The 112668-nt window shown below is 42.7% G+C and overlaps 2 protein-coding genes across 4 annotated transcripts; both read left to right on the top strand.

Moving 5' to 3' along the window:
* The first annotated feature begins 2391 nt into the window (after positions 1-2391).
* On the top strand, positions 2392-65492 carry SHOC2 (SHOC2 leucine rich repeat scaffold protein). 3 transcript variants are annotated; one of them, XM_063163204.1, is made up of 9 exons: positions 2392-2480; positions 26705-27639; positions 40472-40609; positions 52619-52749; positions 55463-55651; positions 56947-57069; positions 59169-59306; positions 59793-59910; positions 61182-65492. In XM_063163204.1, the coding sequence occupies exons 2-9, from the start codon at positions 26937-26939 to the stop codon at positions 61388-61390; spliced, it is 1749 nt and encodes a 582-aa protein (XP_063019274.1). In that variant the 5' UTR covers positions 2392-2480; positions 26705-26936; the 3' UTR covers positions 61391-65492. The 3 variants fall into 3 exon arrangements, with proteins under 3 accessions (XP_063019274.1, XP_063019275.1, XP_063019276.1); XM_063163205.1 differs by lacking the exon at positions 2392-2480 and adding an exon at positions 2779-2906; XM_063163206.1 differs by lacking the exon at positions 2392-2480 and adding an exon at positions 3244-3361.
* Positions 65493-79694: 14202 nt separating this feature from the next.
* ADRA2A (adrenoceptor alpha 2A) lies at positions 79695-83050 on the top strand. The gene has a single exon (XM_063163203.1). It carries the CDS (start codon positions 79723-79725, stop codon positions 81055-81057), a length of 1335 nt encoding a protein of 444 aa, XP_063019273.1. The 5' UTR covers positions 79695-79722; the 3' UTR covers positions 81058-83050.
* The last annotated feature ends 29618 nt before the right edge of the window (positions 83051-112668 follow it).

Below are 112668 nucleotides of genomic sequence, written 5' to 3'. Positions count from 1 at the left end.
GGAACACTATGAATGTTGCAAAGCCAAGCCTTTAAAAGTTAGGCAATGTCCAAATGAAATTGCCAGTGAAACCTTTATTCAGAACCATGCAGATTACGAAATGCTCTTTAATTATATTTCTCCTCCTGCTCGTTTCAGTGTGGATGGCAATACAGTCCTGTGGGGTTTCTGGGACAACAGTCTCCTGATCCTGAGAGACCCTTCACTAATGCTTGTAAGGATTGTGAGCTCCTGTATTCACCCTCTGCTCTGGGACAGGTCTGTGCCCATGAGTACTGGGGACAAACATTGGTGATGGAGACTGGGAGTAGGTTGGAGCTTTCCAACTCTTTCCAAGCTGAGCTTTCCAGCATCCAGTAGGAGGGTATAAATTTACCTACTCCATTTGGGCAGATTAAAAACAAATCTTTCATGCATGAATTCTGCCTTTGCAAAAATGTCTGTTAGCTCTGATTGTTGGCACAAGTATTGCCATAGTATCAGTCTAATCTCATATGACACATTTAAGGATTTGCAGCAGAAGGGTGGAGTTAGCAGTGTAAATTTCTTGGCTGATTTATCTCTTGTGACAATTGTCCTGCTCTGCTTTATATCAGCTTTTCAGAACAAATCAGGGGTTTTGAGTATAAAGTAACATTTCTTTAGATTTCAAATAGTATTTTTTTAAAGCAAAGTGAGTGGAAGCAGAAGTAGACTCTCCAACAGAACCAGAGTACATGTAGCACATATCCTTGGTAAATATTTCAGTGCTAAGGCAACTGGGCAGTGACACTTTGTACACAAAGGGCCTGAGAAATGTAAAGGTACATGAAAAAACATTCAGATCCTCCCTATAACACTATGCAAATGCAAATGACTGTGTTCAATTAACTCACACATGAAACATTTTTTTCAGACTCCAAGCTCTCAAGGCAGTGTGTATTTCCATGTCTTGTAGAGGATCCTGCACAGTCCACAATGAAGTTTTACTGATTAATAACAGCAAATAAACATCCAGTCATTGTAAGAAATATTGCTACTAGGAAATTTCAACTGGTTTCTGTCTTGTGACCCAATATGCTAAAAATCCAATTCTGCTTTTAATGCTGTCCAGCATTTATTAGTAAAAGCCCACATAACCACATTGAACTGTCTGGTTTGCCAAAGACTCACACAAAGGCAATTGGCAGAATTTTGGTATTTGATAATTGAATGTGAATAGCCTTGTTTCGCTGAAACCAGCCAGATGATTGCCAAAAGTTGTAAAAAATCTGATGGAAATAGCAGATACTCAGATCTGACTATCTGATGTGGCTCCCACTCATGGTTTTGATTCTGCTGAAGTAGCTGCTGAACGTGAGCCTGTGGGCCCAGTCCAGACTAGCAAGTACTGAGATCAATTAGTAGACTCCTATTAATTTGAACGTATTTAGAAATTATAAATTTGAGATGCTACTGCTGTGCAGAATCCATCAAGGCTTGAAAGGGGAACTGATTGCAACCACCTGAGAACTTAGCATCAAAAAGCTAAACCTTTCTCAGCAAAATACTGAAAGATCTGTTATAACAAGTCGTCAAAGAACTTGCTTTTAAAGCCCATCCTGAAATGAAAGGGCGACTGATGGCAGGTGCTCTGTCACACTTGGGTATATTTGTCTACACAGAGGTGTGGTTGTCATCCGCTAGTATCCCTTGCAAATGCAGCTTGCTTGGGCTTAGCCTGAGCTGTCTGCTACAGGAAGAAGAGTCAGCACATTGGTCCGAGGTTACATTGGCTGCCAGCTGCGGATGGTCCCGATTTTGTGGCAAAAGGAGACACGGGGATGTCGCGGTGCCCGTGTCCATTTCTTTGGCGGAGTCTCAGCGGCTGAAGGCGCCTTGCAGCAGGAGCTGCGCCCTGAGCGTCCAGCACTGAGGAGAGCCGCTCCACAGCAGCCATCCCTCCAGAACTCCCGGTCCCGGCTGCGCTGGGGCCAGCTCGCCAGCAGCTGTTGGAACGGCAGGAAAACACCTCCTGTTTGCTGTAACCCTTCAATGAACGGCACTGGGTCACCGACCGAGTTACGGGCTGCCCTCCGCGCCGGGTACATCCCGGCAGCGCTGGCCCGACGGCAGCTTTCAGCGGGGTCTGCGGGGCCGGGCACCCACCCGGGGACCGCCATGGGACAGCGCAGGGGAGCCGTGCCGAGTCCCGCGGGGAGCCGGCCCGGGCTCCGGCCCTCACGGCCCCTCACGGCCCCTCACGGCCCCTCACGGCCCCTCACGGCCCCGCACGGCCCCGCACGGCCCCGCTCCCGCCGTCGCCACGGGCAACGCGGCGCTTCCGCCGTAACCTGGAAGCGCTCGGTGTCCGCGCTCGGCGGGCCCGCCCCGAGAGCCGCGGGAGGGCCGTGGGCGGGCGGTCCCGTGACGGCTCGGTGCGCACAGACGGTGGCCGGCAGGGCAGGGCCGGGCGCGGAGCGGGTGCCGAGCGCGCCGCGGGAGGATGGCGGAGCCGCACGGTACGGGGCGGGCGGGCCGGGGGGCTCGGCCGGGCGGCGGCTGACAGCGGGCGGCGGCCGGGGGCGGCGGGAGGCCGCGGGCACAAAGGCGGGGAGGGCCGGGGCGCAGGTGGGGGCGGCGGGGCGGCCGGCGGGGAGCCCGTGCCCGCCCCGGCGGGGCTGCCCCGCCCGGTCCGCGGGGCCCGGCGCAGGTGGGGTGGAACGGGCCGGGCCGGGGGCGGCCATCGCCCCCGCGGGGCTCGGCCGAGGGGCTGCCGGGCGATGGCAGCGACCGCCACAACAACAACAACAATAACAACAAAAAGAAAGGAGGAAGCTCCGTCTTACAGCCTCACCTCTTCTCCTCGCCGCCAGCTCTCGGTGCCGGGAGCTGGCACGGAGAAATTGAAGCGATCTGGCGTGTGTGTAGTGGCGGCGGCGCTCCGGGTAATGATTACCGGCGTGCGGGTAATGATTAGCGCTGCCTCTGCCCGTGTCAGTGCGTCCCCCACCCTCTCGCATAGGCGTGAGGCTCTTTTCCTGTTTCACCCCATGTATTTATTGTGGCAGTTCTGATGGAGCCACAGAGACAGAACCTCGTTTCAAAAGTCGTCGCCTTCCTGTCTAGCCAGGTGATTTTCCCGGTATTTAAAACAGAGAGGTGTGACAGAGAAAAGCGGTGTGACAGCTTCCCGCGTATATTTGTGGCTGTAGAAGGCGTCTTCACCGAGCTGTTCGTGTCTTTCCCTAGGAAATGCTCCAAAAGCTGTAGTAACCTTAGTAAGGTGAACGGCCGCCCTGACTAAAATTGCGACTGGGCGTGAGCTGCACAGCAATTCAGCAGAACTGAAGTTTGGTGAAACTGTGTTGCTGCTTCACTTGTCCATCCTATTTAGGAGCAGGTATGGACACGGAATAAAGCGTCACCATGTGTGAGAAAACAATTGTGAAGTGCTGAAATAGTACTGGTAATCTGTAAGTTGTGTTTTTGAGATGGGACTGTGGAAGCATTGAGTTTTGCACATGTGCAGACTTTTGAGGCAGAATATTAATGACCAAGGAGTTGTATTTGTGTGTATTGTCGTTGCTGCAGTATTTGGTGGAGATTTTTTTGTCTGTCAGAATAGAAGTTGAGATGGTTTTGGTAATCACTTTTGGGATCTTAATTTTCTACTGTTTCTTATTTGCATGTTTGACCTTATATATTGTTCTTTTTACCTCCTAAACTGTGTGTGTTGGTTTGTTGTTGTTTTTTTTTAATCACTAATCATTATGTTATACTTCTCTTTATAAAATCAAGGGCTTAAAGTAGGTGGTGGTCAAATTAAATCATGCTTATTTACAGCCATATTTCAGGCATATGTTGTATGGTGATCTTGATACAAACTTAATCTGGTTTTGGGAAAGATTTACAGTATCTTTTGAATTTGTTATTACACTACTGTGCATACATTTTAATTTTAGTAACACCCTTATCATCTTAATTCCCCTTGAATGTTTTGGATTTCACTATTTTGTTTTCTATGTAATTATTCCTTGCTCTGGATGAGTAAAATGGGAGATAATTTTCCTCATGTGAAGCCGTGTTCCTTTAATTTGAGGCTGTTTGTCGGCCATCAGCATTTCTGTACGTGTGGCAAGGCAAAGCATGTATATTAGGCAAAAACTAATTTTATATGTAACCTTGTAATGCACAAAGATGATTCCAGACAAAGCTCTCCTTGTGTCCACAGCCTTCCTTTGAGGAATACTGAGGGATCCTCAAAGAGGATGCTGTCTTCTTCCACATCCCTCTGTGTGCTCTTTCTAGAAAGAATCCTCAGCGTTTTTTGTTTGCGGTGATGGCAAGGGAGGGTCCGTGAGCAGTTCTGGTTGTGAGTAGCTGCAGTTCCCGGTGTAGTTTTTCCTGGTGTAGTTTTTCCTTTCCAGCGTGGCATATCTGTAAGGCAGGAGGTGCTGGGAGGGGCGTTCCTTTGTTATGTTGACACTTTAATCGCACTGACGGGTGTATTCTCCTCCAGGAATTGTGTGTGATTGAAGGGATTCCTTCAGACGAGGAACATTTTCTCCAGCTGTCTCCCCGCGCCGTTAGCCCGTGCACAGAGATTAATTGCTCGGAAGATCACTGCTGTGCGTGTGCCTTTTAGGAAGCCCTTGGATTGATTGTGACTTGGCTGTGGCTTTCTAGAAAAGCATGTTTCTGCTGGAGCAGCGTGTGTGTGGCAGTCCTGGCTTGTCACCCTGAGCCGGCAGCTGTGTCCAGCACCCGTGAAATAGGTGGATGTACATGCTCGTGTGTGGGCACGGTGCTCATGCATGGTAATTGAATTAGGGCTGCCAAAGCATCTTCTGCACGTTTGAAATAAGGATCACATTCTGTGATCCCTTCTTTACAGGGCTGAGGAAACGCAGTAAATAACAAAGCTCTGTTTTGGGAGGCTTTAGTATGGTAGCAAGGAAATAAAACTGCCTTAAGAGACCTCAGTGGTTCCAAAACACCGCTGTGGAGAATTTGGGTGGGTGCTACGAAGGAGCCATGTCTCTGTAGGAGCAGGTTCTCCTTCGTGTCTGAGGAAAGATGAAAACTTCTGTGCACAGGAGGGGAAGGCAGCGTTGTCCCTTCCCGTGTCCCACCAGAGCCCCTGGGAAGGCTGTCCCTGGTGCCCACCTTGCCCCTGCCCTCCCCAGCGCCTGGGTTTGGGGTATCTGTGCTGTTCCTGGGTGCAGGAAAAGCTGCTGCCATGTCCTCATGTCCAGCCCGCCATACCCTCCCGTTCAGCGCGGCCAGTGGCATCTCCCACCCAGAACACTTCGAGGCTCATTGCTTTGGATTTTATTTTTCAGTGGCTGCTCTTTTAATTGAAGTGAAGCTTGCTTCTCGCTCTGTTGTCGTAATACCTTGTATTTATTTTTACTGCTTGCAACTGCATCTCAGAGGAGAAATTTCTGCCTCTCGCTTTTTGGTGGGTTTGTGTGTGTGAGAGAGGGCTGGGGAGGATGCAGTAGAGAAGATTAAAAAGCCAGTTACAACTGATGGTACAGATAAAAAGAACTCTCGTTTTCTGGAAACTGTACTGGCCGACGTGGTCTAGTCTGTTTCATACAGTGGTCTGGTCTTGCTGTGTTACAAAATGGATAAAATGTAACAGGTTGATATAATAAGCAAGGTAATGTTTGCTGTATTAGCCATTGACCTTAATTCGCTTGTTTTTTGCTGCATTGCTTTGCCTTGACTCTGTTGCGAAATACTCATCACGTACTATTATAAATCTGGGAATTCTCCAACATCAAATTTGGTTCAATAAAGGCATTTTTAGGATATCCAGGTCTCTGGATGAAAAGGGAATTTTAATTACTAAGATTTTTTTCCCCATCGTTAAACTCCAGGTAATGTATCTTTTTTATAGAAATTATAGACAGTTTATAATTTCTTTTAAAAAAGTGAGTTTGTGCCGTGTGGTGATTTTAGGCTGTTTTAAGATTGTCACAGTTTAAGAGGTTCTTTATCTGTATTGCTCTACAAGAGAAATGAGAGAGCCCATCATATAATTGCAGACATGCTGACTGCTGTGAGGATATATTAAGAGGCTGTGAGTTGGTGTAGATAAATACTAGGATGCACGGTCAAAGAACTTTTTAAAACAATCTGGCTTGCCTATATACTTGGTTGTTTTAGTATTGTTTTACATTAAGGTGTACATGTTATAAAAAAAAAGGTGAATACTTAAATCTATTAGTTTGCTTTTTGCTTTCTCTACAAAAGCACAGTCTGTTCTCAGAGTGGATGTGCATTAGATCCTGGTTTGCACACCTGACTCAATCAGTGCTGGAGAGAGTTTTGTTTTTTTTTTTGGTTTTTTTTTTTTTTTTGCTACAGGAAAGTACGTCCCCGATTTTTATGTACTATTTTTGAGCCAAGTTGAAAGTTTGCTGCTGTGTGTCAGCGGTGGGGGGGTTTTGCCGGGAGGAGCAGCCCTTGGGACCGAGCTGTGCTCTCTAGTGAGACGTGAGGCTGGTGCCCGCATGGAGTTGGCTGTAGCTTGTTCTCACCTTTGCTGTGCTCATCATCTCCGTGCTTTTGTGCCCAGGGACGCTTCACATTCCGGGTGTGAGCCCGAGGCGCGCTGCGATCCAGCAGGCAGGATTTCCATGGAGCCCTGTGGATCCCGTAGATATTGTATCCGGTTCAGTGGACCTGCCCACCCTGTGGTCGGAGGCTTTTTGTTATGCATGCATCCTAATTGTTCTTTCTGTCGGCATTGTGCGCTGACTGAAGGGGCTGTGCACCAATGCAAATCGCCTTTCTAATACCTTCCGCATTTGCATTAGAATGGCTGCATAAATATTGCAGCACATCTCAATTCACTCACTGCTTTGACTGCTGGGCTTTAAAATAGGTTCTTTCTGTAGCACCACAGATCTTGTTCGTGGTTGATATTGCTTTGGAGAGGGGTTCTGAAGTGCATCCCTATTAAATAGTGAGGCTTGTTTGTGATGAGGTGCAATTTTAACTTAGCTATGTTCTAGTCTCCCACTCCTTTCAGCCCACAGGTTGATACATGCACTTGGAGGCAAAAAAATTTCAAGCTTTAGCAGTTTTTCACCAACTATTTCTAAACTCACTATATTTGGGGTTGCAAAACATGTTTGCTTGAGGTTTTGTTTTGCATTAATTCCAGAAATCCTATGGAGGTCTGTGAGAATATTTCCTACATAAGGAATGTGAAACGTTGTGCCACTGTTGTTTTGGTGCTGAAACATTTGTTGACTTACTGAAAGTGTCGATACAGGGATGTGACTGAAAGCAGACACTCTTTTTGGGAACCGGTGGCAGATTGCCATCACCTGTCTGTCAAAAGTTTGCTTTACAGAGTTGTTAAGCAGAACAGTGATTAGTATCATGTACTTGACTCTTAGTGATTAATAGATGCACAGAGACTTTTTAAAATCATCAGAGAGTGCAGCTTTTCTTGTGGCTATAGACATGTTATTGATGCAATGTGTCAGATTTTGGGAATGGTAGTACATGAAACTAGTATTTCTATTTTTTGGCTAATCTGTTTTAATCCTAGGGTTCACTCTGTTTTATGTGTTTTAGTGTGTGAAAACTGCAGCAAGAAAGGTATGTTTAAATCACATCTGATGTTAGTAGCTTGTCACTCTTCCACTTGTTTGCACACATATTAAAGCAGTATGAGTTATTCAGGTTAAGGATATGCAGAATGAGTTTGTTGTAAGAATTAAAATTACAGAAAGTGTTTTCTGAAACAGTAACTGATAGCATTTTAGGAATCCCGAATTTACTTAGGACTTCTATATGGTGATGGATGATTCACTTGCATATGAAGTATTCTGTGTAGTGCTGCAAACAGCATATGTATTATTATAATACAGTACTTTTAACACTTATCCTGTCAAAAAATTGTGTCTATTAGAAGTTTAGAATAACTATAGTAATGGGCATGAAAATGCAAGGTTAAATAATGTTATGTGAAAGCATAAAAGTAGTATTGAAACCCCAATACCTGTGGACACTAAGCTATAGTGCATCTATACTTAATGTACAGATATATATGGATTTTAATTATCTATTAGATATTACAGATAATGTTGGTTTAGTACATCAAGAAATATGGCAAAATCACCTCAGGATTTGCAGTTGTATTTAGATCTGTGTTTTCAATGTATCCATACTAATAGGAATTAGTAATAAATCAGAAGTTGAAGAGTTATTTCATGACAGCTTGAATGGTCAGAACAATCCATTGGTCTGGCATGTTGTCTTGACTGGGAAGAAAAGTAAGTATATTTATTACTTTTATGAAGAAATACCTGACTGGCAGCCAAAACAACCAGGGCCTGATATTTGTTTGTAGCTGAGGTGCAGCAATGATTGTGGGGAGTCAGATTTCTCCCTTTTCCTTTCTCTTGCCTGTGCCCCAGCCATTTAAATCTTGGCAAATAGGGGATTTTGCTTTCTCTTTGTTATGAGGCTTCTGTGCTGTGACTGCCAGTAATGGTGGTGTGTGTAGTTGTAGCATGTGAACTGTCCAGTCTCCTGTATAATAAGATCCCTGACTGTTGTAAGTTTTTTTTGATGCTGAAAATTATAATCTGTTTTGTAATGCACGGCATTAATCGTGGTTATTGAGAATTGTCCTGGGAGGAAATACTCATGTTGTGTCAGAAAAACACAACAGAGCAAAAAAACCCCAAAAGCTCAGAGCAAAAAAAACCCCAAAAGCTCTTTTTTACTATTTCTTAACTGTTGCATAGACTTTTCTTTTATAAACAAAAGAAACCTATTCAGTGTGTCACAACTTAAAGCTTATATTGCACAGTAGTGAAGGTTGTAGTAAATCTATAGACAATTAGCTAAAGCTCTGTGTTCAGTGCAACTGCAGGTGCTGAGTAAAGTGCATTGTGCTATGGAAAGGTTCAGACTCTTAGCTTCAGTCTTTCTTTTTTGTTTGTGTTAGACCTAATCTAGCATCATTGCATCCTCATTAAAAAAAGAACACCTTGTAATCTCTCTCAGTGCTTCTCTCCAACTCAACACCCCCCCAATCAACCTGCAGCTGACCAAGGCAAAGAAAAAATGGAGCAATCATTCTCTTCATTAGATGAGAAGTTGTGTTTCTGAAATTGTGGTGTTGGAGTTTTGTGTTTTGTTATATTCCCCTTCCCCCTCTGCTGCAGAAAAGCAGAACTGTGCATTTCTTTTAATTCCAAGGGATAACTCATGGCCAGGAGTCTTTTGCAGATTGCTGCAAATACCAACTCCTGTTTAGAAGCATGTAGTTACATGGAGTTACTGTGTGCAGCAGAGAGAAAATGACTTCACTAGCAAACTGTATGTCTCCTGGAGACATCAGGTGGCTTAATATGTAAACAAAAGTCCATTGCAGTCAAAAATAGATCTTTATAAAAAGTAATAGTGCAAAAAGTGGCCTCCTAAACAAGGAAGTGGAGGGCTAACAGAGAATTCATCTGTGTAGTCCTGCAAAATGCTGATTGTAGCAGAATATGAAGGATTTACCATGAAATCCCATTTTGCTGTTTCTTCTGATGTAGCACTTAGTGTACATGACTTTTAAAAATGGTACATGTAGAGAAAATGACTGTACAATCAAAGGGTCTAAAGCCAAAGATATATAATATGCATAATTTGGAGTGATTTGCACAAATTTCTTATTGAAGGCATGTATGGCTTAAATGAAACCTCAGCTCAAATGTTCTTGTTAATATGTTAAATTGTGACAATTACTTTTCTAATAGTTCTTCAGATCTGATGGCTATTGTTTCAGTACTTACAAAACCAAAAACATTACTTACTAAAGAGAACTTTATAATACTGGCAGTTGCATAGGCTGTATTAAATTTAAAATTGTCAATTTCATGAAAAGGGAAATTCATATTAGTAAATAGTACAAATGAAACTACCTGGGAGCTTGTGTTAGTGCAGCAGATTTTGTTTTGGTAAGTCTGTTCAGGTCTTTTGGACTCTCTGACAGTGTGCAGATATGATCACAGATTTCAGGTAATCATATTTGTTTTTCACAGTGGGCTATGTATTTGCTTTTTGGAATACTCAAAAAATTGTTTGGCAGCTGTCTTTATAGCATATTGTGTGTGACAGGCCTAGCTAGGAGGGAACAGAAGTTTAAATATTATACCTGTGAGTTGTAATTCAGAATTTAAATGCAAGATGGATTTTTTTTCCCTCCATGATGTCATTTCATCCATAAATTTATTTTCTGTGTTTTAGGTCATCATTAGGGACATTTTCACAGTAGTAATTTCTCTTTTCTCTTCCCCATAAGAAGTCTTCAGATAAGTCTTTGTGGTTATTTCTTGCATTTAGGCTGTATCTTGTCTTGTCTTTTAAAATTTATCTGTTTGCAGGGCGGCTCTTTGGAGAAGCCCTAAGTCATACCCAGCTATCGAGGTTTCAGTTACATGTTCTCACTGTAGTATCATGTTTTCTTCTTCTAAACTGAGATGCTGTTTATTGAACCAATTAGCTGCTGGGTGCAAGCCAGAACTTTCTCCTGAAATCAGAATTAATGAATAAACAAATTCCTCTGGAGGGATTCCTGTTCTCACCGGGCAGTGACAGTGAACGTGTGACAAGGGCGCTGTTCGTGTCCTGTACCTCAGTGCCCGTGTGTGTGTCTGGGTCTGTACTCGGCCCTGCCAAAATCCGTGGGGTAACTTCTGAGTATGGATCACAACGTTCACATCACATATTTGATGGTATGTCTGTGTTGGGCTGGTTTTGAAACCATTCCAGCTCTTGTGCAGTCAGCAGATGGGATGCATACGCCTTCATTAGCGAGCAGTTAACTCCGCTGCTGGGGCTGTTTCCATCACGCTCCGGGTCTCTGACTTGGCTCTTTCTGCATTCCAGCTCCCACTGTTTGTTCTGCTGTCTCCAAGAAGAAATCGACAGGAGTGTTACATGCTCCTGCCCTCCTGTGGTAATGAAAACCCAAATGTTTTCCCCAAAATCAGGTTGTATAAAAATAAAAGAGAGCGAGAGGAGAACAAGGAACTAGTTTGTCTCTTCTGGAGCAGCTGCTCACATCTCAAGATGTGCATTTGCCTTTGGTGAGATGTTCCGTTTCAGAAGCCCTGGAAAAATCATAGTTATTTCTGAATTTGCTGTTGCAGGATCAAAAAGACCTTGTAGCCTTTTATAGTCTTGAATAAGCTTACTTGCCTTTATGTGTGATGTGTACTATCCCTTTTGCATTAGAGAAACTAAGGCACAAATTAGAGGGGAGAATTTGGCCAGCAGCAATGGCAGTGGGATAGCTCTGTCTTCCCTCCTTTGAGCCAGTGGTAGCTGAACCTCAGTCCTAGGATGTGGCTTGGAGACACCAAGCTCACCATGGTTGAGGAACAGAGGTGGATCCCAGCCCCAAACTCCTCACTCCTCCCAGCCAAGTGGAAGGTGGAGAAAGGCAAATGGGCACAAACCCATGGCTGCAGTGAGATCTTTGTTTGGAGAGTAGCATGTGTCATCTTTGAATGTACAGTGTGGTAACAAGTAGTCATGGGGTCTGGAAGGATCCTGAAATGGTTGTAATCTGTATGTGACCTCTTATTTCTTAATGATCCTCTGTATTAAGAATACTAAAAGAAAGATGCTCTCAACTTCAAAGCTTGTGGTGTATATAAACGATGGGCTTACACCCTCAGTCTCTGTAGGCAAATCTTTGTGTTGTTCTCAACCTGTAAAGTCTTGGAATGAGAAATCTGTGTTTGTCACAGCTTTCAGTCCTGTGATTTTCAGTGTCTACTGAAACTGGTTTGTTTTGTTTTTTCCTTTTAAACCTGCTTTATGTTAGCAGGAAGACTTTCACAGTTTGCATGCTGTTGGTTCTTTGGGCCAGCTTGCTGTCTGTCTTTCAGAAGTATTTAATATAAGCTGATCAGTTGTATACCATGGTAATCTAAAAGTATCCTTGAGAGCTGCTTCTAGTGATTTTTGCATTGCTTTATACTTTTACAACATGATTTTAGCTCCCTCTTCATCTTTGAACTACATAATTAATAGTTGAAATACCTTCTGACAAAAAGAAATGGTCCAGAATATTTTTTTTAATCTTGGCTATAAATGTCTTATTTTGTGACACAGAAACAAGTTAATGCAAGGCTGAAGTGTATAGAGAGCATGAAAGGTACTCACTGGGGCTGCTTGTCTGTATTCCCTTATCCTGAGGTAACGTGAGGTATCCTGCCTCCATTCATCTTAATGCACACACTCAGGTATGTGTGCATGCCTGAACTTTTTCCAGGTCACTGCTATGCTTCCACCATTGAGTTACTCTGTTTGCAAGTCTAGAGGTATAAAGTTTTCTAATAAAAGTAGGGGGAGAGAGCATGGGAAGTTTGTGAGTGCCACTTTCAAATTACTTTTTCTAAATAGAAATTAATAATGGTTTGAACTTTCTCATGCACTTTTCCAGTGCTAGAGCAGTTATTTGTCATGTGAGCAAAAAGTTCTGCTTGTGTTGCATGTGGCTGTAAAAACTCATGGACTGAATTTCAAGGTTTCTAGGTGCAGAGTGTAAAATTACTGCTGAGACTCCTTAAATACCTTCCAAGGCTAAGTTTTCTTTCCTGTGTAAGCAACATTCTCAAGTAGTGGAGGGTGAGATCAGTAACAGCTCTGGATATATCTTAGTTATGATTTTGATGTAAATTCAGTGTTGTATAGCCTGGTTTATAACTAAATGAGGCTAGGAACTCAGGAACCAATTAACAAGTTTTCTTTTGTGGGGTTCTGCTTTGATGGATCTTCCAGAACTACTTCAGGTGTGTGTTTATATTCATGCACTACAAATGTGCTGCTCTTCAGTTACCAAAAGTAAATGGGCAGAACCTGATTAATAGAATATAATGAATTATGATGAAAATAATCTTTTCACCAGATTTTGACCGCTTTTCAGGTAGGTACTCCAAAATAAAGTTACTGATGCATTACAGAGATGATTAGTCCAGAATCACAGCATTTAGGATTCATTTGGATTCTCATTTTCCTTGCTGTCAAAACTCTTAATTACGAGCTAGTGAGCACTGTAAGTTCTCTTGTCAGTCAGATGTGGGAGGCTGGTTGTATGGCCCTTTTTCTCACCTCCTCTGGTCATGGGCACTTTTCATCCAAGGCTACTGCTTGGTTTTGATTATTATTATCATTATTAATGTGCAGCTTTTACCGCTGCCTAGTGCTTGCAGCCAAGTGTAAATAAAATATCCCAGCCTGAATAGCAGTGACAAATGAAAGCTTAAACAGGTGATCACAGAACAGAGAAATTAGCCAGTGCAAAGAAGTGATTCTTTTAGGTCAAGTTTTTTATTTAGATTTAAGGGTCACTTGCCTTAAGTGTCACGTTTTAGTATGAGGTGTTCTGATATGCTGATAATAGTTGTTATTATGCCATTATAATTATATATCCATCCATATATATGTATATGTATATATATGTATATGTATGTATATATATATATATATATACACCTATAAAGGGAGGGGGGAGAATTACTTTGCACTTTGTGAAGTTTACCAAAGTCACTTGTGGATCACTCCCAACTAATGGTACTTGAATTAAGTAATGTGACTTTTATGCAAACCTCCTAATATTTGAAACAGTATCTAGAAATAATAAATAACAAATGGAGAGCTCCTGGTGATAATACAGATGAGGAAGATATTTTAACTGGAACAGATGGTATTTTTTCAGCCTAATTTGGATTTGCTGTGTTGTCTCCCTTTTTATTTACCGGTCAGCCTTTTGTATCTCTATTAGCAACTTCATTTATTGTATATGGAGGCATGACTAATGTGTTGGAGCATGCAGGGCAGCATGGCTTGGAAGCAGTCCACAGGCCAGAACTGCCTTGCAGGGCAATGATTTGCTTCCTATTTCTAAAGGACAGGTGGAAGGGCTATTTGGGCAATAAATACTTTGACACTGTTTTTTTTCTTAGATAGCATTTTGTAGTCCTGTCTAGACACAATGGTAGTATGGCTAAAGGATGAAGGGCATAGACAATTTTCTAGCAGATTCTTGCCGTTATGGTGTGTTTATAAATATGAGAAGAAGTGGCCCCACAGAAACATCAATTGAAGAAACCACATTCTTCTGGAGAGAGATGAAGAGCTCCTGAATCAAAATAGTAATTTATTGATAAATGCTAGAAGTAGGAACAAGATGATGCTGTGTAAGATCATGCTGTAATGCAGCCCACAGTGATGAGTCTGAGTGTTGGCAGGGATCATCTGGTCTGGATTTAGTGGTAGTGTTATTTGCTCTGCAAAATAAGCTAAAAGTTGATTGTGAGAAAAATGAGCAGTGAAACAGTATCAGCTGCACAGATCTGACACGAGGACTTTAGGAGTTAGAGGACAGCACACAGTGTGTCAAAAACAGAGCCTGTGGTTAAACCTTTTTCTCTCAGTCATATTTCCAACTGCTGGTCCTCACAAGCATGGATCAAATTTAGCCTTAGAAAGCAAGAATCATTTAAAATGAAAATTTCCTTCTTTGCATCATGTCTGAATTTGATCCTCATATGCTGCTGATCTAATATAAAGTGATTTAATGTGTATATTGGTGTATATTAAAAAATTGTTAATTTATGTTTATAGCATTTAAGTGTGCTTCAATACTAAGTTAATACTGACAGTTGTCAGACTAGTTATGCTACTCTGTAGGAATTACAGAAGCTTTTGGTTTGGTAGGAATTCGTGCAGTACACACTGATATTCAGCTCTTCAGATTGCAGCTTCTCCACCTCCTGTTTGAGGAATTATTGTCAGAGAATGTAAGAAGGGGAGGAGGAAGGAGGAGTTGTGGGGGAGAGAAGCTGCCCCTGTTTGCACAACCCTGTGCCCAAGAATCACAGGAGCTGGGGGCTGGTGGGGAGGAGGTTTCCTCAGACATGTGCTGATCCTTTAGCCCCAGACAGGAATAAAATAGTGCATGTAACTGGATGTTTCTTGCCTTGCAGCAGAGGGAGGGATGGAGCAGGCTTGTGGTGGGATGGAGGAGCAGCTCTGGCTCGTTGTGCCTGGCTGGGAGGGTGGCACTGGCTGTGCCCTGTTGCAGGGCTTGCAGCAGTTCAGGTCCTGCTCCACACATCCTTCTTGGCAGTTCTGGTGTCCTGCCTGTCTGTCTGCTACTGCTCTTTGGTTATTCCTGTACATTGCCAGAGTTCCTTGCAGCCTGTACCCAGTGCTCCTGTCTCACTTCAGGTGCATGCTGGTGGTTTTCATCTCTCTTCTACCTGTACTGCTGTTTGCTCTCTTTTTCTCATCCTTCATGTTTTTATAGGAAGTGTCATTCCTGTGATTTTTCTTCCTTCTTCACTATTTTGAGAATGGTTGAGTGAGAAAGGAACAAGCAGGTAGCAAGTATTAGTTAAAATTAGTTAATCAACTTCTTTGTTAAACTGATTTTTATTTATTTGTTTTTAGAGTTCCAGGTACAGTGTTTCTACAGTGTTTCAGTTTCTTATTATTTCTGTTCAGGAGCTCTGTTCTCAAGTCCTCAGATATGTTCTTAGTATTCTCATACTGTTCATATATATATATGTATATATATAGTACCCTTATTTTGAACATATTGTTCTGGAGCATATTGTCATACTAAAATTTGTTCAGTCCTTCAAGTCAATTTGTGAGGCTGTTTTTTTTTTCTGAGTGCTTTGAGCATATGTCTAATACTTTTTGGATTATTCTTGGTTTGAAAAGGACTCACTGTCTTTTAATCTGAGTTGGTTCAACCCCTGCAACTCATGAATGTCACTTAAGTGGTTAAAATGCCCCTCTCCTGCCCTGTGCATTAGTACAAAAATGAGGGCTCCATCACTTTGTTGAGCTGTTAGCTGGGGCTTGGGTCAGGGTCACTCTGCAAGGAGCTGAGAGCATCCTCCCCTCTGTGCAGGTCAGAGAGGAGCAGCTGTGGGCAATCCCAGTGCAGGGAATCACCCGTTCTCAGCTGGTAAAGTTCAGTGCAATCCTCTGGTCCATCTGCTCAATGGGAACAGATTCTGCAGGGCACAAATATCTGCAGACCAGCAGGCCTGGTGAGACATTGTTGTACCTGAGCTGCTGTAAAGGTTGCATTTTAAATGCTCACAAACAGGCAATTCTTGCTGAATTATCTAGACATTTATGACATCTGTTTTCTGTCTTAAAGGCCAGTAAGGTGCAAAAGTGTCACTCAGTATAAATAGGTATATATAGTAAATTTTGATTTTCGTATTGTTAGGATAGTGATGTGAACTTTAGTGTAGCTCTAAGCTAGCCGGCTTATTTATCAGTTTTTTCAGATTTACATTATCTTTTTAATTTTTTGGAAAGTGGTGAGGTAAAAGGTATTGTTGCAATATTTATACAATGTTTTATTCAGATTGCATCTAAATATTTTTCCATGACATTTTTTCAGGTTAGCACTGCTGCTGCTTTCTACTTCTGCAATACACAACCCTTTCAAGTGTGCTAGGAGTCTATCACTGTGCTGATTTTTGACAAGCAGAAATCATGTTTTTCACTGCTTCTAGGAAAATTGTAATTGAAGACATTTTGGTGGTGGGGTTTGTTGTTTTTTTTTTTTTTTTTGAAGAAAAGAAAAGGATGCCTCATCTGAACAGATTTTGAAGAATCTGCTTGGAAGGGATCATAGATCTTTTTACTTTTTTTTTCTTTTGAAGGAAAACATCTTGTTCCTGTTGAAGGACCCAATTTATCATGTGTTTTCCAGAATTGTTAGTATATGTGAAATAATCTTTTAATTGGGCTCAAAGTTATGAGCAGAATAGTGTTCAGTGCTGGGGCTGAGGGGGTTTGTGCATCAGGCTCTGTGATAGTGGGGATGAGGAGAATTCATTGTAGGTCTGAACATTTCATGGTTTTTAACAGGAAGGTGAACAGAGCTTTCTTGTCCTTGTTTGTTTCACTTTCATCTGCTATCCTGGGAAAGAAATCTCTGGGATCATCTTGGGAGCCTGTAAGAATGTGGATGAACTTGCAATAAATTCAAATGCTGTCATTTTTGGATTTTTTGTAATGCTAATGCATTCAATGTTGAGTGGGGAAGAAAAGATGTAAAAAGCTAAATAAAAATACTCCTAAGAAGTTATGAAAATTAAATTTTCATTATAAAGCAATCAGAATTAAGTAGGTGTGAATGAGATGGCTTCCAGTGCTGTAGGTGACCATACTTGTCAGAATGTGATCAGTACCCCTCCAATCACTACAGAGTCTGCAAGACCCCTTCTCCAGGCAGTGTGTAGGAGCAGGAGTGGTGCCTGTTGACTGATTATTTTCTCAGGATTTCTGTCTGTGATATTCTCTTATGTAAAATTTCTTATCAGCTGCTTCTTGCCCATCACCTGTGCCATCACTGTCCCATCCTTGTTCTTCTCCAGCTCCTGCCTCTTTCTCAGCTTGCCTGTGCTCCTGGCAGGAGCTTTTCCTCTGTGGGGCTGCTGTGACCCAGAGGGAGGTGGGGAGGACAGTAGGAGGGTGTTTCAGCTGAGAGCAAAGGCCTGTTTGGCCCCTCTGGGTTTGACTTGCTCTGTGGGAATACCTTGTGTCAGAAGCTGTTGGTGTTGAGGAGGTGAAGCAGGCTCAGGAGTGAGTATGTGGTGAAATTCACTGTGGCACCAAGCATTGAAATAGATTTGAAGTCCCTAGTCTAAACTAAAACTGCCATAGTTATGAAACTGGTGTTAGGATTACCTTCAACTTGAATAAAGCCATGTGCTTTTACCAGCTGTTAGTCTTGCAAACAGCTGAACCAAGTAAATTATCTTACCTTTTCCCTCTATTCTTATGCTCCCTCAAGATCCCTCTCTCCAACCCCAAAACAATCCAAAAATTCCTGAGGGCTGGCAGGCAGATGCTGCCAAATGTCAGCTTGAAGGGGTGAAGTTTTGTACAGGTCAGTGTGTTTGAAGAAGCCTTTGCCACAGAGCCCTGGCTGTAGTGGCAAAGGTGCAGGGCCACCTGAACCACCTCTGGAATGCATCTGTTTGTTTCAGTCACTGCTTTCTGTCCTTGGGTTTAATTCTGTCATGCTCAATGGGGGAAAGCAGTTGAAAGCTTTGAAAGAGGCTTGGGAGTAATTTTGGTCTTCATCACCTCCTCAGGGTGTGTAATGAGCCTACATTTCCATGGTGCCATTAATTGGTGAAGTTCCCTGAGGTATTTCTGAGTTGCTTTGGCTTCTCCAGCTGTGGCTGAGCATCGTTTCAGGCAGTGGTGCAGGAACATGGGATCCAGTGGAATGTGGTGCCCATTGGAATGTGGTAATCTGCTTAACCATGTGCAATAATGCAGCATGAGAGGGTGAGGGCAGGGAGGGAATAATGCAAAAGCCAGTTGAAACTGAGTGGGCAGAATGCAATTAAGCTCAGAAATGTAGCAGTTAAAAATGAGACTCCAGCTGGAGTGGGCACACATAATACAGGGAAAATAGCATTTCTCTTTGACAGTTTCTGGTTCTTGCATCTGAGTATTTGGATGGCAGAAGTGGTTGGTCACATCATGTTTAGGCAAATGATTGCTGGAGAAAAGAGATGAGAATATTTTAGCTTATATCTAGTTAGCTGAAACACAGCAATTTCTTTGTCCTAATGTTATATATACATTATATATTTATATATTCACACACACACACAAATATATTAACCTGGCCTGAATCAGTTACTTTCACCAGGTAAGATGCATTTGTCTGAAAGAGTCAAATTACAAAACCAAACAAAAAAGCCTGACTAGAAAGAGCACTGCTTGAGCAGTAATGGGGGAAGATGTGTAGATTTTTTTGACTTTTCATTCAGTCTACATTTGTTTTGCTTTCCTGTAATATTTAAATATATAATGTAAAAATTTGGGAAAATATAATGTCATAAAGAAACAACACTAGCTGATCATTGTGCAGTTTTCAAAGAAATTTTATTTAATTTAGTTGTATTGAAGTAGAAAGTTACGCTTAGAGCAAATTTGATGCTGATTGTGGTTGTTATCTTTTCTTTGAAAAGAATGCTGATCTGTTCAAAGAGCTAGATGTTTTCTAAGAAATGATCAGATCCAAAATATGTTAATGATTTTAAGGGTGAGGAGATGTGTAATTGGCAACTTGTGGGTAAAGTATTTTTTTTGACTTTGACAGACACTTCTATGTCTTCCAGACTCACAATGCTAGTTGAAAAGTAAATGTTACTGCAGATTTCCTTTTCAATGCATTAGTTATATTTAAACTAGGTGTTCAAGAAAACAAATATGTCCAGGCTTTTGTCATCTTAACTGAAGATCAAGAACTGCAAATACTTTTAGCTAAAAACAATAAAAAAATTGAAGAGAGGCCAGATATTGTTCAGTGCTGAGCTGCAATAATGTAGTTTTTCTGGCTTTTTCTGTTAGAACATAGAAGGTAAAGAGTTGTTGCTCGTTTTCGTGTACAAAATTGTGTTAAAACCACATCTTAAGTTGTTTTTAGATAGTTTTTTGGTTTCTTTTTTTTTGGCATAGTGTTCCTCTGCAAAAGGATTCAGTGACATAAAAGTCACTAGTTATGGTCAGAAAATTTGAGGGACTGGTAATCATCATCCAGCACTGAACTTTGTGAAATTGTCATGATTATTACAGAAAAGCATGTTGAAGACGCTGAGCAAATGTACTGTGTCAAATTCAGAGATAAATAAACAGAGAACTGCCACAATAAACAAGATTTTTGGTAGATAATCCTGTGTTGCTCTTAGGGGCCAGGGTAGGATGCTACCCTAGAGTGTAATTGTTTTTGTTTAGCTGTGATGGGGTTTTGTGTGCGCTTTGTCCCAATCTCTGTAGGATCAACACAACTTAATTTGTTGGTAATGTAGATAATTAGTAGATAATATGTTACTCTGCTGTTGCTTTGTGTGTTTACTTTCTCTCTTGCTTGTAATTCATGTTTGAGTCTCCTTTTGAGTAGGTTTTGTTTTGATAAGTTGTTTTTATTGCTCAGAGGAAATGATGAATGAATGAAAAATATTTGATGCTGGTTTGTAGTTTGTATCATCACCTTTGGTGGGACCAGTGCCATTTTCTGTCAAATTGGTAACAAAACAGTGCATGGCAGGTTGTTTATAGGAGCTGTTGAGGGATCTGAATAGTTGTGTCTGGGTGCTGTGTAGTGGTAATAGTGAAAGGTTGTTTTATATTGGAAATTAAGTTTTTGCTGATCTTTATTCAGAGGAGGGTATTGGGTGGATTGGGAGTGCTTGCTCTTGCAGAAGGTTGTATGCCACTATAGATAGAGAAGTTGTAGGGTCACAAAAACAAGCTGGGTTTTCCTAGATTGGCAAATCCATTTAGAATGACCCCTTTAAGAGATATTAGAACCTGCACTAAATCCTGGAAATTTGTTTCATCTAGAAAGTTAGGATTTTCAAATTTCATATATTATGCAGGATTACACAGCCTGCTGATAAAGTGAGTTGCCGTGGAAATGGAGACATGCAGCTCAAAAGGTACATGCTGGGGGGCCACACATGTAGAAAGTACCTTTTTACATATTAAAATAAGCTGCTCCATGGAGTTAGCAGAATTCTTTGCTCTTGGAGTCTGTTTTGCAAAAATATGCAATGGTATTTTATAACTTGGCCAAAAAACTAGTAGGTTTTTGTTCCTGCAAAGGAGAAGAAGAGAGAGTGCTTCATAAAAATAATGTTGGAGCACACAGAATGAATCACAGTATGTATATTTTTGTGCTTGCTAGGTGAGTTCAAAGTCAGGGCACTAAAGATTATTTCTACCTCCTAGGAACTTAAGACGTAGGTGACTTTCTGTCTGCAAGTGTGGAGCCTTTTTATCCCGACTGCTCTGGACTTTGGTATGTGACCTGGCACTTAGTGCAGGGAAATGCTTCCAGAGAGCAGCAAAGCTGGTGACCAGTGAGTGAAAAGATGGATTCCAAAGCTTCAAACCCAGCAGTGTGTCCATGTGCCTGCCCATTTGCCCTGGAAGGGCATGGTTGTGTCAGAAGCTGGGATGGGGTGTTGTCGAGGCGGTTACGACAAAAGCAGAGACCACAAGCAGTCTCAGTTGGCAACACTTTATTAGTGAGCATGGCTGATCTTTTATACACTTTCCAATTGTTTACCCTTCTTCTACTTTAACTATTGGCCACAATAAGTCAATACCATGCTATTGGTGAAAAGTTATAGTGACTTCACCTAACTTTCTAAAAATGCTTCATCCAGCTGCAAAGTGCTCTTATCTTTCTTCTCTCGATCTCCTTGTTTACAGCCTTGGAGAAAGCTCCTTATCAGCTTCTTCTTACTTCTCAGCTTCTTCTCGCTCCTTTAGCTAACAGGCCCGCTGTTAGCCCCTTCTGCAGGGTGTCCTGGGAGATCTGCCTGGTTCTGCAAGCACACAATGATCAACCTTCAAAATCTTTACAAACTCACTTGCTTATTCATAGTTACTCCAGGTGTAACTGCACATAGGTTTATAATTAGGTGCCCATAGTTACAGACATGTTTGCAGGTTTAAGGCACCACAGTGAAGCATAAGGAAGCCCTTAGAGGTGGTCTAAAAGCAGTTGTTGCCCTCTTGGGCTGAGGTTTGCTCCATCATTCCCTCAGCCCCAGGTTTTGCTGGAACGCGAGGCTGGGTTCCGCTCGGCTGTTTGGCAGCCGTGGAGGCAGCAAACAGTCGGGATGCTCTTGGCTGCAGGCCTGTGGCAGATGAAGATGTTCTGAAGGGCTTGGAGGCTGTCAGGGCCCAGGCCTCCTCCTTGCCCAGCTCCACAGGCTCAGGCTGTGCCTGCAGTGAACAAGCCGCTCCCTCAGCGTGAGAGGGGATTAGGGTGAAAGCTGTGTCACATCCTGGGGTGTTGAGATCAGGCTGAATTGGTAGCCTGTGAACTACCATCTGCTGGCCATCCACTCAGAGAACTGAGATGAATTTAATGGTCAGCCTTTTCTATTGAACAAGCCAACCAGGGTAGCTGGCACCATGACAGTATTGCCCTGCTGCCATTGAGCACCCTGTACTCTGGAATAACAGGTTTCTTCCCAAAGAAGAGAAGCTGTCTAGCTGGCGTATTTCAGGAGCACTGCTTTTGTTGAGATAGATGCTGCTGGTTTTGATCTCTGGTGGAGTGACGGCTGGTTGTTCCCTTGCTGTCTCTACCTCTGTGAGGTTTTGTGTTTAGAGGAGCTGTGCAGCCGCTGGTGACTGATTCAGCAGTTTGCTCACAGCTGCTCTGTGGTGGCTGCAGTGGCAGAAGCTGAAATGCACTTACACAGATGAAAACTCTGTAGCTCATATGTTTGAAGCTAGCAAATTGTAGGAGAGAATGTGCTTTGTTTGCAAGTGACTCGTTGGCTTAAGCTGTTTGGGTTTCCAAATGAAAGTAGTGACTATGATGGTTGAGGTTTTTTTGGGTTGGCTTTTTTTTTTTGCATATGTGGTATGAAATGAAATGGAAATTCATTGTAGCCACTTGGGCTAAGCTTTCAATTTCATCCATTGCTTATTGATGTGGTGTGCTGGGATATGAAACGTTTTTGATGTATCCCATGCTGCTCTAATTAAAAGGTAAATAATTTTAACAAGGTAGATTTTTTTTTGGTGTGTGTTTGTTTATGAAGAGGTGTTGCTGCAATTACCAGATAGCATTTGAACTCTGCCTTGTTGTTAAGAATCACTTAGGGCTGACTAATCAGAAATACCTAGATCAGAATTGCAATCTCAGAACATTTTATTTATTATTATGTAGTAGAATAATTTTTTGCTTACTTCAGAGTGTCAAGTAGGAACTGATTCCTTATTAAAATTTTTTTGCATTCGGAATGATCCTCTGCTGCTTTTTATGTTGAAAAGCCCTAGCCATGGTGGGGGTTAGGTTTAGTACAAACACAGAATAAGGAGAAAAAAATCATTCCTACTGTGATAAAAAGTTGTATATGTAGTAAAAAAATTTCTTTTAAAATGCAGGCCTGTATGTCTCTTGCTACATTACAGAAGTAAAATTCTGTTACAGTTGAGTGTAATGTGTTACACTTCAGTGGAAATGATGCCTTAGATATCACATGCTTAGAATATCAGAAATGTTTATGATTTGAAGTGCCTGGTTTGGCTCCTGAAACACAGAAGGGGAACCAGTAAAGGTTTAGGTGGAGCTGTAAAGTGACCATTTTGTAAGATGACGTGCCACAATGATTTTCCTTTGGCAGAGAATCCTGCTGTTGGTTTGCCTCCTCACTTGAGAGGGAAATGTTTCAGCTGTGGGAGACTCTTTATTTCAGTTAACAATTTCTTCTTCAAGCCATCTCTGTGAACTCACAGGAAACTTTCACATAATTACAAGTCACAAGACACTTGAAGGCATCCTCTGGGAAGTGAGGGACTGCTGGCAGTGTTTCATGCAGGGAACAGCCTGTTCTGGGGGGTCCCACTGCTTTGCAGTAGTGGGTAGGAGACAGTTAAGGTTTTTACAGCCTTACTTGAATAGCAGTTGGCTGAAATCCTTTATCTCAAGCCTCATATTGTGTTAGATAGTGACCAGGAAGCATTGGTATTTATATTGCCAAATTGCACTGATTAGTGTAGTGTTATTCCTAGAACTGCAAAATGTTCCTACATTACCGCACTTTTAATAAAGCATGTATTGCATAAATGTTTTAGGTTGTATTGCTCAGAAAAGCTGAAATCTCTTTTCAATTACTTTTACATATTTTAAACAATTCATTAAAATTTGTGAGGTAAATGTGTTCCCTTTTTCCACACAGTAAGGAAGGTGATACAGTTTAGGCTTAAGTTGCTTCTGTTTCTGAAGTTTCATCAGTTACAGATGACAGAAAAAATGAAATGCATCTGGTTTATGTTTACCAGACATCAGGAGGAGTGGATCAAAACTCTGAAGTTGGTTATTTATAGCTATTTACAAATATTTTACTTTGAAAAAGTAATACTCGGAACAGGGAAGAGATTATTTTCCTTAACTTCTTTAAACGTTATTTTTCCCCTCACATACTGTGCCAAGCAAGAGTCTTATTAAATTTTCCAACTTCTCCACAACATAATAGTTAAATGTTTTTATGTCAATTAATATTGACAGGAAGTCAGTTTGAACAGCATTGGAAAATGGAAGTAGTTGGCAGAACTAGCTAATTTCACTTAATTTCCTTTTGCTAAAAATATCTCTGAAAGAAGCTCTCCTTTTGGGATACAATGAATGCTTGTTTGACTGTAGTTTAGAATTGATGGTGACTCTTGTCCTTTAACTGAAAGGGCTTGAAAAATATGCATAACCTTCTGAAACATATTTAACTTCCTCTGTAGTATGTTATTATACTAAGGCCCACCAAAAGTTTGCATACAGGTTTGACTTATGTATGTGAGTGACCCCATCAGCTTGAATGATCTGCAGTAGAGATCATGTAGAGCAATCCAGATGAACATTCAATTTCTTTTTGGCAATTAAAGTTATTGCTAACCAAGACAGTGAAATGCGTGCAGATTATTTGGAGCCCTTGCACTGCCGAGCTGCTTTCTGCAGCACTAATCTCCAGCAGTCTTTCCTTTCTGAGGCTCTTTCTAAACCTCCTCCAGCTGCTGTGCACATAAGAAATGAAACAAATCTCTTGGTGGGTCCTACATTTGATTAAATTGAAAGCTCAAGAGAGCAGCAGCCCTTTGAGTATTTCACACTTTGAGGACTGGATGAGGAGCAGTAGCTGTTCTGGCACTCAGGTCTCTTTCCTGTGTATTACTGGAATCCAGAAACTGTGTTAGTTCTTGATTCTTTGTGTTGCTGTTTCATAATGAAAACCTTGTCAAGCCTTTGGGGCTCCCACCCTTTACTCAGCTGTGTTTTTGCATTGGGAGTCATTGCATGATCTATTACTGGTGTTTTACAAGCTGTAGATTATACATTGCTCAGAAGCAGTTTTAAATATAATCTGGTGAGGTTAGCAATCTTGAGGAGAGGTTAAATTAATGGATGGTGTAAAAGCCATGTGGAAATCTTAAGGATAGAACCAGTAAAGAACTTCTAGCAAAGAACTGGCTTGTGCTACTTTGGAAAACTCAACAGTGCAGAAAATTTCCAAGTTAAAAACTGTTTTTGCTTGCTGCTGCTAGCGTTCAGCCATGGCCCTTTACAACAGAGTTGTCCAGAAGACAGGAACTGGAGGCAGTTTTGGGCTTCTTTTGAGGGTGAGGGGTTCTCTTTTTTTTATATTTCAGTGTTTGTAGCACAATTGGTGATGCTGCAGCCGTAATGAATCAGGGTGAACGACTGGAAGGCACCTCCTAGGGCAGGTTCTCTTTTGAGCATTGTTACTAAACAGCTGGATTTTCAGCTGGGGTAAAGTGCCTTGTCCTTCTGATCATCTTTAAATAGATTTTCCTTATCTTAAAAAAAAAAAAATGAATATATATATATACATATACAGCAAAGTGTGCAGCTTTGTGTTCTCCATGTACATTTTTGTATTTGAAGGTAATCATACATAGATTGACCACAGTTAAAAATGGTTACTTGAGCTTTGCTAAAAAATGTTTGTATTTATAGTACTTGTGATGGCTTAAGTATGCAAAATATTTTTTGATTACAAGCTTTATGAACTTGTGCAGAAGTTGGAATACCAGGACTGTGACACAGTTCCTGTGAGGGTTTTAAGAGTATTTAAACAAGGTGGCTGGGAAACAAGGGATCTTGCTTCAGCAGTGGATACTTCATATCAAAGCTAAAAGGTGGACTAATATGGAGACGTGAAATTATTGTTGCCATTGATTGCTTATTTTTCTTCCACAAAGATACATTCCAAAACCTTTCCACATTTCACAGAATCATTAAGTTCTTGGGCATGTCATGTGTTTTGAATTGAAACGTGAAGAAAAGCTACTCTCCATGGTGCATAATGATTTTGTAAAAATGTAAATTAATCTTTATACGTTTGAGACATCTGTTCACTTATTAGGCTGCATTGTATTCATTGAGGGGGTAAATTCAAGATGTGGTAAAGATATATTGTGTCCTACTCCCAAGAGAAATTCCTTCATAATTTTACTTATATTGAAGCATAATATATTGTTTCTTCTGGGCTTTGGGCTGACTTTCTGATAGGTGTATTTTAAAAATCCTTATGCTTGGTTCTTCAAAGCACATGAAGCTGGTGAGAATGTTCTGCTCCAAATGAAAACCAGAGACTTGCAGTTCAGAGGTGGTCAGAAGAGACACCTCAAGGCAAAGTGTTTGTGTTACTGAGCATATTAGATTTTACTGTAGATTGAACTGAGATTGTCTTGTGCTGGAAGAATAAGCCTATATGGGTTTCTTTGAAGAGGCAGGCACTTAAAATTATAGCAGATATTTATTAGCTGATTGGGCATTGAGGGAAGAGAGAATATTGATGTTGATGACCAGGGAGTTGTTGTAAGAACTAGGTAAGACATAGGATGGTGACTCAAATGTAGTACTGAAGGCAGTATTATGTTTAAGAATTGTGATTTTTCTTCCCTCATATATACTAATTAGTACAGTTCTTGTACCACAGTGGGTTTTGTGAGCAATATGTGTAGTATTTCTGATTTAGCCTTGGGTTTTTCATTGACATTTGAACAGAAGGACAAATCATTAACCTGACTTAGCGAGCACAGGCTCCATGTAGAAACACTCAGTATTTAACTGGAAGTTTTATATTTACACTAACTTTGGCTTCTCTTCTCTGTGTTCCAGAAATACTAATACGGAGCATTTGACCTGATCTCTACAGCTGGATCTCCTGATAGCAGGATTAGGAAAGAGTGCCTTCAGAACCAATATGTAGCAAATGGGTGTCACACCTCTGAAGCTCCCCCCTGGCTTCAACATTTGCGTGTTTTAAGGATCCTTGTTGCCTCAGCATTGAATTGTTCTTGTGGACTTCAGAAACAGATTTCATGTGGTGCTTGCTGAACGTTGAGTCACCATGAGTAGTAATCTAGGAAAAGAAAAGGACTGTAAAGAGAAGGATCCAAAAGTCCAATCATCAAAAGAAAGGGAGAAGGAGGCGAAGGCCTCTGGAGGATTTGGGAAAGAGAGCAAAGAAAAGGAGCCTAAGACCAAAGGGAAAGATGCCAAAGATGGAAAGAAGGACTCCAGTAGCACGCAGCCTGGGGTAGCTTTTTCAGTGGACAATACGATAAAAAGACCTAATCCTGCCACAGGTACTCGCAAAAAATCCAGCAATGCTGAAGTGATCAAAGAGCTCAATAAATGCCGGGAGGAGAATTCTATGCGCTTGGACTTGTCCAAGAGGTCTATACACTTGCTTCCATCAGCTGTCAAAGAGCTAACGCAGCTGACAGAACTTTATTTATACAGTAACAAACTGCAGTGCCTGCCAGCAGAGGTGGGCTGTCTGGTGAACCTGGTGACGCTGGCTCTGAGTGAAAACTCACTCACCAGTTTGCCTGACTCTCTGGATAACTTGAAGAAGCTGCGCATGCTTGACCTGCGGCACAACAAACTGCGAGAAATCCCCTCGGTGGTGTACAGGCTCAGCTCCCTGGCCACGCTGTACCTACGCTTTAATCGCATAACTACTGTGGAAAAGGATATCAAAAACTTGTCAAAACTCACCATGCTTAGCATACGAGAGAACAAAATCAAGCAGCTACCTGCTGAAATTGGTAAGTGATTGTACTGACTGAAAGCGTGATGCCGTTTTTACGTTCCCTGCAGTTCAGTTAATTATACATAAACTGTCACTTTATTTAAAACTACACAAAATTATGCTCTTGATCATGCTGTTCCACTGTTAGCTTGAGAATAGTCAATACCTTGTATATATATTTGTTTTTAAACAACAAAAACTCTTTTTCTTCATCTGTCATCTTAAAATCAGATATATACTGTTTTCATCTTTGCTTTGTACTTTCACATATTGTGTCTTGAGAGCCCAGATGGTTTTAAAAAAAGGAGATACAGGGGCATTTTTTATTTTAAGATTTTTTATAAATCATTTATGAACTGTTCCAAGTTATAAACACATTATGGGTATGTTACAGAGGGGTGTGACCACAGTAATACAAGGTAGAATAGGTAACTATTACCGTGAGCAAACTATTGGATGCTGTAACAGTTAATAATCTAGGTTAATGATTTGTGCAAGTGTCTGCCTTTTCTAAGTCATGAATATATTAATACATGGACTCTGAAGTGACCAAATGTTGTACACATGGCTGATGATTCTTATGACTTTGTATGACTAGTTTGTTTTTCCAGACATGGTTACAAGGGTTCAAAAGATGGTGAACTAGTGTGAAAGTATTTTATTACTTTAAATGGTTTATTACACAAAATGTGCTGGATTAGCTGTATATCAGAACTTCTGTGTTGTTCCTAATATATTCTGCTTCATGGAATATATGTCTTTATAACACTGTTTGAACAATGTGTGTGCCCTATAAAAGTGTGATTCTCTTAATCAGTAGTTTTTTTTTCTATATGTCACCAGTTTTAAAATGCAAGTATAGCTTAGCCCTTTTAGGGGGTGGGGGAATAGAAACTTCACACAATTCAGAAACTGCTTTGACTTTCTTCAAGTGTGAAAAAAAAAAACAAACAACCTTGTGAAAGCCCTTGTAACACTGTGAGTAATAACTCCCATGTCCTGTTTCCAAAAGCTGCTGGTACTTTCCTATTGTCCAAGCCAGTGTGTGAGTGTGTTGCTACTGAAGTGGCCCCTATGGTCACCAATTTTGCAAAGCTTGGGAAATGATCTTGTTTGTATACCTGATAGATCTTTCTCAAGCCAGCCGTGTTTGCTCTTTATCTTGCACATTGATATGAAAGATACATAAGATAACATGTTCTTGATGGTGGGAACTCCTGGGCATGCCCGAAACTGCTCATCCAGTTACCAGCAGTGCCCAGTACAGAGAGCTTTGTCAGTGGTAACAGGAGTGGAGAAATGCACTGGTGATGCCAGCCGCTGCTCTGAGCCTTTGGCTCCCTGTGGCAGCTCTGGGGATGCATTCTGCTGGAGCCACAGGAACACTTTTTGCTAGGCAGAAATGAAATGGATGATGTGGTATGTTTTCTGATCCATGTGATTTTTGAATTGTTGTGAGCATCTCAGCAATCCTTTGAATTTCCCCTGAGAGAATGAAGGAATTACAATTTTCAACTATTTTGACACTTCAGTTTAAGTTCAGCAGCCTTGTTGGATATTTTGCTGATCAACAAATGATGCTGGAAACCATGGGGCTGATGTTTACAGAAAACCCAGCATACTGCGTGTTTCTACATTCATTGAAGGAATTGTGGCCAATTTAGCTGGTTGAGCTGTTACACAATTGTCAGTATTTTACCTGGTTCTGTTTGTGGCTCACTTATTAGTTAATCTAGCATAGATCCCTCTTCTGAGGTTCAACTGGGGATAGTGCTGCATAAATTCAAAGTAATACTAGTAGTGTGTGAAGAAAAAAACTTCTGTGAGGTGTTGGATCCTAGTGTTTGATGTTATGCTTTAGAAACTTCTCTTGTGTGTTTGGTACTGCAGGCATTGCTGCTGCTGAAACCTCTTTATTTCTTTTGCTTATTGAATATGATTTACATGGAAGTATGTAATGTCCGTATGTGTTTGCTCACAGTTGTCTTGAAAGTGATCATGTGTAACTGCTTCATGGGAAAATTAGTAGGTACTTGTGTCATGAACATGTGACTTGTTTCTTTCTTTTGTATTTTTTATTGTCTTGATATGTGTACAGGCAGTGTTCTCAGTTCTGTATAAAACCCTAGCTTGAGAACATTAACTGCTTTGCTTCTGTCTTTGTATCCAGCAGTTAGTCCTGCCTTTATTTGAATTGTGATAATGCTCATGTGCCTTTTTACGGGTCAGCACCTCATTGTGGAAGGCCTTTTAGAAGCACAAATGAAAGACAACTGTCACCCTTATGAACAATTTAAAAGGAAAATCATCAAATTCAAGCATCCTTTTTTATTCAAAGTAAATTCCTCAGACTAGGTTGCCTGAAATTGAATCAGATGAAAAATAAAATTAATTGGTGTTTAAGTAACACAAATAATTTCAACTGCTCAGACACATAGTACAAGCATTTGAAAATCTTTTTCATCAGAGTAAACCCAGATAGTATATTTTAAATTCTGTAATTGATTTCTACTCACTTACTTTCGTGTTACTTTTTTTGATGAAATACTTCAGTTGAAAGCACAGCTGAAAAATGAAACTACTGAGAAGTGTATTTCTGACTTTCCAATGGAATTTGTTTCTTTGAACAGTTACTATTTCTCTACATTTCACATATGCACTTCAAAAAAACCCTTCCCTTTTAAGTCTCAATGCTTTTAATCCCTTGTATGTTTTCCAATACAGTATCTAAATACTATAAACTAGCAAGCACTCATATTATCAGCTTGTAAATAACAGAAGTTTTTCTTTCTGCAGAATGGAAAGTAAAATGAAGCCATTATCTTTTACAAAGCAATATCATGTGGAGCATTTCAAATTCTTTTTAAAAATGCCCCATTGTTCTAAGGCCTAAGGCTCACAATGGCATGCTAGTGTGCTTGTTCATATTTCTAAAAATTCAAAGCTTATGTAACCTGCTGACTTGTCCAGAGAGGAAGAGTCTTGCAGCAGTTAACTACAGTGTGCTCATGTTGTTGATCTGGTGCACACTGTACAAGGAATCCTGGGTTTTCTTTACTTTTTCTATTGGAAGTAGATGTGCTACAAAAAGGTTGGTCTAGGCAAAAAGAAAATTAAAGATCCAGACTTCAGTTTGAAAAATGTTGCTATTGTTCCCTCAAAGAGGGATTGCATTAAGGCTTACCCTGGTGCTACAGACTTGTGATGACTTTCACTGTTACACAAAACTGAAAATTTTTGTTTAGTGAGAATAAATGGCTTTCCAACTTTAGGACCTTGTTATAAGCAATCATCCCATTGCTTTTCTAGGCATCTTTATTCTCCAGCCTTATAAAAAAAAGTTTATTTTCCTTCTGGTCTTACTGAAATAAATCGAATGTTGGACTTTGAAGTGCTCTGATAATTGAGGCGTTTCTTCCAGCACCCAGCATATCTTTGAGTAGTTGATTTTTGTGCCAGTGATGTTCCATTGTTCTTAGATGCAGCACTTTCCCTCTGTTGCCTACATTTGTTCTCAGGTGGTCCTGGAAACTGCTTTACAACTGACCTGTTTAAGGTGTTTGTTGTTTTGGGGAAAACCTAGAAGAGGTGAACCTCCCACCTGAGCTGCTGGGAAATAAGCTAAAGTTTGGTTCTGTTTTGGACTTTAAACTGTCTTTAGTAGCTAAACAACACAAGCTTTAATCAGGGGACTACACCTGAGGAGAAGTTGCTTTGCATTTAAAACCATTGTTTTAGTGAGAAAGAGGAAATGTTATGATCTATAGTTACTGCACAGATGTGTGTGTTTCTGGTCTTTCCCCCTCCCCAGAATTAAGCACCTCTCATTCCATTGCATCCAGTTGCTTTATTATAGGTAGATACATACTAAATAATTTCTGCTTGTAATTATCAGACTTCTCTTAACGCTTTTCTAGCAACATCTATATTGCTTATACATTTTTTATGCAATTTGAAATTATTTCAGTCGACTGCATAGTAAGCTGAGGTCTTGGTGTGCATTGTTGTATTTTCAAATATAAACGTATTTTTTTGAATAAGATGTAAAAATACTCAAATAGTTTGTTTTGGTTTTTTTTTTCCCTGTTTAGCCAAGAGCTCTGCAGGTGAATCAATGGGAGTTTTCATGAAATAGATGTGCTGATGTGTAAAAGCTTCATGATACTGAAAGTGACAGGATCCACTCCCCTCCTGGCAGCTTCCCAGATGCTACATTTGTTGTCTGTTACTTTAGGTAGTTGAAGTCAGTGTAGTTTAGATCAGCCTGGAGCTGGTGTGGGAGGAGGAGTGGGAGAGCATGAACTGGAACAGGGAGGGCAGGACACCTGAGCTCTGGGATCACTGGGCTGGCTGCAGCTCGTGTGAGCATCCCCGGTAGGATTGCTCTTGTTGTGTATGAGTATGAGCATGACAAGAGCACTGCAGCTGCTCTGGGGAAGGGTGGATTGCTGAGAGCAGAGAGCTGTTGAAAATGCAGCAAGTTGTATTTTCAGAATCTTTTTCTCCTTTCCCACTGCTTTCCATGTCTTGTACCACAAGACCTGGAAATTACCTGGTGTAGTTCACTGGAATCCTGGTAGCCTGAGCTCAGCTGCACCTTAGTGAAACAGTGTTTTCATGTAGAGTGGTGAGAATCCATTGATGAGAGTTTCTTGATGGCAAAGCTACTCTGTTATTCTTTCTTACAAATTGCATCCTATCTAGCAGGGTGATAAATTGTTTCAGAGTGCATCTTGCTCTGTATCCTGGTTCTGACTCTAGCTTTAAGCAAGAATGTGCATAGAAACAGAGTAAGTTTATATATGAGGCTTAACCTGACTCCTTGCCCACATCCAACTGTTTTTGTATCAGGGATTTCATGAGTCTGATGCAGCTTGTTTTTTTAGTAATTCTCAGTACCCTCTTCTTCCAAAGGCTTGGCCATTTTTTTTCTTTAAACTTCTATAAATGCCTTTCTTCTTTAGTAAGGTCTGCAAGTTTGCTTTGAATGTTCCTGTCCATGAAGGTCACTGTTATGCAGATGTTTTATATATATATATAGAGAGAGAGAGACAGACACACGCACAAGCACATCAAGACAGAATTTACCTGTTCACCTGGCTGTTCAATCTCTAGTGGCATCCATGAAATAAAACCTTAACAGAAAGGTTTCCTTGTGAAAACTTTGCCAAAAGATGATCTGGAGGGATAATTGTGGGGATGAGTTCACAAGGTGGACACCAACTTCATCTCCTTATCTGGTAAGTTGTCCATTTGCACTGAGATCAAAAAGTGGAAGATTAGAATGGAAGAATGTGAATGCTTTGGTGAGTCAGGCAGTCAGCATGAGAAGGATGAAAACCAGAGGAATTGTCTTGGGATGAGGCCAAGCAAATGTTTCAGTTTGCAGGCTGTTACTTAAGCAAGCCTTTTGCATTTCTTATATTTGGAGTTTTATTGCATTCCTCCATGTTGTGTTGAAGGAATTGTTTTGCACAATCAAGTTGATAACGTTTTCTTTGCAAAGACAAGGTTGCATCTCATATCAGTTTTGAATATTTTTGTTGTGTTGGCACACAAAACTCAAATAGAAATTATATTGTCAACGTGGTTGAAATTACATGTACATAGTTTCTGCAAGTTTCTTGAGACTCCAAATATTGTGTTTTCTGTCTGAATGCAACTCCTTTTCTGGGGAGAATCTGGTCAGGGCTGTTCTGCAAGGGAAATATTTTTAGAATGTAATTCGGGGAATCTGCCTACACCAGGCTAGGAATGTCTTTGAGACTCTCTTCTTCTCTTCCCCCATCTACCCAATATTTAGATAGTTTGTGGTTTCTTCACTGCTTTGAAACTCTTTTTCATAACACTTGCACCTGTTTTGTTTTCAGTAGTGTAGACAGTGGACCAGATGTGTGCAGACACATTAGTTCAAGTCTACTCACTCCACGCTGAATGTGGTGCTTCCTTATTAAATGACTTGCTAGTTGCAAAGCTTTTCAGTGATGCTCTGAATTTCATTTCCTTTTTTTTTTTTTTTTTTTTAAGCAGAGCTGATAATATAGAGAAATATTTGTTTACATTATTTGTATCTAAGAACACCTTCCTGTGTTTCATCAATTTGAAGGAAAAACAAAATTGTGTTTCTGGGCTTAACTGGTGTGGTAATGTCTGCAAACAGTAGTTGAGAATGCTTTTATATGTTTTTATTTTAATGTGATAAAAGCATGAAGTTGTTAACAGGAGTGGAATAAATACAAGCATTAATGTATGTATGTTGGTCTCTAGGAGTCAGAGACAATGACTGCTTATGTGATCCAGTTCTGGTGGTTTTCTTGAGCTGCAGAAAAAGTGTAGAACTCTTTTGACCAGCTTCAGCTTTAGTAACTGAGTTCTGATTCTTGTGAGAGCTCTTGTGGGGATGCAGTTTTGTCTTGTCAGCTAGTCAAATTCCTCCTGATTACAGGTTCTTCAGGCTGGCTTTAGGATAATGATAAAGTAGTCCTGCCTTTTTGATCTGCTTGCAGAGCTTACTGGGATGATGCCCCAAGTGTAATTCCAGTAGATAACTGACAGCCTGTTAGAAGTCCAGAGTTGTTTTGGGATTTTTTTTTTAATTTTTTAATTTGATTTTTTATTTTTTCAAGTTTTATTTTTTTAAATCAATGCTGCAATTATTTTAACTGTTCGAATACTTCAGTAAGTACTGAACAGAGGAGAAAAAATCACCTTCCTCAGGCTGCCTTTTCTAATGTAGCCTGGAAGGTGGTTAGCCTTTATTTGAGAGCTTGCTCCACACTGAAAATGGACAGGATCCAGATGTTACCCCAGGCTCAGCACCACCAGGACCCCCTGGTCCTTCCCTGCAGAGCTGTTTCTCACCTCCTGGTGCAGGGTTGTACCTCTTTACAGGGTTATTCCCTGCTAGGTGCAACGCTTTGCCTTTGTCTTGGCACTCAAATGAGTTTCTGCTGTCCACCTCAAATCCTGCTTTGAGCCCTTGCTAAGACTTTTCTCTGCATTTTGCATGTTTGGGATTTTGTTTGAACACGTTTTTAATTTTATTTGTATTTTTTGCTTTCAGTTATAAGCAATAAGTGTTTGCTGTTGTGTCTTGTTGAAGCTTGTTTTAGAACAGATTTTGAGTCTTTTCAGCTGAGGTTCTGTGGTTTTGAGTGGTTCCCACAACTAGATCCTGGTGTGCATTTTGAGAATAATATTACTGTGCTTATTTCTTACTTACATGAGTATTTTAACTTTGTTAGTCAGTAAGTCACTTATGACCATATTAAAATTGCATTCCTTCTCCTTGGTAACTCTTCTGTGTAAGTTAGAGTTGTGCAGTAATAATTCAGAATGGCTCTGACTGCAGAACAAAGAGCTCAGGCTCTCTGTCACAGTGATGTACTCAGATCTCACAGAGAGTTAAAAGATTCCAAAATTCTAAAATTGTTTTTAAATTTTTTTTCTAACAGCAAGAAACCTGTCCCACAGACTTTGTGTAGACTGAAAATTCTTTCCTTTTATTTTCTCCTTTGCCAGCAGAGAACCAAGTGAAAGATGAGTAGCTATGAAAGTTATGGAACTGTTTGTAACTTGTTCCCAGCATTGCTGATTTGGGATAATTAATTCTTACATATTAGCTTATAACCAATGTTCTGACACATCAGCCTGAAGTCCCACTAATATTTGCATTCTCCTCTTCCTTCTACTTTCCATAAGAGTCTTGATCCTCTTGCTGTGTCATCTGGCCTGGGATTTATCATGTTGTGAAGGATTTCATAATATTCAATCTGCTTAAGCATGGGCAGGCATGTCATTAATCCAGTGGAAAAGAGGCTACATTACAAATTGTGTTTGCCATCCAAGAGTGGTGCCCACTGACTGAATTAGTGATTGGAAACACTGAAGCCTCTTTGCTATTGACCTATATACTCTCTCCAACTGTTAATTTGTGCGTACTTGAGTGTTTTTTGATGAAGCAGGATTTTTTGTTTCATATGGCCAAAAAGAACTTTCAGAGTTTTGTAAGTCGGGGCATGTAACCTGGCCCTCTTGTCATAACAGGCTTTCAAAGTTGGCCATGAAATGGGACTATAATTCTGCCTCATTATGTTGAAAATATTAGTCATTTCATTGTGCTGGGTTTTTAAAAGCAGGTATATGTATCATTGTCATACTACAACATTTATTCTTTGTGTATATGAGAACAACAGTGAGGTGATTGCTCACTCCACCTTTTTTAAGGATTGTTGAGGTGAATGCTTAGCTGTATTTCAACAAGTTTTTTTTTTAAATGGAAGGTGGTTGGAGTCTTCACAAACTGTCTTTGCTGAAAAATGCATTTGAATTGTGTGATTTTTTTTTAGGGCCTTTAAAATACAAATTTTTAAAAACTACATGCTATGCTGTAACTGACTATTTTTTGTGAAGGTTATTTATAGAGAAACTGTTTTATGTTTTTCAAATGAGCATTGCTCCTACTTTAAAATCTTTTATTGTCAAGCCAGCTAGTACGTGCAATTCCTGTCTGCTTTCTTGGCAGACTTGGAGCTTTAATTGCTTTTTTTCCCTTTGCAATCACAATGTAATATAGTAAAAAAAGGCAAAAAAATTCTCCTCCCCAAGAAAACTAACTCCAAACACTAGTACCCTCCTAGTTTATTTTTTAATTGTTGTGAGGGTGCTTACCCCTTCAGTGCAGCTGTAAGTAGTCTATAGAGAATCTTTTATTCACTACTTGTCTGTTTTGGACATTATTTGTGGCAAAAAGAGTTAATTTAACCTGTGGTTATTATTTCCCTGAAGCAGTGCTTGCCTTATTGTAGTGATTTGGGGTGTTTGAACAATATTTTAGTGAAGTGATGCAGAAGTTGTCCGTGTGATGAAAAGGAATGGGTTTTTCTTCAGGAAACTGCTTTCTGGTTAAGGCTGATTTTGATCTGCTGCGCATTTCTAGCTGACTTATTTCTGTTAAATCAAGATAAAAATGTGTTTCAGCAAATTTTAGGTAGTACACAAAAAATTGCAAATGTTGATTCTTTTACTATGAATAAGATCGTGAGCTCCTTACTCGTTAGACATTTTTTTTTGTACCTGATCAAATAATTGCTTTAGGAAAAAGATTTTTCCCTTTTTTTTTTTTTTAATTTTGACATATGGTTCTTATCTTGGCAAAAATGACAGATTTCAGTTGTATCTCGGTTAAACTTATTTTAACTTTTTTTTTTTTTTGAGATGCATTTCCTCAGTTCAACTGCCGCTGTTCAGACAATAAGAAGGACACTTTGACTCGCTGAAACATCAGCTCCTGGGAAGAGCACGATGCAGATGGCCTCCAGTTGGGGCTCTGTGCATTTGCAGATCATTGTGTGTGGTGTGGAGTGCTCCTGCCATGTGTTTGTGTGCTGTGGCTGCTGACAGAGCCGCTCTTGTGAGCGGTGCCTGCGCAGCCGCAGCCACAGCGTGGCCATTCACGGTGCGCTCACCCAGTGGGACCAGAGCTGTCCCCGGGCTCTGGCTGCTGCTCTGGTGGCCCCAAGCCCTCCTCATCCCACTGGGATGTGCTGGGATGTGTTCAGCAGTGCTGGGCACATGAGCTGTGCTTTTGCTGTGCTCAGAGCTCAGAACAGGGAGATCCTCACCCGGCAAAATAGAGCTTAAAGAGAGGACGGGGCAGGTGGTGCTGGTTGGCCACAGGACATGACTGGCATTGGTTTGTAAGGGACTGGACCCTTTTATTTCCTTATTCCTCTGTTTTCCTATACTTGCCCTTCTAAGCTACATTGATTCCTCCCTTTCCCATTCCGCAAAGACTCCCTAGCAACTCTTACCATCCCTGGTTGCTCTTCCTTTTACCTCACAGTAGCTCTTCAAGCCCCGCATGCAGCAACAGCCTCAGGCTGCGAGGTGCTCTGAAGAGCATTTCCATTTACACGCTGTCTCGGCTTTCACACATATGGCCACTCAGAATTTTAGTATTTTAGTTCTCAGACCACAGCTGAGAGAACTCTGTGTGCCTTTGCTTGTGAAGATGTAAAAAACCATTTAGCTCCGTTGGTTAGAGCATGGTGCTCATGACACCAAGGATGTGGGTTTGGTCTCCCTGTGGGCCACTCACTAAAGAGCTGGACTTGATCCTGAGTTTCTCAGTTAACCTCTTTGTGTGTGTACTGTTAGGCTTATGAAGTGATTCTGAGACTTCCTTTCCTTTTTATCTCAAATGGAGTGTTTAAGTTGATAGGCTAGCTTCATGCTCTTCACTTCTGTGATCTGAGTCTCTATCACATCACCCAGATGTTTTTTGCCTTTTTAAGCATGTTGGATGTAAGATTTTTTTGTCATATGTTGTGGAGAGCAACAGGAGAAATGTACCTCGAGTGATATTTGTTGACTTACATGCTCTCTGTTGTATCTCAGTAATTCAAGTTAAAGTTTGGAAAAAATTGTAGTGCCAACAGCATTTCATCTCCCCTCTCTTTCTATCCTTAGAGTGGGCAATAAACCCATTTTCATGAAATGCTGTTAAACTATAAGTACACAATAAATGTCCAAGAACAAGATTCCTTACTGAGCAATGGGAATTAAACCTGAATATTTCTATATTTCTTTAATTCCTTCCCTTAAGTCACTATGCTTCATGATAGGGCTCTAACTTCTGATTTCTGCTCTAAAGCTTAAAATTTGTTGAGCAGTCCTCAATCTTTTTTAACATTCAGTATTTTTATTAAATGCTACTACTGTTGCTTTTTAAAATAATGCCTGCATCTTTAATGCGACAATATTAAGTATGGATATTCAAATTAAACTAAAGTGTTTGGTTGCCCTTAATTTTCTACAGAGACATAGGCATTATGTCTCTTTTCATTATTTTTCCTCCTCAGGATTAGGTAGTAAGATGTTTGTTTCAAACATTTAGCTTGCTGTTGTCAAAGATATCAGCAGGTGCAAAAATGAAGTGCAGCACATGTTGCTGCAAAACCCCCAAGTATTTCTTCGACTTCAGCAGATGTAGAGTGGGAAGAGTCAAGTAAATGAGAACTCAGCACGATGAAATGGAATTTATGCCATATTTCAAATTTGACATCATTGGTTAAGGCCTGAAGTGAAAACAAATGAAAACAGCAATCATGAAGTCAAAGCTACTGCCCCGAAGTGTGTGAAGGTTCTTGAGTTACCTCAGTAAAGTTTTGCGAGGCTCTTTTTTTGTTTGTTTAAAGGGAGGGATGTTTTAAGTCTTCCTCAAGCTTTTCTTCCTCCTATTGCGTTCTACACTTTGCCCCCTTTTTTCCATGAATAATAAAGATACCATTGTCACAGACCATTAACTCTTGCTTAATTATTTGTTACATTTGCTTTCTTCTGCCTGGTAATGGCATTGACATGTGTGGGTTAGGCAGTGCTGGGTACAGCACATTTAGCTCTTGCCTCTGGTTGCCTGGACTGCACTTGATTGCTGATCTAAGAGAGGGGACACACAGTGCTGGAGTAGCTGCTTGAGCACCAGCTTTACATTTCCATCTTCTTAGCTTGCAGAAAAACATCCCGTTTTGGGTTAATTAATGCAGGAAATAAGATATGTTAACATATCAGCTATATGTTAACAATCTAAGAAAAACAGAATAATAAAGCTTTGAGGTTGACTTTTTTCCTGGCCTTTCACAATTGTTCTGTGATACATAGTGAGTATTGTGGCTACATGACGCCTGAACTCTGGACAGAGTCTGAATTCATATTATTTTATGATTTATTAAATCACCAGTTGTGATTATCTGCTGACCTAATGAGTAGACACTCTACACATCAGAACTTGCCCAGGATAATCCTCTAGGCCTGTGAGAAAATCCTTGTGTCAAAGATACAATGCTGAAGCTTAAAAATAGATATTTGCTCCTCAAAAGGAATTTGCTGCTCTTCCAAATTTGTTACTCACTGAGTCATGCTCTAATATACAAATGCAGTGACCTCATCTTCACTTGAGAGTAGAAGCTGCTCAAATAATATGCATTAATTTTACCTCCATCAGATGCAAAAACTGTGAATACGTACACATGTATTTATGCACACATTTGGTTTTTTCTTTTTTCAAACCCAACAATCTTTTGCTCAGAACACAGTGTGTTTGACATAAAAATAGGTGAAACTACTGTTCAGAGAGTTGTGCCTAGCTGTGCTTTTAAATTAACTTATAAATGTTAGAAATGAAGCAGTTCTGTGTGAAGTGGCTGTAAACTCCAAGCAAATCCAAACTTATTTAATGTTTAACAGATAATCCTTTTATTTCAAACTTTTATTTGCTGTAGGTCTGCTTGCATACACTTTACTTATTGTAAGTTGTCTTTTTTGGGATGACTGTCACCAATGTTTAAAATGTTTAAAAATAGTGTTCAGGACTTTAGATTGTCTAGGTTGTCAGCCAAATAATTTTTCTGTCTCTTAATTGTTGATTTTATGGCTGAAAGTAATTCATTATATAAAAAGTGACCTTAATTTCTCAAAATTTAGTACAATTCATTTACTTAGTAATGTTTTAAAATTCTGGTCAGCCTGAAACAAGTGTAAGATGCAAGTTTTGTGCTTGTATTCCACAGCTTGAGCTGTCAGAATAAAATCAACCAATAAATTACATTTCTTTGGAGAATCTATTAAAGCTTTATCTGAGCTTTTCAAAATTGTTGATCAGGTTTTAGATCTGACTGATGAAATGATGATCCTGTAATACCTTATTTTATATGTATAACTTTATGGTAGCAGTAGCTTTTTTTCAGCTTATCCCAAAATCCGTCTGATTCTATTAATCTGTGTGGAGGTCACTGTTGAGAGTTGTACATTAAAGTCCTTTATGTTTTGGTTTTCCTGTGTGCTTTTAGGTGAGTTGTGTAACCTCATAACGCTGGATGTAGCGCACAATCAGCTTGAACATCTTCCAGAAGAGATTGGAAGCTGCACGCAGATCACCAACCTTGACTTGCAGCACAATGAGCTCCTGGACCTGCCAGAAACCATAGGTAGGTGAAGAGGCTGGAGAGGAGAAAATAAATCACTGTTTCAAAATATTCATTAAGGGGAACAAATTCAAGAATGAGTATTTGTTGGTGGCTCTGGAATGACTGCTGTTCAGCTCAACACAGAGATTTACACTTCATACTTGAGATTTAAAGCAAGGTGTGCTTGTTACCTTAAATGTAACCTTAAGTAATTTAAGAATGAGAGTTGCAGTGAAAAAAAATCCAAATCCATTACTTCTAAATCTTAAGGTGTTCTGTGGTTATAAGCAAACATCTTCTACTTGTTTGTTCATTCTGTAATGAAACTGAGCACATAAAGAAATGAAAGGCTCACTTATAGTTGAAGTGCAGTACTTTGACAGATAATTTTAACTTACATCTTTGCCTAAAGCAATATAAAGCTAAAATCATAAATATTTTAAAATAATTATGTATGTATTATATTCTTTGGTGGAACATTTAAAAAAATCTCAAGTCCACAAGGTCATCATGTCCTTATGCAATAGAATACAGAGAGTTTGCAACTTACATTGGGAATAATAGACTAAGATAAACACAGTCCTGGATGGTTTCAGTATCTCATATGGGATAAAGCAACAAAATATGCCTTTTCCTATCTCATTAAATCAGTTTTAAACAGATGGCAGGAAAAGATGGCTGCTGTGATTTAAAAAGGCTAAAAACAAGGCCATGACGATTTTAAGTTCTGTCACCAGAACATACTCAGAAGAATGAGCATTATCAGTTTAATGGTATTCAGTGTTGAGTACTTATTAATGTACTCTAATGCATGGTAAAGTGAGGAACCATTTAATGACACTCCAGCTTTTCTTCTAGCGGTAAATTGTTGAGGATGAAGTTACTATGGCTTTTGGTTGAGAAAGTTTGATGTGAGCAGGGTTTACACTGATGATGTATCCACTGGAACTAAACTTCCTTCCTGGACTGATATTTTTAAACTCTGGAGATCCCATTCCATCTGGAGTTTGCATCTAACTTACACCATTCATAAGTACAGCCTTTATTTTTGTTGCTATTTTGTAAATCTTGCTGAATGTTGTTTTACATAACACTTATGTGTAGTGTATGTGTCACATTTAGGGAGTGAGTTCCCTGGATAAACTGTTAATTATGGGAAAAAATCTCCAAGCAAGTGTGAGAATTCCATATTCAAGGCTTATAGACTAAAGCTGTTAATTCCTGTGAAGAGTAGTAATATGGTTTACTAAGTTGTTTAGTGCCTGGTAATCACTGAACGTCTCAAAGGACCAGAAAAATCTCACTTGTTATATGCTGCAAGACTGTACTTACAGGGAAAGGTCTCTGGGTAGGAGAGGCACAAAGTTATTAGGCAGTTAAGTCACTTGTGATAGATAGGAAATTGCTCACTCTGCAGTCAAGATAGTTTGGACTCACCTATTTCTTCAGAAAGTTTCTGGAAGCTTAGGTGGTTTCTTTTGAGTCAGGTTCATACCTGGTTGGACTGGATTTCTGTTTTCTTTGTTTAGTTTTTCCCTTGCATTGTCTTTATAATGTATAGAAGTTGTTTTTAAATGTTGGTAGCTGTCTCTTTACATGCTTATCTGAGCTGAATATCAATGTTTTAGAGCTCAAGAAACCACCAAAGATAGCTGAATAATGGTAGGAGACAGGAGTGAGCCATGTTGTTGTTAACCTTACTCTAGTTCGGTTTTGCTCCACTGGAAAATCTCTCTTGTAAACAGTAAGTTAAAAAAAAAGTATTTAAATAAGACCTTGAAATCAGAAATCCATGTTTGTGCCTCATGTGGTTTGCAAACAGAATTTAATAGTGAAGGAAAAGCTTTAGGTTCCATCTTAAATGATAATGATCAGCCTACATTTATGCATGTTGCAGGAAAGGCAGCCGTAGCCAGTTCAGCAACATTGGCTTTATTTCTTAGTCATCGCAGTTTTGGTTCGACATACGAAAGCAAGCTGTGGCATGATTTTTAGATTACAGCTTGCTTTGTGGTTGGCATTGTTCAGGGAGAAGCTCTGAGTGCTGCGAGAAGCCCAGCGAGTCAATGGCGCGTGGCTGGGGCAGCCCTTGGGCCCCTCCAGCTCTCACTGCAGGTTCTGTCCCTGCCTGCTGCTTGCCACAACTGCCTTTTCTTGCAATGTTTCCATGCTTCCAGGTGTCAGGATGCTCGCTGTATGAGTGCTGTTAATGGTTCTCAGTTCAAACTCTGGGTTACACACCAGGGACAAAGCAGACCAAGCACATTTGCTCATTGTAAGTATTTGATGTTCTGTGAGCCCATGAGCCTCCTGGTATGGACCAGGCTTTCCATTGCTGCCAGGTCTGTGCCCGTCTCCCCCACTGACACCCTTTTGATTGAGGCCTCAGTTTTTCTTGAGAAGGATGTTTTTGTCATGCTGCTTTGAAAAACAAACAGCCCCCTTTGCTTTATATTTCTCCTTCCCCTCCATCAAAAAACCCTCTGAAAGTAGCTGCTGAACTATATAAACAAGCTTTGGTTTTACCACAGGAAGATTTCAGAATCTGCCAAACTTAAAAAAAAGCTTGTTTGGTAACTAACAGCATGTACTGAAATGTGCTGGAGCTGTGGGAAAGGGACGTGAGGGTGACATGCAGGGGAGTGGCAGGGAAGGGATTATGCATCAGCAGTGATTACAGAGGTTGCAGAGCCAATATACCCACTCTGTAAAAATACCAAGTTCTTCTCTCAACTAATGCTGTAGAAGCATGCTTTTGTGCAGTAACAAATGTCGATTTTAGATATTGGTTGTCAGGAAGTGACCTAATGCCTTGCTTTATAGATATTGGCTTAATACATTCATATCTGTATTTCTGTTGATTGAAAATTGTAAAGTACTTTTTATATTAGATCATTTCCTGTAAGAAAAATGAGCTTTGTGGAATGGCTTAGCACATTCCGAGAGTCTCAAGCCCAGAATCAAAATCATAGTGGGATCGTAGCTGTTTAGTGTTTTCATTGCAGATTGCACCCCCCCCCCCATAATGTGATTTTTCTTTTTCTTTTGGAGGGTGGTGGAATTGTTAGCTACTTTTATTTACACAGTGTCTTATCTCTGTATACTTAGCTGGCACACTAATATATCCAACACAGAAGAAAGTGAATAGCCTATCATTTATATTAAAATTATTAATTGAATTTTTGAGACTGGCAACAAATTTTGGGTGGAGTAAATTGTTTTTTAGGATTACAAGATAGCTTAGATAATTTTGTCCTGCAAATACCACATAGTGAGTGTTCCCTCTTTGAACTTCTAATTTTAGCATTCTGTTCAAATGAGTTCACAATTTCATATGTAAAAGCATAGAAAAACTGATTTGAGAAAGAAATATAACAGAAACAGAGTTGCAGCTTTTAGTAATACCAGATTCTTCATCTGCTTTGTAATTTTTTAGTTTTGTGTGCTTACGTGTGCAGTTTGATTATGGTCAAATGTGCCATATTCACAGGCATCTAAGGCAACAGAAATTTTAATAAGAAAAAGAATAGTCAGTTGTAAATGTTCCAAAATTATACTTGAAAAGCACAGAAAATTCTATCAATGGACACACTTTCCAGTGTCTGACGTAGCACTGTTCCTAAGAGATGGTTTGGGAAATAGGATTTACAGTTCTGCACTACTCTCCTGCCCTTCTCTGTGGCACTATAGCTCAGAGGCTGAAATCACAGTTTTCATGAAGTTAAATACTATTTATTGATTGGTTTTGCTGGTTGAAATTGTGCTCCAAACCACGCTTCTAACCTGCTTAACCCCAGTGTACCTCTGAGAGCACTGTTTTGTTCTTTAAACCTACAGCTGATAAAACATGAAGCGCTGACCAGAACCAGACACGTGAAATTGGTACAGATCAGGTTATGCAAAATTGTGGTTGAGAGCTTTAAGTCCCTAGAAGCAAAGATATTTCTGAAGAAATGTGAAACTACTTTAAAATGGTATTTTAAATTTGGCAGGTTTAGCAAAATCAGGAGTCTTGTTCTGAAATGTCTGAGCACCTGCAGCTCCCTCAGTGATCAGGGGCAATGTTCAGATGTGACTGATGAGTTTGATGTGGTTAATTACTCACTGTTGTGATGGAGCAAAGTGTAGAGGCTTCTGCTCCAGCTTTCACAGCAAGATTCATATTCTCAACATTTAAGCACGCCCTGGTGCTTTGGTCAGTGAGCATTCTGTTTAGTGGCATCAAGCCACTTTCCATAGGCTCACTTTGGGAGAGCTGATCAACATTCAGTGCTTTGTCAAGGTTTTGTTCTCGGACTATACTGTTAATAAAACTTATTTAATTGGATTCTGCTAGTATTGGGCAATTGCAGTAAGTGCAGCCTTTTCTTTACCTGATTGAAAGCAGTGGCTCCCACTCTAGTACTCTAATTTTTGTATTACTGTGAGCCCTGTCTAGTTCTCGTGCTGGTCTCATAAGGGAAAACTTCTGGTTCTTGTTGCCTTCAATTCTAGACTTAGTGAATGTAAAGTAGTGAAATTGACTGGAAAATGTCAGGTGGAGGGTAAATGGGAAGGGACTTGCTCATTTTGTACTCCAAGCTCAGAAGGGCAGGCGTGAGGCTGTGAGGTGTTGTGTCACACTAGTGAGGCTCAGACAGTACTGCATGAGATGGGCAGGGCACGTTTGGGTCTCAGTGTTTGCACAGGCTGATGCAAATGCTGAAAGCTCAGGGTGTGACATGGCAGTTATGCAGAAGAAAATCATAACAGTTGCTTCTACATTTGGGAAATCACTGTTGAATCTTCTCTTACTCTTCAGGAAGTTTCAGGGTGTTCTTTCTCCTTTATTTAGGTTCTTTTCCTGGTATCTGCTGTTGGACAGCATTCAACTGCAGGGAAGATACGAATGGAACCCTGGTCTCCATAAAATAATTCTCACATTACTTAATTGGCTAAAATTGTAAAGATATATTCATGTGTTGTACATTTCACGTTTTCTTTATATAGTAGGGCAGCATTAAAAAATTAAACACATCATTCACTTAGGAAAGGTTAATGTTTTTATCACATTGCCAGTTAGGCATAAACTGTTCATACAATATGATTTACATTTATATGTATCTTTACTTTTCCAGAAAGGCTTTAAGTAGTATATTTGAAAAGGGAAAAAAAAGGCTACCAATGAAAAATTAAATTGAATAAATTTCAGTTGCTTTGTCTTTACTGTATACAGTGTGAATTGAGTAAAATGAAATGCTTTCACTGATAGCCCAAAATAAGGTCCAGCTGTTGTTTTTGTCTCTATTGCAATGTGAAGTGTTTTGTATTTATGTTTTAATTAATGCATTTCCAATGCAAACCCAATATAGTTAAATACATATGTACTATTTCATTAAAGGTTAGATTGCTTCTAATGGCTAAGTAATTCTGAGTTTATTGATTCAATGTATTTATGAAAATATTTTTTATTTTGTGTTTTGGTTGGATATTCATCCTAAGACTAGAGTGGGGGCAGTTTATTTTAGTGAATGGATGTACCTTCACACAGAAATTAGATGCAGAGACCAGTGTGTACAGATGTATTATAACTGCAGCTCAGCATTTTCAGAATGATTAGTATACTGCAGAAAGAAAAAGCCTATAATATTATTTTATTTATGTGAGAAGCAGGCACAAGGGAAGAGTGATTCAAAGGAACACATCGGAATTGAGACAAGTGGGTCTGTGAGTTACTTGCATTTTGATGAACGCATATTAAATGAGTTTTAAGTTGAATTTTCATCTAGACAGTTTCAGAAGCATGTCACTAAGAGTTTGTGCTCTCTAGCCTTATGCAGGTGTTGTGTGTGTTGTGTATTGGGTACCTGAGCCTTTGTTGCTCAGGTTTTGCAAGTATCTTGTGTGCATCTTTTACACAGCCAGCAATGTTAGAGTCTGGAATCAGACTGAGAAGTAACTGACTGCCTGTGGTCACAATTTAGCGTTTTAATATTGACATGATGAGCAAAAACTTGTCTTTGGATGATATCAGACTGAAAGTAGAGAGAACTCTTTGCTCTCTTCAGATGGCATATAAACTTGTAGGGGTGGTAGAAACTAATTTAAAATTAATGTTAAATAGCTTTCTAATAGATAACATCTTCATCAGAACTCCTAGACTTTTTAGAAGGAGGATAGTGCACTTTGATTTGAGCAGGGCAAATAATGATGGACCCTGCTGACTTTGGTAATTTGTGAATTTGATTTTGCCTCCTACACTGGCCTGCCTGGTATATCAGGAGGTATTGGTGGGTGAAAAGAAAAATTAAAATACTCTAAAAGTCACTTTTCTGTTAAACCAGTGAAATTAAGTCAAACTTTGTATTGTGTTTAACTACACTTTTCTATTTGGAATGGAATAATTACATCTCATGCTTTGGTAGTTGGTAGCAATGATCAGGAGGGGTTCTGTTCTCTCCTGCAGTTCTGCTAAGAGTGGTTCCCTTCCACCCCCATCACCTTTCTGTTCCCATTCCCATTTTTCTAGGGCATCAGCCTTTAGCCAGAGCATATTAAACATCAGGGATGTAGGGATTGTAGAAGGGATTTGTTGTCTCTCAGATGATGGTCAGTGACACAAGTTTTAATTTGTACAAACCTACAAGCTTCGATTTAGGAAGAAGGTGCCCCCAGACCAGATGAACGATGGCTGTGGGATTTTGTTCTTGTTTCCTCTGCAGCAGGGATCATGAGATCTCTTTTGGGGTGCTTTGTTGGACCAGTCACTTTGTGCTGTTACTCTCTGCTTGTGGAGTGCAACTGAAGGTTAAACACTTTATCTGCAGCCTTTCGTTTTACTCTACAGCTATCAGGAGAACCGGTTTGCTTTCTGATAAGAGATTAGATTAAACACCAACAGCTCCTTTCACCTAAAAATGTGTTGTACAGTTAAAAAGTTGTCACAGAGGTTGGCTGACATCTGGAAAACTTGTATATAGTAAGTACAAAGTGTGGTACAGGCATCTTCTGACTCAGGGCTATTTCAGACCAGGAGCCACTGTTGAAATATCTGAACACAGTGTTTAATCTGTCTACAACTGCCCCTCTGCAGCATGTCTGCTATCTCCCATACAATTTGAAATTGATTTCATATTATCATCTTTGTTATTCTCACTGCAAGATTAATATCATGTGGTGTATTACATTTAATTAATGTATTTTTTTAAAGTGACATCAAGTTTAATTTTTTTAAAGTATTATTCATTTTAGCTGTACTTCTTGCTTTCAGTTAGTTAAAAATGACACCTGGTATCTTTGTATGCAAACGGGCAAATTTTTTTTGCTATAAGATCCCTCAGTGAATTAAGCACATGGCATTCTATGAGGTGACATGTGCCCATATCAAACATGTTCTTTAGTAGGTGACTGCTCATTGTGTGCCAAGTTGAGTCAAATCAAAATCTAAGAACATTTATACAAGTTAGACCATCTGAAATACTTACTAGTGCCATGTTGTTTGTAGCAGGTTCCTGCAATTTTCTGTTGTGTGTTGAAGCTCACATATATTGTTGATAACGATCTTATGGGATTTTGATGTGCACAGCTCTTCTAAGTCAAATTTATGTTTTTAACATTATCTGTAGAAGTTTTGTCTAGTGAACAGATTTTTAAATTGATCTGATGCTTTTGGTTTACTTAAAAGAAAGCAGCTGATCCTGATAGCAAATTAGCTTGGTGAGCTAAGTTTCACATTAATAATGACCTTTCATCTAAGGATAGAGAATTTGAAGGATTATTTTAACTAAGGGAGTGAAAGGAAGAGGTGTGGTAAATCTCAGAAGAAGAGAGCATTTATCACTCTGTTTAAAAAGCACTAGTAGGACTTTGAATTAGGAATTTGTATTTCTTGATATTATTCAGCTTACCAGTTCTTTTTTCTATTGAATTTGAAATACTTAAAAAAGAGATGTAGAGACCTCTTCATGTGGTCTTTCTAAAAAATATTGTTTCGTTGTTTCGTTAGCATAGCTTCCTGCTTTGTTGTCTGTCTTCTCTCTTTTTTTTTTTTTTTTTTTTTTTTTTTTTAGGGGGGCATTGGTAGACACCTGCTTTTCCTTTGATTAATATTTTTGAAGTACCCATAATAAAGAATTAATTTAAACCATCTATTTCGCATCACTTTTATTGTATCAGTTTAATCTAATATTTCTGGATTTGCATGCTGCCAAGGATTTTTAATTCACTTCTGTGTAAATGAAGCAGCTAATCCTGAGAGAGACATAGTCACTCCAGTGAAGGGATTATGAATTCTGTGCTTAGGTTGCTTCAACCCTGAGAGCTGGCATCTGCTCATGGGTGTTAATACTGTGCTGGTGAGAAAATGGTCCTGAGACAAGGCATCTCTGAATCCCAAGAGTAACTGTTTCTGACAGAAGTTGAACTAAAGCAAGTGACTTTTCAGTGACTTGCTTAGGCCTGGTGTGAGTTTAGGGCTCGGTCAGGCTTTGCAATCTTATTTTTAGAAGTACCACTGAATAAGGCAGTTGAGTTTACAAGGGTTTTCATAACAGGCTCTCTAAGAAAACAAGTTGAAAGGCGTTTTGCTTGTTGCCTTTCTTGCTGGTATCTGCTTTTCACTTGTGGTTATCAAACTGTCACGTACATGAACATCCAGTGCAGCGTTTTCTGAGTCATTACCTGCGAGGGGCTGGTTCAGAGCAGCTGCTGAGGTACAGCTTCAGTGCCAAAAGTACAACTGCAAATGGTCCTGGTGACAGTCTGAGCTGATCATGGTCAGTTGTTACCTTCCTTGCCTTATTCCCTAGACCTGGCCTGACAGCCCATCAGCAGATACCCAGTGCTGTTCCATCTCAGAAGGCAGTAGCTGAGCTGGAATGATGGAGATGAGTGCAAGCAACTCGAGATAGAGGTATCAGCTGGGTAACCCTGAGCTCAGGGAGCTGTAAGTGAGAGCATTTGGTGGTTCAGTGCACTAGGTGTGGTCTGGAGCAACTTGTGACTGTTCCTGTGGTAAAACAGTTTGTCACTTGGTTTTCATGTTAGCCCACTGGCCCCTGGAGGCAAATGTTAACATTGTACTGGTGCATTCCTGTCAAAAAGAAAAGTTAACTTGGACGCACTGGGCAGAGGGAAGAGCTGTATCCTGTTTTGTGAAGGTGGGTCTAGGATCTGGCTTGTCCAGCATGTGAAGATGAAAGCTGCTAAGGGTTTCACACTGTGATGCATTCACAATGAGGTGTGTGAATGGAGGAAAAGGTAGCTGAGCCTTGTTGACAGAAGACTGAGAGGCTGTAAATAAATTCTGATTTGAAATGAGAAGGTGGCTCATGTTGCCTGTATCAGTTGGGCTCAGGACAAGAGCAGTGAGAGAGGTGCTGCTGATGCAGCTGCAGCTGAAATCTTACTGGTTTGTCCTCAGGAATAATTGTATTTAGTGCTGTGATGTGTAAAACAATCATGAGGAATGTGGTACACACAGGATGTGTCTTCTGTTATGCCTTTGTGTGCCTTTCCTATGGAGAAGAAAGATAACTAGTAAAGAAACAGTGATAAAGTTCTATTAAGAAATGCTACTTATGACAAGGAGAAATTACTGGGAGCTGCTATTTATGCCTCCTTTCTCCTCATGATAATGTCATGAGGATCGCCAACGTGTGTCATTCTCTTCTTTATGGTACATTTTGACTCTCTCTAGTGGCTGCCTTGTTTCATTTTTCTGAAATGCCACATTGCTGGTAGGAAGAGAGCCATGTACATACAGCCTGTGCTCACAATCTGGAACTGGCACAGCAATGTTGTATTGCTAAGCAACAGTTGGCATCACGCTGTCTACTTCCCTGTTCTTCCTTTTCTCCTAAAAATCCAGATCAGCATCTAGCGCATGTTTTAGGTAGTGAAAAGAATAATAGGTTTATATCTTACTTTGTGTGAAGTTTGTTGTTCATTCTTTAATAAAATATTAAATAGCAATTCAGAGAAATACAGCCAGGGTGTGCTTTGTTCATCCCTAGGATGGCAAATCCTAGTGATCTTGGAGCCTTGCAATAGAATGTTTTTTGTGTGAAGTGAGGCCAGTTTTTTATTCAACCAGCAATGCCTGATCTCACAAATACAGCATGAAATAGCTAAATTATGTACAAATCTGTGTCTTTTTACTAGTGGACTGTAGGATCAGAATAGGTCTTTCTTCTCTTTAGTGTGTATATGCATTGCAGGATTTAACAGGAAAAGATGAAGGTTTGTGCACTGCAGTGCAGTATTGATAGCCTTGGATTTTAAATGCCTTCTTCTGATTAAATGAAGACTTTCTTTGCTGCTTCTATAAAACTTAATTTTATACTTTTTTAGAATCCAGCACTTCAAAAAATAGAACTCAACACCCAATTGAAAATACTATTAGTTAAGCAATGGTGTGTAGCTACCTGTTGTGACTTCTGTTTAGTTGTTGATGGTACTAAGAAAAAATTGTTGCCAAGCTTGTCAGATAATTATCAGATATGCACTGAAAACTCATCCTGTTTTTTTCGTGATTTGGAAGATGTAGATGATTTTTGTTCTATATTAAGGGGTTTGTGGGTTTTGGATTTTTTTCAGTTCCAGTTTTATGGGGGAGCTAACATTTTTTGGTTTTTTGTTTTACTTTCACTGCTCTTGTGACTTCTCTGTTTTAGAACTACAGTGAAATCATTCAGCATTCTTTCCAGTTTCAAGTTTTTATTATCTACAATCCCAACTGTTTGGTGATGTTGGGGCATTTATTTTGACCAGGTTCAGGAAAGAGATATTTTGTTACTTGCTTTGGTGAAAGTTTTTCTCTGTTTAGCAGACACTCTACATTTACTTCTTCCTTTGCTGTGCTCCAATTTGTATAAGTGCCCATGCATAGCCACTAATATAGCCTTCCCTTAATGAGCAGTTAGACTGTACATATTAAGACCCCTTCATCTTCTAAAATTCTTCTGGTTATTCATTCTACCATTTGTTAAATTCTGTGTTTCCTTTCTATTTGTTGGTCTGGTACTTCAATTTGCAGAACAAAGGTGTTGTGCCATGGGTGGTCATAAAAGCAAGTGTAAACCAGCAAATGTTTTGCAAGGAACTGATTGTGTGAATTAATTGTGTGTTCACAAGCTCCCCTGGTGTGAAGTCCAAACCTGCACAGACACCTTTTCTGATTGTAGGGATGAGGCACAGGTGGAGTTTCTTTGTACAGTTTGGCAGTTGGCTTTTCAGTGAAGTTCAAGGCCTTGCTACCTGCAGGAGAGGCTAAATGCCCCAGCACCCATCAGCAATATCCTTGAGCAGTTGGTTTTGGTCTATAGAACTTGTTAGATGGTAAAGGTTGGAGCTAAAGGGAGCTTCAGATGGGAAATTTTCAAGCTGCAAGTTTCTCAAGATTTTTGTTCCCTGACAGAAGGACATATCAACTGGGGACCATCAGCCCAGTGATATTCAGAAATACTTTTACATGCACTACTGTCCAGATTTTTGAAGACTTCCTCCAGACTTTTCCTTCAGTATCACTCAAAAACTTGAGAATTCTGGGGTTTTTCCTATCACCTGTTGAAGGTTTTCTTGCTGTTGGAGGATGGTAAAGCTGTGGGGTTTTTTTTCCCCTGCAGAGGAAATTGTTTTGCCAGGACCTGAGTTGTATGATGCATGCCCAGGTTCTGGTAATATGGTTCATGGCACTGAATGATACCGTCTGTAATTTTAAAAAGTTATTTTGGGACATCTGGAAAATGATAGTATGTTTTGATGATAAAAAGATCAGGACAGAAGGACTTTTACAACAGGACAATAAGCTTTGCTTGCTTATCATATTATGCAGAACTTCAGAATTATATTTAATATGCACAAGCTACTTCTGCATGGTTGACTTCAGCATTGGAAATCTGTGATTCTCCTGTTTTGGGATGATAGCTCCCATTTCACCATTTGAAATTTTGAAGTGTAGGGTGAGAGATAACAGAAGAATCAGAAGTCACACCTTGTTCTGTGTGTTTGTGTGATTCTCACAGCATGTTAACACCTGTTTTCTACCCGTAGGAAATCTGTCCAGTCTAAGTCGTCTTGGCCTGAGGTACAATAGGCTGTCAGCAATTCCCAAGTCTTTAGCAAAATGCAGTGAACTTGATGAGCTGAACTTGGAGAACAACAACATTTCTACTTTACCAGAGGTGAGGAGTAGAGGGAGTGGACTGGGGAGGGGGTGCTGGTGGAGAGCATCCATGTTTTGTAAAGGGAGTGGAACAAGGGAAATTATTTCATCTTGCCTCTTAACTCTGAGAAATACCCTTTGTTTTAATCTAAAAGTAATGTGAATTATGTCAATTGTGTAAATATTAGGTATATTTAATCAGTATAGAAAGACTAATGCCATACAACCTGAGTCAAAACTGGGAGCAGCACATGTGTTTTATTTGCTGTGCTGTATCTTTAGAAAACCTTAAGTAATGAGTTCAGATTCCCACCCTTCAAGCCAGGTAAGTGTTTCTCAGTGGTTCTGCTTTGTGAAGCATTACTGCCTGGAAGTAATTGTTCAGATGACAGAAGAAGTATCTGATGTGATTGCTTCTTATTTTGGATATTTATTCAATTTCTTTAGAACCTTTTAAGATGAAGACTTCATGACACAACATAAAGTTTATAGTCTCTTCTGTTTTAATGATGGTCAAACTGCTTTCCTAAACTGTCATCCCCATGACCCCAAGTTGTCTAAATTACTAGTATAAAATGAGGTTAAAGGTAATCTAAATATGTATGTAGCAAACTATAAATAGAAGAAAACAAAATGCATTAGGAATTAGGCAAAGTATTTACAGTAACAAAGGCCAGTAAGTAACTAATTTTCCTCAGATAAATTTCTGAGTTCATCAATGGTAGACTGAAACAGAGAATTCAATAAATGTTTGTGCAAGACTATAATTTAGGAAAATGCTAGAGTGAAAGCCACCAGGCTGCTTTTAGGATGAGAGCTAAGCTAGCCCACCCCACCCAGACGTGTTACAAAAGCAGCTGCAGTGTAATTACAAAAAGCTAATGTGAGGGATGATTACTTGCTTTAAAACATGTTCAGTCATAATACAGACCTCTTTGTAGCTGTGCTGCCTTCTTCAGGTATATTTGCCCACAATATGTTAACACTTAAGTTTGCAGAAGTGTATAGTTTATACTGTAATCTGTTTAAAATAAAACATGTTACGCTATAAGACAAAGAACTGTATTTGTAGAAGAAATTTCTGAATTTCAAAACATAGCTGAAGCTGCTGACACAATGCCTAATAAATATTTTATCTTAAAAGGATGGGCTGAAAGAAAGCAACCCTGCCACAGCTCTCATAGATGTAAGAGCATTGTTCTCTTTGTATTGCCAAAGCTCTCTTGCTTCCCTTCAAATGCATTTAATTACTCTAGGCTATTAGAGTGAATTAGCTAACATATTTTAGATATTTTGTTGGTATACAAGCAGCCTTCAAAACCAACTTTCTGAAATGCCAAGATCCATCTGAAACAATAAACTGTCTTAGAGCTCAGGGACTGCCTAACCCTAGGACTAATATCTGTTATTTAAAGTATAGGGAGAAACAATATTTCCTAACCAAAGATTATACTAATTAATGATTGGGTTAGATTGATACTGATTTGAAGATCCATTATTTTATCTGTAGTGGAGAAAATGCTTCACTGATATTTGCTGACATGCCCCCACTGTCTAAATTTTTAGCCAGGGCACATTGGTAAGTCCCCTTTAGATCTTATTTTATTTACAATAATGTTAATAAACTATAAAAGTAGCCAAAGCTTTGCTGGTGAAACAGTAAAGCCATGTTCTTAAAGCATTTACCATGAATATGGAGCTCAAATTGCAATCCAGAAATACTGACATTAGGAATATGGTTGGAATAATTATCTTGTTACTGCTCATTCCTGATTGCAGATGTTGCATTATTTATGGTATGTAATGCCATGCATAAATCTCCAATTTCTGTATTACTTAAGCAAATAGGGCTGGATTCAAGTTGGTGTAGTAATAAGCAAAGGTGACACTTCAGCAGTAATTTAGATCTCATTATCCATCTCCACAGTTCCAGCAATGTGCTTGGCACGTAACTAACAGAGATATGGGCTGCTGGGATTTTGGAATCTAATTAGATTGTCAAAAGAAATGAAACTCTGGATTCAATGGACAGCCCTTGCTATCCAGTTTACCTACAGGCTTCTTGCTTTTTATTTTTTAAGGGAAAAAAAATAGAGCAGTAACTACTTAGGAATATTTTAGAAAAAGGAAAAAACAATGGAATTTTCCAACCCATCCTATTCTTTTTCTCTGTCTGATTATCTGAAACTATTATGGTATAATTATAAGACACTGACAAGTTGTGATCACAGTATGGATGTTTATGAAGTTACCAAAGATTTGAACTGGAATTATCAAGTGCCTCTTTTGGGAGCCATTGTGTGGGGTTGATATTCCTTTGGGCCCCATTTTGATGTGGGTGAGTTGCTGGAGCCAAAAATGCTGCTGGGGATGGGATGGACATGCTGCCCCTGTGCTCCTGGAGCAACATGTCATTAGAGAAATTGCTTTCAGAGGAGAAAAGAGTTACCAAACCCCCCAAACCTGTGCTTTTAAATGTGGTCTGTTTGCTTTTTTGGTATCTGTCAGCATGCAGGGAGCAAGGGGGAAATAAGGTAGTGGCTGGTGACTGTGAGCAGAGGTTGTTGCTGGTGGAAGTTTTATCAAATTTAACACTGGCTTGTGTGTTGCAACACTTCTTCAGGGGATGGACTTGAGGGGGGAAAAGCATTTCTAATTAGACCCATAAAGGAAAAGAGATGCATTCAAATAAATCTGTCCTAAGTTCTTGGGTGGTTTTCTTCTTTCTACAGGGTCTTTTATCCAGCCTTGTCAAACTGACTAGTTTAACATTGGCCAGGAACTGCTTCCAGTCCTATCCTGTGGGTGGCCCGTCCCAGTTCTCCACAATCTACTCTCTCAATATGGAGCACAACCGCATCAATAAAATCCCCTTTGGAATTTTCTCCAGAGCTAAAGTATTAAGTAAGCTGAACATGAAGGTGAGGCACAGAAACATGCTACTGTGTAAAATCAATGAGGAGCACTGTTTGCTGCTCCATGAAGTCTGGCAGACTTAATAATGTAAGGAATGAATTTATCATGCTGAAGTGGATGCTGCTGCTATCACATATATAAATAATTCTGTATTAGTGTAAAATTGTGCTATCAAGATGTTACTAATTTTCTTTATGTTTTGTTAGTTAAGATTTTGTCACATTTGCTTGAGTTTAAACAATGAAAATAAGAAAGCTGACTGCAAAGTTCTTGAATATCCACATGGGATGCAAGCATGTAGATTAGTTTATTTCTCCCTCAGACCCTGTTACAGTTTACATTTTAAACAGAACTATGTAAAATACTTTTTTTTAATATAGTCTTTCAAAACCTGAGTCTAGAGACTTTTGGCTGTAGTTGAAGAGCACAGCAAAAGAATTTTTAAGTGTGCTAATACAGTTAAAGTAGGGAAAAAAGATGATATTTTTCTATTAATAGATTTATTTCAAGAAATGCTTGAGCAGTAGATAAGCTCAGCTACTGTTTTAGAATTCAGTTTGAGACAAATGAATCCTCAATTTGCATTGTCCAGTTTTTTCACATACCCATTTGTAACTTTGCCAGTTTACCACAACTTTGTGTGACCATTTTTTGAAAGATTTTGTGGTGTCTGGTCTAAATCAAATATTTAAAAAATATTTTGAGCAGTAACATGTTCAGAGTAATTTCAGATGCTTTTACTCTGAGACATTAAAGTATATGGGGGTTTTTTTGGTTCCTTTTTTTTAGTTGTAGGTTTGTTGGCTTTTTTCCCCTCAGCAGGGTTTGGGTTGTGGGTTCTGGTGGGATTTTTTTAGTGATGGTGTTTATTCTCTTGATTGCTTTGTTTGGATTTTTTTAAACTCCATATATTTTTAGGATTCAAACATTTGCTGATAGTGCCTTTGTAAGTTACAGTGAACTTTCTCTTCTTTTTTTGAACCCATCATCAATTGTATTCAGCAGGAATAGGACAAACAATGTTTTAACCATAGTGTGAGATCTTGAGAATTTTGTTCTTTTTGTTTTTCCACTTCAGTTGATATTAGTAACAGAGTCAATTCTGTAACTCTAGATTGGTACCACTAATATTTGGTGGAATTCGAAAAAAATTGGCCAGTTACCAACATTTTGTTCTTCTGATTTCATTATCAACTATGTTGTTATAAAGTATTTCTGTTAGCAGTTGGTTTAATCTGTCAGATGCCTTCCCAGCCTCTGGCAAGGGCAGACCCTAAATGTTTGATATGTTAAATCACAGGACAATCAGCTGACGTCTCTCCCCTTGGACTTTGGGACTTGGACAAGTATGGTAGAACTGAACTTAGCAACGAACCAGCTCACAAAAATCCCTGAGGATGTCTCTGGGCTTGTTTCTCTTGAGGTGAGAAGAGTATAAGTTAACAGCTAAGTGAATACTTGCAACATAGGGATTCTCTACTTCAGGTTTAAGTAATATTACTTTTGGGTAAAATAAAGCTACATAAATTTGTATATCTGTGCTGTTTAATCCCCTGTTGCATCTGTTTGTGGCTGTTGTCAATGGCTTTTGAATGTTCTTTAGGCTCTTGATCAGTGTGCACAGACCACTACCTACAGCTGTATTTTTAGCCAGGTAGAAAGAAAATTTTTCTCAACAGGAATCAGTGTTGTAAATGCAGTGTTGCTGAACTTGGTTCAATTCCTGGAGAACAGCATGGAAGCAGCAGGGATCAGAAAAACATAATGAAATGTTTGACAGCCAGGGGTGGTTTGAGTGTAGCTCTGTGAACCTCGTAGGCAGCCAGGTGGGAATTTTCAGCCTTTGAGGGAGAAGAACTCATAGGTTAAAAGCATAAACTAAACCTGCTCTGTCCCCTCATCCTGTTTCTCAGGGTACCATCAGCAGAGACAAATTATTGCCTTGGAGGGACAGAAAGACAGAGGTACTTGTTTGAGCAGTTGAGGGGACTTTTTAGGCTCTGTGAGTTGCTGGGAAAAATCTGTTAAAGAACTATAACAAATGGCATATTTGAAATTGCAAATTTCTAATGTGACTTCTTCTGTGAATATTTAATTATTCCTGTAGCGTGAGGCTAAATTTATGCCAGAGTAATAGTTACTTAATAGCCCAGTTCCCTTTTAAGTGAAGGCTGTGGTTGATGTGATTGGGAAATTAGTAACCTCTAACAACTGGGTTTGCTGGTGGTCTGTCAGCTGCTGAAGCTGGAGAGCTGCTTGGTTTGCTGACCTGTTACCACCGTGTTTCTCTGTAATTAAAAAATCAAACACAAAGGGCTGTTGGGGCGGTGTTTACACAGAAGTGAAGGTTCCCACAGCAGTGCTAAGTCAGCTGCATTGCACGTAGGTAATATTGTCTGTTCCTGCCTTTGTTTCTTGATAGGCAATTAAAATATTCCTGTTCTCACTGCTCCGTGCATGTGCAGTGCATAAAGGATGGTCACTGAAATGCTGCTTGTGCTAATCCTCAGGCATTGGCTTTCTTTCACTTTGATTTTCACTTTGATTCTCACCATGCCTTTGTTTTGTTCCTGTCTGTGGTGTTTTCATGTTCCATGAAGCCAGTGAGAGTTGGGATTATTGGTAGAAGAGAGGAACTCTCAACCTTGGCTGGTTCTGTGTGGCTGGCACGAGGGTCCACACTGGCTGCTCTTTCACATCCTCATGTCTCAATGTGCCTCCTTAAAGAGCTAGATAACAGCATTATTTAATCAGTAATTAATTACCTGACTACTCACGGTGCTGTTATGAGGCTTGATTATTTCCAAGAACTGCAGGGTTTCTCTGGAGTAAAATGGTGTAACCCCTGTTAACTTGCCTGTGAAATAATGAATAACTGTTAACTCTGTTAACTCTGCTAACCCTGCAAATAAGGATACACTTCTTGAACCTGGGGCATTTAAAATTCAGCTCAGAAATGAAGAGAAAAACAAGAGGACATCACTGTAGTAGGCGTGGGTGTGTGATAGCAGCCCATTTTGGAAAGCCTGTGCTCTGCTTAGGTGCTCCCATCTGTGTGTTTATTTGCTGTTGCTCCTAGCCAAAGGGACACAGGGAGAAAAGGAAGTACTAAGCTTTTTAAGGAAGATTTGGCAAGCACAGCAAATAATGTAAAACATGATTATGAGATAGCTATAAGGAAGCAAAACAAAATGGTAGGCAAATTCAGGAAGAAATTGTTTTTCTTTGGTCATTTGAAGAAATAAGGTTTCTATTGTATTTGCTTTACATTTATTATTATGTATAATAATATTTGAAAGAAGTATATCCTAAATGTATGTATTTGTACCATTAAAGACTTGAAAAAAATTATGTTAAATCGCTGACTTGTTTTATTTTTTTTAAATGTTCAACTACTTCCTTAATGTAAATGTAGACTAATATTGGACTTCATTACTTGAAAATATTAAAAAAAAGAGTATTTTAATCTGTTATTTACTTATTTTGTTGCTGAAATTCTGTGTTTGGTGTTTCTTTTTTGAGGTTCTTATCTTGTCAAACAATCTCCTAAAGAAACTTCCCCATGGAATTGGAAATCTACGGAAACTCCGAGAGTTAGACCTAGAGGAAAACAAACTGGAATCCTTGCCAAATGAAATAGCTTACCTCAAGGATCTGCAGGTGAAACAATAATTGGTCAAGATAAGCATCTAACATCCTTTATTTACACCATGCTGATTTAATTGCAGCTTTTTGGATGAGTGGAAACTATTTGAGACTGGATATAGAATCAGAAGTTGAGTCTTGTGCAACTTCACGCACAATTATTCCCCATTAACTGTTCCCCGGCTTCATTAGTGAATACTGAACAAAAAATTTGTGAAGGTTTTAACTGTTGTACCATGAGCATGATACCACCCCAGGAATTATTTCAGTCATGCTCATGAAATCTTATATGTTTAGGCATTTGTTTTATTAGGCATCTTTTTATTTTTACATTCAGTGATGCTTCAGAGAGATTTGAAATGTTGATGAATGATTGTAATTTTTCTTGCTCAAATTCAGGAGAGTAGAACCCATTCATTTGTCAGCCACATAACTTGTTATTTGCTGTCATTCCAAGCAAAAATCATTAATTCAATTTGTAAAAATGTGCTTTTCCCTTAGAAATTGGTTCTGACAAACAATCAGCTGACCACCCTTCCCAGAGGAATTGGTCACCTTACCAATCTGACGCACCTTGGGCTCGGAGAGAACCTTCTCACACACCTTCCTGAGGAAATTGGTAAGATCCTCTTGTCTGGTTTGGTGCAGTGTATCTGGGCAAAGGACATATCATAGCCAGCTATTTTGCCCAGCACTAAAAGCCACAAAATTAATTTGAAACTTCTAGATATGTGCAGCCTGATGTGAAGGATGTGCCACAGGAACAGCATTAGAGTGATGTGCAGATGAAGAAGGCATGGTTTGTCTCTTGCATCATCTTTGGTGAGGAGCCATTACAGCTGCTCATCTCAATGTGAGAAAAAACTAAAATAAGCTAAACCCAGAGCTTTTTAATTTATAAGCTAGTGGAGAGAGTTTGCTGTGGAAACAAACTGTGGAATTAAAATCAGTAAGAACATGTTAAATACCATTGAAGGAGTACAGTTTGGTTATTAAAGCTGGATATTTTCACAGATGAGAGAATAGTTAATTATTGTCAGGTGTGGCTGTTTCATGTATCATGCTATCAACTGTTTTCTTGTATAGCTTCTCCTTTTGGTTGGTTTACTATGCCATGAGTCCTGCCCACTGCTTTCTCTTGTGAAAGATTAAATAGTCTCTGAGGTTATAGGAGATGTTTATGGTATATAAGAGTGGAAAGTGGGGAATATTTTGGGGAGGACTTCTATGATTTTGAAAGGAGAAATGGAAATCTTAAAAAGAAATTACTCTGTTTTCCAGCTTCTGGTTAATCTGTATTGCAGTATGTGTAGAGGCAAACTGTAAAATTTTAATTCAGGAAAAAAATTTCACACTTGTTAGTTCCATTTAATAAATTCATAAGTTAATCTTTCTGTGCAGAGAAGTTACACTCTTTTGCTTTTTTACTGTGACACATGACAGGTATGGTTTCAGGTCTTTAATATATGGTTCCTAATTACCTAAAAGGAATGACATAGATAATTTCAAAGAGAGACTAGATCCTGTATAGCAAAATTATTTCCTAGGTCCTTTTGACTAGATAGCTGTTCCATGTTGCCTGCACTTGCATAGCTCATGAATGGCTATGGTGAATTCCCTTTCAGTTCTCTTATTCTCTATATTTGCAGTTCCTTTATTATCTAAAGGAGATGCCCCAATGTATATTTTTACAGGGAAATTGAAGCAAATTGGTTCTTGCTTAGGTACTGGTGAACAGAACTTGCTGTGCTTGAGAACAGGAGTCTCACTGACTCAAGGTTCTGTATAGGGAAGAGTCTTCAAGTGGGCTCAGAGCCTCTGTCTATAAGTTAGAAACTGCATGAATCAAAAAGACACTACTACTACTACTTACTATTTTATTTTAACCAGGTACACTGGAGAATCTGGAAGAACTGTATTTGAATGACAACCCCAATCTGCACAGCCTTCCCTTTGAGCTGGCTCTTTGCAGCAAACTGTCAATAATGAGTATTGAGAACTGCCCACTCAGCCACCTTCCACCTCAGATTGTTGCAGGAGGACCCTCCTTCATCATCCAGTTCCTAAAAATGCAGGGACCATATCGTGCCATGGTCTGATGCTCATCGACTTGTCCAATACACTGTACAAAATACAAACTGCATTAATGTTGTAATTGTCTGTATATGTATATATAATATAATATATGTGGTTTATATTATATTATATATATATAAATATATAAATAATATAAAAAGGCAAATTTAAGACTGCATTATGTGTTTCTGCTAATAGAGGAATCATAGCCATTTAGATTTTTTTTTTAATTCTGTAAAAATGCTTGTCTAAGTTTTCTTTGCTGAACTTGATGGAAGTTGTCTGAATAATCTGAAAATGCCAGTTCATTTAAAGCAATTGCCAATGAACTCAAAGTTTAAATTTAAGGGACAAAACCAGTTTTGCTTAGATTTTCTTTCAGTTAAGAGAAATGTATAACCTTTATATAATGAACTTTTCTGTTTTGCTCCCCCCCACTCCCCCCTTTTTTTTTTGTGTCAAAACCTGAAAGGGTCACGTCCCCTGAGGTTGGTATTTTCTTTTAACTTATTTTGAGATTTGAAGCAAATGGTGTTTTTATATTGTTTACAGTCAGAGTAAATCACTGGATTTTGTTTTATTCTGATTTGCTCTGTTTTAATCAATCATATCTAGAGTTTATATGCCTCTGCTGATGAATTTTTATCAACCAGTTTGTATACTAAAAACATACTCATCAAAACAACTGGCAGGTGAAAAGGATGCAGTCAAAACAAAAAGAAAAGAAAAAAAAAAAAAAGCTTGAATTCCTTTAAATCTTGCTTCCCTGAGTTATCAGTTGCAGGCATAACATATCTGAACTGAGCCTTTTGCAGTTGGTCTTTTCTAGCACAAGTAAACCTTTTCAGATTGGTAAAAATGTGGAGTATCCTCAGTGAAGAGCGGTTTTCATTGTGTGAAGTAACAAGTCCATGAGGTCTAACAGTACAGTTAAGTGACAAGGAAATAATATATATGTACATTTTTATTACAATGTTGAGTCATAAACTACAACAGGCAATTTTAAGGATTCCTTATAGACCTTGTACAATAAATGAATGTGTCTTACTTTTAAACACTGCAATATATGTAAGTTTTAAGGTTGGTTAACAATGTACTATGGTTTTATATCTTGACTTGCCTTGTACCTCCTTCCATTATGGAACTTCTGTGTCCAAGCACAATATCTTCACACTGTGCTGTTTTGCTGCTGAACTAAATGCACTTTTCCCCACAGCTGGGGCACTTGCTTCAAAATATTCAGTTCAGTATCTTGATTATTCTTTTTTAACTTCATCCTATCTGTTTCAGTATTAAACCGATCTATTAAAAAAGAGGCACCTTTTTCATTTGTGCAGAGATGTTGGTAGCTCAAGAGAAACACTGTAAGTAGTGGACATTTGGTTTTACCATGAATTTCTTGGCTGTTTAGAAGGCAGAAGATGCTTCAAGGAGAGTTTCACTATTGCTGCACTTGCAGCTGTCCTTGTTGAGGAGGGTAAGAACTCGAGGCAGTCACGTTCCATGCTTACCCAAGAACTGTTCTGTTTATACTCACTGGAATTGCTGCTGGGGTAGTGTGACTTACAGGGCTGTACCTTTTGCACAAAATCAAATCAATGGATGCCATGGGAAATCTGTTTCACATGCAGAAGTTTGGGAATATTATTTCTGGCTTTCAGGTGTGCTTATTTAGACATATTTCCTCAATCTACTTGCATTTTGTTTTGTTGTATGTCTTTTCATTAACAAGGAGTAAGTTTTAAATGGAAGGCAGGTGGAGATATAAAACCTTAGAGGGCTTAAACATGCTGTAAAACTATTGTAGATGTCACTGGATTTTTACTAAGTAATGTTCTACTCTTTCTCACACACTCTCTGTCATTCCCCCCCTTCCCTTTTTTTTTTTCCCTACATCTACTGTAGCTTTTCAGTTTAGTTTATAAAAGGCTAGTTCCTTACAGTTCTGCCTGAGTTAATCTTTCTCAGCACTAAGGTGTTAAAATATGAAGATGCTGAAATGCTTAGTATCAAGACTGTAATTGAAATTCTGAATATACTGCAAAGTCCGTGTTTGTGCCCTCAGGTCCCGAGGGGGGAAACTGGTTTGGTTAATATGGTTCCTTAAAGCAAAAGTGGCGACCCCTTGTGTTTTCAAATGTCTTGGTCTCATTCCCTGTCTGCTCCTCAATCCCGTTTTTATAAGAGTTCAAGGGATTGAATTTGTTTAGTTTGTAAATATGTTGATTATTCACCTTGTTAAGGTACATGGTTAATGACTGTATGATTGGAGCTGGCCCTCTCTCACATAAATTCCTGTGGAGAAGTTGGCTACCAAAATAGTGCTCGTCACACTCACTTAAAAACAAGCTATTCTTTTCAGTACACTTATAGGAATAAATAAAGCTATGTTTTGATTAATTACTATATTAAAAACAGGATATTTTTGTCAAACTGCTTTTGTACTAGTATGGTTGTTGCAATGCCAGATAATCCTGAGCCCTGTTTTAGGAGTTTAATTTTATACACTTTGAGGTGAATGCTTGTTTTTTCAGTGTCTCAAGGGAGATTTGAGTAAGAGCAGTGTGAGAGAAGTTCTGGTGTAGGAGAAATCAAGTCAGAAGAATCTGAAAAGATCTTTAAAATGATCTGGAAGTTTAAAGCATTAAATATCTGGTACAGATTGGGAATACGTGTATATAAATCCATATAAGTGCAATACATGGATTTATATCCAGATCTATACATAGATCCATATAAAGCCAACCATTTTGATCATTCAAAATAGTCTTACCTCCTGAAATATCAGACTTTTGCATTTCCCAGGATGCTGGATTGTTAACTAGTGTAGATTCTAGGTGATTTTTTTGCCTGGTGACATTCAGTTGAACACACATACTGGCTTACACTTGTTTAAGAATTTTATTTGCCCATATCAGTTGAAGTATGAATGAAAAGAACTTCATTCTGACAACTGTATGCATACATAAATACAAAAATGTGTTTGTGTATCTATACATGTATGAAAGCATAGACACGGTGAAGAAATAAATTATTTACAGCATTTTTGAAAATAAGATTGAGTAACAAGTGATTTCCAGATACTTGTATTAAGTGTTTATTCTCTTTGCTATACTGAGGGAAATAATTTAAAACTATTATTGAAAAATATGAGTATTTGGATGAAAATCATGACCTTGATTACTTGTCCATAGCCAAAATATCAATTTTTTATGTGTCTGTGCCTGTGTACATACATACTCATGACTCATAGACACTATCCTGAATCATGCCTTGATTTAGCAAGCTAAATTATTATAAATTATTTAGTATTATGGAGGTCTGGAAAGGTATGAAGCAGATCAGAGATTTGCTAAACCATGAAAAGAAGGAACAGTTGCTGTTGTGACTCATGTTGGTCACATATTGCATTTTAATTTACTAAATAGGAATTTTTTTTATAATTTTTTGCAAAGGTTTTTTAGCATTAACCTTTTAAAGTTTTGTCTCTTGCTGTCCCATATTCAAGTTTGGTGCTTGGATTGTCTCCCTGGTTATTGCTTAAACCCATTGTGTCACCTGGAAATCAAGTGTCATCTTCAATCCACAGAGATTGAGAAATCTCTTTTATTTAACAATTAGAAAGCTTTGAGAGGTTATTTTTCCTCCCCCCCCCCCCCCCTTTTTTTTTAACCCAAAAATAAATTAAACTTCTAAATCAGCACAAATCCATATCAGGAGACTTTTTATATCTGGATGCAACAAAGAATTTTCCTGTCAGTGAAACACCTCATTTTTATCAAAAGAAATGCCAAAATAGCTTCTAGTTAGAAACATGCAGTTGGTGGTAATTTGCACAACACAAACTTCAAGGCACAGTAAGGATGATTACAAACAAATTATAGGATCTACAAATGGATTTGTTTTCTCATTAGCAAATATCAAAAAATTGTGTTTATTATTATTCTGATTTAGATCTTAACCAGGACTGCACAGGACCTTTGCTGTGGAAAAATATCTGACCACACTAATTTTGTGGTTAAAAGCTAAGTGAGAGTGTAAACAGTCTACAAAAATGTACTTTTAATCTGAATTATTGTAATGTTGTTATGTCTATATAAAAGATTGCCTTGCTTTTTTATAAGAGTCATTCTGTATCAATGCATTCATTATAAATAGTATATTTGTAAATAAGCTGCCACTGAGTCTTTTCAAAGTTTTCTAGTATTTCTAGTCTGACATTAACCTGGATGTAAGTCTACTTTTGCAGCACCTCAAATTATTAAGAACTGTGTTCTCTCTATATACTTATCACTCTTCAAAAGATCTCAAAATATTGATTTTCATGTAGAACAATTACAGGAAACTTCAAAAGTTGGATGATAGTAACTTCTTTACTCAGAGTCATTTAGAGTGGAGACCTGTACAGCAAATATTGGTAAAAACTTTTTTATTCATTTTGTTATGTTTTAGTAGGGCATGTAGTAAAAAAATCCCACAGCTTTCTCTCTGATGGGGAAAATAAATCTTGGATGTTAGTGCAAAATGCATTTCAGCAGCAACAAAATTAAAGTAGGTATAGAATTGTGATGCCTAAAAGACAGACAGCTGCATTTAATCTTCAGGTTTAATAACAGACAGTATTGCCAAGCTGCCATGGCACTGATTAAACTGATATCTTCCAGCTCTGTCAAGCTCATTGCACAGACTGCTTCAAGAAAGTCTTGCTTACATTGTGCCCTACAAACAAACAAAAATCCAGTGTCCTTGGAAGTCAGAATAGAAAGCCCTCAGGAGTTGGGGCATGAGGACAGAGGCAGAGGACTGCAGCTGGTTCCTTAAAAAAGCTGGAACCAGCTCTCACAGTGTGCAGCAGTCACTTGTGCAATAATGAGTGCTCCTGTCATTCCATCAGGTCCCTGCTGATTAAAATCAGTAGAGACTGATCAAAACACCTAAATTTTGGTCTTTGAGGTGAGTCAGTCCCTGTAACCATAAGTGATCTGACAGTGTGAAAACAAGCCAGTCTCCTCAGCAGCTGGCACTCCTGTGCTGTCTGACAGGGCTGTGCAGTTGTGCACATCAGGGTGTGCAGCTCCTCTGCTGCACTGCTCAGAGCTCACCAACCACTGCGGGAAGGGCTGGCAGAAGGGAAACAGCATCACTGCATTTAGTAGCCTTGATAGATGAAGCAAATTTGCAGAAGAAACTTTATTTTTCCTTTTTCTTTCTTTTTTTTTTTTTTTAATTTTACATGTCTATGTATTTCTGGCCTCTGCAACATCCTGTGTCTAATAATTCTACAATATAATTATGTGCTGGGTGAAAAAGTACTTCTTTTTGTTTGTTTTGAACCATGCCACCTTATTTCATTTGGTAACTCCTAGTTCTTGTAGAACTAGAAATTTATGAACAGTTTTTTTCCTGTTCATCTGCTTTTTACCACTCTTGAAGGTTTTGGGTTTATGTCTTAGGTTGCCAAAGACAAACCAAGACAGTTTATTTTCATAAATGGCAGCATTTTTTCTCCAAGTCATGGAGTTCTAGTTTTTTAACTTCTCTTCAAACTAAACCTCTTCTATTCTCTGATAATTTCTGCTGCCTTTCTCTGTGGTTTTTTAGTCCCAGCTCTGAGTCTTTTTCCTGGTTCATAGCCTTTAGCAACCTCTTTTGTTCTTTGTGTACTTCTTCTGTGAAATAAAACTACAGTTCTGTTATGAAAATTAAAGTTGAGTGGCTGTAACTCAAAATTAAAGTTGAGTGGCTGTAATACAAAGTTTAGTACTAAGCTTTGGTGAGGAATAATCCCACTAGGCAAGGATCAGGTTAGGATTTATACTTCAGATGCAGGCCACCCTTTACTGTAATTAATTGTTTCCTCTGATAAGCTGTAACTGTCTTCCATCATCTCTTGCAACTAGGTATAAAAACCAGAATTAATATGAATTTTTTCATAGTGTGCTGATTTAAATAATGCCAGGATGTAAATACTACCTTCATGCTAGTAAGAGTTCATTGTTTTGGAAGATGTGGCTTTTGAATATTTCAGCTGACCTTTTTAAACTGTCAAAGCACAACATTTTCTGAAAATACTGGGAAATTTCTGATACTGCTTTTTTTTTTTTTTTTTGAAAGAGACTGCACTGGTTGGGTTTTATTTTCTTACTTAAGTCTTTGTAGAAAGCTACATAAGAAATTCACATAGAGAAGAAAAGAAATCTTCCCTGACCCTTCCATGACAGGGAGCATCCTGCCAACAATTGGTGTCAGCCAGAGCTTGGCAGCCCCCTGGACTGGGGGGAACTTTCTGGTTGGGACTGCTTTTTGTTCAGATGGTTGAAATGAACACCCCTAGATGAGCCTGGCCTCAAGAACCATGCAGTGTGGCTCTGACTGAGTGAAAAGTGAAGAATGTGTTTTGTTTCTGCCACCCCATGTCCTTAAGGCTGTACAAAAGGCCTCAGCAATATGCAGATGGTGTCTTGTGTGTCTGTGGTGAGACAAACAGATGACATGTTTGTGTCATTAATCCAGGCCAAGTGCTTCAGGATACCCAGTGTCCCAGCACTGCTCTCCAGTGACAGGTCCTGCTCTCCACTGGTGGGAGTTGAGCATTTTAGATACCCACTGTGTACAAATACTGCATAAAATCTGAATATTGGGTAGCTCTGTAGAGCATAGCTGGTGCTGTGAACTCTTTCTGATGGCCATGGTAGAAAAAGAAGTGTTAGAGGGCTGGAGATGGTTAGCTTTGATACAACTGGCACAGGCTGAGTGCCTTGAAAGCTAATTTGTTTCATTTTCACAATCCATCTCAGTCAAATAAAATACATCATCTCTTCGTTCAACCCTTGCCTCAGTTCAGATTGTAAGAGTGGGAGATAATTTGATTACTAAGATCAAATGATGATGTTTTAGAGGAGGAGCCATCTGGAGTTTCTGAGTGAGCAGCTGGCAGCCTGGGCTGCATGGTTAATGATCTATGTGCCTTGCAACTATTTTTTTCTGCTGCAAAACCTTTTAAGAGTCTTTAGAGATCAATCTACCCCACTGCCTCCAAGTAAGATGCTATCTGCAAAATTGCAGACAAGTGTTCTCTTTTAAAAGCTCTTCCTACAACACCCTCCTTTTCCTTTCTATTAGTATTTTTTTTGTTAAGACTCATAATGAATCCTTAATTTGCTGTAGTTTGGTGCTTGGCTTTGCTTGGCCTGGTAGTAGCTGCTTTGCATTTTGTTCTACATTATTACAGCTGTACTGCCTGAAGTGATTTCCAAATTTCATGTGGTCAGTTTTAATGGAAATACATTTTTTCATTGAAAATTTTAAGATGTTTGAAAACAGCCACGGTAAAGACAGTGCAGTAAAACTCTTCTCTCTGTATGACCCAAGGTTTTTGGAAGCCTTTCATCTTTTTTGGTCCTTGCCAAGTAATGTTAACTGAGTGGGAAGTTATAACTAACTTAGAATTATCTATCCTTGCCAGAGCAGCAGTGGGCAAGAAATTTAACTAGGTATGGAGCTTTTGGTCAGTGAGGCAGCTCTGATTTCAGGCTTTTTAATCATCTCCAACTCAAGCAATGCCAGGCATTTCCAGCCTCCCAAAAAGCTGCATCTGACAGTGCCCCATGGTTCTGATGTGGGGAACCAGGAGAGTCCCAGGGAGTCAGAAGTTTGCCTGGAAAGACTGAAAGGCACTGGAGGCAATTCCCTAAAAGGAAATTGAGCCAAGTGGAGAGTGGGTGGTACCTGCCAGCCTCTCCTGATGGATGCTTTGGTAGCCCAGGCTGCAGCTCCAGGCACAGCCAGGCAGGCAGGGGAGCACAGCCAAGATTCTTGGGTCTGTGGCTCCACCAGATGGATGGTCCTGAGGCCAGGCCACTGCTTTTCTGAAGAAGCTTTTGAAAGCTGGGGAGGGCTGATGTCACTTTATAATAGAATTATATCTGGAAGTAGCAGAATCCCCCATGAGAAGGAGGGGCTTCTCTAGCCTTGCTTCTTTTCCCCCCTGTGAACTCTTCAACTCCTACCAGCTCTGATCTCAGCCTCTCCACTTGTGCTCTTACCTGCCAACTCTCTTACTTCAGATTTCACTCTTTGGTCAGCAACCAGGTATCTCACCCCCATGCCTTCCACCCTGTTCTGAGCTGAAGTAAATTGAGGAAGGCAGGGAGAGCAAAAAGGTGGTGTAGGACCAGTGACTTTTGCCCCATGAACCTGTTGGTGCAGCTAATTCTTCTGAGCTTGCTTTGTATTGGTTATGAGCCCCTTTTCTCCAGTTCTATTGCAGAATGGAAACACCAAGAGTAAAACAGGAGTTGGGAACAGATGGCTGGGAGAGGAAAATAAAAAAGATGGAGCAGCTGCACACGACACAGCTGTGCATTGCTGTACAGCTTCTCTGCTGGCTCCTTGGACACAGCCAGGTTTTTCTATTGTGTCTCAGAGTCCCTGTAAAGGGATTGATGTCTGAATACTTGCCAGATAAAAGATTTGGCTTGGGGTACATGTCAAGACTCAGAAAGGAATGAATTTTGATTAAATGGCAATTCTGTGGCCAATCTGTGCTCCAAACCATTTAGGAATGAGGATGGATGGTTTAATTTTTGAAGCGACACAAAATGCTTAACAGTCCAGTAAAGAGTTCTGAAATATGTGTAATGCTTAGTAATATTCATCACTTCTGCTTCAGGAAAACCCACATGCTCCCACAGTTAAATTGTTAGTGAAGTATTAATAAGAAAATGACATTCTCATTTCATACAGACATGTAATTCCCCAGAAACGTTAAAAAATTTACATTTTTTAAAGATATTTGTTGAAGTTGCCACAATTGCTTTTTACCATTTTTCTTTTGCTCTGCTTAAAATTGGCAATTGGATTGTAGTGAGGAATCAATGGTGATCTTCAGTGACTTCAGCTCCAGAGGACTTTGCTGGCCTGGCAGGTGTCCCAGTGCACAGGGACACAGGGGACCCTCCTAGGAAGGACGTGAGCCTGGTGGCTGGGTGGGTGGATCAGAAGGGATCCTCAACAAAATGGTTTTGAGGTGCTGTCAGCTAAAACCAGTGAGCTGCATTAGCAGTGAGCTGCCTTTCTGAAGATTTGGGGAATATTTTTAGCCAGGCTAGAATGAAAGGATGCTGAGATTTCAGTTGTGCTGTTTTCCTGTGCCTGTCTGAGGGTACTATGCCTCTGGAAGTGCTTGGATGCTGTATGGCAATTTCCACTTTGTGCTTGCTGCCCTGCAAATGGCTTGGTCTCAGCAAGTACAAAGAAAGAGTTCAGGGTGGGTTCAGTGCTCCCTGTCTGGGGAGCTCCAGTGTTTCTCATGGATTGCTTTGCCTCTTGCTCCTCCTGCCCCTTGTGTTTCACTGGCTCTGACAAGCTGAACAGCCGAATATACATGAAGGAGCAGAGGTTGCTCCTTTCCCTTCCCTCTGCTATGGCTCCCATCAGGTTTTCTTGGAGTTGCAGAGGGTGTTAAAGACATCAAGCCTTGTGAAAATGGGGATGGCATCTGTGTTGATGGGAGCACTGACCTCCTGGATCCTTCATCAGAGTGCAAAGACAAAGTTGTGGCAGAAGAATCTGGCATTGTTCTGTTCAGGGTTGAAAATGAGTTCTCAGGGAAAAAAAAAAGGAAGAGTTTGCAGCAGCAGAGATTAATGCTTACTGACGTGCTCGGTTTTCTGTTACACTTCAGAGAATGACATGGATTATTTTGCTCTTGAATTTTGTATGGCAGGAATTTCCTTTGGTACCTAGGATGCTTCCAGGGAAAAGGAAAATCTGAGTTGAAAAAGTGCAAGTGGAGATATAGCAGACTCAGCCTGCTTTCTCAAAGTGCTTTGTCCTCATTACACATTACCACCCTTGATTCCCAGATAGGATAAATGTTTCCTGGGGAGAGAGCCAGTTTGTATTGCTGAAAAGCAAATGACAGTGCTGAATAAGCAAATACATCAAAAGCTGGTGTTTAAACTTAATTTGAGCCTCTCAGGGAAAAAACAAGTTGTACCTTGCTATCTGTAATATCCCTATGCAATATTCCTGTGACTGTGCCTTGCAATCTGCAATATCCCTGTGATTGTGCCTTGCAATCTCCAGCATCCCTGTGCAATCTGCATGGGGTAATTGTCTTGTAGGCAGTGTGGGAATGAGCACAGTAATGATGATGGATGCACAATCTGCAAATCATTGTGAGGATGGAAACTGGCCCTGGAGAGAAGAACTCTTTGTCCTCTGCCCACCAGATGAAGATTGTTCTGCTCTGGTTTTGGCTCACCTGGCTGTCACCACACAGGCCAGGAAGGTGTTGGACCATGGACTAGCTGGAGTTCGAATGTGGGGCAGCACTTTGCCCTGCTCTGGGGGCTGAACCTGCTGTGACCTCCTCATTCTGGGTAGTCTCCCTGCAGGCAGGTGCCCTCTCCTTCCCTCTCCTGGAGCAGATTGTGTGCAAGAACTCCTGCCATGCCAAGTGGCTGGATTGTGGCTGGGATGTGGAAAGGAGGCCTGGCCTTGGTGGAGCTCTTCCCTTTGGCATGGCCTGATGGCAAATGGGCAGCACAAGGAGAAAGCAGCTCTGGAAAGCTGATGAAGGCAAGCTCTTGCCAGCACCCCAGGTACTTGTAACACCCAGCTGAGCCACAGTGAAGGTTTTTCCTTGGAGGTATGTGTCCCTTTCCACCTTTTTTCCCCCTTCTCGCTGCACCTCTGGTTAATAACTCAGCTGAGGTGGGGAAGGAAAAGTCTCACCTTGGAAGGGCTCTGCTCACCATGACGTCTTTTCCTGGGGGCTTGGCTCAGCCTGTGCTGGGTTTGATTGCCAGGAGAGCTGGGTTTGCCCTGCTGTCTGTGCCTTCTGTTCCCTTGGGAGCTGGGGCCTTCTGAGGAGGGGCTGGGGCAGGAGAGGGGCTGGAAGAACTGCTGCCCGTGGGAGAAATTACAGGACCCTGTGGCTACAGCTGGCATGGGGACAGTGGGGACACAGAGGCACTGGGTGGGCAGGGATCCATCTGGGAGGGGAGTGCAGAGTAGTGTTAGTGCAGGACTGTGATTTAGGGCTGGGGCACTTGCAGGGCTCTGGGTGCTGCCTGTGTCCCCCTCTGTGTCCCCAGCTGAGGCAGCTGATCTAAGCACACTCTCCTTCCAGAGCTGCTGCAGTTCCTGGATGGCTCCTCGGTGTTATTTGCTTTTGCCACTAGATGGTGAGGTAAGGAGTGAGGCAAAGCTTGGGAAGTCTCTCTGTGTTCCCTGTTGGCCTCCCTCCCTGTGGAACCACGCTGACATGCTCTGCTTTCTGGGAACCCAGCAATTTCAGGCAATTATTCCCTGGATGTTTTGTACAGCTCAGCCTTCAAGAACTGCTGCTGCCACCCTGACTCTTTGATCTTTTTAACTCCAGTGCTGCCACCCTGCAGTGATGTAGGCAGGGCAAGCTGTGTTAGGCACAGATGGCAAAGCTGCCTGACACAGGGACGTGCAGAAAGCTGTCTCCTGCTGTAGCAATTCACTGTGGTCTGGCTTTTGAAGAGGGTGTGTGATCTGCTTCCCCTTTCCCACGAGGACCTGAACCTGCTGTGAGACCCACACCTTGGCAGGTGGGAATTGCAATCCCTGCATGGCTGCTCTCTGTTGTGCCATCTCTTTTCAGAGCTGTTTGCTTCACTGGAAGCATTGCTCTGGCTGTGCTGGAGGAGTTTGGGGATGGGTGATGGACCAGAGAGTTACAGCTCACCTGGGGCTCTCCTGCCTTCGCAAAAGGGATTGAACAAATGCTGGTGACAGCAGCCCCTGCCCCAGAGGCAGCAAAGTAGATCATGGAGAACGGGGAGGGAAAGGGCAGATGCACATGTTTGGGCACTGGGGAGTGGAACTTGAAGGAATGAGTTACTCCTCACTGAGTAACTGAATGCCAGCATCTCCCAGCCAGGAAATTAAATGCTTTGAAGGGATGCGGTCTCAATTTTGTCTTAAACACAGGCTGACTCTGCTCATGAAGGGGAGCTTGTTGAGATGCAGAAACTTTATTGCTTTCATTCAGGGAAGGTTGTAAGGTGCCCAACCTTTCTGCTCTCTGAATACTGACCTGGGTGACACTCTGCATGCCCAGGATCACCTGCTTTTCATAGAATCATAGAATAGTATGGGTTGGAAGGTACTTTAAAGGTTGTCAAATCCAATCCAACTCCAACTAGATCAGGTTGCTCAGTGCGCCAACCAACCTGGCCATGAACACTTTTAGCAATGGGGCAATCACCAGCTCTCAGGGTGAGCTGTTGCAGTGCAGGCTTGGAGAGCCATTCCCTTTGTGACTGGCTGGAACACTGACCTGCTTGCTCTGGTCCCAGGAGTGTGGCAGTGCTTCTGGCTTGGTTATTTCTTGCTGGGCATTGCTGCTGAGGGGAGTATTTGCATGGGAACAGATCAGGGAGCGAGGCTGTGTGTGGGCAGGCTCCAGGCAGAAGTGGGGCCAGAGACTGGGGAGTATCACCTACCCTAGGTCTGGCCAGGGCTGGAAGGATTTGGCTGTGTTTTCACTGTGTTTTGGCTATGTGGTCCTTAGGTCTGGAAAAGCCCTCTGGAGTCTGGTTCAGGGTTTTATGAGAGGCAATGACTCAGTCCCCTGAGCGAGACAGGGAGCAGTATGGAAGGCCCCTGTAGTATGTTAGGAATGGTCCATAGATGTTTGGTTTATTTTTTACTGTTTCCACAGTTCTTGGCTCATTTCAGTGGGATCTGTCTTGTGAGCTGGCACTCTGGGAAGCCTGGGGAGGGGAATGGAGCTGCTCCCCAGCACTGAGGGATGGCCCCCTGGTGTTTAGTTCTGACCATGTTGCAGGATGCAGTGAGGAAGGAAAAGTCCCAAACAGGGAACTGAATAAAGAAAACAACACTTCATAAAAACACACCCACCTTATGCTTGGCACAGAGGTGTGTGTGTATGTATTTGTGGGTGTTGCAGAGAGAAAATGAACATTTCCCTCTCCCTTCTCCCACAAGCATTGAAGTGCCTGAGGGACACAAGCCAGTTAGATGCAGGCAGCCAGGGACGTTTCTTGTGCAGCAGTCCTCCTGCAGGGCTGAAATGAGCCTTTCATGTTCCAGAGGCCACCGTGACACCAGGCAGAAGCAAGAGGGAAAATACTGAACAAATAAACCAGAGGCTTGCATGAGCACAATCCCCATGTCAGCCTCACCCCTGACTCTGCCATGCTATAATCTGTAACATGGAAATGTTTCTCTTGGCTGTTGATTTAGGGCTGTGCAATCAAATCTGGTAGTTAAAAGCCTGCTGAAGAGGGCAGGCAACCCAAACAGCAGAGGAAAGGCAAGCAGAGCTTTCAAATTGTTTGCAAAAAAACCACCTGAGGAGCAGGTGGTCATGCAGCATCCATCTTGTGCTGTTTTGAGCCAGCTGTCTGCAGATGTGGGCAGTAAAGAACTGCCACTGTAGGTAATATTCAGTGTGTCTCCTTTCCTTCCCCTCTGAACATCCGATACCATGGCAGCATCCCTGCTCGCAGGGGGATTAGGTGCTAGCACAGACCACTGCTGCTGTATCCAATTCCTACTGATTTATTCAAATAACTTGGAAAAGTACATCCAGCAGCTGAGTTTGGAAAAACTCTGTTGAAAAACATGCCTGGCTCTTCAGGGGCTATTGCTGTGAGATCTGTGGAAAGAGTAAACCCCAAACTCACATGTGCAGCAGGGGTGGGGAATGGAAGGGTTGTAGGTCTGAATGTGTGTAGGAAGAAATGTGCCTGGGGTCTCAAAGCAGCTGGAGGGGTGGCCACACTAGACAGTTTTTGAATTTAATTTAGAAATAGAAGGAAAATAGGAATCACAACATTTGAAACATCTGCCTAGAAATGGATGGTGTGCTTGCTGTATTACTTTGCAGTGGCAAAGCCAGGTTTGCCTGCAGAATGTCTGTGCCTCTTCCCTGATAGCTCCTATGCTGTTTTTCCTCCTGGAGTTAACACAGTAAAAGGGAAAACAATATTTTTGTGTGAGTTAGGTGCCTCTTTGCTGGCTTGTCCTGGACCTGCAGGAAAACTGACCAAATTGGAGCTGCTGTGAAGGGCTACTCAGTCATTAGTCCAGAGAGGGTCATGAGCCATGGGATTTCAGTGCCTTACTCCCAAGGGTAACTGAACAGTTAGTAAGGCAAATCCTCCTGAAAGACACCCTGCTTTGATACATTCAGATAAGCCCAGCAGCATGATCGAAATACACAGCTACAACAAAGGCTTCCTGCCATGGATATGCAAATATTGAGATCAGTGCAAATCACAGGCCTCATGCAAAGCAAACTGTGACTGCTGTTTACCTCTGGTGCACAGCACCCACAGCTACAATGCTTCCCTCTTTTATGCTTGTGTCAAGTTGCTCTTGAAAAGCTTCTGCTAAGCAATAATTTCTGCACCTTGTTCCAGTGGTTGCCCCTTTCATGTGGTCCCCCCAGGAGTCTGCCATGCCTTGACATACTTTTATGTTTGTCCAGTTTCTCTAGCCTGAACCAGACTGTCTAAAAAGCAAGTCTCAGTCCTTCACTGGTATTTTTTAAACTTTCCCTTGCCAGAATCTCACTGCTTTTCTGGAAATAAACAATTCCTGGGGCTGCTTGCTCAAAACACACATTTTGCAGCTTATTACCATAGCGATCTTTCCCAGAGATTCTCTCTCCATATGTGGATTGCTTCGTGCCTGTGAGCAGCTCCCAGACCGCATGAACGTTTCTCAGCTCCTTCTCCCCGAGAGGCAACAGGGGAGGATGGTCCCAGTTCCCCGCAATGGAGACAATGCTGGAAGTGATGCTGGAGTCGAGGAGTGGAAGAGATGCATAAACATGGAGGCAGCATGCCTAATTAATGACCTGAAACCAGCTGGAAAGGTCAGTTTGTTTGCGGGGGCCGCGCTCGAGGCACGAGTGCTGAATGCGAACTTGGCCTCGGAAAGGGCACTGCTCCCTCCCGGGATGGAGGGGAGGAGGGAGAGCCAACACAGGAGGCTTGACAGCCTTCAGCCTCACTCATTAGTGTGCACCAGCCTGGGATGGGTCTCTCTTCAGCCTCACTCATTAGTGTGCACCCAGCCTGTCCTCCCTTGTCTGGAGAGCCCCGTTCCTTGTGGGGTTCTGCTGAGAAGCCAGGCTGCTTTCTGGGGAAAGGGCAGGCTCCTGCAGGTCTTTGGTGTGGGATGCTGCAGAGAACAGGCTGTTTTTTCTGGGCTGTCTTGTCAGGCACTTGTCGACTGAGTTTGATCTGCAGAGTCTTATTACTCATATTAACGCTGTCAGCAGCACGCGTGCAAAAATTGAGCGTCTGGATGCAAACGTCAGGGAATTGATATAAAAATGTTCTTTGCTAGCTGTTCTTTGTCCCCATGGAACTTATCTCTACAGTGTTTCAGGGGCTAAAAATTCAAGTTTTTTGCCTAATCCCAGGGCTCTGGGAGTTAAGGCTTTATGAATACTACAAATTATCATCGAGCATGGTATGGACCTGTAAAGACAGCTGTCCTGTAGGACAAGGTGTGCCATGGGTTGTCATGTAAGATCTTCAGGGTACTTGCCAGCCCTTGCAATTTCTGACCACCCTTCATCTCAACGCTTGGGCAGAGCCATGAGATAACCTGCAGAGAAAATCAAGGGGAGACAGCATTACTGAGTCACTTTGCAGACAGTGCTGGGCACTTCTGGTGTCAATAAAATCACAGAGATGTCACACGCACAACAATGGTGGCAATGAGAGGAAAGTGCCTTTGATGAGGCAGGTTTTCTCCCTCTCTGAGATGAACACAATGCCATCCCAGCTGTTCCCCACTTGCAGAGAGCTCTCTTTCTAGTGGTGTTTCTGGGACAAACCCTTTTCTTCAGGCCTTTGGCCTCATGTTCCCCTTGAGCTCTTTGTCCCAGCAAACTGAATTGATCAAAGCTGCTTTTGCTATGCAGTGGATCAGGAGCAACAGTTGTTGGCTGTGTTTAGCTTCAGGCAGACTGAGGGTGTCTAACTACAAAAGGAGACAGAAAATCAAGGCAGCTGGTCATGCTTTGTCATTTAAATTGGCAGTCTGTCTGTGTTGGGGAATGCAGAGAGCATGGGGGAAGGCATCATCCCAGGTGGGAGCAAAGCACCTCAGACAGTCCCTGATGGCCTTAGTGAAGGTGACCTGTTGGAACTGGGATCAAACTGGTCACACAAGGGGTTGATCATGCAGGCAGAGCACAGCCTCCACCCTTCCCTGTCTGGGTCCTTCCACCCAAACAGTGACCAAGGAGGCTCCTGCCAAGAGTGATGAAGACTATCAGAGGAAGACCCTCTGCCAGGCAGAGCAAGGCACCTGCAGAGCACAGCAGTCCCCTGCAAGCAGCAGAGGAGAGGAGGTGTTTGCAAAGTCCAGCACATCCTTGATCTCTCACCTGGCCTTGCCATAGATTTAGGTGACTTAGACCTCTCATCCTTGCAGTGAAATCTGTGGTCGTATATAATTTTTACTCTCAGACAGAGATCTTTTCTGTGGGAATGCCAGTCCTCTTGTGTTCAGTTTACAGGTTTTAAGTTACTTTCTGCATTTTGCCCTTTTCCCAGACACACCAGTGCAGTGGGCCTTGCACTCACTTGCTCAGGCAATGGGATTCCCCCTCTTTTTCCCTCACTCAGCCCTGTGCCAGTCCCAGAGGCTGTGTTCTCTGGCTCCCAGACCCTGTCTCTCCCATTCCTGTTCCCTCTCTTGGGCGTCACTGCTCCTGGGCCTGGCTTATAACACGGTGTGTGGCACAGGGACAAAGATGACAGGCTTTCCTCCCTGAAGGCTTTTCCTCTTGCAGAGGAAATCGGTTCATCGGTCTGAGCATTCAGCACAGCGATTGAGAGCAGCCTGAATCGGGAGCACCAAGTGGGCATCACTAGAACCATCTGAAAAGAGAGAAAAGAGGCCATGAGCGAGGGATCGGGGCTGGAGGTCGTGTGCTCTGCAGGTGAGTGATCTGTACCTGCTTGGTGGGATACCTGGAGCATCACTATTGCTCCTTTGCTGTTACAGAGCTTTCATGCTGCTGCTGCAGCCCCGGCGCTATCGGGGAGGCTTTCCAAGCGTGGGGCAGCTGCCTGCCCAGGCCTGCTGCCCCTGGGGGACTGCCAGGAGCGAGTGTGCTGAGCCTGTGCTGTGGCGTGGGGCGCCCGTGGGTGCCCGTGCAGCGGTGCTGAGCCGGGCTGGGCTCGGTGCGGGGCTGCTCCATCCGCGGCTGCCGCGCCTCCCCGTCCTCCCCGCGGCCGTCGGGCGCCGCCGCTCCGGGTGCAGTGAGGCGCCACGGCCGCCAGGTGCCACTGCCCGGCCGCGCTGCCCGGGCCGCGCCCGCCCCGCGGGGCCCTCCGTGCGCCGGTGCCTCCATCCCGGGGGGGCCTCCATCCCGCGGGGCCCTCCGTGCGCCGGGCCCCTCCATCCCTGCGGGGACCCTCCGTGCGCCGGCTCCCTCCATCCCCGCGGGTGCCTCCATCTCCGCGGGTCCCCGCCCTCGGGGCCGGCAGCTCAGCCCTCCCTGGTTGACTCGCGGGGCCTTGCGGAAAGCGCTGCCCTCGGGCTCCCAGCGAGCGCGGCCGCACAGCGGAGCGGAGCGGAGCCCGTCCGTTCCCCGGCGCACACACGGAATGGGGCGGCAGCTTTCCCTCCCTCGCAGCCCGGCTTTGTGCACCCCCGGCCGGCCGCGGAGCCCGCGCAGCGGCCGCACGGTTGTCGCCTCCAGGCGCCCCTCGCACGCCCATCCCCGGGGACTGAGGGGTCCGCTCCTCTCTCCGGGCGGGGCGGGACCGTGGGATGGGGACAGCGGGACAGCGGGTGCGGTGTGAGCGCGGAGGTGCGGGGAGCGAGCGGGAGTGCAAATACAGGCGGTGCCAGCGGCGCGGTGTGAGCGCGGAGCGAGGGGCGTGTGCGGGGGACGCGGTGTCCGTGTGGGTGCAGGGTGCGCGGTGTGCGAGCCGGGCTGTGTGTGTGTGTGTCTGCCTGTCCATGTGTGTCTCTGCCTGTGTCTGTGTGTGCGTGTGCGCGCACCGGGGGCAGCTCCCCACGTGGGGCTGACGCGGCAGCCCCGGCCCGATCCGGGGCTATAAAGCTGCTGGGCGGCGAGCGAGGCAGAGCAGCCGCGGCCGGCTGCAGCTCCAGCCTCGGCCCCGCTCCGCCCGCCCCGCCGCGCTCGGGGGTCCCGGGCAGCGCCCAGCATGCGCCGTGCCCGCCCGCAGCCCCCCGGCCCCCGGCGCGCCGCCCTGCCCCGGCCCGCGGCTCTGTAGGAGCGGAGCAGCCGCGCGGAGCGGGCGCGGCGCGGGTGGAGCCGGGGCGAAGGGCGGGGGTGTCCGCGCAGCCGGGGTTGATGTTTAACCTGGAGCGCCCGTTCACGGAGAGGGGCCACTTCTTCTCCTCCATGGAGTACCAGCGGCAGCTGGAGGAGGAGGAGGGCTACCCCCCTCCCGGCACTAACGGGACCTTCAACGACAGCGGGGCTGGCCCGGGCTGGGACGCGCCGTACCCTCTGCACACCACCATCACTCTCATCAGCCTGGCCAGCTTGCTCATGCTCTTCACCGTCTTTGGCAACGTCCTGGTCATCATCGCCGTCTTCACCAGCCGGGCGCTCAAAGCCCCCCAGAACCTCTTCCTGGTCTCCTTAGCCTCAGCTGACATCCTGGTGGCCACGCTGGTCATCCCCTTCTCGCTGGCAAATGAGGTGATGGGCTACTGGTACTTCGGTAAAGTGTGGTGTGAGATCTACCTGGCCTTGGATGTGCTGTTCTGCACCTCCTCCATCGTGCACCTCTGTGCCATCAGCCTGGACCGGTACTGGTCCATCACACAAGCCATCGAGTACAACCTCAAGCGCACCCCGCGACGCATCAAGTGCATCATCTTCATCGTCTGGGTCATCTCGGCTGTCATCTCCTTCCCACCACTCATCTCCATCGAGAAGAAGAGCGGGCAGCAGGCTGACCAGGGGGTGGCATTGTGCAAGATCAACGATGAGAGGTGGTACATCATCTCTTCTAGCATCGGCTCCTTCTTTGCCCCCTGCCTCATCATGATCCTGGTCTACATGCGCATCTACCAGATAGCCAAGAGGAGGACGAGGGTCCCGCCGAACAAGCGGGCAGAGCGCCCCGAGAAGAAGCAGAATGGCTTGGCTGACAAGGAGGACCTGCCAGCCACGGCGCAGCTCAATGGGGAGAAGGCAGCAGGAGGCAGTGGCGGGCAAGAGGGAGAGGTCAATGGCATAGACATGGAGGAGACCTCTTCCTCTGAGCACCAGGAGAACAACCAGTGCAAGAAGTCGGAGAAACCATCGAGAGGAAAGACCAAGACTAAGCTGAGCCAAATTAAGCCCGGGGACAGTTTGCCCAGGAAGACAGAGGAGGAGAGGAACACCAAAGGGTCCCGCTGGAGAGGCAGGCAGAACCGGGAGAAGCGCTTCACCTTTGTGCTGGCAGTGGTGATCGGGGTCTTTGTCATCTGCTGGTTCCCCTTCTTCTTCACCTACACGCTGATGGCCGTCTGTGAGAGCTGCTCCGTGCCCGACACCCTCTTCAAGTTCTTCTTCTGGTTTGGTTACTGCAACAGCTCCTTGAACCCTGTCATCTATACCATTTTCAACCATGACTTCAGACGGGCTTTCAAAAGGATCCTCTGCAGGATAGAGAGGAAAAGGAGTGTTTGAAGGACCCTTTGCTACCGACAGGACTAACCAAGACTTTGTAGGAGTGTAAAGTACGTCTCTCTTGGGCTGTGCTTGCATGGGATGGTTTCCTTCAGCTCGTGAGCAGGAAGCCTTTAAAACACGAGATGAGCCTGTGGGAGCACCGGGCAGCAGCAGTGAGGAGCAGCAGGCAAGTGGAGCTCCAAGCTGTGGCATTCGACTTTCCAGGGGAGGATGGCCTTTGACTCGCTTGGTTTATTTTGTTAGTTTTTTTTTCTTTTGCCAGAATCTCTCAGTGGATGTTCTCATGACTGCTTAGTTTGACTCTTTAAAGGCAAACATCGTGCAGCTCTGTGAGATGAACAACAAAGAGGGAGTATGCCACACCAGAGGTGTTGGCTTTTTTATTTTGTTGTGTCTTTCCCCCCCCCCCCCCCCCGTTGTATATGTAATGAATTTTGACCCCCTTGTAAAATAGAGTATTGTATTCTTGAATTTGAATGTCTTAATTTTTGTAAGGCAAGCAGCTTTGAAACTGTGAATGCTTTAATTATCTTTGATACCTTAAAAGTCTTTCTTTTCCTACCCCCTGCAAAGCCCCTCACTCAAAACCACTGACCAACTAGAGCCATCCTCCTACCTGACAGTTTGACAATATTACCAAAATTCCCAAATTCCTGGTTTATTTTTTTTTTTTTTTTTTTTTTTTTTTGGCTATAAGCTTAGGATCACAGACCTCACCAGACTGGCTATTTTTGTTGCTATTTTTTAATGTCATACCTGTTTCTGTTTAGTTTCTGTGCTGCCTGTGACACAACACAGCTGAGATGGCACCTGCCATCTCGTTACTGGTGAGAGCAGAGCCCGACGGAGCGGTGGCTTTGCCGTGCAGGCAGGGATGTCCCAGGCAACAGGGACTGTCCCTCCCTTGCAACGTGAGCCTTGGGACCCTGCCAAGCTCCCCTGAGTTAATCTTGTTTGATATTATACCACTCTGCAGCACTGAAATGTGTTCGATGCTCACTTGCTTCCTCCACCTCAACTGTAAATAGGTAACGTTTCAAAGCAAACAGCAGGGCTCTGCATATCATGTTATCTCATCTGTGCTGATTTGTGATGGTTTAACTCCTGCAGGATTTCCTGCAGAGGGGAAGGGGTTTGTGCACAGTGGCCATTCGTCTTTCTCAATTAAGAAAGAGTTCAGTTTTTAACCTGCCAGTCTCATCTTTCCTAGGAAATAGGGAAGCATCCCTCTTTCAGTCTTATACAAGGCAAAACTCTGAAATGGGAAACTTAACTTCCAGTTTCTCCATTATTTTATAGTGTAATTAAGCTTTTTTTTTTTTTTTTTTTTTTTAATCCAAGTGTAAATATTGTGAGATTGGAGCAGGAGAGAGAGTTAATACTGCTTTTACACTCTTTCCTGAAATGGCTTTCAGCTCTTTGTGCTAAAAAACAAAAATAAATCCAAAACAAAAATGGACAGAACAAATCTAACATCCTTGTGCCATGAATAAATTACTGGAGAACATTTATAGGAAAAACTTTTGATTTAACACAATAAATAAACAAATCTGCAAGTCTTTTAATGTTAGGAAAAACAGCTTTATCAAATGCTGACAAGTCACAGAAATGGTTTGGAGAAAGCAAAGTTTGTATAGGTTGAATGTATAAATGAATTTGCCTTCTCTGGAGTTGTATGGTACACAGAAAGAGACTTGAAAAATACGTTTTTACTTTTGGGGAAGTGTTTTGTTGATTTTGTTCTCACTTTTGACTTTCTAATTAACTCCAAGTGTCCCCGGATGCATCTTGGGACTTGGAGAGCAGTGTTTACATTCACTTGCATTTTCAGAACTGAATCCTCAAGAGGTGAGGAAAGCAAATAAACTGTGCTTTAATGTAAAAAAAAAACAAAACAAAACAAAAACAAAACCAAACCACGAGCAGAAGTTGCTATAATGGATGATTATTTTTATTAAATAAAAAAGCGTTTACAGATCAAGTGTGAAAATCCTCTGAATAATGTTAGCTGTTTTATTGTATTGTATTTTATTTTATTTTCTGATCTGTTCACCGAGCTGCTGGTAGCTTTGCTCTTGCCACTTTTTGACGAACACGCTGGGAAAAGCACTCGTGCTGTCTGAAAGGGATTGTCAGCCCAGGTAGGAACAATGGCTCTGTTCATTATGCAGTGGCATAATAACAAATGAGTCCTTGATATTTCTTGGGTATTTCCACCCCCCTCCCCTCTTTGTGCCCATGTGGGAAGGGCATTCATGTGTTTGTTAAAGAAAAGAGCGAAGGTTTGAGGGTGTGATTTGCACCCTGGGAGTGCAGCCTGGCATTGCTGCTGGGGACCTGCCTGGCATGGCACTTGCAGCCATTGGGAGGGTTTTAGTAATCAATTTGCAAATGGGATTAGAAACAATTAGGCTGGGAGGCAATATTTTGTGATATATGCAGGAGTGTCCACCTGAGTGGGCCTTTGTTTCCAGAGCTTGCTTGCCCTTCCACCGGTGCTGCCAGGACCCTCCCTGAAGGAGATGATGGGGGAGCGTTCTCCCACCGAATGTGGAACAGCTTCTGGTGAGAAAATAAATGACCAGAGCCCCGTGTGGAGCTGCTGCTCTGGTGGCCCCACTCTGCCAGTGCCCTGGTTGCAGCTGGAGGTGCCTGCCATGGTGGTGGGGGCCCAGGCAGCATCTCTGCTGGGTGTAGGGCACCTGCTGGTCGCCCAGAGATGAACATCTGGCTCACCTCGTGGTGGCCTTTGCAGGTCAGGGGAACTTGTTTTGGGTAGAGTGTCCTGCTCCCACTCTGGTCTTGGCTGACCCTGGTGGCCTGGGAGGGTTTTACAGAGCAGAGATCCCATGGGAGACTCTGGGTCAGCTCCTGGGACACAAGGGGATCCAGAGCCATTGACTGCCCTTGCTCCACCCCTCAGCCTGTCAGTTGTCCTTGCTGCCAAATCTCTAGCGTGGACAGTAGTGTGTTTTGCTGGGTTTGGGGCTGGGAGACTGAGGCTCTTCCCCTTCCCCTCCTGACTCCCTCCCCATCATTGCTTCCTGGTTATTCCCTTGCAAATGACGCATTAAGGGATGTAATGAACTTTGATTGTTTTTTATGACCTTTCATTTTGGGGCTGAAAGGTTAATGGTGTGAGGGGAGGGAGGGGGACCTGTCTGCCCAGCTGGGTGGGAGCCAGCCAGGCTGGCACAGCAAGCACCAGGCACGGACTCCACTGCCAGCTCTGCCCTGGGAGAGGTTTCTCCACCACTTTCCTCTGTGGGGTGACCCTGCATGCCACCCCTTATGTGGGCACCCCCGAGGAGGGCACAAAGGCACCACACAAGGGGTGTGCATCAAGGGCTCAGGTGAGTTGGTCTGGTGGAGCGAATGTCCTGAAATGCTTCTGGGAGAGCGGCATGAGCAGCAGGGCTGCCCTTGCAGAGACCTGTGGCTGCCTGCCCAGGGCCTGTCGCTGACCCCCTCAGAACCACGGATGTATTCATTTGTTTCCATGGGATTCTGGTCCATGTTCTCAGGGGGCCAAGGAGCTGGACACACAGAGGAGCCTCTTTCCAGTGAGGGAGGGACTTGGCCTGGTCACTGTGCTCACACAAAATGAATTTCCCACACCCAGAGGAGCCTTGGAGGATTTCAGGCAGCGTCCATTGGCCTTCCTGTGCTGTGAGTACCCCCAGTCCCACTCTGCATCCTCCTGCCCAGGGGAAGGTTCCCTCTGGGTTGGGTGGTGGCCCCACTGCCTGTGTAGCTTTTACCAGCTGAAGCTCTTTGTCTTATTTCTTAACATTCTCTGTTCTTTGGAAAAGTTCAAAGTCTGTTGAGATTGCTCCATTATTACAGCCAGCTCTGACAGACTGCTCCACTTGCAGCTCTCATCTTCTCTGGTATGAACTGCTCTTTGCAGCTGGCTTATAGGAACATGTCTGTGACTTGTGGAATGTTTGTAGTGGCTGTGGTTTCTGTGCCTTATCTCAAGTTGTAGAAATGGAGTACAGAGAGAGCAGAATTTGTGTCAGCCCAACCCTTGCAGTAGCCTCTGGTACTCCCTCAGCTCACAAATGCTCAGGAGCAGATCCCAACCCCTCTGGGAACAGACAGTGTCACAGTCTGAGCCCTGGGAAGCCCAGGTGAAATTCCAGCTGGGGGTCACAATGCAGGGAGGCTACAGCACAATCCCAAATATCCTCAAGGCTGAGCAGAGGGGATGGTGAGCAGGGCTGTGGAGGACACAAAAATCCTTGCCTTTTTGTGTCACACCATGGCTAGTCCCAGGAGGGAGGCGTCATGCAAGCAGAGGAGGAGGAGGAGGCCTGCTGTTGTGGAGCAGGGCTTGTTGAGAGGTGTTGGATGGAGATACTGATGTTTGAGCTGGTCATTCAGCATTCTTCCATCTCGGGACACCTTCTTGGACATTTCAGTTGTCCCCTAGGAGAACTCATTTCCCAAGGAGGACCACAAATATTGAGGACATCATCTTAGAACCAGGAGTAGGGGGTGTGAGGGGATCTCAGCACCCAAATCCAACAGAGAGACATGAGGGTAGGCCATAAAAGGGAGCAGGAAGACAACTCCCTCACTTGAGCACAGGTGTCATCAACACAGGTAAAAACTTGTTGGCTTAAACTACCTTAAAACTGCTCTAGCTGGCTCTGGCTTAGTCTGTTGTGATCATCAATTCCATGCTGGCTAAATTCAGAGAGAGCCTCTCTGCTGGCTTGGATCTAAGGTCCTGCTTTGCTTCTGTGTCTCTGAGAGTGGCCTGAAGCAGATTTCAGGGAACAGTGAAGAGCAAGGACCCTTCCCAGGAGGCTCGGGGGTCATTGGGTGCTCTGGGATTTCCTGGGGCCAGCAGTGCCTTTTGCACTGGTGGATAAATTCCACTGACGTGTTTCCTGTCGGCAGTGCTCTGCAGCAGGAGGTCTGGAGGGCTTTCAGAGGCATGTTTGAGTCAAAAGCCAGCATTTGGGTCTGTGTGAGGGTGATGGGGGGAATGGGTTTCATCAGGAGGTGAGATGAGCTGACCTGAGCATCCCTGCTTCCCTGCATGCACTGCCTGCAGCCTTTGGTCCAAATTGGTTTGGGCACAACCCAGGATATTGCATTTGCAGGAGCAGCCTTGAGGCCCCCCAGAGCTCTGTGACCTGCTGCAGGGTTCACTCTCAGACATGAGAAACATTTGCTTTAAGTCAGCTGCTACATGGAGGAATAGATTGCTCTGTTGCTGCTTGAAACAGTTGTGTTTTGCTGGACCATGACTTCATGGCCTTTTTCTTGTTTGTTTTTCAATTGCTCCCCACAGAAAAGAAGAAAAGAACAAGCTTCTCATTGCTGGACATTTCTGGTAAAATAATTTCTGGTGAAGGCTGCCTTTTCTTCATCTGTGCATGTGGCATTGCTGCAAAGTATTCATCTTAAGTTTGACACCTTAAGGTGTTACTGAAAGATTCCCCAAGTAACAAATGAAATAAATGTAGAAATATTTAGGACTCTGCACCCAAACTTATTTCCTGAGCTGACTGAACTTTTTTGTAGAGTGAAAAGCTGAATTCTGGTCTTTTGCTACCAGGATAACTTTTGGCACTAGAAGAATTTGGACAAACTGTTCCTCTTGCAGACCAAACCATGCAGGTTGGACCCTGAGGTGGCAGACCTGGCTGCTGGGATGCTGAGATGCTGATTTATACCCTGCTGGAGCCTCTCCTTTCCCAGCTTATTCCTGCAGCCACAATTCCTGGATAACCTAGTGATAACTCCTCTCTGTGTAAGGCTGAGCTTGTTCTTGGTTCCATGGTGCAGATACTTGAGCTGAAATGGCTCCTTGAACGGGGTTTGTCAGAATGGAGTCCCTGTTTTTAATTTAGGCAGCCTTTCCTTGGCACAAACAGCTCTCCATGCTCGTTGTCTCTGCTGTGCTGTTACCCAGACAGGCACAGGGGACACCAAATGCAGCACTGAGCTCTTCTGTTCCCCAGGGAGTGCCCAAAACACAGAGAAGTGGCACGACCCCAGTCAACCACATGGCCAACATGAAAAGGGAGTGGAGTCTCCCTGTTTTTCTCTTGGTTATGGGTTTGACCTAAGCACAACCCAAAGATTTATACTTCAGAGATGTTAGTTAAAAGTAATCCTGCATTTATCATTTTAATACAAATGCCTTGTGGCTTTAAACCAGCCTCAAAATCTAGTGGGGACAGAAGAGTTAAAATGTCCAATTCAAATGAAATCACCTGACTTGCTTACTTTGAAAGATTTGCCATGCAGGGCCTTTGGCGTTGCTGTCTCAGGGTAATGAAGATACATCCGACACATTCTGAGGAGCAGGATAATTGCTGTCATCAACACCAGTCAGTGTTTGGGTGAGATGGCTTTAAGCAGTGCAGCAGGGAGGAAAAGCAAAGCTAAATGCTGCTCTGCTGAGCTGGGCACGCAGCGAGGAGAGCAAGGTAAGCAGTGCTGGATCAGGGCAATCTTCAATCACTGTTGGCTCTGTGGGGGCTAATTAGGGACTGTGTTCTGGCTGCTGTGAGTGGTATGGATGGGATTTGGTCCAAACAAGGTTTTCTGTAGTAAAATAAGATGGTTGTAGCAACAGATGCAATGGTGGCAGCTGCCTTTAAAGCCCAGTGTTAATTGGCTTAAACCTGTGCATTGGAAATGATGTGCTCCTATTGTAGCTGTTGCTCATTGTTCCCAGAAATGCCTGTTCCTCACCCTGCTGCTGGGTGATGTGAGAGACGTGCAACCATGTCAAGGACTAGGAAACAACTCACACCAGTGACATCCACCTGTGAGGGGCCTGGGCTTTATTTGCCCTAAGCCAAATACCTGTTTTCATCACCCCAGCCTCATGGATTCCCACTGCTGAGCATGTAGCAGTGACTGGGGCTGGGATGAGGGCACACACTTGGGGATGTACAAATGGAGTCCATGGAAAATGAGGCACAGTGAAGCTGGGTGTGGAAATGGTTGGTGTAAACCAGATGGTGCTACTGTACACCCATCTGCAAAAGCATTCAGCCTGAAACACCATGGGAGGCAAGAAATCCACCACAGCAATTCCAGCAACTGAGAACATAAAGATAGGACCCTCCCCTCTTATTAATTGACATCTCACTTGGGATTGCATAGACTGACAACTTCAAGTTATCAGATGTTTGGAGGAAGAGGTGAATTTTTATCTGTTGTTTATTCAGACCAAGATTTAATTAATATTAAATAGATTAAATATTTTATGAAATAGATTGAAATGAAATATTTAGATCCCTCTTCCCCCCAGATAGCAGCCCCAGTGGATGTTTATGTGGGCAGTAAAGCTAGAACATCTTCTGAATGTCAGAGTGTGTTCAAAGATCAGAGTTACATGGGAGTATCATCTGTGGGTATGAATTAAATTTGTCTTGGATCCTTGTCTTTGGCAGAGGACAAAGACAAGGAACATGGTTTTCCTTCCTCTGGGATTATTGAGCAACCACCTTCTGGGACTTAGGTGCCACTTCAGTGCAGGCGTCACCCTGTTCTCCTGCCACATTCATCTTCAGTGGGGAAAGAGGCCTCGTGGGGAAGGGTTTTCTCCCATGCTTCTCATTTATCAGGGCAGTGAACACAAACTGAGAAGAAAACAGCATTGCTTCATACAGATTAATTACGTTCCAGAAGAGGAAAATGTGGAAAAACAGCATCTTGCCTGAAGGAGGGCAGCTAACTCCTCACCAGTTGTGCAGGCTGGGGCTGTGTATCCCCCACCAGAGCAGGAGTGGGACCACTGTCCCCAAGTCAGGAATCAGCTGCTTGGCCCTGGTGGCAAATGCTTAACTAGAAATAGTCTTGCTGTCAAAATCCACCTGCCAGTGAGTGGAGACTGAAGAAATGACTCTTGGTTTGGTCCAACCAATGATGGCTTGGAGCTGCAATCCCTGCCTGTCATTGTAGCCATCAAGTGATGATGGACACTGGGAGGGGCTGGGCATGCATTTCCTCCAGTGCCCAATTTCTAGGGCTGGAGTTTGGCTCCTGTGCTGGCACTGGCAGTATTGCTGCCAGAATTTGCTTCGTTTGGGCTACACTGAGCTTGTTTTAAAAGTATGTACACTATCCTAGAAGGAGTTTTCTAAATGGAATTATTGTCATAACCCCCACAAAAGGACTTGTGTGTTTAGATAAGACCTCCCATCAAGGGTGTGGGTAAATCCTGGGCTCTTGCTGTCCAACACACCACTTTGGTCTTCTGGAATATTTCAGAAGCTTTAGCAGAGAAATGGCTTGTCCCTCTCACCTCTGCCAGCATCACTGCAAGGGGATGAAGCCACTGCAACCCATTCACAGTGGTTAAGTGACTTGCTAGAGGTTGAGTGAAAAAAGCTGTGGTAGATTAATAAAATATGGTTCTAAATAATTCAGCATGGGCCAGCTGATGGAGCTTAACAGGAGCAGAAAGCTGATCTCATTCAGCTTGGTGTGAAGCAGTGCCTGGCCAGTTTTTGGCAGGAGGTAAGGGGTGCTGAGGGCCTCTGGGAGGGGGTCTCATGCTGTGTGGGCACGTCTGCCCACCCCATTGCTCATCTCACAGTGGTTCTCAGAGACTGGCTGGGGATGGCAACTTTGTGTTTGGTGTGGTGGCAATTGTTCTCTGTGTCCTTTGGTGTCTTTGGGGTCCCTTTTGGTTTCCTGCCAAGAAAGGGCATCCCTGCTCTGGGTGGGCTTGTGAGTCCATGCTGTCCATGATGCCTGGGAAAGGCAGCTCTACAATTTGCTGGACAGAGGAGCCTGGATTCCAAGGTGACAGAGGCCCATGATGATGGTCCTTGCTTGAGGGATGTGCATCCCCAATGCTCACAGCATCACCTGAGGGGCACCTGCCGAGCCCTGGGGAAGGAGCCAGCCAGAGTGTGGCACTTCCAGCCTTCCTGTGCCTTCCTGCTCCTGCAGGCTGTGCCCTCCTGCACTCTCCTCCTGTGGCTGCAGGCTGGCTGGCAGTCTCTTTGCACACACCAGCACTCCAGGCTTGCCTTGTCTCTGGGTGCTGCAGCAGTGCCTCATTAAGTCCAGGTCTTTTTCTAGGAATCTGCTGAAGAAAACCCAAACAAACCTGTCTTTGTTTTTATGGCTTATCTCTGTGCTGCTGAATTGCCTCGAGTTTCTGTTGCCAGCAGGCAGCAGAACCCCCAGTACCCATCAGGGATGTCTTCATTTATCCTGCCAGGTTTTCTCAGAGCTGTAAACATAGCCAAGCAGAGAAAACCATTTCCAGAGCAGATTTCTGAGGGCCCCCACAGGACCACAGCCAGGCAGGTCAGCACCTGGGAAAGCCAGCCCTTGCTGGCAGCTCTCCTCTCCTTTTGGTGAATTGCACCAGGCTCTTGATCTGCATTGATAACTGCAGGGAACTGGTGAGGGCTGACTCTCCATGGCTGGGCACAGGTCTGGGGAGGCTGCCCTCTTGATGCAAGGATGTCAGTGGCACCAGGCCAATGCTGAATGGACCTGCTATCCCTCACATATGGCCCTCAAACTGTGCTTTCTCTGCTAGGGAAGAGAATTAGGTGATAGCTGAGCTGATTGTGTTTTTGCCTTGTGACACACAGAAAGGCACATGCAATAGGAGCCCAAAGAGAGTCTGGTTAATGTGCTTCTGGAATTGGATTGTTTAATGCAAACAGCTTTAGAGATATGACTAAAGTAGGAAAAGAAACTTGGAAAAGACCCCATTTGGGATAAAAGCAAAGAAGGCTATTTTTTGCAAATACCAGTATAGCTTCTTCTAAAAATAATATCTTGGATGTCTGTTCATAAATGAGAACCAAATGTGATTCTGAACAGTCTAATGCAGCCTGTCATTTCAGAGGAGAAGGAGGGATGGAGACCTCTCATTGGAGGCAGGGGATGTGCTTGCAGGCTCTCAGAGACAAGGCAGAAAGCAGACTGGGAGGAATCCCAAGCACACTTTGGAAGGAAACGTGGATGGGAACGAGCAGGATTTGCCCACAGGCTGCTGAATTGCAGGTTTGCTGTGCTGGCAGCCATCTTCAGCCATGGCTCTGGGAAGATTGTTGAGAGTATGTGAGAGTTTCTGAGGATCAGGAGAATGGCATGTGGGTGGCCATGCTTTCCCATCAGCAATGGCATTCACATAAGAAAAGGAGCAACACACGGCTAACTTCTGGTGGTTTTAATTTTCTAAGCAGGAGCAATATCAAAGGGTGGGGTAGAAGAAGGAATGGCCCTTGCAAGAGAGGCCACATTAGAGCTGTCTTTCTGTTCAGCTATTTCAGGTCCTTTTTGGCTGTCCTTGCCTCCCTTGTGCACTGTTCCTGAGAATCTTGTGGAAGCAGCAAGGGAGGTTTCTCTTCTTTTTGCACATCTTTGCCTCAGCATCTCCAGCAGATTTTTTTTCATCAGCCAACAGTGAGAACACTGTGTTCAAAGGGAATTCAGGTTGCAAACATTGATGCTGGTGCCAAAGCCTTGCAAATGATTGAAAACCTTCAGGGTACCCTTCAGGACTAACTCAGACAGCATCCAAGCACTTTTGGAGTGTTTTCATAGACTTCTCACCAGTCTAATATTAAGCTCTGCTCCAACTTTGCCCTTTCCAAGCAGTGATCCAGCTGTCCTCTGGCCCTTCTATGAAAAGCTTGCAAGAAGTTTTTTCTTTCTTTGAAGCTGATGAATGTGAGTGTGTTTTATTTGAAATGCACTGATCAGAGCACTCCACCTCAGGCAGGGGTACAGGGACATGCACCCCACAGAGTGCACATTTCTCCAGCCCTGCCTGATGGCTTCACCTGCCCTTTGCAATGGAAAGGGCCTACCTGTTTCCTTTATGACCAGTGTCTGTGAAAAATAGAGTGATGAGGCACTGAGACCACTCCACACTGTGGAGTGTTTGTTTTGGGCAGCACTGGACCTTTCCTAAGTATGAATCAGAGTCTGTCTCTGGAGGGAAAACTTTCTCTTGGATCTCCTTAAAGGGATTTAACTCATCTGCCTCTGCCTGAGGATGATGTCATGATGGGACTGAGAGGCCAGGAGTCAGCAATAGGTGATCTCATGGAAGAGGTCTGTAGGTGTCAGCTGTACTTGCCTGGGGGTTTGCAGAGCTCTCAGCTGCTCTCACCTTTGTGAGCCCATTAGAAAAATCCTCTGGCACGATGCCCAAGGCCAGGAGAGCTGTCAGGTGGCACAGGGAGGGACAGACAGTTGTGTACACCAAGTCCCTTGGGCTGAGGGCAGCGAGCAAGCTCTCCACCTTGCAAGCTCAGAGCACCCTCTGTGCCCTTGCTTGGTAGCCTTGTCTCCAAGAAGAGTCGCCCAAAAACCACACTGACCTTCATGGGACTTAAATAGACCCTGCAAGCTGGAGCATCCTGTGTCCTGCAAGATGGATGCTTCAAGTGCTCACTGCTAAAGAGAGGGGCTACTTCAGCCAAATTGTGCCTGGGCTCTCACAGGGACAAAGCTGCAATATTTGTTTGAGCTGTTTTGGAACTGATTGAATGACTGATGGCAGTGCTGGGAGCTTTTTGGTACCCAACTGGGATGCCCCCCTCAAAACCAAAACAACGGCAGAAGGTGTTTTTTTCTTGTGACATGTTTTGATTCTGTCACTGTGTGTAGTTTTTGTGATCACTTTGTTTTGCCCAACTGTGTTGCTCTGGGCTTGATGGGGAGGAAAATCCATCTTTCAGTAAGTACTCCTCAAGCCACCTGCTGTCACAGCAGATTGCTGCATGTGTCTCTATAACCAGAGAACAAAACCATTGTAAATCTGAATTTTCAGGTCGTGTTCCATGCCTTCTGCTATCTGATCCACCTCACAGTGCAAAATTTTCAGCGTGTTTTGGATGCAGCCCAAAACATTATGCTATAAGCATGAAACAGCTGTAATATAGAATGTGAATCTCATGTGCAAAGACTCAGAGGATTTGGATTTCCAGGCCAGAGGAAGAAGAACATCCTGCAGCAAAAGCCCTTCTGCAAGGCCCTGCTTTTTTGTCTCTGAGACACTGAAGGAGAGGAGACTTTTGCACTTGCCTGGGAAAGACTCAAGCACTGTGCACTAAGTGCTCTGACACGCACCATAATCCTTTTGCCATGGTATATGAAACTTGAGTGTGTTTCTCCATCCCCAGCTGCATCAACAGTCTTTGGAGGCTTTATAGTTGAACTCTGCTTTTCCCCTATTCTGGATCCCCACTCTCTAGCCTAGCTCTGAAAAGACAGGGACTAAGCCTTCTCCTGAGCTTCTCAGTGACTGTATCTATGGAGGGAGCAGCTGGCTTTGTGGGCAGGTGTTTGCCCATCTTTATGCCTGTCACAATTTATTAATGTGTGGCATGACCACAGTGCCTCTGGAAAGAGCCCAGCACTAACTGCTCACATCCTAGACTTGTCATCCATTCCTTCTGCCAGGTCATCTCCACTTCAGATCTGCTTTCTTTTGGATGCATTTGTTTTTTTTTTTAAGTGACAGTGCCCTCAAGGATTTTGGCAAAAGAAAAGCAAAATGGAAAAATCCTTCTGGCAGGATCCATTCTTCTGACACAGCAGCAGCTGCTGTGGAGGAGAGCCAGCAGCAGGGATCCTCTTTGGAGGAGTTTACAGGCTGAGGATCAGAGCTTCTGCTTCTGTCCCTGCTTGGTAGCACAAGCTGCCTCCCTGCAGGGAGAGGTGGTAGCCAAATCAAGCTTGAAATGTGACATTCACAGCTCTAATTAGATATTTGCAGCTTCACTTTGACTCCAGAACCCAGCCCAAGCAGGTGGATGTGCCTGTCTTGCAATGCTTGCCAAAAGGAGGCCTAGGATCTTCCTCAGTGCAGTGACCAGCCAGTCCAGAGCCCCATTGTTTAAATGTCTGCATCAAGGCACGCTGAGTCACCCTGAGAACTCACTTTCTCTTGGTCCATGGAGAAGGAAACCTCCTGGCCAGCTCTAGGAAAATGCTTACTCTAGAGCTGCAACACCAGGAGAGAGAAATCTGGTCAAGGAGGGAATGACACAATTTCCTTCTGCCTTTTGTCCTGGTGGGCTCCATCCAGCTCTGCTGCAATAGGCTGACCATTCACAGCTCTTCATCATTTATTAAACCTTTACTGAATATTTTAATAAGCACAGCCAAAAAAGATAAAAGCTTGGTAGGCATTTCTCCTGAGTCTGATGTTGGGATCTGTGAGCTTGGAGTGGGGCTCTGGACAGGGACTGGAAGGAGACTGGAGAGGATGAAGCAGTCCACCATGTCTGGATTTCGTGGGCTGAGGAAGCTCTTGGGTGCAGGTACATGATGCTCTCAAGGGTTTGCTGCTCTCATAAGACAAAAGCATGTCTGAGTTTTAAGGACAGGTCCTTTTCCTTCATCTTCCCATCTCTTTCCCTTCCCCACTTCACGCTGTTAATCACACTGGCAGGATGCCCTCCAGGCTGAGACTGTTCTGAGAGCAGGGTGAGAGGAGGATGCTGAGAAGGAACAGCAGGCTGTACATTTTTCTTCTCTAGCATGATTTAGCCATGATTAATGCAAATGGAAAATAATCAGTGCATTCAGCCTAATTCTGCAGAATTATTGAAGGGATGATAACAAGGGGAGAGGAGATATTTTGCTGCTTTTAATATATTTTTAGGAAGGAGGGCAGGTGTCATGTGAATCTGGTTAGGTGACATCAGTATCTCATATTAAGGCAGGGAGCAAAATTTATCACTGTTTTTCTTTTTTTCTTTCTTTTTTTTTTTTTTTTTTTTTTGTCTGCAAAAGACATTGCTAGTCTGATAGTCTGAGCTCTGGAAATCTCTCAAAACCAGGTCAAAAGAAGCTCATTCATCATCGAAACAACACAGTCTGTATTAAAGGGAAGAGGGATTGTAAATGGGGAATCTTTGGAAAATGGGATTATTATGCCTGGCTCTGAGCTGTTGATCACCTCAGCCTTTCCACCCCTCCTTTCAGCGTGCTGCCAGTGGGGCTGGGTACAGCAGATTGCTCCTGGTTCCTGGGGAAAATGCACCATGCAGGAGCTGGGTCAGGCAGGCAGCTGGGGGCTGAGCACAGCATTACAATGTGGAGCTCATCTTCTTTACACACATCACAAATCCTCTTGTGTTTCAGGTTGGGTCAGCTATGGCTACTTCTAGTTTGCTTACTGCTGTGATCTCTATCTATCCCATCAGGAAGGAAAACATCCTGTTTTATGAGCCACAGGTCTTGTAAAACTTTCTTCCTCTCATGTGTTAAAATGAAATAATAAAATATTGGTTTACTGGAGAGATCTTAATATTTCTCAGGATTATATAATGCACTAAATAATACACAAAAATGACTGACATGGAAAATATTAGAAAAGCCTATTTTGTGGTTTTAATTGCATTCCTTTCTGGCCCAGGTAAGTGTGTCAGCTACTTCTTTTAATTGTGTTTTTGAGACTTTGAATTTACACTTTATGTATTTTCCATTTTCTTGTAATTCCCATTTACCTACACAAAATTAACACTTCTTTTCCCTGCTGAGCTTACTGCTATTGATTTTTTCTTTAGTTTTCTAATTTTGCAAACTTTGATTAGGGTTTTTTTTTTCCTCTGTAGGTTCCTATATGTGTCCATGTCTGTTCAGAGAGATTATTACCCCATAAGTGCTTAATTTCAGAGTCCAAAGACACAGAATTTCAGACAGAGCTAGGAGCCATGTGATCTCTGAGTCAAACTGCAAAGAACAATTGGATGCCATGGCATTTAGCATCAGGCTCTTGGGTGTCGCCTCATCACAGATGAGAGCAAGGCTGAAGCTCCTCCTGCTTTGTGTGGGTGCTTTGCTGCCTTCTGGGGCCATTGGCAGCAGTGGGAGCCTGAGGCTGCCCTGCATGGCAAAGCCTTGGGATTGGGACATCCAGGGAATGCCCTCACTGCATGGCAAAGCCTTGGGATTGGAACATCCAGGGAATGCCCTCACTGCATGGCAAAGCCTTGGGACTGGGACATCCAGGGAATGCCCTCACTGCATGGCAAAGCCCTGGGATTGGGACATCCAGGGAATGCCCTCACTGCATGGCAAAGCCTTGGGACTGGGACATCCAGGGAATGCCCTCACTGCATGGCAAAGCCTTGGGACTGGGACATCCAGGGAATGCCCTCACTGCATGGCAAAGCCTTGGGACTGGGACATCCAGGGAATGCCCTCACTGCATGGCAAAGCCTTGGGACTGGGACATCCAGGGAATGCCCTCACTGCATGGCAAAGCCTTGGGATATCCAGGGAATGGCCTCACTGCATGGCAAAGCCCTGGGATTGGGATATCCAGGGAATGGCCTCACTTGGTGCTGGTGGTGCCTCTTGGGGGACTGCAAGCACGTAGCTGGGGACTGGAGGTGGCTCTGGTGTTGATGTGAGGATGTGGCAGCTCCAGGGGGCTGGGGCACAATGCAAACCCTGCTGGGGTTTGGTTCCTGGGGGAAGCCTGACCTCAGTAGACCAGCTTGTCACATTATGTTCATTTCTTCAGATACCCTGCAATGATCCCTTTTAGCAGAGGAAGGGGATTTGCCTGTGCCTCCTTGCACATCAGGGTGCCCAGGCTTGGGTGGAAGGGTGCACAGAGGGTGGCACCCTCTGCAAGAGAGATGGATTTTCTGTCCTGGAGAGTGGGGAGCAGAGTGAGGGGACAGAGGTGTCCAGGTGAGCCCGAGCTGGTGCACACAGCCAGGTCCTGGGTGTGGAGCTCTGTGCTCTGTACAAGCCAGCAGAACCTTTGGAGAGGTACTGGGGCAGGAGCTGGATTCCACTGTTTAGAAGTTGGCTGAATGCTCTTGTCCTCACAGATCAGCTTCAGGAACATGCTGTAGGTTTGGAGATTGGAATGGAGATTATAGCTAGCAATTGTAAGCTTTAGGAGGGAAAAACTAATGTTATATGTACTGCAATACATATAACATTGGCCAGACCTGAATAGTCTGGTGTAAATGAAGAGGACAATCCCATGTGCTCGGCCATGTGATGAGACTTCCTCAGAAGGTCCAAAATGCTCAACAGCCCAGGGAGGAGCAGACAGATGTTGCCAGGGGCTCAACTCTTGGAGTTATTTTGCCCAGATGAAGAGCAGTGATCTACCAGGTGGCCTAAAGGGAGTGGCCCAGTGCCCTTTGCTGCTGAGTGTCCAGGCAGCAGTGGGTGCATTTCCATGAGGCTGGGAAAAGGCTGGAGAGAAATGTGGCCTCCTGGTGCAGTCTTTGGGCCTTGACTCACTAGAACAAGCACAAAGTTGTTCATGCAGATGCTTTTCAAATGAGTAAATGCCAAGTGCCTCTGCAGGGCATGGTGGCCTTGCACCTGTCCAGGGAGATTTGCTTTTGACTGTGTAAACCGCCCTTGCAGAGAAAACCCACTGAGGTTTTTTTTTTTTCCTCTCTTTCATGATAAGCACAAGAGCCTGTGGTGGTCACAAGATCCCTTCAGGAACATCCTGACTCAAGCAGCTTGTGGCGTTGTTTGTATAAGTCCAATTTTCTTTTTGAGGAAAATCAATACAGCTCATTACTTAGCCGAGAAAAGAGCCCTGTGTCAGTTCCACTGGAAGCAGGCCTTGAGCAGGCTCAGCCAGTGCTTGCAAGGCAGACAACAGGCTGATGGCCTTTGTCTTAAATTATCTGCTCCAAACTAAAACTGCCCCACTGAGAAGAACGATCAGCTTCCCGCAGACCACCAAAAAGCTGCTCAACAAGTGAATGCCACCAGCCTTGGGCAAAATACACACTGGAAAAAAAAAGTAACAACCCAAAAGACACTTTTTTACACCTGCTGTGATGACTATAAGTTCTCATGCTGCTTCTTCATTATATCCTTTCTTCTAGGCTCTGGCAACATCATCAAGTCTTTTCATTTCAGTGCTAAGATGCAAGATACAGTGCTACAAGGCTGACAGATAGCCAAATATTCTTTGTTGAGCCTATTTTGAGTGGTGAGACAGAAGTCAGGTGCTTGGCCCAAACTTATGATGAGTTCAAAACACTTGTGTACGTGCACGAGGTGTTTTAAAGCAGCTTTGGAATCTGAGAGGAGTTGAGACAGCTGGGTACAGTGCCCTTGCACAGATGTGTGTGTGTGTGTGTATGGCTTTGGGGACTGCACTCTTGGTCACTGTGTTTATGCAGGATGTGGACTGGGGGCATCCTCACCTGCAGTAAATACATACTTTGGCTACTCATATGAATATATGAGCAGTGAAAACTGCTCCTTGCTGCAGCCCCGTTTCAGGATCCAAGACTGTGATCCCTTCTCAGCAGTTTGCTAGTTTAGAAAGTTGAAGGAGGTATTGATCTTGTGGGAAATGGAGAATGCAGAGAAAAAATGCACATTGTGGCTGCTGAGCAACAGGATTGGGGGTTAAAGAGTCATATCTTTATGGTTTTGGTTTGAGATTGAATGAAGAGAATGAGTGAACAGAAATTTAGTGGAGACATTTCACTGCAGTAAGTTCAGGGACAAGGTCAGTGAGATGAGAGGAGCAATTGTGCATGGAGAATTATTGAGAAGGTAACCTAATGGCCGGGGTACTTACTCAGCCAGGAAGAGCTATAAATAAGGATGCAAAGCTGGTAAATTCTGTTAAACAAATTCCCTGTATTAGCTATTCACAGGCTGCTTCCAGACCAGAGTGGATAACAAAAGAAAGACCGTGGTTTATTTTAAAGGAGTAATCACCCAAGAAATCTGTCTTCTCCCTCCAGATCACCTTTGTGGTGGCTGCTCTTGAGAGAAGATTTTGGCTGCATGGAATGCTGGTGATCTTGGCCCTGCCTGTCTCCTCTCCATCGGGTGGTGAGAGGTGGCTTCCACCCTCACACCCTGGGGTGAGCAGCATGCTCAGGGCTGGGGGAATGTGTCCCAGCAGCAGGGAGTGGGGCAGTGCCTGCAGCAGCATTTTGTGCTGTGCCTCTTGTCCAGCTCCTGTCTGCACATATGTAACACCAGGTCAAGTAAACCAAACTTGGAAGGGATTTGCATCCTTGTCCCCAAAACTGTCGAGAACCCCTCTCTTGTTTTGGTTTCCATCACTGGTTGGTTTCCAGTCTTCCTCTGTACACAGCCCTTGATCTCATGAGCTGTCTTTAAGAGTTGACTCCAGATTCTAGAAAATTTCAGGCTGTAGAGACTGTGAACAGATGACATTGCTTATATTACCAGGCTCCTCCGGTGTTTGATGATGGTTATGATTGCAGTACATATAACATTATTATTTGACTGCAATTACAATAGCATGGGTGGTGTTATGCCTGACTAGCTGATTAATCATCTGGAGCAGTGAGTAAATCTCCCCCTCTTTTTCAATAATTAATTTGTACAGCTGGATTGCAGTTGGCTGAGTGAGCGTGGAAGTGATCAAGGCAAACAGAGAGGTGTTTGGCAGCTTTGGCCTGTCAGAAAGGATGGGCATATGGAGCTCTTGGGGCAACTATTCGCTCTGTGATGTAAACTGTAGCTTGAGCCAGCTCTGATCCACCTCAGGGAGCTGCATTTCTGTGGTAGGTGGCCAAAGTGCTGCAGACAAGTTGGTCCAGCCAGAGTTACAAGGTCTGGCTTTGAGGGTAGGGCCATTTCAGACTGTAGGATGCAAAGCTCTTTCCTCCTTGCAAGGGTTTGAGACCCCTTTGCCAGTGTGTTTGTAGCTACCCAGGGGTCAAGGGGAGAGAGAAATTGGTTACAAGAATTGGATTAAATACCTGCTGTGCTGGGGACTTGCCATGATGGCTTAGGGCCACTGCTGTCCCCAAGCAGGTCCAGTGGCTTTCTGGTTCTCCCTGCAGTCTGGGCCACATACATTCAGCCAACAGCAGTACAGATTGTCTGAAAATACCTCATGGTTTTGCTTGTGGGCATTTACAGTTCAAATCAAGAGACATTGCAGCCTCTCCCTTCCTCATATGTTGATGTTCTTGGCTCTCCTGATACAGCAAAGATCCAGTTGAAATATTAAATGTCCTCCACAATGCAATTACATATGGCTGGTTGCAATCAATTCCCTCTGCCTCATGCAGTTTGCTGTTGTTTCATCCTTTCCTTCCCTTCCTCTAAAAGACATGAGGCTTTCATTTGACAGAAGATAAAGACGTTGATTTCCACTCCACCCAAGCAGAACTGAGTTCCCAAATCTCAGTTTTCACAGAGGTGAGTTAGAGGTGATTAAAGGTGGTGGAGGCAAGAAGACTGAATGGGAACACAACCCTGCAGCTTAGTGGACACTGCAGGACAGGGAAGAGAGGACAGACACTGATGCCTGCTACACTGATGGTAAACCACTTGGAAACAGCAGTGAATCAGCAGCTCTGAATAGCTTTTGCCAGAGCTGTGGTTTATCCCTGCAGGACACAGCTGTGCTCCCATCCTGTCAACCTCTGGTTGCATTGAGCTGAGTGAGCATTTCATCACCAAGGGCTGAAACTCTGTGAGTGGAGGATGTTCACACCCATCAGGCAGGAGTGGAGGAAACACCAGAGCATGAAGGGAGCGGGCACCAAGCAGCCCCACCCATGGTCCTGCCTGCAGTGCCCTGCCCAGGGGCACTCTTGCCACTCCTGTGGTACAGGGGTATTGAGACCACAACACATCTCCTCAAAAATCATCAGAGTTTTCATTACACTTTAGTCTTTGCCTTACCTGTCTGAGCCTTACACGTTGCTATGTTTGTGGCTGCTCTCAGTGCTGGTGTGACTTTGCTTATGATACAGTCATTTTTTACTTTCTGATTGCTAGTATCTCCTGTTTTACATTCTTTCCACATCAATCTGTGAGACCAGAGATAACTCAGATGAAAAGGAGTCAATTATGTGGTGCCTGGGATACTCATAGTCTGGACTTTATGACCCAGGAAGTTTCTCTCTGCACCATGCTCCCAATTTGTTGAGGTTTTTTTCTTCATTAATATAAACAAATAACATATCCTGGATACTCTGCAGTCAACAGAGCTCACTTTATTGGCAGTAACTGACTTAGAAACTACTCTATCTCTGTGAATTTTAATCTATATCTATCTATCTATCTATCTATCTATCTATCTATCTATCTATCTATCTATCTATCTATCTATCTCTTTATCTATGTCTTTCATTCAGCTAGGAATATTTTTTTTCATTTTACTTTTTCCCTTTTTTTTCACTTCATCATCAAGTTGAATGCTTGCTGATGCTATATTCTTGGTCAGTTTCTGAAAATAATCCAAGCTAGGAACTTTCCATTATTTTTAATTTATGTGGTGGTATTTTCCAAAGCTTTCTTTCCCACTTGATCCTTGATTGGCACGCTACCATGGAAAAGGCAGGGGACAAGTTGGGTCAGTGCTGAGTCCTTGGGAACTCTCTGCAGGTGGCTGCTGGGAGTGTCAAACTGGTGATGCAATAGATTAAATTTACCTGTGATGTATTGCTGCTGTCTTCAGGGAGGTCTTCACCATGGACAAATATCTCCTGTTAGTGTAACTGCAATGCTGAAGTCTTCCCTTCTGACCAGATTTCTGTCTAAAACAGCAATCAGCCAAGCAATAATGACTGTGCTTAGGTGACTTTCAAATTTTTATTATTTTGTACAAAAAGGATGAGCAGAAGCTTATAAATTTCAGTGCGAGAATGCACTGAGAAGCAGAAGGTTTGAATTAAAGTCACCATGCTTTTTGATCCAGTATTTGGAATTTAGGTGTGGGGACCTTGTAAGGGAAGAATGTACCTCATCATAAAGTGCTGGAAACCAGTTCTTCTTTTGAAGTTTTGTTTCCAGACACTGAAACCCCATTGAAACTTCCTATATATCATGCTGTAAACCCCATTGAAACATCCTATGTATCATGCTGTATTACACCATATATTATATAGTTTCTGTACCAGACGAGATATAAACGAGCATTCTCCACTCCCTTATATTTGAGAGCAGACTGTTTATTATTTGTTCTTTGTAACATTTTACCTGGCAGAGGGTTCATTTTTAATTTCTCTCCTCACGCTGGGTTGCCTGTGTGTCTCTGCCCAAGCCTGGCAGGGGTGGGGACCTGCAGAAAGCACCTTGTTTTCCTCCTGGAGGCTGCTCCTTTGGCAGCCACCCTTCCCAGGGGACTCTCAGAGTGCTGGTGAGGGAGAGTGGCTGCAGATGTGAGCCTGCAGGCTCCAGGGCTGCTGCCCAGCAGACTTCACCAGGAGGAAAAATTACTGAAGAAAAAAAATTTAAATAATGCAAGCGCAAGACACAACAGGAGGAGTAGCCTTAAGTACCTTAAATTAGGGGAACTGAAAGTCATCTCACTGCACCATGACATTTTAAGCAAAGTCATTATAATTAATCTTCTTTTAATATAGAATAATAGTCTAAGAAAATGCAACACAAGCCATACTTCTCCTGCTAACACGTATCCAGGAGACAGAGTGGATTTGAAGTAAGGTGATCTTTGTAATATGGTAGAAATAAATTCCTGAAAGCAGCAATTGATCGATATGGAGAGTGGCAGGTAAAAGCAGTACAAATACCTTCTCTAAAAGCATTGGCTATGGTAATTCCCACAGCACCAGGAAGATGTTAGCCAATCAGATACACCATAAGCTTCACTATCTTGTAAAAAAAAACAAAAAGAAAAAAAAATAGGAAAAAGAGAAAATCTCTGAGCATATGGTCAGCAAGTGACAAATGTGTATGCTGGGACTCTCTGGAACAGGGGACAGCCATGGCCACAGCTGTGGCTCACTCCTGAATGACCAGGGCTGGGTGGCACCAAGGAGGCTGTTTGCTTTCATGATTCCAGTGCATGTGTGGCTGTGGCACCTACCCCAGGCCAGCCTGGAGGGCAGCTTGGCAGCGTGGGAGTGTGGAGCTGGTGCTGAAGAGCCAGCCTGTTCCCCTTTGTGCACCTTTGGGGCATCTCTCTGCCCCGACAATAGGTACAGCAAGCAGGGGAGGGTGTTTGCAGGGGACTCTGCCATTCCCCTTGGCAGGCAGGAGGTCAGGACTAGCAGATAAATCTGCATCTACTTCTGGGAGAATCCATGCACAATTCACAAGTGTCACTGGTCCTGCAGGAGCAGCAGCTCCTGTACATAACCCTGATCACTTTTCACACCCACCTACCAAATATATTGTAGAGATTATATTATGCTCCTGTGTAGAGGTGGTGGTGTGTTCATCACAGCTTATACTTTATTCTGGTTGTATTATAAATTCTGTCTCCCACAGATAGAAGTACAGATCAAAAAGTGAACAGAAGTGCTGAAGTGCAATCCCTGTCTCACCAATTTTACAGACTAACAGTACCCTCAGATGGGGTAAGATCTTCTCCCTGATGCCTACTGCTCATTAAGCTTCTTTTCTCTGCAGTCCAACATTTAAGATGCTGTCATTTATCCAAGCTCTGGCACCTGTAGGACCCTCTCTATGCTGATTCAGCTCACTAATCTGGCAGAAAAAATAGTACAACAGAAAAGAGGTAGATGGTTTATGCTGAGTTAATGAGTTGAGCTCGCCCCGGCTTTGTTTGCATAGGCCAGCTGGAAATCTTCTTTCCCAGTGAGATGGTGCTAATTCTCATCTCCAATTTTAGCTCATCTCCCACATAATTGGCTTTTAGATTTTCTTTTGATGCAGGTAAGTAACCTGGAAAGTGGAATGTATACCTTTTGCTCCCCTCTGCCTGGAAACATTTTTTTTTTTGTCACTGCAGGAGGAGCCTGGACTGAATATTTTCTTCCCAGAACCACATGGAGCTGGGCTTCAAGGGTGTAAACTGCTTGAAAAATGGATGAAATGCATAACACAGTAAGTGTTGGGAAGGACAAAACTGTGGTTAAATAATGAAACCATTTTTTTGTGATAGCCTGACTGTCAGGCTGGGCACCAGTGTGTTGTTTGTTTTTCCTTAGATTTGTATCTTCCAGAGCTGGTTCGTTAATTTTTTCATTAAGCAGCTATCTGTCAATGCACTGTGTTTTAATTATGCCTCCTGCATGAGTGCTGGTCTGATGTAGTGATGCAGGGAAAAGCCTTCCCTGTAGGACATTTCCTCTTCTCCAGCCTCTGGGCTGCCCCAGCCTTGCTGCAGGGCTTAGTCCTGTGCAGGGATCAGGCCTTGGTGTGCTCAGGCAGGACCAGGCAGGGAAACGTCTCTGTCAGTGCACAGCTCCTGCTGCTTTTTTAGGAGAGTCCTGAGAGTATGGAAAAAGAGATTGGGGTTTGATGCTGACTGCTGGGCTGTGGAAATGTTCCTGACAGTGGTTGCTTTCTCTTTTTTTAAGCCCTCACCTGCACATCTGCTCTGCTACCAAACCTTTTTCTTCCTTCTGTCTGAAGCTCCTCTAAAAGCTCTTTAAGAATTATTTGCCTCTATTCTCATATTCAACCTCCATCTCTCTGCAGAGATGCCTGGAGCAAACAGCTTCTCCTGTACTGCAGCTCATGAACTCACCTACAATCTGATTCAAGTGCAGTTATTAAAGGGTAGTGCTGCTCCATTGTCTTGAGTTATATCTATATTGAACAATGTAGTGGAGATTTATCAGACTAACCACAATTAATTTAGTTAGTACAATAAGCAGTTTAGCCAGGCTGCCATGGGGCTGCTAAAGGGCTCATTTACCCCTTTAGAAGATCAACAGAGACAAATCTTAATCTGGTAGGTGCAATGAATATGTTCATCTAAAACTCAAGCTGAGCTACCCTTTCCAGAAGAAATCAGAAAACTATAATGAATAAATCCACAATTCCATAGATTTATTAATATTTTACAAAACATACTCCATAGATTCATCCATATTTTATATCCATAGATTTTATTTGTGGAGTAGGGAAAAAGGAAAATTGTGAAAGCTCTTGTTAATTCTGGTTTTACTACTTGCAGTGCTAGAAGGACAGTTTGCACGTGTGTTAATCAGCAGGGTCTGTTTGCTGTGGGCACAGAGGTGCAAGAGAGCCGTTGGCAGTGAGCACCTCCAGTCTGATGCTTTAAATAGGAATATTTCTTTTAAATGTGGGGATACCTGAGGTAGCTTTACCCAAGGAGTAAACACTGTGTGTGAGAAGCACTGAGCTGGAGAGGATTCAGTGCACGACCAGTTTGTGGGAGGAACTGTGTGTGCTCGTGACTGCAAATGAAGTAACTCCTGTTCAAACACCCAAGAGGTATCTGGGATGAAGGATAACTCAGCAGTCAGGTGTTCCCACCCTGAAGGCTCTCCTTCCTATCCCGATCATTAGTATGCTCCATGGTTCCCCCATTTGTCATAGTCTGCATTAGACATGAAGGGATGAAATCACCCTTATCATTTCCCCTCCCACCTTTGGTGGGAACTGTTTGTGCTTTGGTTGATTGAAACCTGCTGTGGTTGTTTTCAGGACTCACTAATACCAGGATTAATCTGAAGCTACTGTACAAAGAGTGCATTCTGGCACCTCTGATAATAGGCTTACTGTGCCACTGGTCTCAGCTGGTGTGGCATCCAGGCTTGATGTGGTAGAACGGCAGCCCTGTGCATTAACCTCTCCTCAGACCAAACAGCAGCTTATCCTTATTTAAATTGTCCCAGAAGAAAGGAAAGCTGGAGCACTGAGCCTCTTATGGGTCAGCTTGCAATGAGCATTCATGAATTTTAGAAAAGTCTTTCATGAGACCAGAAGCATTGGGAAGGAGAGAACCACAAAGGAGATCACTGATTTAGGAGATCACTGACTTGCTGTTGCCTAAAAAGCTGAAAGGAGAAGAGCAGAAATACCACAAATACAGCAAGTCCCCTTGGCCAGGCAGCTGGGCATCATAGCAGCAGACAACATTCCTCCAAACACATAAAAATGGGCATGACCAAAGCAGGAGATAAAGGACCACAGGGTAATGCTGGTAGAGCCTATTCCACCCTTGGGCAAGGGCAAAGACTATGTTTGGTCAGGAGATGTGGAGGCGTCACCACATTCCAAGTGCTGGGCGCAATTACGGATGCAGTAGATCTTCTGCTAGGATGTGTGCATGGGGAAATGTTTCCCAGAGACGGAGCGACTTGGATGTAAAAATTCCTTCTTGTCTCGTGGGTTGTGCCAAGGAAAACAGCGCTGGGGCAAGGCAATCTCACAGCAGGAAGAAGTGAGTCCATGAATGGGTCCACTGTAGCACCATAATGGGCATTGATGTGTGCTGGCTCTTTGCACGTGGGAGAACTGGAAAAGGCTTTGGGCAGAGCCCTGCCCTGTGGCTGGCTGGTGGAGATCCCATCTCAAAATAGAAGATGGAGAAGGCACTAATGGCCTGCCAGGCTTGGCAGTACTGGCAGAGAGAAGTAAAAGGAAGGGAGGGTGGAGCGACCAAAGAAGGAGAGGAATCATGTAAGTCAAATACCTTTTAAAGAAAATCTTACATCAATCCCTGTGCTACTGAACCAAGACAGTCTCAAGTGAGAAGTCATTAGAGTTCATTACCCCTGGCAACCTATGGCCATTAATTCTCTCTGGCAGCAATGCCCAAGGTTGGAGGAACATCCAGGCTGTGGCTCTGACTGCTGGGATGCAGAGGAAAGACAGGGCACAAATACTTTCCTCAGAGATGTCAAGGAACTTGAAAAAGATAAAAATGGTGCCACGGGGAAAAGAACAGTTAAGTGAGCAAGGGGAACAACAAATCACTGACAGGCATTGCTCCTTTTGGCACCAAAGTTCAGTGATCCACAAGAAGAAACACCTTTTCTGAGGATGACAGACATGCTTCGTCTATTATTTCATATCTCTTTACTTTTCATATGTTGTGACATGAGTCCTCAGTCATAAAGCTCCTTATTAGCTTGGTCTTTAAATGGTCCAGTAAGGAAATCAATCTAACTCAACACTCCTTCCTGCACTGAAATGGCCTGAGAATTTCTGAGTCTGGTTTAAACCAAAAACTCTAAACTTTTCCTCACTACTGCAAAGCAGGATGGTGGTTCTTATGTAATCTGGAAAGGGGATTTCTCAGCAGGTTTTCTCTGTCTTTGCTTTCAGAACCATTCTGGCTGTCTTCCTGGGAAAAATTAATATCCTGACACCCAGAGCTATCAACCCCTGCATTTCAGACCCTTTTACCCCCTAGAAGTACTGCATGCCTTGTACTTAAGGGCATTCAAACCAAATCTGAGGTCATAATCTAGATTGCAATAACAAAGTATCTTCAAAGGGAATGTTTGATCTTTCCCTCTGATACTCATGGAAATTCACTTAGGGTCCCTGCTCCTCTCAGCTCTGGTTATGGAGGCTGAGGGAGAGGAATGCTCTCTCACACAGTGTACCTGTCAGCCACTCTTGATCAAAGCCTGGCAGCTGCTATCCATCCAGGAGCACAAAAGTAAGTACACAGGTGGAGAAATGAGGATCTGAAATTTGCCCTTGGGTAGCCAGCCTTCCGTATCAACACTGTGAGTATTCTCAGCTGTTAAGTAAAAGCTGAGAAGATAAATCCCAAATATAAGAAATTAAAATCAATAAACTCACTGAGTTCTCCATGTCACAGTTCGGACTCATAAAGAGATACAGCCACTAAATCCCCACAGTGCTCCTCTTTCACAATTGCACACATTAAGGAAAGGGAGGAAAGAGTTATATGAAACATTTGTCTGGGTATAGGAATCAGTTATCTTAATGATGTAATATCAAAAGGAAATATTGTCTCATTTAGACATCTACCAGCTACAGTCACTACAATGCTCCCAAAAGAATGGTAATTATTCTCACAGATGCCCAGAAATTAAGAATTATACTTTCACTATGTTTATTATCCTAGCTGTGCTTTCAAGGATCATCTGTCTTAGTAAAGCTTTGGGGATCTAATTCGATTGCTTTTTGCCTGTCATTGCTTATTTATAAAACACGTATCTTTCTGGTGATACTGTGTTCCAGTGGATCTCTCAGAAGCTGGGGAAAAATGGATGAACAAGACAGATGTGATCTGCTCATCATGCCTCTAGGACTGCATCCTGTCCTCAGCTGTCTCGTTTTGCTAAACAAAGGACATACCTAAAAAACGCATCAGCCTCGAGCTGATCATGCCACACGGTAGGGCAGGGACATAGCCACCTTTTGGTACTTTGTGCTGATTGTTCTGCTAAAACCAACAGCCAGCTGGTGATTTTTCACCTCAGCTAACAACATCTGCAAAGTGTGAGACATTTGCTCACCTGTGTGCAGAAAAAGAATAATTTCTAATGGATTATTTACAAGACCACGCCATTGTGGAACAGCATTACCAGGAGCCCCAGAGTAATGCCAAAAGGGATAAGCTGTGCAGAGACAGCTGAAATGCAGCCATTCCTTAAGGGAGACACTGTAGTGCTTGGGGATGTCACATGCACGTGCTAATGATAAAGACAAAATATTGCTGTAATATTAGAAGATGAGAAAAAAAGTAATCTATATAAAACTTCCCAACCAAATATCTGAGATGTGTTGGCCATTATGCTATTTGGAGAGTTTTCAGTAACTGGTTTGCGTTCCAGGTCATAAGTGCTGAGCTTGAATTTTTTTGTCACTCCTTATTTGCTTAAAATTAACCATAGGTTTAAGTGCTTTCATGTTGGAAATATTTTCGGAGAGGCAACATCAAATTTCAGGCTAACAAATGCATGTAGAGTCTTAACATCTTCCTATAGGAAAAACCTGGCAGAGCCTTTCAGCCCTGAGAGTTCTCTCTCTCAGTAGTCTAGAGTATATTATTCTGATTAACAAACCATAAGATGGATTTCTTTCCAAACATCTGATGCCACGTTAATACTTTTCTTAATAAAAACAAAAAAGGAGGAAGCACATATTTTACATTGCTCTGAAAACTATGAATTATTGCATATTTTACTTGACTGCTCCTGTAGTTTTGTACAGTTCTAGGAACATGAAGAAATCATTCTGAAGATGGCTTTAATGCAATACTATAAAAGTTTGGATTCAGCTGACTACCAGATGCTGAGTCATAAAGAGAGAGATGTTTCAGAGGTAATGGATTATGGATGGAGTTTGTAGGATTCAGTACTTATCCTTATCCAAAATCATCGATCTAGATCACCAATGTTTCTTTCTTGTCCAGGATCACTGTCAGTTATAATTTATGGTCAATGTTGGGGAGCTTCTGACCCTGTCCCAGCAGCAGCACCAGCTGGTGCAGGTCTTAGGGCAGGACTGAAAAACCAGCCAGGGCACGTAGGGGGGAAAGCTGTGCTGAAGGTCTGGAGAGGGAATAATGGAAAAAATGGTCAGTTTTCTAACATTTATCGATTAAATCCTGCCCAGGCTCTTCACGAAGCACAGCTGTCTGCTATAAAAGTAAAAAGCAGCACAGAGCAGCAGCAGAACTGTGCAGGGGGAAGCGCAGCTGTACAAATCTGGTGGTAACTGTGTGTGTCAAGGCACGGAGCTCTGGGCTCCCCAGGTGCTCCCAGGGCTCTGAGCTTGGTCTTTGTCACCCAGCTGGGGCTGCCTCTGCAGGGGAGCAGCTGCTGCAAGGATGGATGGATGGAGTGTTTGGCTCCACCTGCAGTTCTTGTGGGATTCCAGCCGCGTCACTGCCTGGCTGGGCTCCTCTCACGCTCTCCGTGCATGCACACAAACAAAGGGACAACGATGGCAAAGCACAAGATGGGAAGCGCAGATGTCAGGAATTTCTTGGTTCGCACAAGGGAAATGGAGAGTCGCCAAGAGAACTGAGAGAAGGAGGGCAAATCCCTGATAAAGAAAAGCAGAGCAGACAGAAATACTAAAAACAGGAGGCCTTTTAAGGCTTGAGAAAGTGTAAGGAAAAGAAAATGGCGTGGAGGAAGAGGAAGAAAAAAGAGAGGAACACCAAAGAGAAGCTGTGGGGTTATTGATGTTGCAGGATCACAGACCTGATGCCTGTGTGCTAACTGTGCTGGGTTTATAAGTTTATAACAGGCATCAAACCTCAGCATCTGCATTCAGATGAGCTGAGAACACATTCCATAGCACTTATTAGGGAATGTTGTTTTCCTACTGAGACATTTAGTGATGGATAGGAGATGAGCTACTGGTCTCTGTCTCCACCTTCTAACAGAAGGGAATTGCTGCACAACCAGAAGTCCTGAAATTTCCAGCTGATCTGTTCAATCTCTGTTTTAATTTCTGCTGGAGAGTTGTGAAACCAAGCCTTCAGAGTAAGGTGAGAGTGAATCTGTGTGACGCCAGAAGTTGTGGGCAATTGGAGGGATAGGAAATAGAAAATCACTCTGGTGGCTAACTGTGGGCATGTGCAAAGGAAATAATTTAAAACCACAAAGTGTTGTAGTGGCCTCTAAAATATGTATCTGAAAAAAAAGGCTACTTAAAAGGCATTTGCTAGTTCTGGAGAAAAGCAGCAATTTGAGTTCAGAGACACCTGTGAGTAGAAGGTTTCCCTTGCTCTGCTTCCATGTGCACCACACACACAAAAGGAAATAAAGGACTGAGGGAGCTGCAGTTATCATTGCAGCTGAAGCTGAATTCCTGAAGGAATAAAGGTGCTGAAGTCAAGAGGGAAAGAGAAGCAGTCTGTCTTGAGCAAGAGGACAAAGAGCTGATTGCAGGGAGCCCCTTGGTGTGGGGCTGGACCCGCCTGGTCCTTGCCTGCCAGGCTGAACCTGAAGATCCGTCAGCTGGTGGAGGATGCTGAGCTCCTTTTGCAGCAGTGCCTTGGGGGTCAAAGTGGGACCACAGGACAGAGAGGTCAGTGCCAAGCACATGCTTTTCAATGTCTCTGATTCTCTTTTTTAAGTCTTCAACTTAGCAGCTGAGAACTTAAGCCTTCACTGTGCTAGAGTAGTTTTTGTCTCTAAGCTTGGCTAGGCACATGCCTGAGCCCAGCTCAGTCCAGGGCTCCTCTGGAAGCAATGAATCCATGCAAGGTGGTGTGTGCAGACTGCAAACCAATCTACTCTGGGAAGTGACCACGGCACAGTTCAGCCATCAGGGCTGATCCACCAGCCTGGGATTAATGCCATCAGTGACAGTTCACAGAAAGGCATTCCTCAGGTATCCACCTGTCTGTCATAGGCTATGGATAAGCTTTGGGAGATTGCTCAGTATGTCTTTTTATCCCAAAATGTCTCATCTAACAGAGACAGTCTCACAGGCTAAAGTAGATGGTAGCATTGTTAGGGAAAAAATGGGAATTTTGAAATGGGACCTGATTTCTGGTACTCCAAGATTGATTTTGAAGAAGAAAATGTATGCAAATCTGTCCTCTACAAGGTGAGCCACTTCTGTCCCTGCCATTTGCATGAGCATGAGAATTGGAACTCCTTATCTGTACTGAAATGCACTCCTCTCCCTCCCCTGAGTTCTCAGTCCTAGAAGCCAAGTCCATTCAGTCACTTATCTGGCAGGTACATGAAATGCAGCGTTAGTTCAAGGACATGCACTAATAAAATAAACATATCACAAAAGGTAACACCTGGTCAATATGCTTAACCTTTTCTGCAGCAGATAAGCTTGGAAGGAACTGATGAAGCAACAACTACTGTTATGTTTACAGAGTAGTTGCATGTTACTGAGTGACTCAGGTGAAAAGGATTCATCCCTGGTCAGTGCTCTTTTGCTGTTATTACACTCCAGGGAAGTACACTTTTATTCAACTGCCTGTGAAACATGTGGTCTAAAGTGCAACAAATTGGCCACTGGCAGTCCTATTAAGAGACATAAGTGCATATTACTCATTTTATTGTTTGTGTGTAATCTGAGCCTTTCAAATTTCCCTTGAAAGCCTTAGCCTCGTTGCCTATCATCACCTGAAGCAAAGGTGATGAAGCTCAGGGGAGTTTTGCTGTTGGACTGGCTGCTGTAAGGTGTTGGGTTGGAAGCGTATGTGCATTCAGGACAAAACTACCAGAGGCTGTGAAGGTGTGCTGGGGACATTTCAAGGCTGTTGGTGGCAGCCTATTGTGTTAGATGGACTATTTCTCCAAACCAGTTTGGCTGTCAGCTCATGTGATGGCAGCATAAGGCAGCTTCAGGAAGGGGAAAGCAAGAACTCTTATGGGGACATTAGGTGCCTAAAATATATGTCCTTGGTCTATGGTGCTCAGATTGTACATGTTACAAATGTCCTCATCTCTGGCTATACAAATTCTGAGGACTCTGATCACCCTGGCATTAATTAATTATAAGAAACAGAATGACTGCTTAAAAACAAGAAAATGTGTCTGTGGTCCAAGATCCTTTTCAATCATCTCATTGTTTCCTCCTTCACTGTATTGCCTGCTGCCTCCCAAATTCTGCAGATAGCCTCTAATTCCATTAGCTCTGCCTATGAGTGCTTAAGCTCCCCACTAGCATCCTGTCACTAGGAACAAACTTCCCCAAGGTGAATTATTACCCAAATATGGAAGTTTTGTAACCTTGTCTGAGGCATTCAGTGCTGGTCACTCAGTACAGACAGGGCTTTGATTGATAGGGACTAATGGCAGGGCAACGTGAAGGAGGAGCTTTCCTTGGAGCTTGAATAGCAAAGCAGTAGTACTGAGTAGCTAGTACAGAAATAAAGCCACAGGTTTTGTTTTTGTCTTGAAGAAACTTCAATTTAATATCAATTGGGAGATATTATATGGAGGTAAAGAAGAAATCAGAGAACGCAGCATCTGAACAAGGTTGGAGCAAAGAGGCATTGGGCAA

Source organism: Melospiza melodia, chromosome 9 (assembly GCF_035770615.1).
Source record: "Melospiza melodia melodia isolate bMelMel2 chromosome 9, bMelMel2.pri, whole genome shotgun sequence".
Lineage (NCBI taxonomy): Eukaryota > Metazoa > Chordata > Aves > Passeriformes > Passerellidae > Melospiza > Melospiza melodia.
Note: the sequence above shows the minus strand (reverse complement) of the source record. Positions and strands in the feature narration are given on the sequence as shown.

What these genes read in the sequence shown, in the direction of transcription:
- ADRA2A (XM_063163203.1), top strand. Translation starts at nt 79,723, where the DNA reads ATGTTTAACCTGGAGCGCCCGTTCACGGAGAGGGGCCACTTCTTCTCC.
- SHOC2 (XM_063163204.1), top strand. Translation starts at nt 26,937, where the DNA reads ATGAGTAGTAATCTAGGAAAAGAAAAGGACTGTAAAGAGAAGGATCCA. An exon ending in TAAGTAAGCTGAACATGAAG is followed by an intron (nt 55,652 to 56,946) that starts GTGAGGCACAGA and finishes GTTAAATCACAG; the next exon opens with GACAATCAGCTGACGTCTCT. An exon ending in CTGGGCTTGTTTCTCTTGAG is followed by an intron (nt 57,070 to 59,168) that starts GTGAGAAGAGTA and finishes TTCTTTTTTGAG; the next exon opens with GTTCTTATCTTGTCAAACAA.